Source organism: Cherax quadricarinatus, chromosome 59 (genome assembly GCF_038502225.1).
Source record: "Cherax quadricarinatus isolate ZL_2023a chromosome 59, ASM3850222v1, whole genome shotgun sequence".
NCBI lineage: Eukaryota > Metazoa > Arthropoda > Malacostraca > Decapoda > Parastacidae > Cherax > Cherax quadricarinatus.
In genome coordinates, this window is record NC_091350.1 from 7,953,129 (window position 1) to 8,097,307 (window position 144,179).

Sequence of the window (144,179 nt, forward strand, 5' to 3'; positions counted from 1 at the left end):
AAAGCACAAACAGTCTCACTGGGACAAACCGATCATGGAAAAAATCGCCGACACACTGCTCACCAACGCTTCAGGAAAGAACAAAGTTCGTCTCCTAGCGGTGAAGGCACCACACTCACATTTCCTTTTAGCTGTTCCCAATTCCTCCCTGGGCAATTGACTCGACCCACAGACCATTTGGATTGGTGTTGCTCTTCGCCTAGCCGCCCCCATACTCACTAAACATAAGTGTATTTGCGGCAGGGCGACGGCTGATCATGATCTCGTGTGTCACATATCAGAAGGGAAGTATGCTAAACATGAGAAGGTCAACGACATCATAATCCTTGAGCTAATACAGTGGACCCCCGCATAACGATTACCTCCGAATGCGACCAATTATGTAAGTGTATTTATGTAAGTGCGTTTGTACGTGTATGTTTGGGGGTCTGAAATGGACTAATCTACTTCACAATATTTCTTATGGGAACAAATTCGGTCAGTACTGGCACCTGAACATACTTCTGGAGTGAAAAAATATCGTTAACCGGGGGTCCACTGTACATTTATATTCCCTCTTTTCCTGTCATAATTTATCCTTCAACTTTACTGTTACTTCTTCTTTAGCTTTAACCCTGTTTGAAACCCCTGACCTAATCCCATTTATTTCTCCCCACTGAAACTCTCCCACCCCCTTCAGCTTTGTTTCACTTAAAGCCAGGACATCCAGCTTCTTCTCATTCATAACACCCACAATCATCTCTTTCTTATCATTCGCACAACATCCACGCACATTCAGACTTCCCACTTAGACGGTTTTCTTTTTCTTTTTAGTAGGCTATACAGGAAAAGGGGTTACTAGCCCATTGTTCCCGGTATTTTAGTTGACTTTTACAACACACATAGCTTACGGAGGAAAGATTCTTATTCCACTTGCCCATGGATATAAAAGGAAGAGTCATGAGAACAAGAACTATAAAGATAAAATCAAAGAAAACTCAGATGAGTGTGTATACATAAACGTGTACATGTATGTGTAGTGTGACCTAAGTGTAAGTAGAAGTAGCAAGACGTACCTGAAATCTTGCATGTTTATGAGACAAACAAGACAAAAGCAAAATTACCATCATGTAAAACAATTACAGGCTTTTGTTTTACACTCACTTGGCAGGACGGTAGTCCCTCCCTGGGCGGTTGCTGTTTCCCACCGAGGCAGGGTGACCCAAAAAAGAAAGAAACGCTCACCATCATTCACACAATATCACTGTCTTTGCAGAGGCACCCAGGTACAACAGTTCAAATGTTACTCCAAACAGCAAATATCCCAACCCAGGACATTAAGGGGATGATATGCTGTATGACTCTTATGGGTTTAGTGCTTAATGATTATTGTAATAATTATAAGAGGACTGGCTGATTAAATACACCATGATCAGAGAGCTGGTAAATGGATAGGTAGCCTTGTGTACATTCTAAGTTAGGGACAGGTTGATAAGCCATGGATTTCCTGTCCCTGACACAGGTACCTACGCCATCATATCTATATAACTGGGAGGTTTGATACTTATTTCAGATCATTGTATACAATGTACAGTAAGTAGAAAGCTTATAGGATGCACAGCATTTCTGGTATCTCACACCCATGGTGTGAGTAGTAACCAGAGATTACAGTAGTACATAATAGCTCCAGGTGCTGGACCGGAACAAATGGTTCTACAGCATAATTTCCATGTTAGTTAATTAGTTTAATATGTTTATTATGCACCCCATGCCCATCCTGTGGGTGATAGTCAAAAGATTACATAGGTACATAATGGGTCCAGGGATTGAACCCCAAAGTTATGATAGGTGAACTAGTTACAAAGGTAATGAACTCCAGGTAGATCTGGTCACAATCATGGCAAGTTACAAAGGTAATGAATCAGCCTCACTCCTATACATGGTTAATTACAAAGTAATGAGCCAGTGACACGTCCACACCTGGTCACAATTGTAATGAGTTATAAATACAAATATTAAGTGGGTCATTCACCCACACGAGCGCGCGCGCACACACATACACACGAGGGCGCACGCACAGACACATGCACACGAGCGTACAAACATATGCTTACACACAAGCACGCGCGCGCACACACACACACACACACACACACACACACAACAAGGCGCTAAACTACAGACCTGTGTCTCTGACATGTATTGTGTGCAAAGTCATGGAGAAGATTATCAGGAGGAGATTGGTTGAAAACCTGGAATGGAACAAGATTATAAATGAAAACCAGCATGGGTTCATGGAAGGCAAATCTTGTATCACAAACCTCCTGGAGTTTTATGACAAGGTAACAGAAGTAAGACACGAGAGAGGGGTGGGTTGATTGCGTTTTCCTAGACTGCAGGAAGGCCTTTGACACAGTTCCCCACAAGAGATTAGTGCAGAAGCTGGAGGATCAGGCACATGTAACAGGGAGCCCACTGCAATGGATCAGGGAATACCTGACAGGGAGGCAGCAACAAGTCATGGTACGTGAAGAGGTATCACAGTGGGCGCCTGTGACGAGCGGGGTCCCACAGGGGTCAGTTCTATGGCCAGTGCTATTTTTGATATATGCGAACGACATGATGGAAGGAATAGACTCTTGAAGTGTCCCTATTCGCAGATGATGTGAAGTTGATGAGAAGAATTAAATCGGATGAGGATGAGGCAGGACTGCAAAGAGACCTGGACAGGCTGGACATGTGGTCCAGAAACTGGCTTCTCGAATTCAATCCTGCCAAATGCAAAGTCATGAAGATTGGGGAGGGGCAAAGAAGACCGCAGACAGAGTATAGGCTAGGTGGACAAAGACTACAGACCTCACTCAGGGAGAAAGACCTCGGGGTGACCATAACACTGAGCACGTCACCGGAGGCACACATCAACCAAATAACTGCTGCAGCATACGGGCGCCTGGCAAACCTGAGAATAGTGTTCCGATACCTTAATAAGGAATCGTTCAAGACACTGTACACTGTGCATGTTAGGCCCATAATGGAGTATGCAGCACCAGTCTGGAACCCACACCTGGTCAAGCACGTCAAGAAGTTAGAGAAAGTACAAAGGTTTGCAACAAGGCTAGTCCCAGAGCTCAGGGGAATGTCGTACGAGGAAAGGTTGAGGGAAATCGGACTGACGACACTGGAGGACAGAAGGGTCAGGGGAGACATGATAACGACATACAAGATACTGCGGGGAATAGACAAGGTGGACAGAGATAGGATGTTCCAGAGAGGGGACACAGAAACAAGGGGTCACAACTGGAAGCTGAAGACTCAGACGAGTCACAGGGATGTTAGGAAGTATTTCTTCAGTCATAGAGTCGTCAGGAAGTGGAATAGCCTAGCAAGTGAAGTAGTGGAGGCAGGAACCATACATAGTTTTAAGAAGAGGTATGATAAAGCTCAGGAAGCAGAGAGAGAGAGGACCTAGTAGCAATCAGTGAAGAGGCGGGGCCAGGAGCTGATTCTCGACCCCTGCAACCACAATTAGGTGAGTACACACACACACACACACACTTGGTAATGCTTTATTTACAGCTAGCAAAGTCAGGGTATTTTTCCAGAATGGTCTGTAATATATCACTGTGGATAAAATATTTTGCCATTTCTTGAACATTTCTGAGTGAGTTGTCTCTAAATTTATAAATTTTATTTCACTCCAGTACATAATGACGCAAGGTGTGACAATAATCCATCTGGCAAAGTTTACATTTCATAGAGCCACTGGAAAAACACCTAAAGTCGGTACCTGACCAGCCGGGCTGTGGTTCGTACGTTGGATTGCGTGCAGTCAGCAGTAACAGCCTGGTTGATCAGGCCCTGATCCACCATGAGGCCTGGTCACAGACCGGGCCGCGGGGGCGTTGACCCCCAGAACTCTCTCCAGGTAAACTCCAGGTCTACATCTGGTGGTGGTGATTTAACCTGCCAAGAGTCTGCTTATCTTGTTGGATGCACCATAGACATGTGCTCCTCCTGCATGATGGAATGATGATAGATGGACTGACTTGTGTCAATCTCCCTAAGTCTAAAGTCAACAAAGTTCTTTTCGTATAATTGTTCTCAAACTGCTAACTGACAAGCCAAGATTGTAATCTACTGCCTCTTTGAAAGCATACAGCTTAGCCAATTTATCAGTTTTATCATGCATCTGAAGTCCAATGTGAGATGGAATCCACAGCATGTGCACTCTGACTCCACTGTCCACAATCTTACCATACCTGTGTCTGGCTTCTGACACAAGCATGCTACAATTTATACTTAATGCGTTGAGAGCATTTATGGATGACAGAGAATCAGTTACATGGACGCATTTGAGTGCAAAGATTATGGAAAACAGTTCTGTTTGAAGGGTAGAGGCCCAGTTATTGATGCGTGCTCCAATTTCTTTATGAGAGCTATCACTCTGTATGACAACAGCAGCACTACCAGCTGCACCAGTGTGCGACAACAGCAGCACTACCAGCTGTACCAGTGTACGACAACAGCAGCACTACCAGCTGCACCAGTGTACGACAACAACAGCACTACCAGCTGCACCAGTGTACGACAACAGCAGCACTACCAGCTGCACCAGTGTACAACAGCAGCACTACCAGCTGCACCAGTGTACGACAACAGCAGTACTACCAGCTGCACCAGTGGACTGGTGAACAGAACCATCAACGTAAATAATTTGTGAAAGAGTGTTCTGTGTGACTAAGTTATCAATACAGCTTAAGGCATCATGTTTGGCTTCAAGACGAAGCTTTGGTTGTGATTTAAGAAGAGTTTTTTGGGGAAATAGAGGAATGGTAGTTTGGAATGGGGTAATATCCCATGGAGCAAGGAAGCGTCTCTGTTGTCTAACTTGACATAGATCATGTAACTGGTTCATGCGGAGGTCGGTTCCAGTTTTTTCGATCCATCTGGAAGGATTTTCACCAGTGCTGAGGAAAGTTTGGAGGGCTTCTGTTCCGGGGTTTGAATGGGCGAACCTAAGCATATTGACCCCAATAAGGATATTTCTTTCAGTAACACGATCTCTAATGCTTGGAATATTAAGTTCTTTCCGCATATTTAAAATTTTGGTAGTACGAGGTCATCGTAGGATGATCCTTATTGCTTCGTTCTGCAGTTTTACCAGCCCTCCAAGCTTCCAGTCAGACACGAGTGCAAGTAGTGGCTCCGCATAATCAACCAATGATCTAATATAAGCAAGATACATCATTTTCACAATTTTAACATTAGCACCATACCTGGGATGAAAACCTGCCACAACTCTAAGTGCTCTCAGCCTTTCTTTGTATTGGCGACAAAGTCTCGTTACAACAGGTCCAAGTAGTGGAACCTCAAAGCTTATATACCTATATCTGCTTACATATTCTAGAAGAGACTGTGCCTCTCTGTCGAGGAGGACGCCTGTTGAGTATCTTTGTCTTATCAGTAGAGATTATCAACCCCAGGTCCTGACACCAGGCTAGTACATGATTAAGAATGTTTTGGGTGTTGAAGAATCCGGTGGTGTGAATCGTTATATCATCAACAAAACTAATCATATAATGATGGAGCTGGCTAGGCATAGCCATAGGACAATATTCATAGGCATAGGACAATATTCTGTAATTAATGCCTTAAGTAAGGCATTAATTACAGAATATTGTCCTAACTAAACCTAATGAAACACCACTGCATCCCACTGACACAGCTAACAAGATAAACGACTTCTTCTCAACCATGGGATCTAATCTCGCCAATAAAATCCCACATACCAATGCCCATGCCAGGGGCTACCTAGATGGGAATTTCCCAAATTCCTTCTATCTTGTACCAACTGAGCCCATGGAAGTCACCGAGATTATAAAGTCACTTAAAAATAACTCGGGGAATCTGTCTCATGTCCCACCATTATTGTACAAGCGAGCAGCCCATGTCCTTTTGCATGCTATTTCATTACTTTTTAACAAGTCACTAGAAACTAGTACCTTCCCGAAACTACTCAAGACAGCAAGGGTTACACCAGTACATAAAGGTGGTGACCCTACAGATTTAAACAACTATAGGCCAATATCAAACTTACCATTGCTATCCAAAATCTTTGAGAAACTCGTGCACAGGAGACTATATTCATTTATAACAGCACAAAACATACTCAACCCCTGCCAATTTGGATTCAGAAAAAATAAAAGCACTAATGATGCAATTATAAAAATGCTAGATCTGCTTTACACAGCATTGGAAAATAAGGAATATCCACTAGGAATTTTTATTGACCTAAGAAAAGCTTTTGACACAGTAGAACACGGCATCCTACTCCACAAACTTGACCATTATGGTATAAGAGGCCATGTGCTTGCATATTTCAAATCTTACCTTACTAATAGGTATCAGTATGTCACCATTAAAGACACAGCATCAACAAATCGGCCACTTGATACTGGAGTTCCACAGGGAAGTGTCCTTGGTCCCCTGCTCTTCCTCATATACATCAATGATCTTCCAAATGTATCCCAACACCTGAACCCCATTCTCTTTGCTGACGACACGACTTATGTCATCTCTCACCCTAATTTTGCCACCCTCAACACCATTGTTAACGAGGAGCTGATAAAAATATCGACTTGGATGACAGCCAATAAACTTACGCTTAACACTGACAAAACCTACTATATTATGTTTGGTAGCGGAGCAGGAGTTGCGCAAATTAACATTAAGATCGACAACACTCTAATTGCCAGACATAATGAGGGCAAATTCCTAGGCCTATACCTCGACAACAACCTGAATTTCAGCACCCATATCCAACACATAACCAAAAAAGTATCCAAAACGGTTGGGATCCTCTCCAAGTTACGATACTACGTGCCGCAAAATGCCCTTCTCACACTATACCACTCACTTATTTATCCATACCTCACCTATGCTATTTGTGCTTGGGGATCAACTGCAGCAACACACCTAAAGCCAATAATAACCCAACAAAAAGCTGCAGTAAGAATAATCACTAAATCTCATCCCTGGCAACACCCCCCCCCCACTCTTCATAGATCTAAACTTACTCCTTGTTCAGTACATCCACACTTACTACTGTGCAATCTACATCTACAGGACCTTAAATTCCAATATTAACCTTGACCTAAAATGCTTTCTTGATAGTTGTGACAGAACCCACAGGCATAACACCAGACACAAACATCTCTATGACATTCCTCGTGTCCGACTAAACCTTTACAAAAATTCAATGTATGTCAAAGGCCCTAAAATCTGGAACAACATTTCTCGCCCAGCTGCTGGTGAGGGTGGACGTTTGCTACACCTCTCTGACAGGCGCAAATGCTAGCCAGGCTGTCACAATGGTGGTTGAGGTGCGCCGCAGAATTAACACTGTTGGCATAGAATTACTGAGAGGTACAATTAATCAAGATTCGGCGTTGACGTTGTTGCCTCTGATTATTCGAGAGACATATGGGATTGAGGATTGCGACCTTTATGGTGTAGCCTTAAATGGAAACTACCGAATGTTCGTGAAACTGCTGTCATCACAGGTGTATGAGGATCTACTCGATCATTATCAGGATGTTGCTATCGAGGTTAATGAGGACATCCTGGTAAAGATGGTCGATGTTTCGAGCCAATTTACGTATGTTAAGTTACGTAATGTGCCTTTCGAGGCAAATGAAGCTGACCTACGTAGTGTGTTTGGGAAGTTTGGAACTGTACACGTAGCTCAACAAGGCAAGTGGACGGCAGGGGCTTATGAGGGTTATCCAGAAGGTAGTTTTAGCCTCAAGATGACTCTGAGGCAACCAATACCTTCGTATGTGTTCTTAGAGGAATTTAGGACGCAAATACTTGTAACTTACGCTGGACAACGTAGAACTTGTAGACTGTGTAATGGTTATGATCACATAGCGGCTGAATGTGTGAGGCGGAGGACGGGCCAGGGAATACCAAGGAGTGAAATTTCAAGGCGAGGACCTACGGTGACTGATCAGAACCGCCAGGATGGACGTAGGCATGGTCGGTTGTGGAGTGAGGAAGTGGAGGAATTGCAACGTGAGGTGGAGCATGAGGGTGCAGTGAAGCAATTGAGTGCGTCTGCAGAGGATGTGACGCCCGAGGCGGACAAGGACGGAACAAATGATGTAGAAATTGACGTAGTGCTTGAGACGGTTTTGCAGATGTTCCCTAACTCGGAGGAAACCTTGATAGAGGTACAGACGGGAGAACAAGTACCGGGACAAGGGGAAGCATGCAGGTCTGGAGGAAGAAATGAAATGTCGGTTTTGCAAAGTAGTGAGAAGGGACATGAGGTGATAGAGGTGGAGGTGCACAATGAGAAAGGTCAGGAGACAAGCATGGTGGAAGAGGAAGTGTCGAGGAAGCGGGCAGCAGTCACGTCTGACTCGGATGACGTCCTCACTCCAGCACAAAGACCAGGGAAAAAGGCGGGGATTGAAGGTGTGTGTAGAGGCAGAGAAACAGAAATGCCAGCAAGGGGTTAGGAGTGGAGGGGGTGGGGTGAGTGCCAAGGATGGTGTGTATGAGGCTACAGGACAGTGGAAAAATGAGGTGTATGACAATTAATGTTAATGGTTTATGTAATAGTGGTAAGTGTGTATGGTTGAGAGGACTGCTGTATCGTTACAAGGTAGATGTGGCTTTTATACAAGAGCATAACTTGAAAGTGGGAAAATTGCTGGAGGTGAATGGATATAGGGCTTTTGTAATGCCAACGACACATTTAAAAGGCGGAGTAGGTGTTTTAATTCGTGAGGCAAGCCCGTTTGTTTTGCAACGGTTTGAGGGGGGGGGTGAGGAAAGAATAATGAGAGTGGACGGGTGGTGGATGCATGAACGCGTGTCTTTTATTGGAGTGTATGCTCCGGCGGAGAATGATGTGAGGGTAAAATCGGCATTTGTAAGGGATGATCTGGTGTATTTCTTGAGAGCGTTACCCAGGGTTGCATTGATTGGGGGAGATTGGAATTGCATAATAAGGAGAGTTGATGTGATGCCAGGGGGGGCAGGATATTTCTCAAACGTGTTGCGAGATTTGTGTAGAGATATTGGGGTACGAGATGCATTTTGGGGTGGAATAGGTGAAATGCAACATACGTATGTAAGGAGGGACTACGCAGCTAGACTGGATAGGATCTATATAACGCAAGGGGTTTCAGTAGAGTCTTTTAATACAATAGAAGCAATTTATTCAGATCACAGGGCAGTGGTGGTGGGGGTGGCATGGGATTCGTTAGTGAAACGGTTTGAAAGCTACTGGAAATTAAACACATGACTCCTTGAGGATGAGGAAGTGGAGGGGGGGGGTTTGCTTCGTTGTGGAGGAAGCTCAGTGAGGAGGCAAAAAGGGTTGATAATGTTGTAAGTTGGTGGGACAGTGTGGCCAAGGAGAGGATTCGTAGGTTTTACGTGGGTGAGGGGAAGCGTATAAATCAACTAAAGTATGGATTAACAAATTATTTGGAAAGTAGAATAGGATACTATCATGAGCAAGGAGTGGTGGGAGGGGTATTCCAAACAGAGGCAATGGATGATCTGAAGAGAAGGTTAAGAGAGGAGCAGGGGGAGAGATTTCATGCAGTGCGGGTGCAGGCGGGAGTGGAGGAAGTGCTATGGGGGGACAAACCATCGGCATGTGTGTTGCGGAGGCAACAGCAGAGGAGGACAGCGACCACGATAGCAGATTTGGGAGGTTTTAGGGAGGGGCAGGTGTTAAAAACAACGGAGGGGATGAGTATGTTCGCGGATGAGTGGTATGGGCAATATTGGAAAAGTAAAGGGGTAAATAGGGAGGATCTTGAAGGGGTGTGTGCTGTAGAACCCATAGCTCTGGGGAGAAAGGACAGGGAAGCTTTGGGTGGTGATATTGAAGAAGGGGAGATATGGAGGGCACTTGTAGACATGCGCAGGGGCAAAGCACCAGGTATTGATGGACTGCCAAATGAATTTTACTTAAAAAAATTGGGATCAGTTAAGGGGTTTTTTAGTATCGCTGTTCAATAGAATGAAAGAGGGGGAGAATTGGGTGAGAAGCAAAGTACAGGGGTCGTTGTGCTTGTGCCTAAGGGTAAGGTGCAGAGTACACTTAAGGATTACAGGGCGATTACTCTCATGTGTGCGGACTACAAATTGTTCGCGAAGGTTTTGGGGAATAGGTTAAAATGTGTAGTGGGAAGAGTAGTATCAACAGGTCAACTAGGGTTGCCAGGACGGTTGATGGTAATGGGGCACGGAATCCTAAAGGGGTTTGTTGAGAATTTTGAGGGAACGCAGGAAGGAGGGGATATGGTGGCGATTGATTGGCAGGGTGCTTATGATCAGGTGGAAAGGGAGGGTTTAAGACAGATCCTTAGCAAACAAGGTTTTGGGGATGAGATTGTGGGGTGGGTTGAAACGTTGTACAAGGGGGCAAAAGCGAGAATTCAGATCAATGGACATGTGGGAAGTGTGGTGAATATGGATAGGGGCTTGAGGCAGGGTGGCCCGCTATCACAGTTATTATTTGCATGTGTGCAAGATCCATTTTATAGGTTGGTAGAAACCAAAGTGTGTGGGAGGGAGGGGTCGAGGGAGGGCTTGATTAGGCATCATGTGGTAGGTTATGTAGATGACACGACACTCCTAGTCCGGAAGGGAACAAGACTGAGTGAGCTGGGAGGGGTGGTTTGCATGTTTGGAGGGGCGACAGGTATGACGGTAAATGTAGAAAAAACAAAGATCATGGGGCTGGGGGCGTGGAGAGACAGAGTTGATTGGGACTGTGACATGGTGAGAAAGCGGGAAGGGCAGTTATTAATGTGTGGCATTTTGTATGGGGCGACCATACGGGAGGCTAGGGAGGCGAATTCGTCGAGAATGGTGGAACGCGTGGAACGTCGGTTGGGGATGTTACAGCCTTATCACTTGACATTATTGCAACAGGCGATTGTTATTAATGTATTGCTGTACAGTAAGGTATGGTATGTAGCAGCAGTTTTTCCATTGATGAGGGCTGAGATTACTCGTATTCTTAGAGGTGTTTTTAGGTTCTTATGGGGCTCAGGATGTGAATGGATGAAGAGGGAGGTGGTGACTTTGCCGGTGAGGAAGGGAGGTTTAGGTTTGTTGGACCTGGGAAGGAGGGTGAAATGCATTTTCATCAGGTGGGAGTGGAAAAGACTAGGAGGACAAAGGAGGCCACACATGCAAAGGTTGCATGACATTTTGAGGAGAATGTATGGAGGTGGGGAATGGAGGGAGTGTGAAATTTTGTTGAGGGCACTTTTGTGGGCGGGCAAGCCAGAGAAATTAAAGGTGAGGGATTTATATCGAATATTGAGGGTAGAGGAGACGGCCACAGTTGAGGGGCTGTTCCCGATGTATGCATGGGGCGCTATATGGATTCTGTTCGGTAAACTAAAGCTAGGGCCCAGGGTGCGAGAGATCATGTTTAAATTTTTACACGGGATTCTGCCTACTGGATCAGTCCTCAGAAATAGACATGTCATAGAGGAGGGTTGGTGTGGGTTATGTGGGGAGTTGGAGACAGCCTATCACGTGGTATACTTTTGCGATTATTTGGGGAGTGTGAGGGAATGGCTGGGGAAAGTGGTCAGGAGGATAGGAGGAACTGGGGTGTCAGTGTTGAGAGCGCTGAGTCTTGATATAGGTGGGGTGGGGGAGAATGTGGCACGGGGAGTAGCTTATATCATGGTGGATTTCGTGTACATATCGTGGGGAATGAGAGGGGTGGATAATGGGGAGACGAGGAAACGAGTTTTAGCGAGAATTTTTTGTAGGACAATGAATAGGAATCGGGAAATTTATGGGAGGGAGATTTCACTGAGGATTACAGGTCCATCACTGTTGGGGAGTTGCTAGAGTTGTGAGGGGGGGGGGGAAGTGGGTTTAGATTGTTGTGTAAAGCATTCGATAAAAAAGGGGGGGTACCAAACGGGCTTGCCAAACGAAAGATGTTGGTTTGGTGTGCATGTGCGTGGGTGAATGATAAGTGCAAGAGAGAACGATTGTGTGTAATTGGGATGTGCATGGGAGTGCTGAGTTCATGCGTTCTTAGTGTCATTTAATATTTGTTAATTAATGCCTTCTTCTGAAGGCTATCGTAGTAGCGTATAATAGTAGAAGTCTGAGAATGCTGCATGGGACAGCAATAAAGATAGGATCTGAATCCCATTGTAAACTAATTCAGTTTATAATGTATATATATACATGTGTATATAAATAATGTTAGGACAGCAGCTGGCATTTTCACTACTGTAGAGTTGTTATTGTTTTCAATATAATATGTTCTTAAGTTTAATTTAGTATGGTTAGTTTATAAGTTAAATAAACAACGGTGAAATGCTGTACATTTTGGTGAGCTGGGGTAAATAGGGGGGGTTATACTGCTTGCATTTTTTGCGGCATGTAATTATTGTGTGTATATTGAAATTAGCAGTCGGGAAGGAGTAAGAGGATTCTTTATTTTGTATTACTTGAATAGTTATATTTTGTAGTAATGAATTATGTATATGGCAGTATTCACCTATCAGCTGCATGAAGTGTATATATTTGACATTACTGCATATTGCAGTGTATAGAAATTGATGAATTTATATTGTCTGTCGATGCTCTTATACTGTATGCTTTTGTTAATGTATTGTATGTTATAAATAAAATATAAAAAAAAATTACACGAATACCCATTTGACCATAAACAGAAATATCAATCTCAATCTCAAAATAATGAATCTTAACTAGTCATAAGTTGGCCTGTGATACTCCAATACTGAAACTATGTATTGTGCCAAAACAAAAGCATTCACATTGCTAAACTCACAAACTAGTATTTAGTCACTTAGCCATAATACCAACTTACCTCATAATTTGTAATATTTTAAAGTTAAGAATTAATCTAAGTCTGCCCGAAATGCCTAGCCATGCTAGGTGTTCTAGTGGCCCCCTCTGTAATTAGTACTTTACTACATGTAAACCACACAATAACCAAATTCTGTAAACTCAGCATTGTAATCCTTATAGAGAATAAACTTTGAATTTGAATAAACAAAAACCCGCAGTAAGAATAATCACACAGTCGAATCCCAGGCAACACCCTCCCCCCCCCCATCATAGATCTAAACTCACTGTACAGAACATCCACACTACTGTGCAACCTACATTTACAGAACCTTAAATTCCAATATTAACCCTGACTTAAAACACTTTCTTGATAGTTATGACAGGACCCACAGGCATAACACCAGACACAAACATCTCTATGACATTCCCCGTGGCCGGCTAAACCTCTACAGAAATTCAATATACATAAAAGGCCCTAAAATCTGGAACACCCTACATGAAAACTGTAGAACTGCAGACACAACCATCACTTTCAAAACTACCGTTACAAAACATCTTATCTCCCTGACACACCCCGCCGTCTCCTAACTACATGACAACCACCTATTCTCTTGTATCATACACACACATAAAAAACAACCTAGACCTGCCCTCGATATCTGTGATTCCCCACAATTCACACTTACACTCGCACAACTGACTATGAACATAGAAATATGTAATGAAACTATTTTTTTTTTTATATTTTATTAGAAACCTTACAAAAGTACAAAGGATGCATAATAAAGTACAGGAATACAAAACATTCTTTTGTGCTACTAGTACCAGGTTATTCCTGGCAGGAACAAGTATTATAACATCTTGTTACAGTAAACAATACACGCTAAGACAAAGTATAACAGTCATTAATAGTTGCCGCCAAGCCATTGTACCCAAAGAAAACACACCAAATGAAACATTACATAGTTTAACAATATAAAATGAATACCTGACATGTCCTATTACAACAAAAACAACATACAAATGTACAACATCACAAGATTACTAAAGTTGAAATTTTCACACATGACTAAAACCATAACCACCTTTAACATACAATATATGTACTACACATGTCATGTCAGTAAAGTAAGAAGACCTTAACCAAAGCTACCATAACAACTACAAAACAAGACAAAACTCTAACATACCCGCTATGACAGGGTACAGAGTATTGGTTAAGTTATGTTACATTATATCCTAACCAATAGGAATTCGGAAGGAACGTATGATTCCTTATGCACAATAACAATAGAGAAACAGTATTTTACTATTATTAATATGTTAACCCTCTAATACAATAATTCTGATACAGAAAACAGAACAACATACATGTAATATACAATAATAAAATAACCCAAAACAAGTTTTTATAACAAACCTTGGCACATTAAAGGGTTTAAAACCAAACCCTATACATAATTAAACCTTCCACATATGTACATAAACCGAAAATCTTGTCCACAAGACTTTGTTGGTATAACCCCATAAAAACATGGTATAGACCCAAAACCTATACATACACTTAAATTTTTTCACATAGAACCTTCATCATACAATAAAAGTTTAACATAAGACAAGAGAAGTAATAAGGATAAGGCTGCTGTAATTTGCCAGTCCCCAAAAGAACTGACACGTATCTCAGAAAATTTTTTGTTGAAACCAACTTGCCAATCTAATTACTTAAAAACGAGATCCTAAGGGCTCGGTATCCTGGCTATCAAGGAAATTTTAAACACAGTGAACATAACCATCAGGCTTAGAAATGTAACCCTGGAAACCACACTTATATCTCACTATGACAAACATTCTCGTGAAACATGGCGTACCATCCATACCTAATTCTCACTACCTTCCTCTTACACACTACATAAGCTCAAGAGAAACCCCCCCCCCTCCCTTTACATCCCCCCATAAGGAGACCACTCCTTTGTCCATCCTCAGGGACCCCGACAAAGGGAACCCACAGTGAGGTTCCCATAACCTACCGGGAAACTTTTTTCCCAGGACTCCCCATAAACCAGCATATTCCTACACTTCGTCCTATAGAATCTAGCCGCCAACGCTTTTGTCCTTGTATCACCCCTTAATCCCCTCATTCCCCATGAAATGTCCAGATAATCTACTATGATATACATTATAGCCCTTCCAACATCCCTAGGCACTCCCCTTACATCTAGTAGTAAAGCCCTTAAAAGCGGCAAACGACCCCCCCAACAGTCTGATAACCCCACCCATCCATGATCTCACCCCCTCCAAGGAGGTACAAAAGAAGACCACATGAAACGCCGTTTCAACATCACCACAAAACTGACAAAAAGCCTCTTCCACAAACCCCATACAACGTAACATCTCCTTGGAAGCCAGAATCCCCATGATAAAACGATACACTAATTCTCTTACTCTAGCCGGTATCCGAAACTTATTAAAATCTTTCCAAATAACCCCCCAATCATACGTTGGATACACGGCTACCCCTTGCATAATTCCCTGACCTTTCACTACCCTCACCAACCTTTTCACTTTGATGTTATCCACCTGTTGCGCTGTCAATAAAAATCGCAACATATCTTCGCAAAACCTCAATTCCTTCCCATTCCACCATTTACGTGCCTCCTCCATAACTCTTCCTACTTTAGCGCCCCTCACACCCCCTTCCCTCATATACCTCCGCTTGATATATACAGCCATTACTCTCAGTCCTAAAGGCAACAAACCTAAACCCCCTCTTCAAACATCCGTCATAACTACCTCCTTACTTAACCATGTCCTCCCAAATCCCCATACAAACTTCAGCACCCTCCTCTGCATTTCCACAATATCTCGTGCCTCTAAGGGAAAAACCTCTGCCACCCCCCATACCTTGCTATAGACAAGCGAATTTACCACCACCACCCTCTGATGTAAAGCTAAGTCCCTCGCACTTAAACCTCCTAGTCTACTTAAAACCTTACCCGTGACAGACTCCGAATTTACCCTTCTGCTTGCCTGCACTTCCGCCATATACCATATCCCACATACTCTGATTCTGTCAACCACTGTCCATCCTAACCCCATCCCCAAGCCCTCCCCTATCCAATTACCGACCTCTAGTAACCTTGATTTCACCGTATTAACTCTCATTCCGGTATTCATACCAAACATCTGAATCACTCTACTCACCCTCCTTAACTCCTCCTTACCCCGTAGCAAAACAGTAGTATCATCCACATACCCAACGATGCCCCCTTTGCACCCCCCTTCCATCTCCTGTTTGTCCATCACACTCTCAACAGACTCATAAAAAGGATTCTGCATACACGCAAAGAGCAGCTGTGACATCGGACAGCCCTGCCTCAAACCTCTCTCCATCGGTACACTTTCACCCAACCTCCCATTGACCTGTACCCTCACCTCTGCCTCAGCATACAGGGTGTTCACCCACCTCACTACCCCCTCCCAAAACCCCAACCTCTCTAAGCAAACCCCTAAGAAATCTCTGTCCACGCAATCATATGCATTCACCCAATCTAAACCTAGTATTCCCCCTCCCGTACATCTCTCTAGAAAATCCCTAATCAAACCATGTCCATCCCTCATCCTTCTTCCTGGAATTCCCAACTGCCCCCTATGTAACACTAAACCCAACACTTTCCTCATTCTGTTGCCCAAAACCTTAGCAAAAATCTTGTAATCCGAGCACATTAACGTAATCGCACGGTAATCATTTGTGAGGGAAAAGTTCAATTGATAGGAGTAGCGATATAGTAACAATAGTTTCAATGCCGGCTACTAGTTAAGGTAGGGTAAGTCAAGTTCCCGCCTTTCTTCCCCCTCCCCGAAAGTGCTAGTTTTATTGCCGGCTACTAGTTAAGGTAGGGTAAGTCAAGCTCCCGTTTTTCCCGCCTTTTTTCCCCCTCCCTGAAAGTGATAGTTTGACTGCCGGCTGCTTGTTAAGGTAGGGTCAGTCTAGCTCCCGCTATCCCTTCCCCTCCCTCTTCCCCCTCCCCGAAAGGTGACGTGTGGGGCTCTGGTCAAACAGTAAATCACTCGACTCACAGCTCCCAACACTACTGTAAGTACATGCCTGCCTTGTATTCTAGTGGATTTATTGGTTAAAAGCTTCACTTTTGACCAATAATAAACTTAGTCCTTTCAGTCTTGCTCTAGGTTGACTGTTGTAATAATCACCACGTCTTTTGAGTATTGTACTTGCCATGGAGAGTGATTATTTAAGCAGTGGGTAACCTATCTTTTCAGCTTGGATGACAGTGAGGGTCACCTGTCAATCAACGAGAAGAACAGGAGATGGACTAACGTCCTGGAGACGTCCCATTTTGGATTTAAGTACCTGTGCACCTGTATGAAATTGCAGGACGTAACCCCACAGCATTGCAGCGGTAAAGAACCTGCTTTCCTGTCATCGGGATATTATGCTCAAGGCCCTATCTACTGTGAAGAACTAGCCAGTGGGTCGTAACCAACACCTGCGACCCCCCCCCATCGTCAGCAACAGCTACGATTTCAACAACAGTGTCACCAACACCAGACACCCATATATATTAGCGTTGAATTCAGTTATCATTTATATTTTTAATTTTTCATTTTCTTTAATGTAGGATTAATATTTCATATTTAAGTGTTTTATATTTTATATTTTCTATATAATAAAGTGTTTGTTTGTCTGTTATTATTTCTTTTTCTATTCACTAATTTTCCTGAGGAGGAGCCAGCCTTGGTAATACTGTCTGAAGTTGTTACAGGGCTGAGTAAGCCTTCACATCATTCAAAACTCGGCATTCCTTCTTTTTGGGCACTAAAACCGTGACACCCGTTCTTTGCGATTTCCCCATCCTCCCACTAAACATACAATTCAAAATCCCCACCAGACAATGCCATACACTCCCCCAATGACACCTATAAAAATCGTTTGGTATGCCGTCTATGCCTGGGGTTTTACCCTGGCACATCCCAAAAACTGCCTCCTCCACCTCCTCTACACTAATACTACCCTCGAGTCTGTCACTGTCCTGCTCACTTAATACCCTATTAAACCCCTCGTCCCCAAAACGTCCCTCACCCACTCCCCCGCCAACCCTCCTCCACTTCTCCCTAAACCAAAAATCTGCATACAAACTAATATTTTCCGTGGTGAATAGGCCTTGACCCTCCTCAAAGCCACCCCCCCCTGTACCTGCCTCAATATACGCCAAGGTGGTTTTCGCCTGCCATTCCTTAAACCTCCTTAATACAAAACCTGATGGCCTATCCCCCCTTAAAACATCCTCCAACCCCGCCCTAACTCGAATTGCCTCAAATTTTTCATTGTGAATTTCCGCCAACCTATTTCGCAAACGTTCCATGTCCTCACTCCGCCCCACCCATTCCTCTGCATAACAGTCATTTAACTGACCCTCAAGATAATTTTGTAGACCATAGCTCCACCTCGCCATCTCCTTAACCCGTACTTTAAAAAATTTTTGCGATTTCAACTTTAGCCCTCATTTCCCACCAATCCAGCAAATCCATTTCCACATTCCTAGTCTCCCAAAAGGATTTCCACACTTTTCAAAACCTGTAGGGTCACCCTCGTCCCTAAGTAGCCTCACCTGGAGTTTACCTGGAGAGAGTTCCGGGGGTCAACGCCCCCGCGGCCCGGTCTGTGACCAGGCTTCCTGGTGGATCAGAGCCTGATCAACCAGGCTGTTGCTGCTGGCTGCACGCAAACCAACGTACGAGCCACAGCCCGGCTGGTCAGGAACTGACTTTAAGTGATTGTCCAGTGCCAGCTTGAAGACTGCCAGGGGTCTGTTGGTAATCCCCCTTATGTATGCTGGGAGGCAGTTGAACAGTCTTGGGCCCCTGACACTTATTGTATGGTCTCTTAACGTGCTAGTGACACCCCTGCTTTTCATTGGGGGGATGGTGCATCATCTGCCAAGTCTTTTGCTTTCGTAGTGAGTGATTTTCGTGTGCAAGTTTGGTACTAGTCCCTCTAGGATTTTCCAGGTGTATATAATCATGTATCTCTCCCTCCAGCGTTCCAGGGAATACAGGTTTAGGAACCTCAAGCGCTCCCAGTAATTGAGGTGTTTTATCTCGGTTATGCGCGCCGTGAAGGTTCTCTGTACATTTTCTAGGTCAGCAATTTCACCTGCCTTGAAAGGTGCTGTTTGTGCAGCAATATTCCAGCCTAGATAGAACAAGTGACCTGAAGAGTGTCATCATGGGCTTGGCCTCCCTAGTTTTGAAGGTTCTCATTATCCATCCTGTCATTTTTCTAGCAGATGCGATTGATACAATGTTATGGTCCTTGAAGGTGAGATCCTCCGACATGATCACTCCCAGGTCTTTGACGTTGGTGTTTCGCTCTATTTTGTGGCCAGAATTTGTTTTGTACTCTGATGAAGATTTAATTTCCTCGTGTTTACCATATCTGAGTAATTGAAATTTCTCATCGTTGAACTTCATTTTGTTTTCTGCAGCCCACTGAAAGATTTGGTTGATGTCCGCCTGGAGCCTTGCAGTGTCTGCAATGGAAGACACTGTCATGCAGATTCGGGTGTCATCTGCAAAGGAAGACACGGTGCTGTGGCTGACATCCTTGTCTATGTCGGATATGAGGATGAGGAACAAGATGGGAGCAAGTACTGTGCCTTGTGGAACAGAGCTTTTCACCGTAGCTGCCTCAGACTTTACTCTGTTGACGACTACTCTCTGTGTTCTGTTAGTGAGGAAATTATAGATCCATCGACCGACTTTTCCACATTTAACCTCTCAAGTGATGTACCAGAACATCGCGTACAAAATCCACCTTCACTCTAGCGTTACTAGTTGCTGGCATGTACACACCTACAAAACTAACCCTCCTGGCCCCCCAAAACCCATCCACCCTGACAACCCTCCCACCCCCCCCCTCCTCCCAACCCAGGATACGCAAAGGACTTGTCTCCTTGACCGCCACAGCCACACCTCCTTTCAACCTGAAAGCATCACATGTAAACAACCTATAACCTTTCAACAATTCACATCCTAACCTATGGTTATGTTCCTGCAAAAAACAGACATCAATACTAAATCTCCTCAAAACCCACTCTAACCATACCCTCTTGACCTCGGTTTTAAGACCGTTTACATTGAAAGTTACACACCTGAATTTTACAAGAATGGCGGCTTACCCCTGTGCCACTGAGGCTTACTTGGTCCTCCTTTCATAGGTCTCGGTCCTTCTCTATCAATCCCTCGTCCTTGCCCTCCAACCCCTCCCTGTCCCTTCCTGCCGGACTTCCCATTGCCCCCCCTCCTCCCTGACTTGCCGTTGCTACCACAGCTGCCCACATCTTCTTCCCAGTCCTCTGCGCTGGTGTGAGGACTTCGTCCATGTCTGATGGCCCCGCTGATCTCTTGCTGGAGCTACCCTCTACACACATCTTCTGCAACCACATCTTGATGGACCTCCACCACCACATTGCTCTCCTTTCGAACCTCACTCAAGTCTTCCTTACCCCGCTTCTGTTCATCCATCACCTGACCTCGCATCACTTTCCACACCCTGCTCCGACTCTTCCAAAAAATCCTTCAGCACAGCCTCCAAAATCCCTTCCTGAGCTGAATCTGTAGTACCTAACGGTCTGTCTGACAGCGATATTCCCTCCCCCTTCCCCCCCATTTCCACTGGTAGTGTAACACACGTCTCCAAAACCACCTCTGCTCTGTCGACCTCCTCACTCCATAGGCCTGTACTCCGGCTTTCCACTTCACCCGTCATAACGTCCGCGGCTTCTACTGGCGTATCCACAGAAGCTGTCTCCTGATGCCTAGGGCCCTGTCTCCTGGGGCATTGTGCCACCATGTGCTCATAAGAGTCACATAAACGGCACGTCTTCCTCTGCCCCGCATAGTGTACAAAAACCTGTGTTCTATGGCTATGCAATGTGACATATGATGGTATCGGCCTCCTCAGGGTCATTTTCAGTGTGAAGGATCCTTCCGGCATGCCCTCGTAAGGGCCATCCCTCCACATTCCCATGCTCGCCGAGTGTACAGTCCCATAACCACTGAACACATCTTGTAGGCTGTATGCCTCAAAAGGTACATTCCTTACCTTCACCCAAGTAAAATACTTAGACACATCATGCAAGCATACTTCCACTGCCGAATTGATAATCATCCTCCTTTCTTGAAATTCGTCGACGATGGTAGAGTAGAAGTCAGCTCTCATGAACTTCACAAAGACCCTTGACATACCATTCAGTGCCACACCATACAGCTCTTCATTGGGGATGCCATAACAGTCCCTGATAATGCTTGGCAGGAGAACGTTCATCGTGACGCTGCTTAAAGATCCTCTAACCAGCTCAATGCAGACAGTATTTATGCGCCGGTTCATTCGGTCCGCCATCTTGGTGCTAATGCTATGTTTTCCTCACCAGGTGGCGTGCAAGAGAACCTGTAGAAGCGTCCTCTCTCCCCGCAGGTCGAGAAACGAATGAATAAACTTTGAATTTGAATTTGAATAAACAAAAAGCTGCAGTAAGAATAATCACACAGTCGAATCCCAGGCAACACCCTCCCCCCCCTCATCATAGATCTAAACTCACTGTAAAGCAACAGCAAAGAACTACAGACCAATAGCACTAACATCCCATATCATAAAAATCTTTGAAAGGGTCCTAAGAAGCAAGATCACCACCCATCTAGAAACCCATCAGTTACACAACCCAGGGCAACATGGGTTTAGAACAGGTCGCTCCTGTCTGTCTCAACTATTGGATCACTACGACAAGGTCCTAAATGCACTAGAAGACAAAAAGAATGCAGATGTAATATATACAGACTTTGCAAAAGCCTTCGACAAGTGTGACCATGGCGTAATAGCGCACAAAATGCGTGCTAAAGGAATAACAGGAAAAGTCGGTCGATGGATCTATAATTTCCTCACTAACAGAACACAGAGAGTAGTCGTCAACAGAGTAAAGTCCGAGGTAGCTACGGTGAAAAGCTCTGTTCCACAAGGCACAGTACTCACTCCCATCTTGTTCCTCATCCTCATATCCGACATAGACAAGGATGTCAGCCACAGCACGGTGTCTTCCTTTGCAGATGACACCCGAATCTGCATGACAGTGTCTTCCATTGCAGACACTGCAAGGCTCCAGGCGGACATCAACCAAATCTTTCAGTGGGCTGCAGAAAACAATATGAAGTTCAACGATGAGAAATTTCAATTACTCAGATATGGTAAACATGAGGAAATTAAATCTTCATCAGAGTACAAAACAAATTCTGGCCACAAAATAGAGCGAAACACCAACGTCAAAGACCTGGGAGTGATCATGTCGGAGGATCTCACCTTCAAGGACCATAACATTGTATCAATCGCATCTGCTAGAAAAAATGACAGGATGGATAATGAGAGCCTTCAAAACTAGGGAGGCCAAGCCCATGATGACACTCTTCAGGTCACTTGTTCTATCTAGGCTGGAATATTGCTGCACACTAACAGCACCTTTCAAGGCAGGTGAAATTGCCGACCTAGAAAATGTACAGAGAACTTTCACGGCGCGCATAACGGAGATAAAACACCTCAATTACTGGGAGCGCTTGAGGTTCCTAAACCTGTATTCCCTGGAACGCAGGAGGGAGAGATACATGATTATATACACCTGGAAAATCCTAGAGGGACTAGTACCGAACTTGCACACGAAAATCACTCACTACGAAAGCAAAAGACATGGCAGACGATGCACCATCCCCCCAATGAAAAGCAGGGGTGTCACTAGCACGTTAAGAGACCATACAATAAGTGTCAGGGGCCCGAGACTGTTCAACTGCCTCCCAGCACACATAAGGGGGATTACCAACAGACCCCTGGCAGTCTTCAAGCTGGCACTGGACAAGCACCTAAAGTCAGTTCCTGATCAGCCGGGCTGTGGCTCGTACGTTGGTTTGCGTGCAGCCAGCAGCAACAGCCTGGTTGATCAGGCTCTGATCCACCAGGAGGCCTGGTCACAGACCGGGCCGCGGGGGCGTTGACCCCCGGAACTCTCTCCAGGTAAACAGAACATCCACACTACTGTGCAACCTACATTTACAGAACCCTTAAATTCCAATATTAACCCTGACTTTAAACACTTTCTTGATAGTTATGACAGGACCCACAGGCATAACACCAGACACAAACATCTCTATGACATTCCCCGTGGCCGGCTAAACCTCTACAGAAATTCAATATACATAAAAGGCCCTAAAATCTGGAACACCCTACCTGAAAACTGTAGAACTGCAGACACAACCATCACTTTCAAAACTACCGTTACAAAACATCTTATCTCCCTGACACACCCTGCCGTCACCTAACTACATGACAACCACCTATTCTCTTGTATCATACACACATAAAAAACAACCTAGACCTGCCCTCGATATCTGTGATTCCCCACAATTCACACTTACACTCGCACAACTGACTATGAACATAGAAATATGTAATGAAACTATTACCTAAGAAATCTTAACTAGTCATAAGTTTGCTTGTGATACTCCAGTAAGGAGCTTCAGTAGAATCCATTCACATTATTAAATTGACTAACTGTAATGCAGTTAGTTAGCCTTAACAACAATATGCTCCATAATCTATACCAATATAGAATTTTGAATTAATCTTAGCCTGCCCGAAATGCCTAGTCATACTAGGTGTGATAGTGGCTCTGTAATTAGTTGTATATAATATGTAAACCACACAATATCCTATAATATGTAAATCCAACATTGTAATCTTTATAGAGAATAAACTTGATACTTATGTGGGCGGTAATCAAAAGATTACAGTTACATAACCAAAATAAAAGTAACAACAATTACCATACATAGCAACATGTGTATAAATTACCTAGGATAACCCAAGAAAGTCAACGTGACTTATTGGAGTTTCGAGGAAAAAAAAAACCTGCCTGGTCACTTATGAGGATAAATAAATACATGCAGAGCCTGCCGGTGCCTAGTCACCATGACTCTCACGATTCAGTCATATATATATTTATAAATTACCATCAATGGGTGACAGGAATGTCTGAGTGGCAACTACATCTTGCACATTTTAGACTATTTCTGGCTTACATAAACTATTTTTTTAAAACACTGAATAACCATCTTAATCAATTATTTATACTATATATTATACATAGCACAGATCAAGTTGTTTAAATAGAGTAAATAGTTGAAATATTGTGATTTATAAGGTGAAATAAGTGAGAGAGTGGCTGGTACATGAGAGGGAAGTAGCGCAGCTGGTTGAGAGCAGCACAGTAGTGATGGTTGAGATACTTGACGTACAGGTGAGTTTTATAATACTCTCTTTCACTTCATATTCACTGACAGCTTTCCACCATCATACAGAAGCCTTCATCATGCTTTTTTCTTACAAGCTCATGCAAAGTTTTGTGAATATGTGTGGGGATGTATGTATAGTCATCCATTTTACTTTGGGGAAGTGGTTACTAAGGGCCATTATCTGAGTTATTATGTACAATTTTGTTTTTTTCTGTTATGTATGTGCTAGAATTAATTATAATGTATGGGATATGAAGTAAGAAAAGGCACACAGGATTTCAGCCGGATATAATTTATCCTTGACAGCCATTAAATACTCTTATGATGACTATAAGTTTATTTTAGGTATATTACGCAATTTTTGGATGGTTACGATTGTTTTACATATTAACATGTGCAAATTGCCAACAGTAACCCATAAAAGTCAAAGTGACTTTGTAATATGTGTAAATTACCAACAATAACCCATAAAAGTTAAGGAAAGTGACTTATTTCCATTGGACTCGTCCAGGGAGGTGCCATGACACCGGTGAAGGACTCTTGATCCAGGGAATTTGAGCTTGTCAAACCTGATTTCCCCCATATCTCATCATCCAGCACTATATGGCATATGTGGTTATCACTTAAGATTTCATTCGGATTTTTAACCCCTGAGGGTTAGCCCACCAGGCCACTTCCCATTAAACATGAAAATTATTTAAATTTACATTTAAAAATGCTCTGGGGTTATCCTGGGTTAGCCACCTAGGAGAACCCAAGAAAGTCGATGCTTCATCGAGAACCGTCTTGTTTTATTTCCATTGTGGTCCTTCAGTATTGTCCTCCAGGATGCGACCCACACCAGTCGACTAACACCCAGGTACCTACTTGCTTGCTAGTTGAATGAGACAGCAGGTGTAAGGAAACACTCCCAGTATTTTCACCCTTGCTGGGGATTGAACCATGGATACTCAGTGTGTGAAGCGAGTGTGTTGCCTACCAGACCACGGGCCTAGTAGAAAAACTGTGGGGAAGTACTGGTTTGCTGACCTGGAGAGTGTACAAAGTGCGTTCACGGCACACACAAGTACGATAAGGCTCCTAAATTACTGGGAACAGTTGAAGTCCTTTGATTTATATTCCCTGGAATGCAGGTGAGAGAGATACATGATATTATACACTTGGAAAATCCTGGAGGGATTAGTACCAAACTTGCACATGAAAATCACTCCCGAGACTTTTGCTTTCACAGGAAGATGCAACATTCTCCTAATGAAAAGTAGGGGCACCACGAGTACACTGAGAGTCAACACAGTAAGTGTCAGGGGCCCAAGACTGTTCAACTGCCTCCCAGCATACATAAGGAGAATTACCAATAGACCCCTGGCTATCTTCAAGAAGGCACTGGACAGGCACCTAAAGTCAGTACCTGACCAGCCGGGCTGTGGTTCGTACGTCTGTGTGTGGCCAGCAGTAACAGCCTGGTTGATCAGACCCTGATCCACCACGAGGCCTGGTCTCAGACTGAGCTGCAGGAGCCTTGGCCCCCAGAACCCTCTCCAGATATACTCCAAGTAGCATGCAGAGTTGTGGATGAGTGGAGCAAACTCCAGGTAGCTTCATTGTACTGAGAACTTTGGGTTGTTTGAAATAAAGTTAGATGGGTACTTGAGTGATTGTGAGCTGAACTTGCCATGCATTGGTCATTAGGCCTCGTGCAGTGCTCATTCCTATGATTTATTTTCCTGATTATTAACCAGAGAAAGCCAGTCAGTGTGGTTAATTTCTATTTTCATCCCTCCCTCCCCTTGGGATGCCACCCACAGCAGTAGGCAAACACCTACCCACCTACCGTTGTGTTGTCACCAGACACTGTGCTTCCTCTCATCTACTATGATGCTTTATCACTGGTTGTGTTGTGACCAGTCACTGCTGGCTGTGTTGTGACCAGTCACTGCTGGCTGTGTTGTGACCAGTCACTGCTGGCTGTGTTGTGACCAGTCACTGCTGGCTGTGTTGTGACCAGTCACTGCTGGCTGTGTTGTGACCAGTCACTGCTGGCTGTGTTGTGACCAGTCACTGCTGGCTGTGTTGTGACCAGTCACTGCTGGCTGTGTTGTGACCAGTCACTGCTGGCTGTGTTGTGACCAGTCACTGCTGGCTGTGTTGTGACCAGTCACTGCTGGCTGTGTTGTGACCAGTGTGACCAGTCACTGCTGGCTGTGTTGTGACCAGTCACTGCTGGCTGTGTTGTGACCAGTCACTGCTGGCTGTGCTGTGACCAGTCACTGCTGGCTGTGTTGTGACCAGTCACTGCTGGCTGTGTTGTGACCAGTCACCGCTGGCTGTGTTGTGACCAGTCACCGCTGGCTGTGTTGTGACCAGTCACCGCTGGCTGTGTTGTGACCAGTCACCGCTGGCTGTGTTGTGACCAGTCACCGCTGGCTGTGTTGTGACCAGTCACCGCTGGCTGTGTTGTGACCAGTCACCGCTGGCTGTGTTGTGACCAGTCACTGCTTCCTCTCATCTACTGTAATACCTACTTACTGTAGTCTTTTGATGCCAGTAAAGGGCTCTTAGTCCAAGGAACTGGATTAAGATCTCCCCTTGTTGGATCAAACCCTGAATCCTTGTGGCCCGGTTGGTAGCTGCCTTGGCTCACACTGAGGGACCAGGGTTAGATCCCCAGGATAAGTAGAAATTTTGGGCATGTTTCCTTATAACTTCCCATGTTTACCTAGAAGGAAGTAGGTACCTCTATGTTAGATAAGATAAGATAAGATTTCGTTCGGACTTTTAACCCCTGGGGGTTAGCCACCCAGGATAACCCAAGAAAGTCAGTGCGTCATCGAGGACTGTCTAACTTATTTCCATTGGGGTCCTTAATCTTGTCCCCCAGGATGCGACCCACACCAGTCGACTAACACCCAGGTACCTATTTGCTGCTAGGTGAACAGGACAACAGGTGTAAGGAAACGTGTCGAAATGTTTCCACCCGCCGGGAATCGAACCCGGGCCCTCCGTGTGTGAAGCGGGATCTTTAGCCACCAGGTCACCGGGTGTTAGGCAACTAGTGTGGGTTGTATCCTGAGGGAGAGGTTTAAAGGACCCCGATGAAAATAAGACTGCTCTCGATGGCAACCAGAATTGATTGGTTTATCCTGTATTGCTAACATTAGTTAATCTGAGCAAAATAATCATCTTCCCATTCCCCAGGTTTTTTTTATGATTGCTAAAGGTTTAGCACTTCCCCATCATTAAGAAACATAAATCCTGCTGGGTGACCAGGGACAGCAGGTGTAAAGAAAGATGCCCAATGTTTCCACCTGGTTCAAGGTACTATACCTTTGAAACATGAGCACCACTCTGTTGGCAAGGTGATTTAATTTCTGAAGGAGATATATTAGTTAAAATAGTAGGTTAGCAGTGTACAGTATCTGACAAGGTACAGCATCTGACAAGGTACAGCCCTTAATTATGCACATCTTTCCTAACAGTATGGAAAATAAATGTATTGAACATTGTACTATATCTAAATGTAAGACATACCATGCTTAGTGTGTAAGATATGTAATATTGTAATGAAGATACTGTTGAGGGGCTCTTGAGCCAAGAAACTGGTCTTATTCTCCCCTTCCTTGGATCAAACCTGAGTGCTTTCCATTCCTCAGGTGCTGTGTGGCCCTCTACAGGTTTACACTTGCTTCTGATTAAAATAAAAAATATATAATTGATAAGAATGGCAACAAGCTTTATTTGGATTACCCTAGAGGGTTAACCCTTTGAGGGTTTCAGCCGTACTAGTACGGCTTACGACCCAGGGTTTTTCACGTACTAGTACGCCTAAATTCTAGTGCCCTCAAATCTAGTGAGAAAGCTGGTAGGCCTACATATGAAAGAATGGGTCTATGTGGTCACTGTGCACAGTATAAAAAAATCCTGCAGCACACAGTGCATGATGGGAAAAAAAAAAACTTTGACCGTGTTTTTGGAATAAAACAGCGACTTTGCACTGTATTTTCGTATGGTATTTATTGTTGTATTCTAGTTTTCTTGGTCTCGTTTTATAAATGGAAGACATATTACAGAAATTGAGATGATTTTTGACTGGTTTTACAATGAAAAGTACCTTGAAATTGAGTGCAAAGTAGCCAAAATGTTCGATTTTTATCTAAGTTCAAAAGTAAACAAATCATGCCAAACGTCCAATACACATCAACTGGTGAGTCTAATATTCTTTCACAAGTGCGCTGATATTATTTATACCATTTCTACACTAATGCAGTAGTCTGCATAACAGTAAATCTTCTATTTTTTTGTAAGAATAAAAATTCAAAGTGGAAAGCCAAAGAAATATAAGAGGGGCCTGGAGATGTGACTAACGAACAGAGAACTTGTTATTTTAGTGCCAGGAATGTATTTCTTGTTTATTCTGGACCCTATTCGGAAACTGGCATCTTTTGAAATTTGTGTGAAATTGGCAAAATTGTTTAACCGACCACTTTATTGGATAGTTGAAATTGGTAAATGGGTGGTTTCTTGAACTCATTCGATAGAAAAAATGGAGTTCTATTGAAATAGTTATGATTTTTGTCGCCTAGTACATTGGAATTGGCCGAAAATAGGGCTCAAAGTGGGCAAAATCAGCGATGCGTAAACATCGTCGAGACCGCTAACTTCGTGAGAGCATAATTCCGTAAGTTTTCAATCAAATTTCCTACGTTTTGTGTCATTATGATCGGGAAAAGATTCTCTATCTTTTCATAAGAAAAATAATTTTTTTTTCTGGGGACATTTGGCCGACCCTGAGAACAAGTCTCGGGGAGGGCCTGTCGACCCTCAAAGGGTTAATAGCACAAGAAAGTCAATCTGTGGGGGTAGATTTCTGTTGTCATTAGGTCTTTCTCTAGAATCTAGATTGTGACTACCAAGCGGACTAATGCTTAGGTATTCATTTATTGCCATGTAGAAAGGGCAGCACATATTAGGAGACTTACCCTATGCTCTACCTCTCACAGGAGTCAACCATGGTACTTTCAGTTGTCAGCCATATGTGAAATATAATGCAGTTAAAGGACATAGTACTGTAGTATGTCTCTTTAAACAAAATAAATAAAATATTTATTTCTTTGCTAAGGTTACAGTGTCTGTGTTTACATATCATAATATGATTGAAGCAAAGAAAGCCACTATCATGCCAAGGCATTTCGGGTAGACTTAACCTAATACTTATAGACTACTTAAGTCTAGACAGAAAATTGACATCTGGGTGCTTGTTAGGCTCTTGTGTGATTTGCTCTAGGGATAGCAGTACCCAAGGGATTTTTGTCACATACTTCATACTGTGTATACATACAGTGGAACCTCGGCACATGAACGTAATTGGTTCCAGAAGGCTGTTCGAGTGCCAATCTCTTCAAGTACAGAACAAATTTTTCCCAACCAATTTTCCTTTTGGTTGGCTGTTATCACTAATTCTCACAGGCCCCCTGGTGTCTTGTTTATACAAATAATATAAAAAGCACGAAAAAATGCAAACACGAAATAGTTGACAGCAAAGTTCTGGCAGGTCGTGTTTGTTTGGTTGAGTGCTGAGCAAACGGTCAACTACCAAGCGATTTGTTTACTGAACAAAGCATTCAAATACCAAATTGTTTGAGTATGGAGCTGTTTGAGTACCGAGGTTCCACCTTTTCTTTTTTTTCTTTTACACTTTTACAGGCTAAGAGCTGTTATCCTACCTCAGCTCATTTCAATAAACCAGCCCCATCCATAAAATCAGAATCAAATCAAAATCAAAATTTAATTTCTTTGCTAACCAGGTGCCAGATCAACCAGGCTGTGATGGATATGTGGGGCAGTGGGCCTCCAGCAGCAACAGCCTGGTTGATTAGGTTGAGTAGTCAAGCTCTTGAAACTCTTCAAAGGTATATCAGAGGTATAAGGTTACAATGTGTCTTTACATTTCATAATTTGATTGGTACAAAGAAACCCACTATCATGCTGAAGCATTTCGGGTAGACTTAACCTAATACATGTACTTACGGACTACTTAAGTCTAGACAGGTGAAGAGTGGTAGAATACAGATATTCAATATTTTACTCTATTATTTATATGAGGTAGTACAATTAATGATACAAGCATTTTTAAGTTTGTAGTAATGGTTTAATAGTTAAGGGATAATAAAATATTTGGGAGAGTTGCTTTAAATTTGGTTAGTTTAGCAGAGTGTGGGTATGGTAGTTATTGAGAGATGAGATGATTTTTGAGTATAGTCCTAAATTGATTTGTGGGCAAGGGACCTCTTGCTGTTTTGAGCAGTTTTCCAGGTCTTAGGCCCTTTATGTGTATTGCATTTTTGTATAGTGTGAGACAGACACGAGGGATGTCAAAAAGTGTTTTGTGCCTCATTCTTTGCCTGTGTGTTCTGTTGAAGCTGTCTAGGAGAAGTATGAGTGGAGGGTTGATATTGGAGTTTAATGTTCTGTATATACAGTAGGCACAATAATATGTATGTATATTCTGTATATTAAGTAAGTTCAAGCTTCTGAAGAGTGGTGGTGTGTGTTGTCTAGCGAAGGAGTTTGTGATCATCTGCACCCCTGCTTTTTGTTGGGTTATTAAAGGTTTACCTGGAGTTTACCTGGAGAGAGTTTCGGGGGTCAACGCCCCCGCGGCCCGGTCTGTGACCAGGCCTCCTGGTGGATCAGCGCCTGATCAACCAGGCTGTTGCTGCTGGCTGCACGCAAACCAACGTACGAGCCACAGCCCGGCTGATCAGGAACTGACTTTAGGTGCTTGTCCAGTGCCAGCTTGAAGACTGCCAGGGGTCTGTTGGTAATCCCCCTTATGTGTGCTGGGAGGCAGTTGAACAGTCTCGGGCCCCTGACACTTATTGTATGGTCTCTTAACGTGCTAGTGACACCCCTGCTTTTCATTGGGGGGATGGTGCATCGTCTGCCAAGTCTTTTGCTTTCGTAGTGAGTGATTTTCGTGTGCAAGTTCGGTACTAGACTGGCTGTGGTAGATCCCCAATCAAAAATACCATAGTGAGGTAAGGGTATATTAGAGAGTGATATAAAGTAAGGAGTGCCCTTTGGGATACATAGTATGATATCTTGGAAAGGATACCTATTGTTTTGGAAACTTTCCTAGTTATATGCTGGATGTGGGTCTGAAATTTAAGATTACAGTCAAGGTGGAAACCTAGAAATTTGCTCTCAGTGTGTCTTGTAATGGGTGAACCATTTATTGATATGTTTAGCTGGATATTTAATGCTCTGTTTCCAAAAAGCATGAAGTAGGTTTTGTCTATATTGAGAGTAAGTTTGTTGGTCATCATCCAGTTTGATATTTTATGTAGTTCACTGTTTACAGTGTTACTAAGTACGTATAGCCGAGTTTGGGTGGGAAAGACGTAAGTGGTGTCATCTGTGAATAGCACTGGTTTAACCCTTTGACTGTCGCAGGCCCCTTTCTGAAACTCATTCTAAGTCGATAAATTTTTGGAAAAAACAAATTATTTTATGAAATGATAGAGAATTTTTTCCCGATGGTAATGACACCAAAAGTACGAAATTTGGTCAAAAACTCACGGAATTACGCTCCCGCAAAGTTAGTGGTCTTGGCGACATATATGCATCAGCGATTTCGCCGACTTTGAGCCCTGTTTTTGGCCAATTTCATTGTTCCAGTTGACCAAACTCATAGCTATTTCTTTAGAACTCCATTTTTTTCTATCAGTTGAGTACAAGAAACTGCCCATTTACTGATTTGAACTACCCAATAAAGTGGTCAGAAATTGGCAGTTTGTCCAATTTCACGCAAATTAAAAAAGATGCCAATTTCAAAATAGGGTCCAGAATAAACAGTGTAGACATTCTTGGCACTAAAATAACACATCCTCTGTTCATTAGTCACGTCTCTAGGCCCCTCTTATATTACTATTGCTTTCTATTTTGATTTTTTATTCATACAAAAAAATACAAAATTTACTGTTATGCAGACTACTGGATTATTGTAAAAATGGTATAAATAATATCAGTGCACTAGTGAAAGAATATTAGACTCCCCAGTTGAAGTGTATTGGACGTGTGGTGTGATTTGCCGACTCCTGAACATTGGTAAAAATCGAACATTTCCGCTACTTTGAGCTCAATTTCAAGGTCATTTTCATTGTGAAAGTAATCTAAATCATCTCTATTTCTGTAATATGTTATCTCCTGAGACCATAAAAACGAGTACAACAATAAATACTATACGAAAATACACCTCAAAGTCGGCATTTTAATCCAAAAAACGGTCGGATTTTTTTTTCCTCATTACACACTGTGCGCTGCAGGATTTTTTTTTGTGGTGCACACTGACCACACAGACCCATTCTCTCACATGTGGGCCTACCAGCTTTCTCCCACTTGATTTGAAGCCGCCAGAATTTACGCGTATAAATATGTCAGAAACAGTGGTGCGCAAGACGTATATATACGACCGAAACAGTCAAAGGGTTAAGGAGTAGCGATGCATTTGGGAGGTCACTGATGTAAATAAGATTGTGGGGGATTGTGTAGTAGTTAACCTGTGCAGTTTGTTCGGTACAAAGTTCTGACTATACCTTATTAGCCGTTCCTTGATGCTGGTGAGCCGTCTTGATTTAAATTAAACTGACATGAATGTAATACTGCAATAATGATTGAATCACATTTGATTACAGTGGTACCTCGAATTTCGAACGGCTCCTAACTTGAACAATTACGTAAGTATATTTTTGTAAGTGTGTTTTTGGGGGGTCTGAAACTGGCTAATCTAATTTACATTATTCCTTATGGGAACAAATTCGCTCGGTAACGGCACTTGAACAGTCATCTGGAGCGAATTATGGCCGAAATTCAGGGTACCATTGTACCTCCTTTTCCCCAAGAGTTGTATACCCAATACTGGTTTAAAGTGCATACCCATGAATATACACCAAATGTTGCTAGACCTTTCTAATGATATAATTTTTTTCAATTATATTATTATGCCTTTACATCTGGAGTTTATCTGGAGAGAGTTCCGGGGGTCAATGCTCCCGCAGCCCGGTCTGTGACCAGGCCTCCTGGTGGATCAGTCTGATCAACCAGGCTGTTACTGCTGGCTGCATGCAATCCAACGTACGAGCCACAGCCCGGCTGGTCAGGAACCGACTTTAGGTGCTTGTCCAGTGCCTGCTTGAAGACTGCCAGGGGTCTATTGGTAATCCCCCTTACGTATGCTGGGAGGCAGTTGAACAGTCTCGGGGCCCCTGACACTTATTGTATTGTCTCGTAAAGTGCTAGTGACCCGGTGGCCTGGTGGCTAAAGCTTCCGCTTCACACACGGAGGACCCGGGTTCGATTCCCGGCGGGTGGAAACATTTCGACACGTTTCCTGTTCACCTAGCAGCAAATAGGTACCTGGGTGTTAGTCGACTGGTGTGGGTCGCATCCTGGGGGACAAGATTAAGGACCCCAATGGAAATAAGTTAGACAGTCCTCGATGACGCACTGACTTTCTTGGGTTATCCTGGGTGGCTAACCCTACGGGGTTAAAAATCCGAACGAAATCTCTTACCCCTGCTTTTCATTGGGGGGATGTTGCATCGTCTGCCGAGCCTTTTGCTTTCATTGTGAGTGATTTTCGTGTGCAAGTTTGGTACTAGTCCTTCTAGGATTTTCCAGGTGTATATAATCATGTATCTCTCCCGCCTGCATTCCAGGGAGTACAGGTTCAGGAACTTCAAGCGCTCCCAGTACTTGAGGTGTTTTATCTCCGTTATACACGCCGTGAAGGTTCTTTGTACATTTTCTAGGTCAGCAATTTCACCTGCCTTGAAAGGTCCTGTTTGTGCAGCAATATTCCAGCCTAGATAGAACAAGCGACCTGAAGAGTGTCATCATGGGCTTGGCATCCCTAGTTTTGAAGGTTCTCATTATCCATCCTGTCATTTTTCTAGCAGATGCAATTGCTACAATGTTATGGTCCTTGAAGGTGAGATCCTCCGACATGATCACTCACAGGTCTTTGACGTTGGTTTTCCCTCTATGTTGTGGCCGAAATTTGTTTTGTACTCTGATGAAGTTTTAAATTCCTCATGTTTACCATATCTGAGTAATTGAAATTTCTCATCGTTGAAATTCATATTGTTTTCTGCAGCCCATTGAAAGATTTGGTTGATGTCTGCCTGTAGCCTTGCAGTGTCTGCAATGGAAGACACTGTCATGCAGATTTGGGTGTCATCTGCAAAGGAAGACATGGTGCTGTGGCTGACATACTTGTCTGTGTCAGATATGAGGATGAGAAACAAAATGGGAGCGAGTACTGTGCCTTGTGAAACAGAGCTTTTCACTGTAGCCGCCTCAGACTTTACTCTGTTGACTACTACTCTGTGTTCTGTTTGTGAGGAAATTGTAGATCCATCTACCAACTTTTCCTGTTATTCCTTTAGCACGCATTTTGTGCGCTATTACGCCATGGTCACACTTGTCGAAAGCTTTTGCAAAGTCTGTATATATTACATCTGCGTTCTTTTTTGTCTTCTAGTGCAACTAGGACCTTGTAGTGATCCAGTAGTTGGGACAGACAGGAGCAACCTGCTCTAAACCCATGTTGCCCTGGGTTGTGTAATTGATGGGTATCTAGATGGGTGGTGATCTTGCTTCTTAGGATCCTTTCAAAGATTTTTATGATATGGGATATTAGTGCTGTCAGTCTGTAGTTCTTTGCTATTGCTTTACTGCCCCCTTTGTGGAGTGGGGCTATGTCTGTTGTTTTTAGTAACTGTGGGACGACCCCCGTGTCCATGCTCCATCTCCTTAGGATGGTAAAAAGCCCCTTCTTGCAGTTCTTGATGAACATGGAGTTCCATGAGTCTGGCCCTGGGGCAGAGTGCATGGGCATGTCATTTATTGCCTGTTCGAAGTCATTTGGCGTCAGGGTAACATCAGATAGGTTTGTGTTTACCAAATTCTGTGGCTCTCATAAAAAATTCATTTGGATCTTCGACTCTGTTTGGTTAGCAGCTTGCTAAAAACTGAGTCATATTGGGACTTGAGTAGCTCACTCATTTTCTTGCTGTCATCTGTGTAGGACCCATTTTCTCGACTTTGATTTGGCATAAGAAAAGAAATACTTTGGGTTTATTTCGATTTCATTTATGGCTTTTAGTTCTTCCTGTTATTCCTGACTCCTATAAGATTCCTTTAGCTTAAGTTCGATGTTTGCTATTTCTCTGACCAGTGACTCCCTATGCATTTCAGATATATTGGCCTCTTTTAGCCGCGCTGTTATTCTTTTCCGTTGCCTGTAAAGGGAGCGCCTGTCTCTTTCTATTTTACATCTACTCCCCCTTTTTCTTAAAGGAATATGCCTTGAGCATACATCGAGTGCCACCGAGTTAATCTGTTCTATGCATAAGTTGGGGGTCTGTGTTGCTTAGTCTATCTTCCCAGCTTATATCGTTTAGGACTTGGTTTACTTGGTCCCACTTTGTTCTTGTTATTGAAGTTGAATTTGGTGAAGGCTCCCTCGTGACTAATCTCATTTTATCAGTCTGGGGCTCCATGCATACATGTCTGAACCTTGATTATGTTGTGATCTGAGTATATTGTTTTTGATATGGTGACATTTCGCATCAGATCATCATTGTTAGTGAAGATGAGGTCTAGTGTATTCTCCAGTCTAGTAGACTGTTATTTGCTGGTTTAAGTTGAATTTTCTGCAAAGATTTAAAAGCTCGTGTGTGAGAGAGTTCTTGTCAAAGCTGCCTCCTGGTGTTACCACTGCAACAACATTATTTGCTATATTCCTCCATTTTAGGTGCCTCAAGTTGAAATCCCCGAGGAGCAAGCTGCTGGAGGCAGGAGCTGGAAGATTTTCCAGACAGTGGTCAATTTTTAACAGCTGTTCCTGGAATTGCTGGGATGTTGCATCCGGAGGCTTGTAGACTACTGCACATTAATTCATACAAATTTGCAGCCCATTGTTTAAATTCACAAATTTGTGGCTGTAATTTTTAGATTTTTTCTTGTGGATCTTCCGTGTGAAATTTCTAAAATTTTCAGTTTTCAGTGTGCAGTTTTTTTTTTTTTTGAATTTTTCATGCCCAGATCTTTCACTCTGTTACGTGTCCCATGGCAAAGTTGGCAATTCACTCGCCTTACACACTGAGTGTCCTTGGTTCAGTCCCAGCATAGGTAGAAATGATGGGCATGTTTCCATACACCTGCTGTATCTGTTCACTTAGCAGTAAGTAGGTACCTAGGTGTTAGTAGACTAGACTAGTATGGGTTGCATTCTGGGGGACAATATTAAAGAACCCAAATGGAAATAAGACAACCAGTCCTCAATGGCACATTGACTTTCTTGGGTTATCCTGGGTGGCCAACCCTTTGGGTTAAAATTCCAAATATCTCTTATCTTAAATAGGTTACAGCTCAATCACTAGCACACTCGGCTCACTCACTGAGGTCCAGGGGTTGATCCCCAGTACGGGTGGAAATATTAGGACATGTTTCCTTAAGACACCTGCTGTCCATGTTCAGCTATCAATAAAATAGGTACCTGGGTGTTAGTTGATTGGTATTAGTCATATCCTGGAACAAAATTAACCTAATTTGCCCAGAATGATCAGCTAGGCCTGTATACCTTGTATGTGTAGAAATAAAATAGTAGTAGTAGTAGTAGTAATAGTAGTAGTAGTATTTAAAAAGATGGCAACTGAAATACAAGTTATATCTGAAAATTGAAGGTTTTTGGATTTACTGAGACCTCTAGAAATGTATCTGCTACAAGTTTCAAAGGACTGCACTTTTATCCTTTGAAATTCATTAAGTAATGCTTTGTCTTTCATATATAACTTTGTGTATTACAATGTTTAATTTTAGTATTAGAGTAATATATCACTACTCTTCCATTCTTCTTTTATGTTTTTAATCTAGATCTTTATTTGTGCTGTATCATAAAGAACAGTAGTGAAATTGTAGATAGCTTCAGATTTTTTATTCAATGCATTTGCTTAAGAAACTAAACATTCAAATAATGCATGTCTTCCTCTCCTGACTTACTTTACAGTCCATTGACCCATATATGAATACATGTACATAACTCTTTAAATTAATAAACACTAATTTGATTGTACTTAAGCCCCATTATAATTTGGGTTTGTCACTTGTGGTGACCCTTTTCTATCTCTTGCCTTTGCATTTCTTAAAATTGGAATTAGACTGTAATTTAGTTAAGGACAAGAAGACATAAATAGCTTTACCCCCTGTATCTACAGTTAGGTTAATTACACATACATGATGGTGGGAAAAGAGAGGCCAGTACTACCATAATGACCAAAATATAAGCAGCTGGTAGAGAGGCTTGTACAAATAGCATAATATCAGTGGCATATACAATGTTAGCAAATATGAGAGTAGCATTCAGGCAATTAATAGGAGTTTTCTAGAGATTATACACAGAGTTTGCACAGTGTTGAGTGAAGTTTTCCTCAGGCACATTAAAAGACTGAGAAGATCCTCTCCAGAAATGTGCTGCCAGGCTAGTTTCTGAGACGGAGGACCTGAGCTATAAGGACTTAAAAAACTAAATCTCACAACACTTGAGATATAAAGGGAACATGGTCACAACATAAAAGATGCTTAGAGATATTTATAAGGTAGATCAGAGTGGGCTGTTTGAAATGGGAACTACAAGGATGATGGCACTCAAATGAAAACCATGCACAGGGATGGGGGCAGCAGTATTCAAATTGGTTATAGCTAGTGAGATAAGAAATGGGATCTAAACTCTAGAATTTAATCCCCACAAACAGTCAAGTGAATATGTTGTACATAAGAGAAGCAAGCATAATCTTTGTGTTATCTGTAGTGTTATGTGAAGATGTATTAGGCACTATATTTGCTAATTAGCTACATTTTAATGTTACAGAAGTTAAACGTACATTTCGAGTTCTGAGGAAGTACCATACAGTACTGTACTGTATATCAGATTTTAATGCTCTTGTAGCATCATATAGTGCTTTATTTAATGTCTTGAATATTTTAGGTTGTGGCGTAATTGAGTTGGAAACCTTCTCTTTCTTAAGATCTACGAAATGGATCATGCCAAGGTATGATTAGTGTGAACTGATTAGCAACACAAAGCCTTAATTAGTTCTTGTTATATCCCTGGTCCAAGGAAAAAATTAATTATAGTAACCCCTCATTAATCAGGAATGAAATTTAATATAAATAACTGATTGATTGTTTTCCTATGTAGTTTTGAACTTTGATAACACCACTTAAACATTCACAGATTCAGTTCTCTGCCTACTAGTAAATCATGATAAACTAACGTGTTACAAATATAATCACACTGCACTAATCTAGCATTTTAATAATATAGCACATACATGCTTAAATATACAGTGGACCCCTGGGTTTCGGCTGGTGCAAAAATTGGCCACATTGGAAATCGAGCACTTTTTTTTCAGCGAGATTTCCCCCCTGATTTCGTGCATCTGCTCGGAAATCGTTGGTGCCAGACATGTTTACCTGGGCCGCTCATACATTCATAACTCACTCTTGGGCACATTAAATTTCTTACTTTAGGTTAATATACACATTTTCATTAACCCATCTATATTTTCATCAAAATTATAGAAAAAACACATTACATAGCATATAAACATGCCTTTGTTACTCGTTCACTAAGAGTGTCCCTCTAATCTTAATGCCATTGTTAAAATACTAATACATAATAATAATAATCACTCTTGGGCACATTAAATGTCTTATTTTAGGTTAATATAGACATTTTCATTAATCCATCTAAGATATTTTCTTTCGAAATTATATAAGAAACATGTTACATAGCGTATAAACATGCAATGTGTATATGCTATCAAGTGGTGAGTGGAGGAGGGTAAACATTACGTTTTCTCTGGTCGAGCGTTAGAGAAAACTGAATCTGGCGTCTGACTCAGTCACCACCCTTAATACACATTTGTTTACAATTCTCAGCATGAATTATTAATTACTTCTCTCTTTGTTTAAGATGGCATATAAGGATAGTTGTTAGAAACGATTGAATGTCGATGGTAATAACATGGCTGTGTTCTGCAGTGTAGGCAGCTGGTAGGTGTAGCCCAGAGGGACTACATACGTGTACCTACATCTACCAGCTACCTATACTGACTTCCTACAAATAAATACTACTCGCTTCTCTCCCTACATTAAGACTGCAAATATTTTAAGGTAAGTAATGAATGTACTAACCACTGAAGAGCTGCAACACTATAGTTATTCTCTATAAAATTTGTTTTGTTAATATTTTTGGGTGTCTGAAACAGATTAATTGGATTTACATTATTTCCTCTAGGAAATATTACTTCAGTTTTTGGCCATTTTGGATTTAGGCCAACCTTCTGGAATGGATTAATTACAGAAACTGGGGGTCTACTGTAGTTTCATATTTTCACTGTCATTGTATAACTTTTCTTCCTACTAATATTGGTTTACTTTATGCTACATGTATTGATATATTTTTCATTTCCTACATGTGCCGACCATTAGGGGTAGTTGTTCCCTCTTGGCTATTTAGTGCATGCCGTTACTCTAAAAGGGCTTTGTAAACTTAAACTTTAAGGAGATATAATACTTAAAATAGTATTACTTAGTATGGTACAGGGAATTCTTCAATGCTTGCCTAACTTATAGGCATGACATCTTTCCACTAGTGGATTTTTCCACCAGTAATTCTGCTTTCAGTTGCTTCAGCTCACCTGTCTGTAGTTTATAAGCTAGTTCTCTGCGCATATGCTGTACTTTTATCAAGATTGACGAACTGAACACATCAACTTCAGGCTGAGAGACTGATTACCTCAAACTTCTCATCTTCCGCCGTTCTTCTGTGTATTAGACTGATGAAGCCTCTGGCTGCCAAAACGTTTCCACAATAAAGTTACTAAGCTGTTGCACTAGTGTCTCATTCATCAGCTTCCTATGTTTTTGTTGTATCCAATTTAAAGAGCTCTTAATATATGGCAAGTGATTTGTTGATTGAAGTACAGTATTTTATTTGATATATTTTTTATTAGTTTTATTCGTCTCTTTTGGTTAAAAGTTGCTGATCTTTTCCTTAAAAATTTAATGGCATGAAGTATTTTGGGCATTGGTAGAAATTTTTTAAATCTTACAAAAAAAAAAAAATTTTCCATGGATGTAGACAATTTGTCTAACCACTGTTTACACAACTGCAATACAGATGACTTACTAGCTATATCCTTTGACTGTTTATTTTGTAAATGTTAAAAGTTTACATTTGTTGTACAGAGCACAAGAATAACACGGTGGCAAAGATACTTCCTATGTGGGACATAGCATGTTATTGGCAAAGGTTCCGATTTGGTATTACAAGCTTATAAAAAAAATTTCCCATTTCAGCAAGCAGTCGTCAGAACCTGTGTCAGTATTCTCACACACAAGAATCTCCCTCCATTTAGTAATAATGGATATTTTTTACTTAGTATTTCATGTTTTACTTGAAGTGCTTACCCATTAACCTGCCCCACATGCTAGCATACTGGGCCCCCCCTCTTTTTCTCATTTCTATCAGTGCCCTACAAACACCATCTAGCACCTGAAACATGTATTCTTTGCTGATAACACATTCTTTAATATCAGGTTCAAACCCCTTATTAATAATAAACACCATAATGAATACTGAGCTTCAAAAGGGTCACATTGGTGATTACCAACAAACTCTCTCTCATTATTGATAATGACATTCTATCTTTTGGGAATAAACCACATCCACACTTAGATATCGGAATCAACAGTACTCAAATAGCACAAAAAGAAGAAGAAAAATTCCTAGGTCTAATAATAAACAAACTGAAATTTAAAACCCATGTCCAACACATACAAAAGTCTCTCAGACATTAGGGATACTCCCCAAAATTCACTGTTATGTTCAGTAACCCCTACCTCTACCATTACTTTTCCCTCATCTACCTATACCTCACTTACAGAATCTGTATCTAGGGATCTGCCTCAGCTGCACACCTCAAACCCATTAACTCAAAAGGCAGCTCTCAGAACACTCGCAAACTGTTATACCTTTATTCTAATCTCTAAATCTACTTAATTTAAATGTGAATTGAATAGTAATATGAATTACATGTTCAAAACATTGCAAGGTTATGCTTATACTGAACTCAAACAATTCCTAGATAATCATAACAGAAGACATAGGAACTTTACCAAAAACAAATACTGTACCTCTTTGATATCCCTTGTGTTTGATTGAACTTTACAGAAATTCTATGCAAATTAAAGGACCAGTGATGTGGAATAACTTGTAAGACATACTGGAAAATTCCAAGTCTTACTAAATTCCAAACTAAGCTAAAGCAGGAACCGTATGCCGAGATGCCATAGTCAAATTATTTACCCCATCTCTATTTCCAGTTTCCCTCTATTGTTTTCTTTTAGTTTCTCTGCAAGAGCACTGATGCTGCAATATACTGTACCAAGTTTTGTTACTTGGAATAGTTACTGTCTTGAATCCGAGTTAGTGTATTGATGGTCACCTATTTTAAAAAAAAATTGTACCTGAGAACTTTTTTGAACTTTAACCAAACTAATTTTTCTTACTGTCATGTACCATGCTATGCTTATCTTTTGGCATGTACATTTGTTATATTCATTTAATTTTACTCTGTGATCATAACAAATGTTTTCAGTACTAGTCAATTTAAATTTGTATTACAAAACACTAATTGGCCTTATTTCATTGTGACTCGGTGAACAGTGTCTTAGCAGACCTACTATTACTCCAGTACTGTTCTCTCTTAGTGTCTTGGAGAGTCTACCTTAGAAACTCCTGAACTGGCTTGAGTTGGGAATTCTGTGGTGAAGTCAGTGGACAGTTATATCCAGATATCATCGGTATACGATGTGACTACCTGTGTCGTGCGTAGAATCCCAAGTGATTGAAGGTGTTAATTTACGGTTGATAAAACCCATACTATTGTATATATACAACTTAGTATTTTTATGGGATTGAAAGAATCTAAGTAATACTTAGTAGATATTTACGAATATCCAAGAAGTATTTAAGCTTTTTATAAAAAAACAAAAAAAAAAACAGAAAATGCTGAGTAACTCTTATTTGTGCCTTACGTTTCTAAGTTTGCAAGTTCCTTCTTATTCTTGGAAGTGATTTTGTTACGGAGAGCACTATCATGGCCAAAGACTAAGATTCGAACCGTAACAATTTGTTTTCATTACCAATAGAAATACACCCATTTCCATTAAGGTGTGGTGAAGCAGAATTCATTTCTGTTAAGGACTCCCATGGCAGGCAGTCCTCAGACCCACAGATTTAAGTGACTTAAGCCCCACTTTATTCCTGAAGTGAGGATGTACCTGTCCCTGAAAAAATCTTGCATTCAGGTTTCTCCTTGTAATGACCTATACAGTGGACCCCCGACATTCGATGGCATCGACATTCGATGCATTTTAACGCAAAAATTTCGCCTCAACATTCAATGGAAACCCCGACATTCGATACGATTCGTACGAGACGTGTCCACGTGTGGCCTGAACTGCACCGTGTGTGTCAGTGTTTACAAGCCAGCCAGTGTGCGCGCATCTAAGGATACATTCGGTACATTCCATATTATCACTGTTTTTGGTGCTTGTTTCTGCAAAATAAGTAACCATAGGCCCCAAGAAAACTTCTAGTGCCAACCCTTCGAGAAAAAAGGTGCTAATGACTATTGAAATGAAGAAAGATAATTGCAAAGTACGAAAGTGGAGTGCGTGTGTCGGAGTGCATGATGATTTGGTAAAGAAATTGCCTGCAACTAGTGATGTGAGTGAATTTAAGGCCAGCAAAGGTTGGTTTGAAAGATTTAAGAATCGCAGTGGCATACACAGTGTGGTAAGGCATGGTGAGGCTGCCAGTTCAAGTCCTAATGGAAGGGGATTCCCCTTCTGAACACTAACACCATCCACACACTCCCCTCCTCCCATCCCATCAATCATCACCAGATCTTTATTAAAGGTAAGTGTCAATTATTCTATTGTTATTGATCTATTGTTATTGTAATTATTGTATTGCATTAAACTTAATATTTCATGTGGTAAATTTATTTTTTCATACTTTTGGGTGTCTTGCTCGGATTAATATGATTTCCATTATTTCTTATGGGGAAAATTAATTCGACTTTCGATATTTTCGACATTCGATAGCTCTCAGGAACGGATTAGTATCGAATGTCGAGGGTCCACTGTATGTATATGGTTGCAGGGTCAATTCGCAGCTTCTGGCCCCGTCTCTTTGCTGATCGTTACTGTGTCCATTTTCCTGGCTATGTATTCATCCTGCCTCTACCACTTCTCTCTCTAGATTGTTCCACTTCCAAACAACTCAATGGCTGAAGAAATACTTCCTAACGTCCCTCTAACTTATCTGAGTTTTCAACTACCAACTGTGCCCTTGTGTTCCTGTTTCCCTTCCCTGAAACATTGTACCTATTCACCCTGTCAGTTCCTCTCTCCATGATAATTGTCAGTCATCCTCAACTCTGGAGGATTTGGAGCCAAGTGTTAAGATCTTTTTACCACCAAATGTGACATCATTGATACAACCACTGGATCAAGGAGTTATCAAAACATTTAATTGCCACCACGCACGTGGCAGCAATTGAAGACAAAAGAGTGCCAGAGTTTTGCCTCAGCTTTAACATTGCAAATGCAGTTCCCTATGTGAAAAAGACATGGAATCATGCACCAAGATGAGTAATAAATGCTAGTTGGAAAAAAATATGGCCTAGTGGGATGAACAGTTTGGCTGGTTTTCCATCTGTGGAGTCAAGTTCAGGAAATTGTTGATCTGGCAAGTAGAGTGCCAGGTGAAGGATTGGAAGATGATGAGGAACCAACTGTAGAGGAAATGTTGCAAGAATTAAATTCTCAGCTGCAGAGAATAGAAGATGAACCTGAGCCTGAAGGAGCGATGCTGACACTGCAGGAGATAAACGAGTCATTACTTACTGTTGGTAAAGTTGCCCACTTGTGTATCAAAATTGACCATGACTCTTCCCAAAGCATTACTTTAAAGAGTACTATGGAGCAGGCGCTTGGGCTTTGCTGTATAATGAACTGCAGGGTAAAACAAACCTGCAGTGTATGACTGAGTACCTGAACACTCCACTGCAACAATCAACTGATGAAGCTGCATCATCACAAGAGCCCCAACCTTCAACCTCACAAGAACCCAACCTTCAACCTCACAAGAGCCCCAACCTTCAACCTCACAAGAGCCCCAACCTTCAACCTCACAAGAGCCCCAACCTTCAACCTCACAAGAGCCCCAACCTTCAACCTCACAAAAGCCCCCAACCTTCAACCTCACAAGAGCCCCAACCTTCAACCTCACAAAAGCCCCCAACCTTCAACCTCACAAGAGCCCCAACCTTCAACATCACAAGAACCACAACCTTCAACCTCTGCCCAATAGGGCCACAGCCATCCTTTCCACTTTAAGACGATTAGCATCATGAACTTGACTTAGTAACAAATAATGTACTGTACAGTATTAATGCAATAATTTTTTAACTAGCATACTACTACATTTAATTAAGCCTTACTAGAGTTCACATATTTTGCCAAGCAACATCAACAGTATCAGGTAAGAAAAACTATTTTTATGACACTAAAAAATTTTTTTGTAGCTCGGAAGTTTGAAGAATGCAACTCGATTTTTAACGTATGTTTTCAGTCCATAAGCTGTGGAAATCATTAGTAGCACAATTTTTCAGGAACGTAATCCATACGCATTATGATTGTCTACTGTGTGTAAAATGCTTTTTGTCCTTTGTCTCAAGTTGGCTTTAAGCTTGCCTAAAATGCTCTGCATAACCAGGGGCTTTAAATGTGCAGTATTAAATGTCCTCCATTATTGCACAAATGATGTATCATGTCAAAATGAAGAATTTGAATTTAGAAGACTTAAAATTAACTACAATGGGTCATATCTTTTGCCACTGTATTTAGAGTACATTGCCCTACCTCATCCAATGATATCTCTTTATTTCCATGTTTGAGTCAGGAATGTTTAACAGATAGCAGAAGTCAGGGATGCCAGTATACTACATTGGTATTTACATCCATGTACTGTTACTACATGTACTGTTATACTTGATGCCCTCTCTAACACCTTGAATATCGGTTGTATTAACCCTTAAACTGTCAAAACGTAGATCTACGTTCGATTTTACATGCTTTCTTATGTAAAAAAAAAAGTGTAGATCTATGTTCGGAGCGCTACGCGAGTGAACGTAGATCTAAGTTTGGACAGTTTAAGGGTTAAAAAAGTTTGGGGAAAGGTAAACGCATAACTTGCTTATTAAGGTCAGGTCATGCAACATCTAAGCACAATAACTAGGGCCATTGTCCAGAATAAGCAAATCCTTGAACCCAAAGTTCTTTTTGACCAGATATAACATGACCTTAGGTATAGCAGTGTTTGAGCAATTCACTAAACCAATGCAATGTCATCAGTGCACTTGTTAGACTGTCAAACAATGTTAAGTTTGATATTCATCTTATCCCTTTTATTGAATAATGCCTTACACAGTTAATTCCTAGCAAGTGTATTTTTTATAAAGAGAGACCATAAGGTTTCTTCATCTAACACTTATTGTCTAAATTCATTCTTAGATATTGAAAAGATTAGTGCAGCATTTTTATATTATAATATATAAACAATGGTACCCCGAGTTTCTAACTTTCTTTGTTCCAGAAAGCTGTTAGGTGCCATTACCGAATGAATTTGTTCTAATGAGGAATAATGTAAATTAGATTAGTCCGTTTCATACCCCCAAAAATACACTTTCAAAAGCACTTACAATAATACACTTACGTAATTGGTCGAGTTGAGAGCAGTTTGAAACTCAGGGTACCACTGTGTTTATATATACAGTGGAACCATTACTTATGAGTGCACCCATGTGAGTTTTTTTCCAGATACGAGCAGTCGCTCGGTCGATTTTTTGCTTCCAGGTGCGAGTGGGCCTAAAGGGAGGTTCCTTGAGGCTGTTGAGGGGTTATTGCTCTTGATCTATCTTATTGAAACTTGGGCAATGTATGATGGAAAGATGCTTCTTAACGTACACTAAAATTGAAAGAAATTGGACCATGAATAACGAAGTTCACTTCTCGGCCATTAGCCGCCCCTTAGCGGTATATTTTTGTACGGTTTTTATTGTCGTATTCTCTTCTTTTGGTCTCATTTGATAGAATGGAAGATATATAACATAAATAGATATGATTTTGATTGATTTCATGACAAAAAGTACCTTGAAATTGAGCTCAAAGTAGCAGAAATGTTCAGTTTTGGCCAATGTTCAAGAGTAAAAATACCTGTGAGTGGCCATTCCAAATACCAAGTCATGAATGGGTTGACATTATTTATGCAATTATTACAATAATGCAGTAGTCTGCATAACAGTAAATCTTCTATTTTTTGTGTGAATAAAAATTCCAAATGGTAATTAAGAGTATTATTATAAGAATAAGAATACTGATATGTATAATATAATTATGACAGTTATGACAGTTTAAAAATCAACCTCCAAACAGCCAATATCCCAAACCCCTCCTTTAGAGTGCAGGCATTGTACTTCCCATATCCAGGACTCGAGTCCGGCTAACTGGTTTCCTTGAATCCCTTCACAAAATATTACCCTGCTCGCACTCCAACAGCTAGTCAGGTCCAAAAAACCATTCGTCTCCATTCACTCTTATCTAACATGCTCACACATGCTTGCTGGAAGTCCAAGCCCCTCGCCCACAAAACCTCCTTTACCCCCCTCCCTCCAACCTTTTCGAGGACAACCCCTACCCCACCTTCCTTCCCCTATAGATATATATGCTCTCCATGTCATTTTACTTTGATCCATTCTCTCTAAATGACCAAACCACCTCAACAACCCCTCTTCAGCCTTCTGACTAATACTTTTATTAGCTCCACACCTTCTCCTAATTTCCACACTCCAAATTCTCTGCATAATATTTACACCACACATTGCCTTTAGACAGGATATCTCCACTGCCTCCAATCACCTCCTCGCTGCAGCATTTACAACCCAGGCTTCACACCCAAATAAGAGTGTTGGTACCACTATACTCTCTATATATATTTATTTATATATTTTTTTATCCTAGGTAGTAGGTTGGTAGACAGCAACCGCCCAGGGAGGTACTACCGTCCTGCCAAGTGAGTGTAAAACGGAAGCCTGTAATTGTTTTACACGATGGTAAGATTGCTGGTGTCATTTTATTGTCTCATGAACATGCAAGATTTCAGGTGCGTCTTGCTACTTCTACTTACACTTAGGTCACACTACACATACATGTACAAGGATATATATATACACCCCTCTGGGTTTTCTTCTATTTTCTTTCTAGTTCTTGTTCATTTCCTCTTACCTCCATTGGGAAGTGGAACAGAATTCTTCCTCCGTAAGCCATGCGTGTTGTAAGAGGCGACTAAAATGCCGGGAGCAAGGGGCTAGTAACCTCTTCTCCTGTATAGATTACTACATTTAAAAAGAGAAACTTTTGTTTTTCTTTTTGGGCCACCCTGCCTCGGTGGGATACGGCCAGTTTGTTGAAAAAAAAAAAAATTATTTCACCAGTGGTTCATGCTGACTACTAAGAAATGATAACAGCTTAAGCCCAAGTTGAGCCCAGATTCTATGTGGGGATTATTTTGAAATGTGGGAGTTTTCATGCTTCACTGAGTTTTGGCAAGAACATGGTGTGCTGAGTAATGATTTTGACTTGTATAAGTGCATTGTGATGAGTTAGCACAGAAAAACTGCAATTATGAGGGCTACTAGAGTAATTTTAGCATATAGTTCATGCACATTTCATGTTCTATACAATTTTGTTAAGCTTGCACATATGGTACAGGCGTAGGACTTAGTGATGAGGAAAAGAGGAGGAGAAAAGAGTGGAGTGGAGTGCAGTCCAGTGAGGATGTCTTATCTTGGTACATTAGGTGTGTTGAGATAAGACACCAGGGATACCTCGCTTGATCACACTAATTTTTTTTTTTTTTTAAACAAGTTGGCCATCTCCCACCAAGACAGGGTGACCCAAAAACAAAGAAAATCCCCAGAAAGAAAATACTTTCATCATCATTCAACACTTTCACCTCACTCACACATAATCGCTGTTTTTGCAGAGGTGCTCGGAATACAAAAGTTTAGAAGCATATACTACGTATAAAGATACACAACATATCCCTCCAAACAGCCAATATCCCAAACCCTCTCCTTTAAAGTGCAGGCATTGTACTTCCCATTTCCAGGACTCAAGTCCGGTTTCCCTGAATACCTTCACTAAATATTACCCTGCTCACACTCCAACAGCTCTTCAGGTCCCAAATGCCATTAGTCTCCATTCACTCCTATCTAACACACTCACGCATGCTTGCTGGAAGTCCAAGCCCCTTTCCCACAAAACCTCCTTTACCCCCCTCCCTCCAACCTTTTCGAGGACGACCCGTACCCCGCCTTCCTTCCCCTACAGATTTATATGCTCTCCATTTCATTCTGCTTTGATCCATTCTCTCTAAATGACTAAACCACCTCAACAAACCCTCTTCAGCCTTCTGACTAATACTTTTATTAACTCCACACCTTCTCCTAATTTCCACACTTTGAATTTTCTGCATAATATTTACCCCACACAATTGCCCTTAGACAGGACATCTCCACTGCCTCCAACCGCCTCCTTGCTTCACACCCATATAAGAGTGTTGTTACTGCTATACTTTCATACATTCCCTTCTTTGCCTCCATAGATAACATTTTTCGTCTCCACATATACCTCAACGCACCACTCACCTTTTTTCCTTCATCAATTCTATGATTAACCTCATTCTTCATAAATCCATCCGCTGACATGTTAACTCCCATATATCTGAGAACATTCACTTCTTCCATACTACTACTCCCCAATTTAATTTTTTTTTTTTTTTTTTTTTTTTTTTTTTTTTTTTTTTTTTTTTTTTTTTTTTTTTTTTTTGTTTTTTTATTTTTTTTTATTTTTCCCAGCCAAGACCCGTAGACTATCTAAATGAGAGACCTCACTCACCCAGTTAGCCCACGAAGCCCTGGCCAAAGGAAGAGCTGTTCGTTTGAGATCAATCTGATGACCGTGACAACACCAGCGGTTGACCATACTGTTTTTATTTTCGTTATCTAAATTATTTGATACCCTCATCACCTTACTCTTTTCTGTGTTCACTTTCAACTTTCTACCTTTACAAACACTCCCAGATTTGTCCACTAACCTTTGCAATTTTTCTTCAGAATCTCCTATAAGCACAGTATCATCAGCAAAAAGTAAATGTGTCAATTCCCATTCTGGTTTTGAATCCCCATAATTTTATCCCACCCCTCTCCCGAACACCGTAGCATTTACTTCTTTTACAACCCCCATCTATAAATACATGTATATTAAACCATGGTGACATTACACATCCCTGTCTAAGACCCACTTTTACTGGGAAGTAGTCTCCCTCTCTTCTACACACCCTAACCTGAACCTCACTATCCTCATAAAAACTCTTTACAGCATTTAGTCCTCTTCAAGGGGAGCTCCTTGGCATGAAGAGGCTCTTGGTCTGAGGAATTAGACATGTCGGTCTCCTTCCTCAGAAAGAACCTAATTACCCCCCAATCCCCCCTTCCCTATCCCATCCTCCCCTTTTTCCTTTCCTCCTTCCCCTCCCCACCCCTCCCTTTTGCCCTTCCTCTTTTTGGCCTTTGGGATTTTTCCCACAGGCATGCTAGTTCCTAGGTAGGGGAAAGGGTACTGGGGTCCATCCCATTCCGTTGAGGTTCTTGGCGGTGGCGTAGTTTGCCGTGGAATCTGGATCACCTGGGGATGTCCCAATCCCTCTCCAGTATCCCGGAGAGTGGCTTTGGGTGTCTTTTGGGCGATGGGTGTATCTCTGGAAGCCATCTTTCGGATTCCGGGGGTGGTGGCCGAAGGAGGTATGCTTTGTGGTGGATATCCGGCCGCCCTCTCTTTTGTCCACCGAGGTAGCTCGGCAGATGTGAGGTTGCCATCCCGGATTGCTGGTTTACTGGCATGAAGGGTAGGGTATGGCACGGGTTCCCTGCTGCATCTGCGCTACTAGCGGTGCTGAGGTCCTCTTGGGCGCGGAGGGAGATTTCCGGCCCTTTCATTCCTCCTAGGAACTATTCCTCCCCAGTCCCCCCCCCCCCTTTTTTTTTTTTTCTCTCTTTTTTTTTTTTCTTAAAAACAAAAAGCAAAGGAGTAACCTAACCATGGAGAACCCAGTCCATGAACCCACTACCCCCGGGCCCCTTCTTAATACCGCACCCCATTCTGACCCTGCCTTGTTTTTTGACCACTCTTTGGACACTCCTGATGCCCTTGTACCTCTTACTGGTGCTGTTTCCTCACCCACTTCAGGTACCGGGGCTTCGACTGACTCCTTCGATTTGTCTGACCTCCACTCTCCTTTGACTATGCTTCCGGCCTCTCCCTCTACGGTACGGCAATTTTTGAATCACCAGCCCGTTTCACGACGGACCAACTCCGGTCCTACTCCTAAACGCCAACGACAATCTCCTGATGATGTTCCTTCGTTACCTTCCCATTCTACTCGGAAAAGACCGACACGTCATGCACTCCCTCTCCACGCTTAGTTTCGGACCACACAATGGACTAAATTCTTTACTTTAAGACCGACTTCTTCTTCTGCCTATATTTCTGACCATAGTACAGTGGACCCCCGGTTAACGATTTTAATCCGTGCAAGAGGGCTCATCGTTATGCGAAATAATCGTTATGCGAATTAATTTTCCCCATAAGAAATAATGGAAATAAAATTAATCCGTGCAAGACGCCCAAAAGTATGAAAAAAAATTTTTTTTACCACATGAAATGTTAATTTTAATACACACAAACTGAAAAAGGCATGCACAATTACATGACACTTACTTTTATTGAAGATCTGGTGATGATTGATGGGATGGGAGGAGGGGAGAGCATTATCTTCTTACTGTTTAGAAGGGGAATCCCCTTCCATTAGGACTTGAGGTAGCAAGTCCTTTTCTGGGGTTACTTCCCTTCTTCTTTTAATGCCACTAGGACCAGCTTCAGAGTCACTGGACCTCTGTCGCACAACAAATCTGTCCATAGAGCTCTGTACCTCCCGTTTCTTCAAGACTTTCCTAAAATGGGCCATAACATTGTCATTGAAATAGTCACAAGCACGGCTTGCAACAGCTGTGTCAGGGTGATTTTCATCTATAAAGGTTTGCAGTTCAAACCACTCTGCACACATTTCCTTAATCTTTGAAGTAGGCACAATGGATTCCACAACTGGCATAGGCTTCTCAGGGTTAGCCCCAAACCCTTCAAAATCTTTCTTAATTTCCATACTAATTCTCACCCTTTTTACCACAGGGTTGGCACTAGAAGCTTTCTTGGGGCCCATGGTCACTTATTTTCCAGAAACACCACCGAAAACACTGTAATAATACGAAATATTCCGAGTGTATGCTTGGATGTTACCGCGGAGGCTGGCTGGTAAACAATGGGACGGCCGGCACATGTGAGGGCACATTGGACGCGTCTCGGACGAAAATCGGTATGCGGGTTTTTAATCGGTATGCGGGGCAAAAATTTTGCGATAAAAGTAATCGTTATGCGGAAAAATCGCTATGCGATGCCATCGTTATGCGGGGGTCCACTGTATTGGCAAAGCGCTCCTGCGCCATGTTGGTAGAGATATTTCATTTCATGCTCTCAAGAGCGGTACGCGCATCGTCACTGTCCAGAATGCTACCCAAGCTCATGATCTTTCTCTCCTTTCACATATCGATACTACTCCTATCACTATTGAAAAACATCTTTCTCTCAATTCTTGTAGTGGTACTGTCATTCTGCCCCATACCATAGTCCAACAGAATTTCCAGTCATGTGGCAATGACATTCTTAAACAGCTGGAACTCCAGGATCTCCCAATCCTCAAAGTAGACACTTATGTCCTTCCTGCCCGTGGGCGGAGACATTACCCTTGCAATGTGGCTCAATTAACTTTCAACAGCCGTGAACTCCCGTCCTCTGTTTATGTCGCGGGACATTGGTTACAAGTTCGAAAGGTGATCCCTACACCGCAACAGTGTAGAAATTGCTGGCGTTTTGGTCACCCAGCGAAATATTGCAGATCTATAGCCGAATGCCCAGTCTGTGGTGCCGATGACCATTCTAATACATCTTACAGTCAACCTCCATCTTGCCTTAATTGTAATGAGGCTCACCCTTCGTACTCTTGCCGTTGCCAGGTCTACTTAAATGAGCGTGAGATCCATTGCCTCAAAGAGGCAGAAGGTCTCCCTTATGCTATGGCAGTTACTCATCTCCGCCTCCAAGGGAGACTACCCCGTGTTTCTTATTCTCGTGTTTCAAAATGTCCCCCCACTTCTGGGGTCCCATCTTCTGCAGCCTCCTCTGTTGTTACCCCTCCCATAGCCACTCCGGCATCTAATCCTTTTGCTGTCCTTGGCTCTGACGTCCCGACTACAACTCAGTCTGTTCTCACATCTTTGCGTCCTTCCTCACAAGCCCCAGTATCGACAAGACCTATACGACACCTTATACCAATCGCCCCTCTACTTCTCAGAAGTCCAAAAAATCCCCAGTGCTCAAATCTTCTTTGCCCCTTCCTTCCCTTCTTCCACCTCCACACTTTACCTTTCCAGTGTCTGTGCCAAGTTCTTCCCCTCTCTCTGGCTCTATTACAAGTGTGGAGGTTCGCCCTCCTCCTCGTACTATGCCTTCCACCCCCATCCCCTCCCAAGTTTCTCCCTCTTCTGCCACCTCCCAGGTTTCTGCCTCTTCTGTCCCCTCCCACACTTCTCCAGTCCCCTACACTCTTTCGTCCCCCTCTACTTTGGTACAGTCCATTACTGTCCCAATTTTTACTCACCCTCCTTCTACCTCCAATATTGTCTCCCATACATCTTTGAATTCAGAAACACTTGAAGCCATTTCAGAATATATTGCAGAGACTAAACCTTCAATGGACACTGATCCACCTCCTGTTCCTTCTCTTCCCTCTCCTCCATCTCCACAACTCCATTCTTCGCAACGCTCCGTTCCTTCGCTGCTTGAACGTCTTCCAATGCCACCACATGTTGACTTTTCTAACCCCTCTAGTCCGTAAGTGCCCTTCCCTATGGATTCCTGGTATTTTCTTCATTGCTAATAATGGCCTATTTACAGTGGAATATCCGCGGCCTCGGGTAATCGGGGTGAGCTTTAGATGTTGCTTTCCAGGCTTTCCCCTGTTGGTGCTTGCTTACAAGAACCAAAATTACACTCAGCTGTTTTCCAACCTATCTCAGGCTATAATTTATTGTATTCTTCGGATCCTTTCTCGGATGGGACCTTTAATGAAAGTGCCCTTCTTCTACGCAGTGATATTCCATACTGTCAACTATTTGTCCATACCTCGCTGCATTACACTGCAGCTCGTATCCACTTGAATAAGTGGTTTACGATATGTTCTTTATATCTCTCTCCTTCTCGAGCATTTTCTATCCCAGATTTTGCCTTTCTCGTTTCATCCTTACCACCACCACTTCTGTTATGTACTTGGTGATTTTAACGCCCACCATTTCCTCTGGGGGGGGGGTCTCATTGTGACTCGCGTGGCATCCAGTTGGAGGCTTTTCTCGCCTCTCACCCCCTCCATGTTTTAAATATGGGTACTCCCACCCATTTTGATCCTCATACTCATATCCTCTCTTGCATCGATCTATCAGTCTGCTCTTCCTCCACTGCACTAGACTTCACCTGGTCTGTTCTACCGGACTTACATGACAGCGATCATTTTCCAATCATTCTTACTTCTCCTTCGTATTCACCACCTTTCTGTAGCCCTCGCTGGCAATTTGATTGGGCAAATTGGGACCTTTACTCGCAACTCTCTGCTTTTAGTGAGGTTCCTTCTTCATCCTCCATTGATGAGCTCCTACATCTCTTCTCGACGTCAGTTTATACCGCAGCTTCTCATTCTATACCCCAAACCTCAGGCAGGCATTCTCAGAAGTGCGTGCCTTGGTGGTCTCCTGCTTGTGCTCGTGCAGTACGTTTGAAACGCGCTGCATGGGGCAGGTACCGGTACAGTAGAACCGATGAGAGACTTCTTGATTTTAAGCAGAAGCGTGCTATTGCTCGCCGTGTCATCCGTGACGCTAAACGCACTTGCTGGCGAGACTATGTTTCCACCATCACCTCTGCTTCCTCTATGAGTGCAGTCTGGAAAAAAGTGTGGGAAGTGAGTGGTAAATACTCTCCTGACCCGGCTCCTGTTCTACGTGTCGCCGGTATTGATGTAGCAAACCCTCTTGACGTTGCCATTGAAATTAGCACTCATCTGGTCAGTATTTCCCGGGGACTCCATCTATGCCCCTCGTTTCTTTCCTCAAAGTCTGCCAGAGAGTTAGTACCCTTGGACTTTTCTTCTCTCAGAGAAGAACAGTATAATGTGCCTTTTACACTTCAGGAACTGGAGGCAACGCTTTCAGCTTGCCGATCATCGGCAGCTGGGCCTGACGACATTCATATTCATATGTTGCAACATTTACGTCAGTCAGCCCTTGTAGTCCTCTTACACCTCTTCAATCTTGTTTGAGCACAAGGAGTTCTTCCCCAGCTGTGGAAATCTGCCATTGTTCTCCCTTTCCGCAAGCCGGGTACTACGGGACATGATGCCTCCCACTATCGTCCCATCGCTCTTACTAGTGCAGTTTGCAAAGTGATGGAACGTCTGGTAAATCGATGTTTAATGTGGTATTTAGAGACACACAACAGTCTCTCCACTAGTCAATATGGCTTTCGTAAGAGCCGTTCTACCATAGACCCCTTGCTACGCTTGGATACGTATGTTCGTAATGCCTTTGAGAATAACCACTCGGTTATTGCCTTATTTTTTTGACCTTGAGAAGGCATATGACACAACTTGGAGGTATAATATTTTGGCCCAAGCCCACTCCTTAGGCCTCCGAGGCAATCTACCATCCTTCCTTAAGAACTTTTTAACTGACAGACATTTCCGTGTTCGAGTCAATAATGTGCTTTCCCAGGACTTCGTCCAAGCTTAAGGTGTCCCTCAAGGATGTGTTCTGAGCACAACACTTTTTCTCCTTGCTATAAATGATTTGGCCTCTGTTCTTCCACCCAATATTTGGTCATCACTATGTTGATGACTTCGCTATTGCTTGTGCAGGCGCTGACTGTCATCTCATTACAGTTTCTCTCCAGCATGTGGTCGACCATGTTTCCAATTGGGCCGCCACACATGGGTTTAAATTTTCCAGTACCAAAACTCACCAAATTACTTTCACTAGACGGTCTGTCATCTCCGATCATCCTTTGTACCTCTATGGCTCCCGTATCCCCGAACGTGATAGTCAGGTTTCTAGGCCTTCTCTTTGACCGTAGGTTATCCTGGAAACCTCACATTACCTCTCTGAAGGCAACTTGTCACAGCTGGCTGAACCTTCTTAAAACCCTTGCTCGTCTTTCCTGGGGAGCTGATCATCGAACTCTGCTTCACCTACATTCAGCCCTCATTTTATCGAAACTCTATTATGGTGACCAGATTTATTCAGCTGCCTCTCCTGCTACTCTCTCAAGCCTTAACCCCATCCATCACCAAGGATTACGTTTATGCCTTGGTGCTTTTCGCTCTTCCCCAGTTGAGAGCCTCTATGCAGAAGCGAATGTTGCATCCTTGTCTGATCGCCGTGATGCCCATTGCCTTCGCTACTATGTACGCTCTCACGATCTCCCCAATCCTTCCATTTATAGAATGGTCACCGATATTAGTAGACATTCTTTATTTGCTCGCCGCCCCTGTTTGCTCCATCCCTTTTCTCTTCGCCTACATTCGTTCTTGTCTTCCCTTCAGTTACCACCTTTAAATGTTCATGTAGCATCTCACTTTTCCCTACCCTCCTGGGAAGTTCCAGCTGTTCAGGTCTGTTCTTTCTCACTCCCTTGCTCGAAAGCCCAACTGCCTATGGTGGCTTCCCTCTCTCTTTTTCTTGATCACTTCCACTCTGATTCTCATGCCATCGCTGTGTACACAGATGGCTCTAAGTCTTCAGACGGCATCGGATTCGCAGCAGTGTTTCCGGACAGCGTCGTGCGAGGGCATTTACTATCTTCGGCTAGCATTTTTATGCCATTCTTGCAGCACTTATACGTATCGCATCTATGCCTGTGTCATCATTTGTGGTAGTCTCAGACTCCCTTAGTGCTCTACAGGCTATACGAAAATTTGATGCACCTCACCCCCTAGTTCTCTGTATCCAACTTTCGCTACGCCATATCTCTACCAAGCATAGATATTTTTTTTTGTTGGGTCCCTGGTCATGTCGACGTACAGGGCAATGAACAGGCAGACACTGCTGCGCAGTCAGCAGTACATGACCTACCAATTTCCTATAGAGGTGTTCCATTTCTGGACTATTTTGCTGTAATAGCTACCCACCTTCACACCCGTTGGCAACAACGTTGGTCAACTCTGCTCGGGAACAAACTTCATTCTATTAAACCGAGCATAGGTTACTGGCCGTCTTCTTGTCATAAGTGTCGAGGTTGGGAGACTACTCTCTCCGCCTTTGCATTGGCCACACTCATCTTACTCATGGGTATCTCATGGAGAGGCACCCTGTTCCTCTCTGTGAGCAGTGTCAAGTTCCAGTATTGATTAGCCACATTCTGTTAGACTGCCCTCTCTATCAACGAGCACGCAGAATTTACCTCCAACGTCATCTCCGCTCTACTACTCTCTCTTTACCTTCCCTTCTTGCTGATAGACCCTCCTTTAATCCTGACTCTCTCATTGACTTCTTGACAATGACTGATTTACTCCACAAACTCTGATGATACCTTTCACACTCCCCTCAGCCCTTTCTACCTCAATCTCTTGCTGCCCTCTATCCTTTCGCCATCCACTGCCCTGCTGCTCTCCGTAACCTATTACTCATCTATCTCCCTTTTGCCACCTGATACCCTCGCTTCCTTCCCGCCCTGCAGCGCTGTATAGCCCTTGTGGTTTTAGCGCTTCTTTTTTATTATAATAATAATGCAGCATTTAGTAACTTATCTATTCCATATAGTACTTGCAACATCTGCCACATTGCTCCCCTATCCACTCTATCATATGCCTTTTCTAAATCCATAAATGCAATAAAAACTTCCCTACCTTTAAATACTGTTCACATGTATGCCTCAATGTAAACACTTGATCTACACATCCCTTACCCACTCTAAAACCTCCTTGCTCATCCGCAATCCTACATTCTGTCTTACCTCTGATTCTTTTAATAATAACCCTACCGTACACTTTTCCTGGCATACTCAGTAAACTTATTCCTCTATAATTTTTACATCTAGGTACCTTTCTCTTTCATACATTTATTAAACAAAAATACCAACCACTCCAACACTATATCCCCCCTGCTTTTAATATTTCTATCATGATCCCATCAGTTTCAGCTGCTTTACCCCCTTTCATTCTGTGTAATGCCTCACGCACCTCCCCCACACTCACATCCTGCTCTTCTTCACTCTTAAAAGATGGCATACCTCCCTGGCCAGTGCATGAAATTACCGCCTCCCTTTCTTCGTCGACATTTAAAAGTTCCTCAAAATATTCTCGCCATCTTCCCAATACCTCCATCTCCCCATCTACTAACTCCCCTACTCTGTTTTTAACTGGCAGATCCATTTGTTCCCTAGGCTTTCTTAACTTGTTTGAGTCACTCCAAAAATTTTTTATTATTTTCATTCAAATTTCTTAACAGTGCCTCGCCCACTCTATCATCTGCTCTCCTTTTGCACTCTCTCACCACTCTCTTCACCTTTCTTTTACTCTCCATACCTTTCTTTTACTCTCCATATGCATACTCTATTCTTCTTATAACACTTCTGCTTTGTAAAAACCCTCTCATAAGATACCTTTTTCTCTTTTATCACACCCTTTACTTCATCATTCCACCAATCACTCCTCTTTCCTCTTGCACCCACCCTCGTATAACCACAAACTTCTGCCCCACATTCTAATACTACATTTTTAAAACTTCTAACCCTCTTCAACTCTTCCCCCCCCCCCCCAACTACTCATACTTGCACCAGCCCACCTTTCTGCCAATAGCTGCTTATATCTCATCTGAACTTCCTCCTCCCTTAGTTTATACACTTTCACCTCCCTGTTACTTCTTGTTGCCATTTTCCTCTTGTCCCATCTATCTCTTACTCTAACTGTAGCTACAACTAAATAATGATCCGATATATCAGTTGCCCCTCTATAAACCTGTACATCCTGGAGCCTATCCATCAACATTTTATCCACCAATACATATCTAACAAACTACTTTCATTACATGCTATGTTATATATCTTTATTTATTTATCCTCGTTTTCATAAAATATGTATTACTTATTACCAAACCTCTTTTGTACACACAGCTCAATTAAAGGCTCCCCATTTTCATTTACCCCTGGCACCCCAGATTTACCTGCTACTCCCTCCACAATATTTTTACCCACTTTAGCATTGAAATCCCCAACCACAAGTACTCTCACACTTGGTTCAAAACTTCCCATGCATTCACTCAACATTTCCCAAAATCTCTCTCTCTCCTCTACACTTCTCTTCTCTAGGTGCATATACGCTTACTATAACCCACTTTTCACATCCAACCTTTATTTTACTCCACATAATCCTTGAATTAATACATTTATAGTCCCTCTTTTCCTGCCATAGTTTATCCTTCAACATTATTGCTTCTCCTTCTTTAGCTCTAACTTTATTTGAAACCCCTGACCTAATCCCATTTATTCCTCCCCACTAAAACTCTCCCACCCCCTTCAGCTTTGTTTCACTTAAAGCCAGGACATCCAGCTTCTTATTCATAACACCCACAGTCATCTCTTTCTTATCATTCACAAAACATCCACGCACATTCAGACATCCCACTTTGACAATTTTCTTATTCGTTTTAGTAATTATTAAAGGAAAAGGGGTTACTAGCCCATTGTTCCCAACATTTTAGTCGACTCTTACAACATGCATGGCTTATGGAGGAAAGATTCTTATTCCATTTTTCCATGGATATAAAAGGAAAAGTAATAAGAACAAGAACTATTAAGATAAAATAAAAGAAAACTCAGATGAGTGTGTATAAATAAACGTGTACATGTATGTGTAGTGTGACCTAAGTGTAAGTAGAAGTAGCAAGACGTACCTGCAATCTTGTATATTTATCAGACAGACAAAAGACACCAGCAATCCTGCCATCATGTAAAACAATTACAGGCTTTCATTTTACACTCATTTGGCAGGGCAGTAGTACCTCCCTGGGTGGTTGCTGTCTACCATCCTACTACACTAATGTTATCAAACTATATTATGTATATGTACAGTATATTGATCTATTAAGCTTTTCACTCCTTGTGGCAGGCCATTCCCCTGGTGGTGGGGCTGGTGATAGTGGTTGGCACAGCCATTCTCACCAAGCTTTACCTTTCCAAGAAACGTGGGCCACCTCGCACCCTCCAGGATCCTACTGTGAAGTACCCATTAGAACTAATTGAACGAGAAGAGGTCTCTCATGACACAAGGCGTTTTAGATTCAAATTGCCATCACCTGATCATGTTTTAGGTAAACGTTGAATAGTTTTTTTTAATGTCCTTGTTTTGCTTGGAAAATAAAAGTATGATTTTCTTGCTGTTTTATTACTGATAAGGCTCAATGCTATATATTGCATGTATGTTATACTGTACTACAAATAGAATGTGTAACGAATATTTCTTGCCTTCCTGCAACTTAGGCTTGCCTGTTGGTCAACACATATACCTCTCAGCTCGTGTTGAGGGCCAGTTGATAGTGCGTCCCTACACACCTGTCTCCAGTGATGAGGACAAAGGATATATGGATCTTGTTGTCAAGGTAAGCAACTTTTGATTCTTTTCTCATTTATGATAATTTATCAAAGTATGATAAACTCATTTACAATAAAACGATAAACCTAAAATTGTACTGGTTATTATAGACCTAGAATGTATGTTCATGAAGGTTTAAAGACTTGCATCTCTGCAAAAGTGGCTTTCAGACACTTTATCGCAGAAATACACAAGTCTTTGGTAGGTATAATTCCTTTACTCTTCTGAATCCTCTTATCCACATTGGATATTGCTTTGTGTGTGTGTTTAACTGATTGATTATGGTTAAGATTTTATATTTCTAGTAGGATATAGTATTCTTTAAGATTTAATTGGCAACTGTATTTGTTTAGGTTGTCCCATGGTTTGGTTGTTGATAGTTGTACCATGCTGTAGCTGTTGGTTATATGGTATAGTTGTCCATGGTTCTACAATGGGGTAATTGGTGGTTGTAACATGGTGTAGTTGTCTATAGTTGCACCATAGTGTAGTTGTTCGTGGTTATTTCTTTTTTTTAAACATGTCGGCAGCTTCCCACCGAGGCAGAATGACCCAAAAATAAGGAAAACTTTTATCATTCAATGCTTTCACCATCTCTTATACATAATCACTGTCTTTGCAGAGGTGCTCAGATACAAAAGTTTAGATGTCCCTTCAAACTGCCAATATCCCAAACCCCTCTGAAAATGGATCAACTTTATTTGTCGACTGATTACGTTCAATTGTGGTGTACTAATAGAAGCTTATATCGAACATGATTTGATGAAGTGCCAGAAAGATCGGCCAAAAAGCAAATGAAAACAGCAAAATTTACGAAAAATTGCATTTGGCAGGGCACATGGCCAAAGTGGTACTTGGAAAAGTGGTTTTGACACTTGCTGCTGATAGAACACTTCTAATTCCGTCCTTCCTCAGTCTCAAGTTCATAATAAACCTCATCTTCATTCTAAAAAAAATAGTTTCTAATTTTCATGACATTTAGGAAGATATCACCCTTGTTTACCCACATAAATCTGAAAATATTTGGGATACGTCAAAAATCGGATAGAGCATGTATAGAGCAATCATTCTTCTGTTGTGAAAATCAGGCCAATTCATTCATAAATATTGGCTCTATGACCCCAAATAGGTAAATAACCTACTTCCAAGATATAGGCCGATACGCGCGGCTGCCCAGGTACGCGGGGAAATATTTTTTCCCTGAAAAATTCGCCTTTTTAGACTTTTCGTAACCTATGAGTATTTATTACAGTTAGCCATCATCAACCTCCATTTTCTCTCGTTAAAGTGACTAGAGACTGGGTATACATGTATGGCCCTGAGATGGCTTTCGTCCATGAAGTTCTTTCCTCTCAGGCGTCATATTATGCTATATATTATTTGTTCTGGTGTACTTTTTATGTTTCTATGCTATTATTACTATATCACCTTATGTCATATTAGATCAATTGTGATAGGTAAATAAGCCTTATAATTGATATTAGCATGAGTATAGAATATTTTGTTGGCTGGTGTGTGTCCGCCATGTCAGCACTTATTCTCGGGATGTTCCTGAGTGGTTCCTAGACCATATTAGCTCCTCCCACTCTGCCATGATCTCAAATGGTGAATTTGTATTATATTAGATGTAAAGATATAAGAAAATGATAAAAAAAACACGGAGAAAAAAGCCGTGTCAGCGCGCATGCTACGCAAGGTGCTGCCACCATGCATGTTATGAATGACTATAATTCCTTGTAGAAATATCGTATAATGATGATAATTATACTAGAGTTTTGCCAGAAAGTTCAGCTATTTTTTGGTAAGAGCAACTCAGTTTTCGAATTTTTTAAATTTTTTTTTTTTATTCCGCTCACCGCACCTGTCATAGGCCCCTTAAAGTGCAGGCATTGTACTTCCCATTTCCAGGACTCGAGTCCAACTAACTGGTTTCCCTGAATTCCTTCACAAAATATTACCCTGCTCACACTCAAACAGCTCATCAGGTCCCAAAACCCATTTGTCTCCATTCACTCCTATCTAACACACTTAAACACATTTGCTGGAAGTCCAAGCCCCTCACCCACATAACCTCTTTTACTCCCTCCCTCCCAACCTTTTCAGGGATGACCCCTACCCCGCTTTCCTTTCTCTACAGATTTATATGCTCTCCAAGTCATTCTGCTTTGTTACATTCTCTCTAAATGACCAAACCACCTCAAAAGCCCCTCTTCATCCCTCTGACTAATACTTTTAGTAACTCCACACCTAATTTCCACACTATGAATTCTCTGGTTATATCATGGTATAATTATTGAAGGTTGTACTATGGTGGTGTTAAATACCAGTAATTTGTAAATAAGACATGTAGTAGTAGAGTAGAACCCCCCGTATCCACTGATTCGGTTTCTGTGGTTTCAGCTATCCATGGTTTACTATGGCTTGAAAATAACCCATATTTTTGCTGAATAATGGCACTGAAGCACAAAAGTAGTGATGCTAGCAGTTCTTCAAAGCCTAAGAGAAGTCGTGAAGTGCTTATCCACGAAAAAGTGCTAATTCTTGACTTAGTGTGTACAGTAATTTATCAAACTTTTATCATAAGTGTGTAAAGGAAAATCAACATATACATAGGGCTTGCTGCTATCCACGGTTTCGAGTATCTATGGTAGGTCTTGGAACATATCCCCCGCAGATATAGGGGAACTACTGTACCAGGATATTTACTGAGACGTTTCACTCACAGCAGCCAAATATCTCCTCAATAAATATCCTAGTACTATATAACATGTCTTTTTTTAATATGATTTATTGTATGCGTGTCATGACCATTTCCCGACGGATTTTATTGACAATTTTTAATTAAACTTTTCAAGATTTACTTCAAGAATGTTCATCCCAAATTTCCTGATGGAGGTAAAATGAGCCAACACTTGGAGGCTATGAAAATAGGGGAGACCATTGATGTGCGAGGGCCATCTGGCTTATTAGAATACAGAGGACGTGGAGTGTTTGCCATTAAGCCAGACAAGAAGTCGCCATCAAATTTGGTTACAAGCAAAAAGATCAACATGATTGCTGGTAAGACTGTTATGTTAGTTTTACTCAGTTTATAACAAAACAGTTTTTTAGCTTTTAACCCTTACTGTCCAAATGTAGATCTATGTTCACTCGCCCAGCACTCCGAATATTTTTTTTTTTTTAATTAAAGAGGGCAATTTTCTGTGTTATAAGACCAAAAAAAAATTTTTAGGTCTAGTACTTACCGAGATATAAGACTGCAAAGTTGGAGCTAGATGCTCACCTGACGGCAATGTAGTCCTGCCACTTGCAGAAGTGTTGTCGATATACCTTTTTTTTTTTCTCTCTCTCATTTTTATTTTAATTTATATAATTTTTATGTTCTGGTAATTACAATTTATAATAGTTCTTGTGATTTCATAGTCAGTCTTTGTTCTGACACTAATATTAGGTACTGAAATAGTACTCAAATACTGTAGTCACAATCACGTCAACAGGTGAACATTTTCACCTGCCTTGGTCATTTACTCTTGTCTAGAAATATATACAAAGTATTTACAGGTCTTGGCAATGTTTTACACATGCTGGAGTATATATGAAACTTCTTGAAGCGTGGTGGTTATGACGAGTGTCAAACTGCTGACAGGGTAAGCAGTGGAGTGATACTTGATGGTAGTGCGCTGCTGCAGAGAACCCTGGCTTTGTTTTCACTTTTACACACAAACATGTACAGTAGGGCCCCACTTATATGACAGGTTAGGTTCCAGGCTACTGCCGGAAAGCAGAACGCCATTTTTTCCACTTATAAATGTATATAAATGCCAAATGACAAGTTTACACTAACATATATAAAGTTAGCAATAGAATTTAGGCATTAAAAAATAGAAAGTAAAATACACACACAGTACACTCATTATTTACCTCAAAATATTTGTAGTCTTAATGTAGGGCAAAAGGTGAGTAGCATTTACTATAAAAAGTTAGGTGTGGTAGCCCTCCTGGCCACCCCCACCCACACATAATATACTACAACGATGCTTAAATAGTGATAAAATGCATATACAGTACACTCATTACTTAAAATATTTGTAGTCTTAATGTAGGGTGAAAGGTAAAAAGTATTTATTTATAGAAAGTGGTGTGGTAGGTAAGGTAGTGTAGGGAAGCCAGCCTTGCCACCCCACCCACAATGTAAACAAACTGACGATTCATCTGGTTGTAGTTCATAATCATTCATACAAACACTTTACATCGTGTACAAGTTGTCTCCACAGTGGTACAGTAGAATAAATAAAGACCAACACTTCCATTCTCATGTAATTTTTAGAAGCAATGATGCTCTGACAATTTTTTTTTTTCTCTCTCTCTCTCTCTCTCGACAAGTCGGCCATCTCCCACCGAGGCAGGGTGACCCAAAGAGAAAGAAAATCCCCAAAAAGAAAATACTTTCATCATCATTCAACACTTTCATCTCACTCACACATAATCACTGTTTTTGTAGAGGTGCCCAGAATACAACAGCTTAGAAGTACAGTGGTCCCTCAATAATCGTCCATAATCCGTTCCTGGAAGTGGGACTATTATCGAAATGGACAATTTTCGAATCGATTTTCCCCATAAGAAATAATGTAAATCCAATTAATTCGTTCCAGACACCCAGAAGTATCAACAACAATTTTTTTTTTTTACCTAAAAGATAGATTTACATGCACAAAAGAATGAATATTCAACATGACAGTTACCTTTATTGAAGGCTGTTGTTGATGAATGGAAGACAGGGAGGAGGAGAGAGGGAAGAGAGGTTATTTGGAAGGGGAATCCCCCTCCATAAGAACTCTAGGGCACTAATAAAATGTACAAATGAACATTGGTAATAGGGGTAGTTGATGAGTGGAACGGTCTGCCTAGTAGTTTCAAATTTGGGTTGGATAAATACACGAGTGAAAGGGGTTGGATTTGAGTCGGACTTGCACCTGAGTTTATTGCTTGGGTAGCATTTGTTCTGTTAGTGGGTTGGATTTGTGAAGGACTGGCCTAGTATGGGCCAACAGGCTTATTGCAATGTTCCTCCTTTCCAATGTTCTAAAAGCTATGGCTTGGGTAGTTTCAAATTTAGGTTGGATAAATACACGAGTGAAAGGGGTTGGATTTGAGTCGGACTTGCACCTGAGTTTATTGCTTGGGTAGCATTTGTTCTGTTAGTGGGTTGGATTTGTGAAGGACCGGCTTAGTTTGGGCCAGCAGGCCTGTTCCAGTGTTCCTACTTTCTTAAGTTCTTATTTAACATCACACTTACCAGTAGGGTGATCAAGGCTAGGACCTTGGGTAGCTTTAAGAAGAGATTGGACAAATATACGAGTTGGAGGAGCTGAGTTTGATTTGTCATTGGGTACGGGAGTAAATTCTTGGGTATATTCATGAGATATTAATAAAGTACTGAGGGTGTCGAACCAGCAGTGACAAGTCGACTGGATTTTCAAGTGGTGACCTGTACTTAACTCTGAAGAAGTGTCTTGTGTACTCCCGTGGACTGAACCAAGATGCCCTCCATCGAGCAACTTTACCAGCAACTTAAGGAAGAATTGAGGATAGCGAAGATGGAGATATGGCGATTGACCGAGGAAAACAAGAAGATTCGTAGTAGTCCTCCTGTTTCGAGTCCTCAGGTCAAGAAGGGATCGTGGTCAGTGGCTGGACAGCAGGGGACGACGAAGTTGACAATCAAGAAGACGAATGGAAAGCCAGAAACGATGAAGAAGAGACTGCTGTGGAAACCTCCAACGCATTCTCGGTGCTACCCAACGAATGTGAGTCGACTACTGGGATCGTCAGAACGAACGACAACAAGGAAGGTAAGAATATTGTTGTTGTTGGGGATAGCCAGGTTAGATACATGGATAGGGCATTCTGTTTGAAGGACAGGAGTAGGAGACAGAGGGTTTGCTTTCCTGGGGCTGGGATGGAGGACATTGTTAGCCGACTTGACAGCATCATGAACGGTAATGGGATCAATCCTATTATTTGCCTCAGTGCTGGAGGCAATGATGTAGGCAAGCGTAGAAGTGAGGATTTAGTTAGAAAGTTCAGGACAGCTATAGACATAATTAGGAAGAAGGGGGGGCACCCTGTTATATGTGGCATTTTGCCAAGAAGAGGTGTTGGTAATGAATGGTTGTCCAGAGCAATTGGTATTAATTGTTGGCTGGATAAACACTGTAAGGATAATGCAGTACCATTCATTGACAACTGGGACAACTTCTATGGCCGAAATGACATGTATGCCAGGGATGGGGTTCACTTATCCAGGGCAGGTGTGGGTTTTCTTGCTAACTCAGTTGAGGGGATTGTTAGGACTTTAAACTAGGATTAGTTAGAGGTATGGGTTTAGAAATGATAAATAATGAGTATGGATATATTGACTTATGCTCTGATATTAAGAATCTTAATAGTAACTGTCATGGAGTAACTCTGGGTAATGATAATTTCAGAAATTGTGTAAAAACAAAGATGAATAGAAAAAATGTGCAGAAGAAAAAACATATGATGGTATTTTATGCTAACAGTCGAAGTGCAAGAAATAAAATTAATGAACTACGTTTGGTAGCATGTGCTGGGAACTTTGATATCGTTGCATTAACTGAAACGTGGTATGATTTAGAGAGTCGGGATATGACTGCTGAGTGTAATATTCAGGGATTTAAGTTGTTCAATGTGGATAGATGTAATGGGAAGGGGGAGGAGTTGCATTGTATGCTCGAGAAAATATTAATTGTTGCATAAAAACAGGTATAAAAATAGATGGAGCAGTAACAGAGTCTGTTTGGGTAGAGTTTGTGGAGGGTCAAGAAAAACTAATTCTAGGTGTAATATACCGACCTCCAGGCTTGGATCACGATAGAGGGAGACTTCTTTGGGACGAAATTGTTAGGGCTTCTGGACACAGTAACATAGTCATAGTAGGGGACTTTAACTTTAGTCAAATTGACTGGAATTCTTTGACAGGTAATCTAGAGTCCAGTGACTTTATGGAAACAGTTCAGGACTGTTTTCTGAAACAGAGTGTAACTGAGCCTACCAGGGGTAATAATTTGCTGGACCTAGTCTTGTCAAATAAGGAAACACTCGTGAATAATCTGGAGATCACTGAAGAGCTTGGCGCAAGTGATCACAAATCCATCACTTTTAGCATTAATTGGGAATGCAAGAATAATGATAATACAGTAAAAATCCCTCATTTTCATTCTGCCGATTATAATGGACTTAGGGAACATCTGTCTAATCTTGATTGGGGTTATCTAGCTAATGATTTTATTGACGATAATCATACTTAAGAATATTAAGGTATCTGCTTTTATGATTGTTTTCTTAATAATGTACACAGTGCCCAGAGTATATACATTCCCCAGAGAGAAATTAGGTCTAATAATAACGATCCCAAATGGGTTACCAGGAGGCTAAAGCATCTATTAGGGGAGAAAAGGGGAATTTATAGGTGCATCAGAAGAGGAGAGGTTAACCTTACTGACCAACATGTTCAGCTTAAAAGAGAAGTAAAAAAGGCGATTAGAAAGGCTAAACGTGACTATGAAATTAGAGTTGCTAATGAATCAAAGACTAATCCAAAGGGGTTCTTTCAAGTGTATAGGACGAAGGTGAAGGAAAAAGTAAGACCTCTGAAAACTGGGAATGGACAGCTGACGGATAATGAACTGGAAATGTGTTCCTTATTTAATGACTATTTTTTGTCAGTTTTTACACAGGAAGATGTAAATGAGATTCCAGTAATTAACAATTATTTAGTTCCTGATTAATTTAAGTTAACTAATATTACTGTCACGAGGGACATGGTTATTAAACAGATAGACAAACTGAAACAAAATAAGTCCCCGGGACCCGATGAGTTGTTTTTCAGGGTACTTGAGGAATGCAAGATGGAGCTTAGTCAGCCATTAACGAGTGTATTCAATGCGTCCATCCTTACCGGTGTTGTGCCAGAGTTGTGGAAGATGGCTAATGTGGTTCCTATAATCAAATCAGGGGATAAGTCCACTCCTTCAAATTACTGTCCAATAAGCCTGACATCTATAGTGGGCAAGTTGTTAGAATCAATTATGGCTGACATTATCGGAAGTCACCTTGAAGAGCATAACTTGATAAATGAATCTCAGCATGGATTCACGAGAGGTCGTTCCTGCCTGACAAACTTACTGACGTTCTTCAATACAACATTTGAGGCAGTTGACAGTGATAAGGAATATGATATTGTTTATTTGGATTTTAGTAAAGCCTTCAATAGAGTACCTCACAAGACTCTTAAGAAAAGTGGCAGCTCATGGTATAGGAGGTAAAGTTCTAGCATGGATTGAGGCATGGCTTACCAATAGAAAGCAGAGAGTTACCATTAATGGAGTGAAATCTGAATGGGGATTAGTTACTAGTGGCGTTCCACAAGGATCAGTTTTAGGCCCTCTCTTGTTCATAATTTACATTAATGACCTTGATGAAGGGATTACGAGTGACATGAGTAAATTTGCTGATGATACAAAGATAGGCTGTATAATTCACTCTGAGGAGGATATCAATGAACTCCAGGACGATTTGGACAAATTAATGTCTTGGTCTAAAAAATGGCAGATGAAGTTCAATGTGGATAAGTGTAAGGTACTTGCCCTTGGTAATGAAAATAACCCTCGAAGCTATAATCTAGGTGAAGTAGAGCTTGATCATACAGAATGTGAAAAAGACTTGGGAGTCATGGTAAGCAGAAATCTAAAGCCAAGACAGCAGTGCCTTAGTGTGCACAACAAGGCCAACAGATTACTTGGATTTATCTCAAGAAGTATAAGTAACAGAAGTCCAAAAGTTATTTTACAGCTCTATACATCACTAGTGAGGCCTCATTTAGATTATGCTGCTCAGTTTTGGTCCCCTTACTACAGGATGGATATAGACTCATTAGGGAACATACAGAGAAGAATGACTAAAATGATTTACTGTGTAAGGAACCTCCCGTATGAAGATAGACTCCACTCTCTGTAGAGGCGTAGAATGAGGGGAGATATCATTGAAGTGTATAAGTGGATGACGGGCATAAACAAGGGAGATATTAATAAAGTACTGAGGGTGTCGAACCAGGTAAGAACCAGGAATAATGGATTTAAGTTGGATAAATTTAGATTTAGAAAGGACATAGGTAAGTACTGGTTTTCTAACAGAGTTGTAGATGCGTGGAACAGTCTTCCCAGTGGGGTGATAGAGGCTAGGACCTTGGGTAGCTTTAAGAAGAGACTGGACAAATATATGAGTGGGAGGGGCTGGGTTTGATTGGTGTCATTGGGTACGGGAGTTATTTCTAGGGAAGCTTTAGGTAGTAGTTTTGATAAGGACCTGCCTCGCATGGGCCAGTAGGCCTTTTGCAATGTTCCTCCATTCTTATGTTCTTAAGTAGCTTTGGGTAGAGGTCATTTTGATAAGGACCTGCCTTGTATGGGCCAGTAGACCTGCAGTGTTCTTCCATTGTTATGTTCTTATTGGCTATTTGTTTGTGTGAGGGAGGGATGGCAAGTTTATTGTTGGAGAATATGACACTAATATAAGAATATAGGAACACTGCAGAAGGCCTACTGGCCCATGCGAGGCAGGTCCTTATCAAAACGACCTCTACCTAAAGCTACCCAAGAATTAACTCCCGTACCCAATGACACTATTCAAACCCAGCCCCTCCCACTCATATATTTGTCCAGTCTCTTCTTAAAGCTACTAAAGTCTCTTCTTATAAGTCATATCAACTCTATGGCTTATTTATCTATCACAATTCAACTAATATGACATAATAAACAATATTAATAACATAGAAACATGGAATATACTCTAGAATGAATAAAATAAGTCATTACGTATGTCACGAGAGGTGTTGTGCTGTTGTTGGGTATATAAGGGCCACTGAGAGTAAGCCGTCCATAATGGTGGTGAACTGGCAGCTGAGGCGGTGGTGCTTTTTGTAACCCTTTATAACTCCAACAACATTGGAGGAGTTGGTAGAATCGCTGAATCACTAAAGAAGGAACCCTCTACCACCATCACTACGACCTTTACCACTATTACAACTGTTACCACCATCACTACTACCTTCTACCACCAAAGAAAGCTTCTAGTGCCAGCCCTTTGGTAAAGAATGTGAGAAACACATAATTTATGAAAAAGTTTGTAGAAAAATACAAAGATGGTGGTGGTAGAGTGGAAGCAGTTGTGATAGTGGTTGATGAACATAAGAAAGGAGGATCACTGCAGCAGGCCTGTTGGCCCATGCTCGGTAGGTCCTTTACAATTCATCCCACTAACAAAACATTTTCCCAACCCAGTCCTCAATGCTACCCAAGAAATAAGCTCTGATAACTCTATCCACTCATTTACTCAAGGGATAGGTTATAGGACACTGGCAGGATGACACTACCAGTGGTATCAAAAATGAAAGGATGTTGCACATATGGTACACATGGGTTATTATAGAGGTTTTTGATATTTCCACTACCACTTGTGGCCACATCCATCACTTTCCTCTTAAAAGGGGAGTGTTAATACGACATGACATCAGTGAATCCTTGGTGTTTGCCATGCTGTTTGCTCTGGCTGGTGATCAATTGAACTTGTGTTCCCACAAGGTACTAAGTGATCCCAATTTTTTTTTAATACTGCACACACCGAGTGTTAAGACCCATTCTATACTGACCAGGCATCTCGGATCAATCATGCCAAATTTGGAAGTAGGAAAAATAAAACATAAATCTACGTTTGGAGCACTAGCGGTACAAATGTGAATCTACATTTGAACAGTTTAAGGGTTAAATATTTCATCTGAATTCAAATAATCTTCACTTATAATTAAGATTAATGTATCCTTTTATATAACTGCTTGAAATGCTGTGAATAATACAGACTTGATAGTAAGTTTATTTAGGTACAGGTACACATAAGTACAGTTATCATACATAGTGTAAATTAATTAGGATGACCCAAAGAAAAAGTCAGACTGACTTGTTTCCAATGGGTTCCTTGATCATAACATCAGTGGTATACCATATTGACAAGATGGTGAATCATACACATGCAGTACCAGGTTATCTTTATTTTGAAGATAATTTACCAATTTGTGGCTTTATCAGTTCACTTTAGAGATTATTAATAAGGCCACTGGTTTGCAAAATATCTTCAAAATAAAGATACCCAGGTGCTGCTTGCAAGCGATTCACTAATATAGACTGTCGAAAAGAGCATTTTACAGCATGTACATAATTTCCGTAATCATTTTCAATTACTTGTGTATTACAGTATATTTTTTATAAATAAAATTTTGATTGTTTTTCAGCTACCTCTTTTAATTCATTCCCTTTTTTTTACCACTGCATAAAATAAAAATATTTCTTCAGTTCCATATTTGCTTTATAACTGTGATCTTTTGTTATTCCTGTTTGAGGATACCTGGGCTAAAGATTTTTTTATCTGTTTTATATTCCCTTTATGATCTTGTGTAGAAATCATCTCTCTCTTTTAACTTATCAGCCAACATACACATTTTAATAGTTTCGGGCTTTTATTATAACTAGTATTATTCAGTTCTGCAAGCTGTTTCTGAGCTCTTGATATTTATTTTGTTTGATCCACATTTTTCAATATCTTTTTTATCCACTTTTGTATACTTGTCATCAATCATTCCCATCCCAAAACTCCTAACTATTCTTAAACTTATAATTTATGAAGTTTGGGAAACTAAATAAAGTTACTTTTTAATTTTATATTAAGCCCTAAATCCATGTGGGTCATTCAGCACAAAACGTGGTGGAGGTTGGATCCTCTCTCTGCTGACCGCAAGGCAGACTTGCTTCCTATTTGTACTCGACTAGAAATCAAGTTACTGATAATTTAAAAACAGGTGTGGTATTTCTTTAATTCATCTAATGGGCAGAATTTTGAGGAACACAACCCTACTGTTAGGTTGGAAATGGGATAAGACTGTGGTCATTGAGTAATAATTTCTTGTTTGGAATCACTCCAAGATCCTTTCAGTATATTTCAGATTTCATTAAATGCTATGAGTACACACTATGTAGGATGTACAGTATTTAACACATCAGCTATATCCCAGTGAGGCAGGGTGACCTAAAAAGAAAAACTAAAGTTTTTTTTAACCCCTTCAGGGTCCAAGGCCCAAATCTGAAGTGGTGCCCCAGTGTCCAAGAATTTAAAAAAAAAAAAAAATTTATTTGTTCTTATGAAATGGTAGAGAATCTTTTTGTGAAGGTAATAAAACAAAAAGTACGAAATTTGATGGAAAATTGACGAAATTATGCTCTCGCGAATTTTGATGTGTCAGCGATATTTACGAATTGGCGATTTTGCCGACTTTGACTCCCAGTTTAGGCCAATTACAATATTCCAGTCAACCAAATTCTTAGCTATTTCACTAGTATTACTTCTATTCTATCGATTGAGCACAAGAAATTGCCAAGTCGACTGTTTCAACTACGAAATAAAGTACAGTGCACCCCCGGTTAACGATTTTAATCCGTGCAAGAGGGCTCATCGTTATGCGAAATAATCGTTATGCGAATGAATTTTCCCCATAAGAAATAATGGAAATAAAATTAATCCGTGCAAGACGCCCAAAAGTATGAAAAAAATTTTTTTTTACCACATGAAATGTTAATTTTAATACACACAAACTGAAAAAGGCATGCACAATTAAATGACACTTACTTTTATTGAAGATCTGGTGATGATTGATGGGATGGGAGGAGGGGAGAGCATTATCTTCTTACTGTTTAGAAGGGGAATCCCCTTCCATTAGGACTTGAGGTAGTAAGTCCTTTTCTGGGGTTACTTCCCTTCTTCTTTTAATGCCACTAGGGCCAGCTTCAGAGTCACTGGACTTCTTTCGCACAAGATATCTGTCCATAGTGGCCTGTACCTCTCGTTCCTTTATGACTTGCCTAAAGTGTTTCACAACATTGTCAGTGTAATAATCACCAGCACGGCTTGCAATAGCTGTGTGAGGGTGATTTTCATCCATGAAGGTTTGCACTTCAAGCCACTTAGCACAGATTTCCTTTATCTTTGTAGTAGGCAACTTCTTCAATTTCTCTCTCCCCTCCTCTGAACCAGTTTCCTCAGGTCTGGCCTCTTGCTCTTGAAGTTGATCTATCAGCTCATCAGTGGTTAGTTCTTCATTGTCCTCCTCCACCAACTCTTCCACATCCTCCCCACTAACCTCCAACCCCAAGGACTTTCCCAATGCCACAATGGATTCCTCAACTGGCACAGGATTCTCAGGGTTAGCCTCAAACCCTTCAAAATCCCTTTTGTCTACACATTCTGGCCACAGTTTCTTCCAAGCAGAGTTCAAGGTCCTCTTAGTCACTTCCTCCCAAGCCTTACCTATAAGGTTTACACAATTGAGGATATTAAAGTGATCTCTCCAAAACTCTCTTAGAGTCAGTTGAGTTTCTGAGGTCATTACAAAGCACCTTTCAAACAGAGCTTTTGTGTACAGTTTCTTGAAGTTGGAAATAACCTGCTGGTCCATGGGCTGCAGGAGAGGAGTGGTATTAGGAGGCAAAAACTTCACCTTAATGAAGCTCATGTCCCCATAAAGTCGCTCTGCCACGTCTGTAGGATGACCAGGGGCATTGTCTAACACCAGGAGGCACTTAAGTTCTAATTTCTTTTCAGTTAGGTAATTTTTCACATTGGGGGCAAATGCATGGTGTAACCAGTTATAGAAAAATTCCCTAGTGACCCATGCCTTACTGTTTGCCCTCCACAGCACACACAAATTATCCTTGAGGACATTCTTTTGCCTGAACGCTCTGGGAGTTTCAGAGTGATACACTAATAAAGGCTTCACTTTGCAATCACCAGTAGCATTGGCACACATCAACAAAGTAAGCCTGTCTTTCATAGGCTTATGTCCTGGGAGTGCCTTTTCCTCCTGAGTAATGTAGGTCCTGCTTGGCATTTTCTTCCAGAACAGGCCTGTTTCATCACAATTAAACACTTGTTCAGGTTTCAGTCCTTCAGTTTCTATGTACTCCTTGAATTCCTGCACATATTTTTCAGCCGCTTTGTGGTCCGAACTGGCAGCCTCACCATGCCTTATCACACTATGGATGCCACTACGCTTCTTAAATCTCTCAAACCAACCTTTGCTGGCCTTAAATTCACTCACATCATCACTAGTTGCAGGCATTTTTTTAATTAAATCCTCATGCAACTTCCTAGCCTTTTCACATATGATCGCTTGAGAGATGCTATCTCCTGCTATCTGTTTTTCATTTATCCACACCAATAAGAGTCTCTCAACATCTTCCATCACTTGCGATCTTTGTTTCGAAAACACAGTTGAACCTTTGGCAAGAACAGCTTCCTTGATTGTCTTTCTGGTGCCCACAATAGTAGCGATGGTTGATTGGGGTTTCTTGTACAGCTTGACTAGGTCGGCTATACGCACTCCACTTTCATACTTATCAATTATCTCTTTCTTCATCTCTATAGTAATTCTTACCCTTTGAGGTGTAGGGTTGGCACTAGAAGCTTTCTTGGGGCCCATGGTCACTTATTTTCCAGAAACAGCACCGAAAATACTGTAATAATACGAAATATTCCGAGTGTATGCTTGGATGTTACCGCGGAGGCTGGCTGGTAAACAATGGGACGGGGCGGCACATGTGAGGCTGGCTGAGGGCACATTGGACGCGTCTCGGACGAAAATCGGTAAGCGGGTTTTTAATCGGTATGCGCGGCAAAAATTTTGCGATAAAAGTAATCGTTATGCGGAAAAATCGCTATGTGATGCCATCGTTATGCGGGGGTCCACTGTAATCGGAAATTGTTAATTTGGCCAATTTGACACAAAGTTCAAAATATTCCAATTTCAAAATGGGGTCCAGAATAAACAATGTAGGTATTCCTGGAACTAAACTAACATTTCCTCTGTTCATTAGTTACGTTTGGAGGCTTTACAAATAAATTCCATTTTGATTTTTTATTCACATAATGAATTTTTATTCACACCAAAAAATAGAAGATTTACTGTTATGCAATATTGTAATAATTATATAAATATCATCACCATATTTGTGAATGTATATTAGACCCACCAGCTGGTGTGTATTAGATGTGTGAGGTCGTTTGTTTACTCTTGAATATCAGCAAAAATTTAACATTTCCGCTGCTTTGAGCTCAGTTTCAAGCCATTTCCAGTGCTAACACCAATCAAAATCATCTCTATTTCTGTAATATGTCTTCCATTCTATCAAATGAGACCAAGAAATCGCAAATACAACTATAAAAAACATACGAAAAAACACTGCAAAAGTCGCTGTTTTAATTGAAAAATCATGATTTCAGTTTTTTTCTCTCATTATACACAGTGTGCTGCAGGATCTGTTTTATGTGGTGCACACATACCACATAGATGTATTCTCTCATATCTAGGCCCAAATGTACCACTCACAGTTTATCAGAGTGAGCTGAGCTCATGACGTAGATCTACGGTTTGGACCCTGAACGTAAAGCCGTAGATCTACGGGACGGACCCTGAATTCTTTTCCATTTCCCCATGGAGAATACCATACATAGAATGAATTGTTTTACTCTATAGGTGGCACTGGGATCACCCCCATGCTCCAGCTGGTGCGTCAGGTGGCTCGTGATGAGGAAGACAAAACGCAGCTGGCTCTCATCTTTGCCAATCAAACAGAGGCGGACATATTGCTCAGGCATGAGCTGGAGGATGTGTTAGCTCAGCATTCAGACAAATTCAAGCTCTGGTATACTGTGGATCGCCCAGAAGAAGGTGAATTAGAAGAGCATTATCTACGTGTAATAGCTCTTTCATATAACAGTAATTTTCTCGTCTCTTTGTGGCTCCTTGAAATGTTAGATGTTCTCTAATTTTGTACACTTTTATTTCATATACAGCTGCCACCTGGGTTTCTGTTGTAAATAAAAACTACAGTTGGTCTTGGCTGACAGACCTTGTTTTTTGTGTGACGCTGGAAAATATATTTGGCTTGTAATTATTTTTTTTTTTTTTAAGTAATGTTTTCTGGTCTTGCTTTTTGAGTAGTAAGCTATGAATTTAATATGGTACATCCTGTAACAAAAAGTTAATTGATACTTTTAAAATATGACTTTCTGCATTGTTCACAGTAATAATGAATTTATTATATATGTTTTGCAAGATTTAATTATTCCAATAGATAATGCTTTTCCATGGTCTTTCAATTTATGGTAGGTCATTTCCTATAAAGATGGGGATGACTCAAAGGAGGAAACATTTACAGTGCCTTCACTCAAGATTCTTCAAGAATTTTTTAAGATAGGAAAGGTTTAGTAGAGTATAAGTTATTCCTGCATATAATTTTTAAGCCTTTTACTAATGCACCTTCATTGCTTCAGCATGGAAATACAGCAGTGGGTTCGTAAGTTCCGAAATGATCTCGGAGCATCTTTACCCGCCTGCAGATGACACAATTGTACTGATGTGTGGGCCACCCCCCATGATCAACTTTGCCTGCATCCCCAATCTGGACAAACTGGGTTATTCATCCAACATGAGGTTCTCTTTCTAGGGCTTAGACAAGAAGTACTAGGGCATTATAGGAAATTTAGTGATTTTGAAACAAAGTAAGGTACTGTATATTAAAATTTATCAAAATATGACTGTTGGTTACATTGTGATTTTCAGTAAAAAAAAAAATAGTTGGTATAAGCAGGTATTTAAGAATTATAATAGATTTTATAAAAGGTACTTAAATTTTTTAATACCTGCATAGTTTACCCTTTATTTTTGGAGAAAGAACTACTTTATTGATGTAGTAACATATATAGAATTCCTCCCCAGATATTACAGCAACTATCTCCACACAGTCAGGTGTTAGAAAATACACAAGTACTTGAAATATATTTTGAAGAATTCCTGGTTTGGCTGTCATACAGGTAAGAAAGACAGTTTATACATTAAAAATAATGGTTTGAAAATTAATAAAACTGTGTGATTGTTTAAGGAAATTACCTGTAATAAAAATATTTAAGGAGCATATGGAAATGTGTCTAGGTAGCTAACTAGATAGGAAAAGTTACATGATTAGAAGGACGTAAAGACCAAGAAATTGAGATACATTGCAAGCAGTGCTTCAGTGTGAGTGCAGCCCAAGAAAAATCTTCAGTTTAGGTGCTTTCATCACAACATGGTCAGCTGTCCTACTGCCTAATTAATAATTTGAAATTTGTGATTATGGAAGTGCACTAATTGAAGTTATTCTTACATTATATTCTGTGGAATGTTTTACATGATTGTTATGCACTAAAATGCTCCGTAGTTAGTTGAATACGTACATCAAAAATATTTTCTATGCTGTACTAAAATTTTTTGGATTGACAGTGTTCAAGCCATTTTGTTTCCACTGTTCACAGTATGGGGTGAAAAATAACTACAGGAACATTTATTGTATTATGTCTTAAAATCTTAATGTGTACAAGTTGTGCAAATTATTTTAATCATATAATTTATATTAGATGTAATTATTTGTATTCTTTAGGGAAATGAACATTATTGCACTCATTTAGTACACCTTTATTGAAGATGTTTCCATCTTTAGCCCTTGATCACTTCAAAAACATGCATGCATTTGAAGTGATTCATGTGTATTTGGTCACTCCATATGTACATACGTACGTATTTGAAGTGATCAGGGTCTAAAGACCAAAACATCTTCAATAAAAATGTTTTAGGTGAATGCATTTGTGTTCATTTCCCTAAAGAATACAAATAATTGTCTAATATAAACTATTTTATGAAGAGAATTCAGTGAAACTGGTTAGCCAAACTGAGTCCTGGAAGTGGGAAGTACAATACCTACACTTTCAAGGAATGGTTTAGGATATTTGCTGTTTGGAGTGACATCTGAACTATCATATCTGAGTGGCACTGCATAGACAGTGATTATGCGAATGATGGCAAAAGTTTATTGGGTCATGCTGCCTCGATGTGAGATGGCCAGCATGTGAAAAAAAACTATATTTTTTTTATTATCACACTGGCCGATTCCCACCAAGGCAGGGTGGCCCGAAAAAGAAAAACTTTCACCATCATTCACTCCATCACTGTCTTGCCAGAAGGGTGCTTTACACTACAGTTTTTAAACTGCAACATTAACACCCCTCCTTCAGAGTGCAGGCACTGTACTTCCCATCTCCAGGACTCAAGTCCGGCCTGCCGGTTTCCCTGAATCCCTTCATAAATGTTAATATATGATCTAAAATAATTTGCATAATTTGTTCAGAATTTGTACATGTTACGATCGTATGATGTAACACAATAATTCTTCCTGTAGTTATTTTATAATCTCTAAAACTTTAAATGATTCATTATATATTTTACTTTTCTCTAGCATATTTTCAAATTATATTCTTGCTAATTAAAATACATATTTGGTTTGTTAAAATATATAGTTTGATTTTAGTTTTTGTCTTAGTACATGTGTATTAGATTATGGTGTACTTTTCTGTCTAATAATACAGTAATATTCTACATATAAAATAGGTTGGAGTGTATTGAAAGCTTTATTAAATCTTAGATACTCATGTCAAAGGCAGTGCTTGAAACATAATTATAAAATCTTGATAATTTACAGGATACTATTTAAGTTATGTATTTGCTTTAGGAAAATAAAAAATATACAGTAGAAAACTAAGTTGTGTGATCATAGCTTGTCTTTTCAATACTATGTGATTCAAATATTTTTTTTTCTTCCATTAAGGTGTGCCAGAGTGGAATTCATTTCCATTGGTGGCACACATTTCTGTTAAGGAGCACCATGGCAGGCAGACAGAAGGCTCATTACTGTGCACTGGGCAACTCTTGTAGCAGTGCAGGGGAGGGTGTAAGGGAGGGGAATGCATGTAAACAAGCAGCCTCCCACACAGGTCATTGTATCTAAGACACTGCATGATTTTCGCTCGATGCTCATCACTCAGTTTTTCCTTTTTTTCATCATTCCCATATCATCTCTGGACATAGATAATGGCTTCCATACAAAGTGTAGGTGATGCTGGTGAAGCAAGGAAGAAAACTAAGCTTATTTCAAGCAAATTAGATGCTCAAGTGTGGTGCACACATCATGAAGATGGCACGAGTGTTTGGTGTTAGAAAATCAATGATTTGTTCAAGTTGAGACTTAAGATAGAGGCTTGTGCAATGAGTAATCCTCAATGTGACATGGTGAAAAGAATAAGGAATAGGTCATTACAGCTAAATAAAATAGGATGGTAGTGGCCCATTAGGACTACAACCACCCTCTCTACTCCAGGATGTTAAGTGTTACCAACATAACTTGAAGACCAGTAAATACTGTACAATACCTATTTTATAACTAGCACAAGAAACTGTACCGATTTTACCCAATAACATGGTCAGAAATTTGCAATTTGGCCAATTTCACGAAAATTAAAAAATACGACAATTTCAAAATAAGGTCCAGAATGAACAATGCAGACATTCCTGGCTCTAAAATAATATTTTCTTTGTTCATCAGTCATGTCTCCAGGTCCCTGTGATATTACTCTTGCTTTTTATTTTGAAATTTTATTCAAACAAAAAATAGAAGATTTACTGTTATGCAGACTACTGCAATACTGTAATAATTGTAAAAATTACATCAACCCATTCATGAATTAGAATGGCTATTTGGACATTTATTGGACAATGACATCATTTGTTTACTTTTGAACATCGGCAAAAATCATTTCACTTTGTGCTCCATTTCCAGGTTCTTTTTATAGTAAAATTAATCAAAATCACCTCCATTTCTATAATATAGTTTCCATTCTATCAAATGAGACCATGAAAACGAGAATACAACCACAAATACTATACGAAAATAGACCACAAAGTCGGCATTTTAATTAAAAAAAACGGTCGGAGTTTTTTTTTTCTCATTATGCACTGCGTGCTCCAGGATTTTTTTTATGTGGTGCACACTGACCACACAGACCCATTCTCTCACATGTGGGCCTACTAGCTTTCTCCTGCCTGATTTGAAGCCGCTAGAATTTATGAGTATATATACGTCAAACACGGTACCTCACAAACGTATATATACGGCCGCGACAGTCAAAGGGTTAAGTATCTGAACCTTGATCAGTTTAGCACTTATTATCATTATAATTATTAATAATAATCTGAACTTCATAAGAGTTCAGGTATTCAGAGCTTACTCATCGACAAAATTAGGTAGGAAAAAGTACTAAGTTTTTGAAGAATTATTATTAATTTTTTCTTTAAGGTCTGAGGAGCACAGTCCTAATTTTCCGATGTTTTTCAGTAGTTGAGTTGGAGAAATCGTTGGTAGCCCAGCTTTCAGGAACATAGCCTGCATGAATTATGAATGTCCACTATAACCATAATTTGTACTGGCATGCACTACACATTTAAGCTGTCAGTTTACATGTATACTGTAATTAAAAAAATGTTACCCCCTTTTACCTTTTCTATGATAATGTGACTGATAAGAGACAAGCAATCTAGTACTTGGTTAATGTAATTTGTTACAGTATACCTATTGAAATGCTCTTTAACCCTTTGACCGTTTTCAACGTATAAATACGTCTTACGAGCCAATGTTTCTGACGTATATATACTCAATAATTCTAGCGGCTTCAAATCAAGCAGGAGAAAGCTGGTAGGCCCACATATGAGAGAATGGGTCTGTGTGGTCAGTGTGCACCACATAAAAAAAATCCTGCAGCACACATTGCATAATGAGAAAAAAAAAACTGATCGTTTTTTTGGAATAAAACGCCGACTTTGAGGTGTATTTTCGTATAGTATTTATCGTTGTATTCGTGTTTTCATGGTCTTAGGTGATAAAATGGAAAACATATTACAGAAATAGAGATGATTTTTCATTACTTTGACGATGAAAACGACCTTGAAACTGAGCTCAAAGTAGCGGAAATGTTCAATTTTTGCCAATGTTCAGGAGTAAATAAATCACATCACGCGTCCAATACACGTCAACTGGGGAGTCTAATATTCTTTCACTAGTGCACTGATATTATTTATACCATTTTTACAATAATGCAGTAGTCTGCATAACAGTAAATTTTGTATTTTTTTGTATGAATAAAAAATCAAAATAGAAAGCAATAATAATATAAGAGGGGCCTAGAGATGTGACTAATGAACAGAGCATATGTTATTTTAGTGCCACGAATGTCTACCTTGTTTATTCTGGACCCTATTTTGAAATTGGCATCTTTTTTTAGTTTGCGTGAAATTGGCCAAATTGCCAATTTCTGACCACCATATTGGGTAGTCCAAATTAGTAAATGGGAGGTTTCTTGTACTCAGCTGATAGATAAAATGGAGTTCTAAAGAAATAGCTATGAGTTTGGTCAACTGGAACAATGGAATTGGCTGAAAATAGGGCTCAAAGTTGGCGAAATCGCCGATACGCATATGTCGCCGAGACCGCTAACTTCACGGGAGCATAATTCCATGAGTTTTCGACCAAATTTCGAACTTTTGGTGTCATTACCATCGGGAAAAGATTCTCTATCATTTCATAAGAAAAAATAATTTTTTTTTTTTTTTCAAAAATTGAGCGACATAGAATGACAGTTTCAGAGAGGGGCCTGAAACAGTCAAAGGGTTAAATTATATTTTTAAGATAGTGTCCCAATAGGTCTCCATGGTCGCTGCCAAAGCTATAACCATGGTAGCAGTATAAAAACATTGTTTAAGCAACCTTAGTGTGCATATCTGTTGATAAACTGCAGGTTGAGATTCTGTCTACTCTTTGAAAACTCTGCTTTTGGCTATTTTAGGTAAAGTATTTCTACTATTCCTTTAGCCCTTGTGGCTTAGCGCTTCTTTTTGATTATAATAATAATAATAATACTATTCCTTTGATTAAAGGAAAAAATAAGGCTGCTTAGCAGATCGTCAGATTAGGAATTTTCCAAAAATTAAATATGGTAAACCCTTAATTATCACATCTTTTCAGTCCATGTTTGTTGCAGTGTGATTTCTAGATGGGCCAAAATTCATATTATGTAGCATATGCTTTCTAAAATGTAGATGAAAATACAGGATTTTCAAATTACACTGTGGGGCTCAGGCAGTACTTGAGCTTAGGGTATCACACACGAGATCTTCCCCAACTTTCTTCCTTCCAGGCTGCATCCTCAGTAATTTGCTTGAGCCTTTACATGCATCACTGATTGTTACTATCAACCATTTTTTTTTTATATGTATATATATAATTCCGCCCACTGTTGTCTTAGCCCACTAAGCATTGCACCCAGTGGACTTTGTGATTTGATAACAGTAAAGGACCGCATTTGTGACTTTCCAACATGTCGGTATTTTGAACCATTTCTCTACACCCAAAAAGATTGTGATTCAGGAATCGCAATGATGATTGAGCATCAACAAATGATGCAGAAGAACTTGCATGTATGGCTGATAGGCTGAACCAAAAATTGAAAGGAAACTGCAGTAAGCTCTTATTTCCTTTAAATTCAATAAACCAAAATTGCCATCATACCTGGAATTTCAGAGATTAATAAAGTTTGTCCTTTTATCAATTACATGTCTATTTTTGTATAAGGTCATTTGATGAATGTGATATGCTCATACATTTTATTAAAAAATTTAAGAAATTTGCATTTTTAACTAATTTTCTAGCTCTGGCATGGGCTTGTTAAAATTAACTCAACCATTTTGGATTTTTTTAACCATTACTGTAAGTATAATACAGCATAATAGTTTTCGTATTGAATATTCATATGCTTAAGCATTGTGTTGTATGAAGGTAATGCAAATTTATTAAATTATTTTAGGCTAATTTGTTGAAAATAAAGATATTTCTTCATGCAAAGTTTTTTCTAAATTGTCCTTTAAATGTCTTGTATATTTTGATTTGTTTAGGTTTGAACTTTTGATCAGATTTTCTGAGGTTAGTACAGGTTGGCCATCATTGATCTGGCAATCACTAATCCAGCACTAATTTTGGTTAATGTAATTTGTTTCCTTGGGTTGCCTAACCAACCTGCTTCTACTTGCAGATACAGTGGAACCTCAACTTATGAGTTCAATCCGTTCTGTAACCTTGCTCGTATCCCAGTCTGCTCATGTACCGAGTCAATTTTCCTTATTTAAATTAACTGAAATGCCATTAATCCATTCCAGCGGAATTCCTGCTTTCAGGAGGCAGGAATGTGACTAGTATAAACTCTACAGCATATTCCTGATACCATCCCAGCTTACATGTTCAGTTCCACTTTTCTCCTATAAGCTAGCTGTGTTTGTGAATTGTATTTTGATCTTTGAATTACCATATCTTCTATCTGCCAAGCAATCATGACATCCACTAGGCATACCAGTGTTGCTGAATGACTTACTGACTTGACTGAATCACTTGCTTGACTGAATGACTTAGACTTTTTTCACTGAAGAGGACCCTGAAACAGTGTCTAGAGCAGCTGATGCCTTACCATCAGTTGTATAATGTACTGCAGGGTAAAATAGAACAGAAATCCATTACAGAATTTATGCACACTCCAGTACAACCATCAACTTCAGTACCAGAACCTCTACCATCCACCTCAGCCCAGTAGGGCCACAGCATAACTCCACTCTCTTCATAATCATCGACAAACAACAGCACCCACAATTTAGGTAAGAAATACCATTATGTGTGTTAGTTATTGTCTTAAGCAGTAAAAAAAGCTTTATACATCATGACAGTGAACTACAATTATATAGAATTCACTTTTACTTTTGTAAGATCTGGAGCTCTAAAAAAAAGTTGTTTGAGGGGGAAGCTCACATCCTGAATTTTTGCTCGTATCCAGAAACAAAATCGACCGAGCGACTGCTCGTATCCTGAAAAACTCGTATGGTGGGATACTTGTAAGCCGAGGTTCCACTGTACAGGCAAGCCATTCCAATTTGTTTTTCTGACTTTCCAGTGTATTTTTCATAGTAAAATTTTATGGTTGTGTATTTTTTTTTTTTTTTTTTTTTTTTTTTTTTTTTCAATTTTATGGAATGGAAGTTATAGAAATAGCGATGATTTTTATTGGTTTCAGGAGTACCTTGAAATTGAACTCAAAGTAGCGAAAATGTTCGAATTTCGCCAATGTTCAAGAGTAAACAAATCATGTCATACATCCAATACGTGTTCAATAATACAGTGGTCTGCATAACAGTAATACTTCTATTTTTTTTTGTGTGAATAAAAATACAAAATGGAAATTAAGCGTAATAAGAGAGGCCTGGAGATATGACATTATTTCAGTGCCAGGAATGTCGGCATTGTTTGTTCTGGACATTTTGAAATTGGCCTCCCAGCATACATAAGGGGGATTACCAATAGACTCCTGACTGTCTTCAAGAAGGCACTGGACAGGCACCTAAAGTCAGTACCTGACCAGCCGGGCTGTGGTTCGTATGTCAGTTTGCATGCATCCAGCAGTAACAACCTGGTTGACCAGACTCTGATCCATCACGAGGCCTGGTCTCACACCTGGCCGCGGGGGCATTAACCCCCAAAAACCCCTCCAGGTATCCTGAAATTTGTGTGAAATTGGCCAAGTTACCAATATCTGATCACTTTATTAGGTAGTTGAAATGGGTAAATGGGTGGTTTCTTGTGTTCAGTTGACAATAATAATTGGTCGACTGGAACAGTGAAATTTGCCAAAAGTAGGGCATAAAGCAGGTGAAATCGCTGATGCGTAAATATCGCCGAGACCGCTAGCTTTGAGAGAGCATAATTCCGTAAGTTTTCCATCAAATTTCATATGTTTGGTTTCATTAAGTTCAGAAGATGATTATCATTTCACAAAATAATTTTTTTTCTTAAATTCTTCAACATGGAGCAAGTTTGCAAGCAGGGGTCGCAACAGTTAAAGGGTTAATCAACTTGTACTGATTTTTAAAGTTAGCATGAGGTGGTTAGCTGTTGGGCTAAGTGTATTCTAACCACTAATCCAGCACCCTACAGGTCCTGAACGATGCCAGATTAGTGATGGCCAACCTGTATTGCTGTTAATTCTTAACCCTTTCTGGGTCCGTCCTGTAGATCTACGGCTTTACGTTCAGGGTCCAAACCGTAGATCTACGCCATGAGCTCGGCTCACTCTGATAAACTGAGAGTGGTACATTTGGGCCTAGATATGAGAGAATACAGGTCTCCCTCAACATTCGTGAGGGTTAGGGGATCAAGAGCCTCGCGAATGTTGAAAAACCGTGAATGTTTGGTGCCCCAATATATTGTATGGAAATATATTACAATACTGCTTCCTTAACTTGTTGAACCATGAATAATCATAAAATACATGAAAACGTCGTAAATTGTACTAAATATATACATGTTATGCTTTAATAACGTATATTATTTAATAACATGTATGTTAATAACTTTTTTTTTTTTTTTTTCCTCAACAAGTCGGCCGTCTCCCACCGAGGCAGGGTGACCCAAAAAAAAAACAAAATCCCCAAAAAGAAAATACTTTCATCATCATTCAACAATGTTCACTCCAGCATAAACAAAGTCACACTGACGATGTGTCAACCACTCCCTCGTATTTTTTTACAATTTCCTTCTTCAATTATATCATATTTATTATTATTATTATTATTATTATTGTTATTATTAGCTGTAGCAGAAATGTTTAATTCTTTGCAGTGTTCAAGAGTAAACACATGATGTCACCGTCTAATACCTGTCCAAATAGCCATTCCAATATGCAGTCATGAATGGGTTTACATTATTTATACTGTAGTTTAATAGCAAATAATGAACAAACAAAACACTCACCACACTGAGTGGTGGGAGGGCTGGCTGCCAGTTGCGGGGGTCGGAGGGAGGGTAGTAGGGACTCGCAGGTGGCGGGAAACTTAACCCTTTCAGGGTCCGTCCCGTAGATCTACGGCTTTACGTTCAGGGTCCAAACCGTAGATCTACGCCATGAGCTCAGCTCACTCTGATAAACTGAGTGGTACATTTGGGCCTACATATGAGAGAATACATCTGTGGTATGTGTGCACCACATAAAACAGATCCTGCAGCACACTGTATAATGAGAGAAAAAAATGAAATCATGATTTTTCGATTAAAACAGCAACTTTGCAGTGTTTTTTCATATGTTTTTTATAGTTGTATTTGCGATTTCTTGGTCTCATTTGATAGAATGGAAGACATATTACAGAAATAGAGATGATTTTGATTGGTTTTAGCACTGGAAATGGCTTGAAACTGAGCTCAAAGTAGCAGAAATGTTAAATTTTTGCCGATATTCAAGAGTAAACAAACGACCTCACACGTCTAATACACATCAGCTGGTGGGTCTAATATACATTCACAAATATGGTGATGATATTTATACAATTATTACAGTATTGCATAACAGTAAATCTTCTATTTTTTGGTGTGAATAAAAATTCATTATGTGAATAAAAAATCAAAATGGAATTTATTTGTAAAGCCTCAAAACGTAACTAATGAACAGAGGAAATGTTAGTTTAGTGCCATGAATGCCTACATTGTTCATTCTGGACCCTATTTTGAAATTGGAATATTTTGAACTTTGTGTTAAATTGGCCAAATTAACAATTTCCGATCACTTTATTTTGTAGTTGAAACAGTTGACTTGGCGATTTCTTGTGCTCAATCGATAGAATAGAAGTAATACTAGTGAAATAGCTAAGAATTTGGTTGATTGGAATAATGTAATTGGCCTAAACTGGGAGTCAAAGTCGGCAAAATCGCCGATTCGTAAATATCGCTGACACATCAAAATTCGCGAGAGCATAATTTCGTCAATTTTCCACCAAATTTCGTACTTTTTGTTTTATTACCTTCACAAAAAGATTCTCTACGATTTCATAAGAAAAAATAACAAATTTTTTTTTTGAAAATTCTTGGACACTGGTGCGTGACTCCAGATTTGGGCCTTGGACCCTGAAAGGGTTAAATATGATTTGGAGGTTGGGAATTCGCGAATGTGTGAAGCCCGTGAAAGTTGAAAACGTGAATGTTGAGGGAGACCTGTACATCTATGTGGTATGTGTGCACCACATAAAACAAATCCTGCAGCACACTGTGTATAATGAGAGAAAAAAACTGAGACCATGATTTTCGATTAACCCGTAAACGGTCCAAGCAGATCTACGTTCACATGTGTAGTGCTACAAAAGTAGATCTACATTTTTTACACATTTTCAAATGTAAAAAAATAAAGATCTACTTTTTTTACATTCAAACGTTGAAAAAACGTATATATACGTTTGGACCGTTTACGGGTTAAAACAGTGACTTTGCAGTGTTTTTTCGTATGTTTTTCATAGTTGTATTTGCAATTTTTTGGTCTCATTTAATAGAATGGAAGACATCTTACAGAAATAGAGATGATTTTGATTGGTTTTAGCACTGGAAATGGCTTGAAACTGAGCTCAAAGTAGCTGAAATGTTAAATTTTTGCCTATGTTCAAGAGTAAACAAACGACATCACACGTCTAATACACGCCAGCTGGTGGATCTAATATACATTCACAAATATGGTGATGATATTTATACAATTATTACAATATTGCATAACAGTAAATCTTCTATTTTTTGGTATGAATAAAAATTCATTGTGAACAAAAAATCAAAATGGAATTTATTTGTAAAGCCTCAAAACATAACTAATGAACAGAGGAAATGTTAGTTTAGTGCCAGGAATACCTACATTGTTTATTCTGGACCCTATTTTGAAATTGGAATATTTTGAACTTTGTGTTAAATTGGCCAAATTACCAATTTCCGATCGCTTTATTTTGTAGTTGAAACAGTTGACTTGGCAATTTCTTGTGCTCAGTAGATAGAATAGAAGTAATACTAGTGAAATAGCTAAGAATTTGGTCAACTGGAATAACATAATTGGCCTAAAAGGGATTCAAAGTCGGCAAAATCGCCGATTCGTAAATATCGCTGACACATCAAAATTCGCGAGAGCATAATTTAGTCAATTTTCCATCAAATTTCGTACTTTTTTTTATTACCTTCACAAAAAGATTCTCTACCATTTCATAAGAAAAAACAAAAAAAATTTTTTTAAATTCTTGGACACTGGGGCAGCACTTCAGATTTTGGCCTTGGGCCCTGAAGGGGTTAATAAGCAACAAGATACTAAAATATAAAAAAGTTCACAATTTTTGTTTTAATGGAAGTCTGCCTACAACAGCAGTCACAAATATGCATGCACATAAATTAATGACATAAGAAGGGACACCATTAACAGTTTCAACAATAAAATACTAAAATATGTATGGGTTACTCACCTAACCAAGTATTTCATTGGATTAACCTTCATCATGATACATTCCTCAAGTCTCCTAGGCACTGATACAGCTGTGTTATCAAATCAAGTTTATTCTCTATAAGGGTTACAATGTGGGGTTTACAGGATTTGGATATTGTGTAGTTTACATGTTATAAAATACTAATTACAGAGGGGGCCACTAGGACACCTATCATGGCTAGGCATTTTGGGCAGACTTAGATTAATTCTTAACATTAAATCCTTACAGATTATGGTATTAAGTCTACGTGACTACATTATAATTTGTGAGTTTAGCAATGTGAATGCTTTTGTTTTGGCACAATACAAGGTGTCTATATTGGAGTATCATAGGCAAATATGTCTAGTTAGGATTCATTATTTTAAGTTTAAGATTAGTATTTCTGTGTTCATAGTCAGTGGGTGAGCGAGTGTAATTGTGAACCACCAGGTGGTTATCGTGTAGTTAGTTATCGGGGTGTATCAGGGAGATAAGATATTTTCTAACTGTAGTTTTGAAAGTGATGAATGTGTTTGCAGTTCTAGTTTTCAGGTAGGGCGTTCCAGATTTTAGGTCCTTTGAAATACATTGAATTTTTGTAAAGGTTTAGTTGGACACGGGGAATGTCATAGAGATGTTTGTGTCTGGTGTTATGCCTGTGGATCCTGTCACAACTATCAAGAAAGCGTTTTAGGTCAAGGTTAATATTGGAATTTAAGGTCCTGTACCTCTTCAAGGGGGGCTCCTCGGCGTGGTGAAGAGGCTCTTGGTCTGAGGAATTAGACCTGTCGGTCTCCTTCCTCAGACTGAACCTAATTACCCCCCAATCCCCCCTTCCCTATCCCATCCTCCCCTTTTCCCTTTCCTCCTCCCCCTCCCCATCCCTTCCTTTTGCCCTTCCTCTTTTTGGCCTTTGGGATTTTTCCCACAGGCGCGCTAGTTCCTAGGTAGGGGAAAGGGTACCAGGGTCCATCCCATTCCGTTGAGGTTCTTGGCAGTGGCGTAGTTTGCCGTGGAATCTGGATCGCCTGGGGATGTCCCGATCCCTCTCCGGTATCCCGAAGAGTGGCTTTGGATGTCGGACCAACTCTGGTCCCACGCCTAAACGACAACGACAATTACCTGCTGATGATACTTCTCCACCTTCTCGTTCTTCTCAGAAAAGATCGATACGTCCTTCACTACCTTTCCACGCTCAGTTTCAGACTGCACAATGGACTAAATTCTTCGCTTTACGACCGACTTCCTCTACTGCCTATCTTTCTGACCACAGTATTGGCAAGGCACTCCTACGCCATGTTGGTAAAGATATTTCTTTTCATGCTCTTAAGAGCGGTACGCGCATCGTCACCGTACAGAATGCTACCCAGGCTCATGAGCTTTCTCGTCTTTCCCATATCGATACTGTTCCTGTAACTATTGAAAAGCATCATTCCCTCAATTCTTGTAGTGGTACCATCATTCTGCCCCATACCATAGTTCAAAAAAATTTCCAGACATGTGGCACTGACATTCTTGAACAGCTGGAACTCCAAGATCTCCCAATCCTCAAGGTAGACACTTACGTTCTTCCTGCCCACGGGCGGAGACGATACCCTAGCAATGTGGCTCATTTAACTTTTGACAGCCGTGAACTCCCATCCTCAGTTTATGTAGCAGGACATCGGTTACAAGTTCGAAAGGTGATCCCTACACCGCAACAGTGTAGAAATTGCTGCCGATTTGGCCATCCGGCGAAATATTGCAGATCTATCGCCGAATGCCCAGTCTGTGGTGCCGATGACCATTCTAATACGTCTTGCAATCGACCTCCCTCTTGCCTTAATTGTCATGAGGCTCACCCTTCGTACTCTCGCCGTTGTCAAGTCTACTTAAACGAGCGGGAAATCCGTTACCTCAAAGAGGCAGAAGGTCTCCCTTATGCCATGGCAGTTTCTCATCTCCGCCTCCAAGGGAGACTACCTCGTGTTTCTTATTCCCGTGTTTCAAAACGTCCCCCCACTTCTGGTATCCCATCTTCTGCACCCACCTCTGTGGTTACCTCTCCCATAGTCACTCCTGTAGCTAATTCTTTTGCTGTCCTCGGCTCAGACGTCCCTACTTCAACGTCTCAGTCTGATCTTGCTTCTTCGTGTTCTCTCTCTCAAGCCTCAGTAGCGACGAGATCTCGTATGACACCTCCTCCCAATCGTCCCTCTACTCAAAAGTCAAAAAAAGGTCCGTTAACGCCTCCTACCCATCTTCCACCTCCTCATTTTCCCTCCCCTGTCTCTGTACCTGGTTCTCCCCCTCTCACTGGCTCTGTTACAAGTGTAGAGGTTCACCCTCCTCGTACTGTACCTTCCTCCCCTGTTCCCTCCCAAGTTTCTTCCTCTTCGGCCACCTCCCAGGTTTCTGCCTCTTCTGTCCCCTTCCATGCTTCTCCAGTTCCCTCCACCCTTCTGTCCCCCCCTACCTTGGTACAGTCCATTACAGTTCCAATCTTTACTCATCCTCCCCCTACCATTTCCAATATTGTCTCCCATACGACGTCTCTGAATTCTGAAACACTTGAAGCAATCTCTGAATATATTGCAGAGACCAAACCATCAATGGACACTGATCCACCCTCCGCTCCTTCTCTCTCCTCTACTCCATCTGCGCAACTCCTTTCTTCACAGCGCACCGTTCCTTCGCTGCTTGAACATTTTCCACTGCCTCCGCATGTGGACTTTTCTAACCCCTCTAGTCTGTAGGAACCCTTACCTGCGGATTTCAGGTATCTTTATCATGGCCTATTTACAGTGGAATATACGCGGCCTCAGGGGTAATCGGGGTGAGCTTCAGATGTTACTCTCCCAGTTTTCCCCTGTTGGTGTTTGCTTACAGGAACCAAAATTACACTGCTGTTATCTCTCCCATCTCAGGCTATAATTTATTGTATTCTTCAGATCCTTTTCCTGATGGGACCTTTAACCCTTTCAGGGTCCAGAGGCCAAATTTCAAAGGGTGCACCAGTGTCCAAGAATTAAAAAAAAAAATTTTTTTTATTTTTTCTAATGAAATGGTAGAGAATCTTTTTCTGAAGGTAATAAAACAAAAAGTATGAAATTTGATGGAAAATTGACGAAATTATGCTCTCGCAAATTTTGATGTGTCAGCGATATTTACGAATTGGCGATTTTGCCAATATTGACTCCGATTTTAGGCAAATTACATTATTCCAGTCGACCAAATTCTTAGCTATTTCACTAGTATTACTTCTATTATATCGATTGAGCACAAGAAATCATCCAGTCAACTGTTTCAACTACAAAATAAAGTGATCGGAAATTGGTAATTTGGCCAATTTAACACAAAGTTTAAAATATTCCTGTTTCAAAATAGGGTCCAGAATAAACAATGCAGGTATTCCTGGCAATAAACTAACATTTTCTCTGCTCATTAGTTATGTTTTCAGCTTTTACAAATGAATTCCATTTTGATTTTTTATTCACATAATGAATTTTTATTCAAACCAAAAAATAGAACATTTACTGTTATGCAATATTGTAATAATTGTATAAATATTATTATCACATTTGTGAATGTATATTAGACCCACCAGCTGGCATGTATTAGACGTGTGAGGTCGTTTGTTTACTCTTGAACATTGACAAAAATTTAACATTTCCGCTACTTTGAGCTCAGTTTCAAGCCATTTTCAGTACTAAAACCAATCAAAATCATCTCTACTTCTGTAATATATCTTCCATTCTATCCAATGAGACCAAGAAATCTCAAATACAACTATAAAAAACATACGAAAAAACACTGCAAAGTCGCTGTTTTAAACGAAAATCACGGTCTCAGTTTTTTCTCTCATTATACACTGTGTGCTGCAGTATTTGTTTCATGTGGTGCACACATTACCCCACAGATGTACTCTCTCATATCTAGGCCCAAATTTACCACTCACAGCTTATCAGAGTGAGCTGAGCTTATGGCGTAGATCTACGGTTTGGACCCTGAATGTAAGGCCGTAGATCTACGGGACGGACCCTGAAAGGGTTAATGAAAGTGCCCTTCTTCTACGCACTGATATTCCGTACCATCAGCTATTTGTTCGTACTTCGCTGCATTACACAGCAGCCCGTATCCACTTGCATAGGTGGTATACGCTCTGTTCTTTATATCTCTCCTTCTCGGGCATTATCTATTCCGGATATTGCCTTTCTTGTTTCGTCATTACCACCACCGATTCTGTTACTTGGCGATTTTAATGCCCATCATTTCCTCTGGGGGGGTCTCACTGTGATTCCCGTGGCATTCAGTTAGAGGCTTTTCTTGCCACCCACCCCCTCCATGTTTTAAATACAGGTACTCACACCCATTTTGATCCTCGGACTCACACTCTCTCTTGCATCGATCTCTGTCTGCTCTTCCTCCGCCGCATTAGACTTCACTTGGTCTGTTCTTCCGGACTTACATGACAGCGATCATTTCCCAATCGTTCTTACTTCCCCTTCATATTCACCACCTCTTCATATTCCATGCTGGCAATTTGATCAGGCAAATTGGAACCTTTACTCACAATTAACTGTTTTTAGTGAGGTTCCTTCTTCGTCCTCCATTGATGAGCTTTTACACCTCTTCTCGTCCTCCGTTTTAACTGCAGCTTCTAATTGTATACCCCAAACTTCAGGCAGGCATTCTCAGAAATGCATGCCTTGGTGTTCTCCTGCTTGTGCTCGTGCAGTACGTTTGAAAAGCGCTGCATGGGGCAGGTACCGGTACAATAGAACCACAGAGAGACTTCTTGATTTTAAGCAGAAGCGTGCGATCGCTCGCCGTGTCATCCGTGACGCTAAACGCACTTGCTGGCGAGATTGTCTCCACCATCACCTCTGCTTCCTCTATAAGTGTAGTCTGGAAAAAAGTACGAAAACTGAGTGGTAAATATTCTCCTGACCCGGCTCCTGTTCTGCGGGTTGCCGGTGTTGATATAGCAAACCCACTAGATGTTGCCAATGAAATTGGCAATCATCTGGTCCGTATTTCTCAGGGACTCCATCTATGCCCCTCATTTCTTTCCTCAAAGTCTGCCAGAGAGTTAGCACCCTTGGACTTTTCTTCTCTCAGAGAAGAACAGTATAATGTGCCTTTTACACTTCAAGAACTGGAGGCAACACTCTCAGCTTGCCGATCATCGGCAGCTGGGCCCGACGACATTCATATTCGTATGCTACAACATTTACATGAGTCAGCCCTTGCAGTCCTATTACGCCTTTACAATCTTATTTGGTCACAAGGAGTTCTTCCACAGCTGTGGAAATCCGCCATTGTTCTCCCTTTCCGCAAACCAGGCACTACGGGACATGAAACCTCCCACTATCGTCCCATTGCTCTTACCAGTGCAGTTTGCAAAGTGATGGGACGCCTAGTAAATAGACATTTAGTGTGGTATTTAGAGACACACAACAGTCTCTCCACTCGTCAATATGGCTTTCGTAAGGGACGTTCTACCATAGACCCCTTACTACACTTGGATACGTATGTTCGTAATGCCTTTGCAAATAACCACTCAGTTATTGCCATATTTTTTGACCTTGAGAAGGCATATGACACAACTTGGAGGTATAATATTTTAGCCCAAGCCCACTCCTTAGGCCTTCGAGGCAATCTACCATCCTTCCTTAAGAACTTTTTAACTGACAAGCATTTCCGTGTTCGGGTTAATAATGTGCTCTCCCCGGACTTTATCCAAGCTGAAGGTGTCCCCCAGGGATGTGTTCTGAGCACAACACTTTTTCTCGTTGCTATTAATGATTTGGCCTCTAGTCTTCCATCAAATATTTGGTCATCACTCTATGTTGATGACTTCGCTATTGCCTGTGCAGGCGCTGTCTGTCACCTTATTACAGTTTCTCTCCAGCATGCAGTCGACCGTTTTTCCAATTGGGCCACCACACGTGGGTTTAAATTTTCCAGCACTAAAACCCACCAAATTACTTTCACTAGACACTCTGTCATCTCCGATCATCCTTTGTACCTCTATGGCTCCCGTATCCCTGAACGTGATAGTCAAGTTTCTGGGCCTCCTCTTTGATCGTAGATTATCCTGGAAACCTCACATTACCTCTCTGAAGGCAACTTGCCACAGCCGGCTGAACCTCCTTAAAACCCTTGCTCATCTTTCATGGGGAGCTGATCGTCGAACCCTCCTTCGCCTACATTCCACCCTTATCTTATCGAAACTTGATTATGGTGACCAGATCTATTCAGCTGCATCTCCTGCTACTCTCTCTAGCCTTAACCCCATTCATCACCAAGGATTACGTTTATGCCTTGGTGCTTTTCGCTCTTCCCCTGTCGAGAGCCTCTATGCAGAAGCGAACGTTCCATCCTTATCCGATCGCCATGATGCCCATTGCCTTCGCTACTATGTAAGCTCTCATGATCTCCGCAGTCCTTCCATTTATAGAATGGTCACTGATATTAGTAGACATTCTTTATTTGTTCGCCGCCCCTGTTTACTCCGTCCCTTCTCTCTTCGCCTTCATTCGCTCTTGTCTTCTCTTCAGTTACCACATTTCTATGTACATGTAGCATCTCACTTTTCCCTACCCCCCTGGGAAGTTCCAGCTGTTCGAGTCTGTTCTTTCTCTCTCCCTTGCTCGAAAGCCCAACTGTCTACGGTCGCTTCCTGCTCTCATTTTCTTGACCACTTTCACTCTCATTCTCATGCCATTGCTGTGTACACAGATAAGAACATAAGAACGATGGAACACTGCAGAAGGCCTACTGGCCCATGCGAGGCAGGTCCAAGTCTCCTACCGGCTTAAGCCAATGCACCCAACCTAGTCAGGTCAGGTCACATTGACTTAAGGGAGGAACACGGCAACCGACCTGGTAGCACAAGCTATCAGGTCTAACTCACACCCACCCACATCTACTCATGTATTTATCCAACCTATTTTTAAAGCTACACAACGTTCTGGCCTCTATAACGGTACTTGGGAGTTTGTTCCACTCATCCACAACTCTATTACCAAACCAGTACTTTCCTATATCCTTCCTGAATCTGAATTTTTCCAACTTAAAACCATTGCTGCGAGTCCTGTCTAGGCTAGATATTTTCAGCACACTATTTACATCTCCTTTATTTATTCCTGTCTTCCATTTATACACCTCAATCATATCCCCCCTAATTCTACGTCTTTCTAGAGAGTGCAGTTTCAGGGCCCTTAGTCTATCCTCATAGGGAAGGTTTCTGATACATGGGATCAACTTTGTCATCCTCCTTTGTACATTTTCCAGAGAATTTATATCCATTCTGTAATACGGTGACCAAAACTGTACAGCATAATCTAAATGAGGCCTAACCAAGGATGTATAGAGTTGAAGAACAACCTGAGGACTCCTATTATTTATGCTTCTTGATATGAAGCCAAGGATTCTATTAGCTTTATTGCGAACACTTATGCACTGTTGTCTTGGTTTCAGATTACTGCTAACCAGAACTCCTAAATCTTTTTCGCAATCCGTAATATTAAGATCTACATTATTTAGTTTATATGTGGCATGGTTATTGTCCTGTCCAACATTTAGAACTTTGCATTTGTCTATATTAAACTGCATCTGCCACTTCTCCGACCACTGCATCAGTCTATTCAAATCTTCCTGGAGTGCTCGAATGTCCTCGTCAGAATGAATTCGATGGCCTATTTTGGTGTCATCGGCAAACTTGCCGATGTCGCTCTTTATGCCCTCATCTATGTCGTTTATGTAGATTGTGAACAGCAGGGGGCCCAACACTGACCCCTGTGGAACACCGCTCGTGATGCTTCCCCACTCTGATTTCTCCCCATTTATGCAAACTCTCTGCTGCCTATTTGTCAACCATGCCTCTATCCAGGAAAAAATCTCTCCTCCTATTCCATGTGCTTTAATTTTCCTCAATAGTCTCTGATGTGGGACCCTGTCAAAAGCCTTACTGAAGTCCATATACACAATATCATATTCATTACCATGATCTACCTCCTCAAATACCTTAGTGAATAAAGTTAATAAATTCGTAAGGCAGGAACGCCCCTTTGTAAAACCATGCTGAGATTCGTTGATTAATTTATGCTTTTCAAGGTGGCTACGAACTGCCTCGGCAATTATTGATTCCATAAATTTTCCCACTATGGAGGTTAGGCTTATTGGTCTATAGTTCAAAGCTAAGGACCTGTCACCTGTTTTGAAAATAGGTATCACATTTGCCATTTTCCACTTATCTGGCACCATGCCAGTTTGTAGTGATATGTTGAAAAGATTAGCCAAAGGTGTGCTAAGCTCCTCTTTACATTCCTTTAGAACCCTTGCATACAGTTCATCAGGGCCTGGGAATTTGTTAGGTTTTAATTTATCTATTTGCCTAAGGACTATGTCACTTGTGACCCTAATAGTGCACAGTTTATTATCGTCCTGTTCTACATAATTTATTACTGGAATATCGCTGGTATCCTCCTGTGTAAAAACTGAGAGGAAGTATGTGTTAAAAATTCTACACATTTCCTTATCAGTGTCAGTGAGCTGACCCGAGGAACTTTTGAGTGGACCTATCTTGTCCCTGATCTTACTTCTGTATACCTGAAAGAATCCTTTTGGGTTAGTCTTCGATTCTCTTGCAACTTTAACCTCATAATCTCATTTTGCTTTCCTAATTCCCTTTTTTATTTCTCTAACTGAATATATCGATTTCTCAATTGCCCCTCTCCTCTTTTGATTTGCCTATATATGCCTCTCTTTTGACCAATCAGATATTTTAATCTATTGTTCATCCATTTAGGATCATTTTTGTTTGATCTGATTTCCCTATTTGGAACATAATTTGACTGAGCAGCTAGAACTATGCCCTGGAAAGCATCATATCGGCAACCATCACCACCTACCTGACCCTTAGTCAGGTCATTCCAGTTCAGCCCACCTAAGTAATTTTTCAGTCCTATGAAATCAGCCAAGCGAAAGTCAGGGACGGAGACTTGATTGCCATTATTAGGGGAATTCCATGATATATTAAAACTGAGTGATTTGTGATCACTTTCCCCAAGCTCATCATTAACCTCAAGATTATTAATTAGTGTTTCCCTACTGGCAAGAACCAAGTCAAGGAGGTTATTTCCCCTAGTTGGCTCTGTCACAAACTTTTAAAAAACAATCCTGGATCGTATCAAGAAAGTCACCTGACTCTAAATTTCCTGTCAAATTGCTCCAGTCAATCTGTCTATAGTTGAAATCTCCCATTAGCACAACATTTTCATATGTAGATGCCTTACGAATTTCGTCCCATAGAAGTTTACTGCACTCCCTATCAAGATTTGGGGCCCTGTAAATCACACCCAAAATTAGTTTTTCTCGGCCCTCGAGAAGCTGTAACCAAACAGATTCAGTGGCTGACGCTTCTAATTTAATATCTTGTCTAACACAATAATTTAAATTGTCTCTGACATACATCGCTACTCCACCACCTTTCCTGTTGACCCTGTCAGTGTGGAATAATTTATAGCCTTGTATGTGACATTCAGAGGGCATCTCTCTATCTTTCAGATTGAGCCAGGTCTCTGTTATAGCAATAATATCTATGTTTCCTGCACTTGCAATTAATCTTAGCTCATTTATCTTGTTTCTTACACTCCTGCTATTAGTATAGTAAACCTTAAGGGAGCTAGTCCCTTGCTGCCCTCTGCTGTCCCCCTTTGTTTGCTGACCTGATCTATTGTCTTTATTTATAACTTCATGTTGAATGCCTTTTATACATTTACTGTTTCCAACCCAAGTGTTGCAACCTGCTTGTTTCCCCTACACACCCATACCTCTATCTTCCATCAGTTTAAAATCATAGGCATTTCACCAATGGCCTTCTCAATCGAGTCTGCAAGTGCTACCACCCCAGCCCCAGAGAGATGTACCCCATCCCTTGCATACATATCATGTTTGCCATAAAAGTTGTTCCAGTTGTCAATGAATGGGATTGCAAGTTCCTTGCAGTATCTGTCTAGCCAGCAATTTACACCAATTGCCCTAGACAACCATTCATTTCCTACTCCCCTTCTAGGCAAGATGCTACATATGATTGGGATCCCTCCCTTAGACTTAATGAAATCTATAGCTGACCTGTACTTATCTAGCAGCTCTTCTCTCCTACCCTTCCCAATATCATTTCCACCAGCACTGAGACAGATAATGGGCTTGTTCCCATTACCTGACATGATATTATCCAGCCTGCTGACAATGTCCCCAACACCAGCTCCAGGGAAGCACACACTCTCTCTCATCTTCTTATTCCTATTACAAAAAGCACGGTCAATATATCTTACCTGAGAGTCACCAACCACAAGAATGCGCTTACCTCCATTAGCAGGGGCAGTAGTACCCTTACCTTCACTGGCCACTGAAGTACATTCATCCTGAAGAACAGAGAAGCGATTTCCTACCTTCAGATCTTCACTCTTAACTTTCCTTACTCTGATGCGCCTTCCATTACTGTGAACCACTCGCCACTTGTAGCAGGTGCTGGACTGCACCTCACTGCTGGTAGCCGTTGCTACCTCCCCAACTACAGCCTCCTCACAGCGAGAGACAGACTGCACCTCACTGCTAGAAGCCTCATTCCCCACAACTCCAGCCACCTCACACTCTCTCCCAGACCCATTGAGGTGGACCTTCAGCCTCCTAATCTCCTCCTGGAGAAGCAAGACCTCCTCCTTCAACTCTCCAACCTCAATTTTTAAAACACTGCAGAAGCAAGCCATGCTTTGTAACCGTCCACACTAATCCCCAAAGCAGCTCAGGGTCTGTGACCTCATGTGACGACTGACCACTGAGTACTGATGGCTCTAAGTCTTCTGACGGCATAGGATTCGGCTAGTATTTTTACTACTGAATTGTATGCCATCCTTGCAGCACTTATCCGTATTGCATCTATGCCTGTGTCATCATTTGTGGTTGTCTCAGACTCCCTTAGTGCTTTACAGGCTATACAGAAATTTGATACACCTCACCCCTTAGTCCTCTGTATCCAACTTTGGCTACGCCTCATCTTTACCAAGCATAAAGATAGTGTTTTTTGTTGGGTCCCTGGTCATGTTGATGTACAGGGCAATGAACAGGCAGACACTGCTGCGCGGTCAGCAGTACATGACCTACCAGTTTCATGTAGAGGTATTCCATTTACGGACTATTTTGCTGCAATATCTTCCCACCTTCACACCCGTTGGCAACACCGTTGGTCTACTATGCTCGGCAACAAACTTCAATCTATTAAACCGAGTATAGGTTACTGGCCGTCTTATCACCAGTGTCGAGGTTGGGAGACTACTCTCTCCCGTCTTCGCATTGGCCATACTCGTCTTACTCATGGATATCTCATGGAGAGGCGCCCTGCTTCTCTCTGTGAGCATTGCCAAGCTCCATTATCAGTCAGCCACATTCTGTTGGACTGCCCACTTTATCAATGAGCACGCAGAATTTACCTCCGTCGTCGTCTTCGCTCCGCTGCTCTCTCTTTACCTTCCCTTCTCGCTGATGGACCCACCTTTCATCCGGACTCTCTCGTTGACTTTTCGACAACAACTGACTGACTTCACAAATTCTGATACCTTCTGCCCTTTCTACCTCAATCTCTTGCTACCCTCTACCCCCATACTATCCCCTGCCCCGCTGTTTTCTGTAACCTACTGATCATCCCTCCTCCCTTCTGCCGCCCAATACCCTTGCTTCCTTCCCTGCCCTGCAGCGCTGTATAGCCCTTGTGGCTTAGCTCTTCTTTTTGATTATAATAATAATAATAATAATGTCTTGTAGATGTAGATTGCACAGTAGTAAGTGTGGATGTTCTGAACAGGGAGTAAGTTTAGATCTATGAAGAGTGGGGGGATGTGTTGCCAGGGATGGGATTTAGTGATTATTCTTACTGCGGCTTTTTGTTGGGTTATTATTGGCTTTAGGTGTGTTTCTGCAGTTGAACCCCAAGCACAGATAGCATAGGTGAGGTATGGATATATAAGTGAATGGTATAGTGTCAGAAGGGCAGTTTACGGCACGTAGTATCATATCTTGGAGAGGATCCCCACCGTTTTGGATACTTTTTTTGTTGTGTGTTGGATATGGGTGCTGAAATTTAGGTTGTTGTCGAGGTATAGGCCAAGGAATTTGCCCTCATTATGTCTGGCAATTAGTGTTGTCGATCTTAATGTTAAGTTGCGCAACACCTGCTCTGCTACCAAACATAACACTGACAAAACCTACTATACGTATTAAGTGTAAGTTTATTGGCTGTCATCCAAGTCGATATTTTGAGCAGCTCCTCGTTAATAATGGTGTTGAGGGTAGCAAGATTAGGGTGGGTGATGACATAAGTCGTGTCGTCAGCAAAGAGAATGGGTTTCAGGTGTTGGGATATGTTTGGAAGATCATTGATGTAAATGAGGAAGAGCAGGGGTCCAAGGACACTTCCCTGCGGAACTCCAGTATCAAGTGGCCGTATTGGTGAGGCTGTGTCTTTAATGGTGACATACTGATACCTATTAGAAAGGTAGTATTTGAAATATGTAAGCGCATGGCCTCTTATACCATAGTGGTCAAGTTTGTGGAGTAGGATGCTGTGGTCAACTGTGTCAAACACTTTTCTTTAGTCAATAAAAATTCCTAGCGGAGGCTAAAAGTCAACCTATGCAATGGCAATTGAGAATTTGGGATAGAGAACATGTCCATGCAACAAAGCTTACACTTAATGATAGTTCCACGTATTCTCTGTTGGATTAGTCTGGCGAGTTATGGCTGCCAGGGGAGTCATTAACCCTTTCAGGGTTTCGGCCGTACTAGTACGGCTTACGCACCAGTGTCCATGACGTACTAGTACGCCTAAATTCTAGCACCCTCAAATCTAGTGAGAGAAAGCTGGTAGGCCTACATATGAAAGAATGGGTCTATGTGGTCAGTGTGTGCAGTATAAAAAAAAATCCTGCAGCACACAGTGCGTAATGAGAAAAAAACTGTGTTTTTGGATTAAAACAGCGGCTTTGCACTGTATTTTCGTATGGTATTTATTGTTGTATTCTAGTTTTCCTGGTCTCCTTTTGTAGAATGGAAGACATATTACAGAAATTGAGATGATTTTGACTGGTTTTACGATGAAAAGTACCTTGAAATTGAGCTCAAAGTAGCAGAAATGTTCGATTTTTACCAAAGTTCAAAAGTAAACAAATCATGCTATGCATCCAATACACGTCAACTGGTGAGTCTAACATTCTTTCACAAGTGCGCTGATATTATTTATACCATTTCTACACTAATGCAGTAGTCTGCATAACAGTAAATCTTCTATTTTTTTGTGAGAATAAAAATTCAAAGTGAAAAGCAAAAGAATGTAAGAGGGGCGTGGGGATGTGACTAATGAACAGAGGAACTGTTATTTTAGTGCCAAGAATGTCTTTCTTGTTTATTCTGGACCCTATTCGGAAATTGGCATCTTTTGAAATTTGAGAGAGATTGGCAAAATTGCTAAATTCTGACCACTGTATTGGATAGTTGAAATCAGTAAATGGGTGGTTTCTTATACTCATTCGATAGAAAAAATTGAGTTCTAGTGAAATAGTTATGATTTTTGTCGACTAGTACACTGGAATTGGCCGATAATAGGACTCAAAGTGGGCAAAATCACCGATGCGTAATCATCGTCGAGACCGCTAACTTCACGAGAGCATAATTCCGTAAGTTTTCCATCAAATTTCATACTTTTGGTGTCATTATGATTGGGATTCTCTATCTTTTCATAAGAAAAAATAATTTTTTTTTTTTTTTTGAAATTTGGGGGACCCTGAGAACAAGTCTCAGAGAGGGCCTGTGGACCCTGAAAGGGTTGAAGATTGATATACTGTATCGCAATTGTGTAACCAGTCTGTCTTTGGGGGCACTACAAAATATATTGGATGCTAATTCAGTTTTCTATATAGTACACTGTACCTTAAAATTATTATACCATTTAAAATGAAACTCTTAATGCTGTAAATGAAAGAAAATGTGGTAACAATGAATGACCTTTAGTGGTAGTGCTTTCTATTAGTAAAAATTGTCTTATTTAGCACTTATTTTTTAATGCAGTTTTAAAGGTATATAATATTCACTTATGCGTTAAACATTTATTAAAAAGATACAGGATGAACTGGAGCACTGCCAATGAGCATGAAGACAAACAAGTTGCAAGACAAGCTTTCACTGGGACATTTCACTGTGTAGAGCTTTATCAAGTCAAGTTACAGTTCACACAAATACTCTAGGAAGGTAAGATGGAAACAGGTGAGGCTTCTCCAGAATGGCTGCCTGATCTGGAATCACTAGTGTGAAAATCATTGGTCAATGGTGCTAATAGAGGAACAATGCTGCAAGTCAACTGGTCAATACCAGGTAAAGAATGTTGCCGAATCAGGAGTTGGTAACAACTTATGTGTAAACTAAAACTCTGCTAAAGTAAATGCACATAGACTTTGTTCAGTGGTGTATGAAATCCTGCTGCTTGTAAACAACATACTTATCCTGAGTTTGGCACCTTGCCATGCCATTAAGTGTGAATGTTTGTATTTGTGAACATGATGCAAGTCCTGCAAGCATGTTGGCATTCTCATATTTGTGTTTAAATTGTATGATGTCTTTATGAATCATTTGTCACATGCAGTGCAGGGACTGATGCTATTCTGTCATGGTCTGGCGATTGGCTATCTTTTGTTTTAAAAATGATGACTGCAGCATTAGTGCCATTTCTCTAACGTGTGTAATTATATCAGCAGTTTTTCCCATGGGATGAATAAGACATCTGCCAATCTTCATTCTCACTGGGTGTGGAAGGTATTTACTAAACTTCATCCCAAATGAAGTGTAGAGGAAAATGTGCATTGAAGATGTCACTAATAATGCCACATTCTTTCCCAGGTATTCAGAGCTATGGATTCTGTAGGCTTTCACAAGGAAGTTTAATCAGATCTTCCCCATTTAGTCTTGTGATGAGCAAAGAGATGCATAAAGTCAGTTCTAAATGTTAGGTTGTCTGCAGTAAACTGGCATTAATAAATTGGCATTCGTGCTTTATGATTTGGATAGCCAAAAATAGGGGTGCACTGTTATTTTTCTTAACTTGAACCTTCCATTCAGTTTTCAACTTGTGTAAGTTTTTGAAGTACTCTAGACTGAAATGTCTGCATGATTGAGAACATCTATATAACATAGCCTTGTGGTAATAGAGATGATGCTGGAGAACCTTTTTGATTTCAAGAACATGTAGAGGTTGGCAAGGAATGTAATTATATGTGATCTCATAGCCTTGGCAAATTTGTTAAATAAGCATTTTTAAAAGATAACTGAAGTTAATACAAAGTTCTGTGATTTATAAAAGCTGAAGAGGGTAGTGGTAGTTTCATATATTTGACCTCATCTCTAGTAATGCTACAGCAGGGTCTGTAGGTATTCTGGAGAAGAGAGATGTGACAATGAGGCTGACAAATATTTTTTGTTCATTTCCAATCTTAAGAATGGCAAAGGTGAACATGGCTAATGGTACCTTGTAATTGGGACAAGTTTTTAACAGCACTCGACAATTTGGCTGGTATCCTCGCCAAACATGTCCAAATTATTAGGCACCATTAGCAACACTACAAAATATAACCAACCTCAAAATCACATCACTTATTACCAGAATTCCTACAGACCAAGCTATACCACAGAGAAAGATGAAACTGAATATGAATTAGACACATGTGCAACACCTGGGTATCTTTATCGAGGAAACTTTTTGCCATACAGTGGCTTCATCAGTCCATACAAGGAAGTGGCGTGTGTACTGTATACAAGCCACTTCACACACATGCTGTATTCTTTTCAAGACTGATGGACTGATTACCCCAAACTACTACTGTTCTTCACCATTCTCCTTTGTATGGACTGATGAAGCCACTGTGTGGCAAAAGGTTTCCTCAATAAAGATACCCAATGTTGCACATGTGTCTAATTTATCAACTCGTCAGTTCTCTGAACCATTTATCTACGTATCACTACCTTGTCCAGCCTTTATAGACCTTTGTACTGTAAGTTTACTGCAAAACCAACCAAGAATGACCTCTCCCACTGCTTTTTTCACAAGACTAAATTGGAAGTTCTGATTAGCTCCTTTTTGATAGTGTACAGAATCTGAAGCCCTGAATGTCTGGAGAAAAAATGTGATATTAAATTTTCTATCACATTTCATCCAAGACTGCAGAATAGCCCAGAAAATATTTTCATCACTAAACAGGTAACTGTTCTAACATGACTCGCTTACCACAGTAAACACTGCTGTCATGTAGACATTGAAAAATGGCATTAATGCCAATGCCATCATCTTATGAAACATAACCAAGACAACAGACTATCAATGCTGGATTCAAGACAAATACATAAGAGATTTCACAAATTTTAAACACCAGATTAAAAGATAAATACACTTGCATTATTTACAATACAACCAATGCACATATTGTCTGCTATGACAAATATTTACACCTATGGTAGGGCAAGGTCTTAAGGAAAGGGGACACGACTCGTATTTAATATAAAGCACTACGCCTGAAGGGGTCACACAGATATGACTGCAGATTCTAAACATCTGGTCCTAAGTACAACAAACACCATTAAACTAAATCAAGGTCTAAACATGAATGGCATATAATCCTAACAAGTTGAAAAATTAAAAATATGCAACTGGGTATATTTAAAATGTTTTGCCCACCAGTGGTTTAATCAGTGTAATACATAAGAATGAAAAGGTAGACGAGGTAGTCGGTCCCTCAGCCTAGGTGTTCAGTACTGAACACCTGCTCCTAGGCTTAGGGACTGATTACCTCATCTACTTCAGTCTTCTGTATTGCACTGATAAACCCCTCAAGGAAGGTTCCTTGATGTTGGTGAGGGGCTCTTGATTTAGGGAATTGGATCTGTGCTCCAGTTCCCCGAATTAAGCCTGAATGCCTTCCACATCCCCCCCCAGGCGCTGTATAATCCTCCGGGTTTAGCGCTTCCCCCTTGATTATAATAATAATGCACTGATAAAGCCACTGGCTGGCAAAACATATAATACAGATACCCAAGTTCATTTCAGCCTCTAGCACATGTTACATGGATAGTTACTAACACAGGTGATATTCCTTATCTAGCACTGACCAGAAGACCTGTTGCAATGCTCTTCTACTCACCACTGACTCAGACACTTGACTTGTAATAACATAAAATTAAGCGCATAACTCTTATGAGCCATGTCCTTGTGGCTTAGCGCTTCTTTTTGATTATACGTAATAATAATTATGAGCCATACAGTGCTGACTTGACCTACTTTTTATGCTTCAATGATTACAGATGACCACTAACCATGAGAAATTTTGCTTCTACCTACCACCAATTTATCTTCTTGAAATATGCATGTATGCTAGTTGTAACAGCTCTGACTAATTAAGACTACTAGAGCACCCCTAAAAGAGAGGTACCTTGATGTCAGTGATAAGGCTCTTGATCTAGGAAAAGAATGTCTCCCATTCCCAAAGCACTATATGACCCCTACAGATTTAGTGCTTCTCCCTGATTAAAATATCAATAATTATTTTAATCGAGGGGAAGCACTAAACCCACTGAGGTCATATAGTATCTGGGGAATGAGAGACATTCAGGTTCACTAAGGGAGGATAAGTCGGATCAGGAATCCCTCACTAGTATCAACCCCTCGAGGGGGTTTACACACTATATACTGACCCATTAAAAGTAATGCAATTTGTTTTCATACAAGGTACAATTCATTTAAATTGTGTTGCTATTGCTTCAAAAATTTTTAATTCTTCGGTGATTCAATACACAGTTTCTCATCACATTACATTAAAAAATCTTATAAATAAATATTTACTGCTTACATTTAGAATGTGCAGTTACAGCTTCACAATACAATTCTTTGGTATAGATTAGATTCAATATAGTTTCTCACCACATTACACAAAAACTTACAAGAAATATTTACTGCTTAAAATAGTCTACACAGTACGAATGTACAGTACATATAGTGCTGTTGTAGAGGCTGTGGGTGAGGCTTTCATAATACTGTACATAACACAGTGATCACTAGCACTGGACGGAGATGATAGTGTAGTATTGTACTGGGGTAACTTGTACCAGATTCACTTATAAAGGGTAAACCATTTTTTATATAGTTATGCAGAACCAATTACAATACTTCACATACAAGCTCTACAATCATAAGAAATTTGTAATTTAACAACTCGTGTCATGCATTATGACCTAGTTTCTCAATTTCTACATGATTTGTGTACTGTCACAGCTAAGGTTCACAGTATACAAAAATTGGACATTAAATTCATACACTGACAAGATTATTAAATTGACATGCACTGTACATACACAAATTGCAGAAAATGGACGGATAAGATTAAGCGTAGTGTTGTTACATTTGAAAACGGGTGATAACCCTATAATGGCTCATACAGTGTTTTAAGCGTATTAGTACAGAGTTCTAAACTGTAAATTACATTCATGAGGGAAAGAGCTAAACCCATAGGTCCCATGCAGTGCCTGGGGAAATTGGACACAATTAAGTTCAAGTAGGGGAATAATAATATAATCCAATGAAGTGCTAAACTTGAGTCATACAGTGCTCAAAGTGGGGAATATTACGTCCAATTCCTTGGACTAGGAGCCCCTCACCTGTACCCTTGAGGGGTAAATAACTTAAAAAAAGCTATGAACAGGGAATATGAGTAATTTTGTAATTAAAACCTACATTAAAATAAATTTTATTTCATTATACAAATTAGCTTTCAGAATAGCCCAGTAGTTACACACACTACCTTCTACTACACACAGTCATCTTGCTAAAAACTGAGGTATCTAGAGGTGCATTAAAATGAATTATACAGTCGATCCTTGAATAACATTACAGTTACAGTTTCTGAAAATGGCTTCTTATGCAAAACTGTGTTAAGCAAATTATGGAACATAAAGGGAAAAAATAAAATTACATGCTTGGTTGGAACCTAAAAAGAAAAAATTTATATCGGCAAAAAATGACAACTTGACACAGATGATGTGAATATAATAATGGTATACAATACCAACACGTTGACAACACACACAAGCAACAGTTAGGCACATGTATTCCAAAACATATCGCTTACACAGTAGGGTCCTTTGATAGAGGTAGTAGTAGTGGAAGTGTAGATATGATATACTATAATTAGTCTGTCACCCTCGAAGTAGTTTTGATGTGATCAGTCCCTCAGCCTAGAGAAGTTTTTTTTTTGCTCCTAGTCTATGATCTATGGAACAAAACTTCTCCAGGTTGAGGGACTGACCACCTCAAAACAACTGCTTTGAGGGTGATGGACTGATTATATTGTACCCAAATTTCCACTGCTTCTGCTGCCACCTCTGTATTTAACTGAAGGAGCCTACTGTGTAGGCAAAATGTTTTGGAATAAAGATACCCAACTGTTGCACATGTGTTTTGCTTGTCAAAGATAATGTTGCTTGGTGACCTAGAAATATATGCACCTGTACCCAAATCCTAAATAAAAACTTTGTTACTAAATAAACTTATTTAATAAGACTGGGAGAAGCTGATATTTGATGCTATATACCATGGTATAAAATAGGGAAAAAAAATTACTGTACCTTAAATTACTTTTTTTGCTTGTAAATGTAGAAATGATTGGAGACAGTTAAGTAGCTCCAATGAGCAACAGATGGCTGTGGATCATCTGTTTTCTTAGCTGACACCACTCAAACATTTCATCATGTAATTTTCTTGTTTCTAATAGTGATAAGGGAGAATTTTTTCTCATCTTAAATTCCTTGTTATCTTGCTTGTTGACAGCTGTATAGCCCTTGTGGCTTAGCGCTTCTTTTTTATTATAATAATTAATTGCTTGTTGACAAATAATTTCCTGGAGACAGTTAAGTAACTACTAAGTGGAAGAGGGTTGCGAGTCGTCTGTTTCACAAGCTGACAGCTGCGGGTCAGTCGTCTGTTAAGATGGCCACTACAGCACATGTTGTATTGAGCCAGAATCAGTAACCAGCTATCCCCAGGCTATATTCTTTAAACAAACTTTTCCTGCCTTAGTGACCCTTTTAAAACCTTTACAGCATGGTATGCAAACGTGTCGCAAAAGTTTAACTTATAACAACATGTTGTTCAATTGCATGTTATTCACGGGTTTACTGTATATAAAATGTCATATTCCAAGATACATTATTGATTCCATACCCATGAAGGCCACAAACTATTTTATAGTTTCAGCCTTTTTTTTTTTTTTTTTTTTTTTAAATATGCTGTCTTTTTACAAAAAATCCTGAATTATCTAAATTTGTGCTCTTTTTATGTAGTTAAGCTAAACAAGCCAACTCGAGCACAAAAATCTGATTTGACAACTTTTTTTTTTTAATCATATGACACATTACAAAGTCTAAAACATTTACATATATAGTATACAAATAAGTATACAGTGGTCCCTCAATAATCGTCCATAATCCGTTCCTGGAAGTGGGACTATTATCGAAATGGACGATTTTTGAATCAATTTTCCCCATAAGAAATAACGTAAGTCCAATTAATTCGTTCCAGACACCCAGAAGTATCAAAAAAAAAATTTTTTTTTAACCTAAAAGATAGATTTACATGCACAAAAGAATGAACATTCAACATGACAGTTACCTTTATTGGAGGCTGTTGTTGATGAATGGAAGACAGGGAGGAGGAGAGAGGGAAGAGAGGTTATTTGGAAGGGGAATCCCCCTCCATAAGGACTCTAGGGCACTAATAAAATGTATAAATGAACATTGGTAATAGGGGTAGTTGACGAGTGGAATGGTCTGCCTAGTAGGGTGATCGAAGCTAAAACATTGGGTAGTTTCAAATTTAGGTTGGATAAATACACGAGTGAGAGGGGTTGGATTTGAGTCGGACTTGCACCTGAGCTTATTCAAGATTGATGGACTGACCACATCGACTCAAGGTTGAGGGACTGATTACCTCATTCTCCTCCTGTTCTTCAATATTCTCCTTTGTATGGACTGATGAAGCCACTGTGTGGCGAAACGTTTCCTCAATAAAGATACCCAAAAGTTGCACATGTGTCTAATTTATCCACCTGAGCTTATTGCTTGGGTAGCATTTGTTCTGTTAGTGGGTTGGATTTGTGAAGGACTGGCCTAGTATGGGCCAACAGGCTTATTGCAGTGTTCCTCCTTTCCAATGTTCTAAAAGCTATGGCTTGGGTAGTTTCAAATTTAGGCTGGATAAATACACAAGTGAAAGGGGTTGGATTTGAGTCGGACTTGCACCTGAGTTTATTGCTTGGGTGGCATTTGTTCTGTTAGTGGGTTGGATTTTTGAAGGAACGGCCTAGTATGGGCCAGCAGGCCTGTTCCAGTGTTCCTACTTTCTTAAGTTCTTATTTAACATCACACTTACCAGTAGGGTGATCGAGGCTAGGACCTTGGGTAGCTTTAAGAAGAGATTGGACAAATATACGAGTTGGAGGAGCTGAGTTTGATTTGTGTCATTGGGTACGGGAGTAAATTCTTGGGTAGCTTTGGGTGGAGGTCATTTTGATAAGGACCTGCCTTGTATGAGCCAGTATACCTGCAGTGTTCTTCCATTGTTATGTTCTTACTGGCTATTTGTTTGTGTGAGGGAGGGATGACAAGTTTATTGTTGGAGAATATGACACTAATATCAACTCTATGGCTTATTTATCTATCACAATTCAACTAATATGACATAATAAACAATATTAATAACATAGAAACATGGAATATACTCTAGAATGAATAAAATAAGTCATTACGTATGTCACGAGAGGTGTTGTGTTGTTGTTGGGTATACAAGGGCCACCGAGTGTAAGCCGTTCATAACGGTGGTGAAGCAGCAGCTGAGTCGGCGGTGGTTTTTGTAGCCCTATATAACTCCAACAATATTGGAGGAGTTGGTAGAATCACTGAATCACTAAAGAAGGAACCCACTACCACCATCACTACGACCTTCTACCACTGTTACAACTGTTACCACCATCACTACTACCTTCTACCACCAAAGAAAGCTTCTAGTGCCAGCCCTTTGGTAAAGAATGTGAGAAACACATTATTTATGAAAAAGTTTGTAGAAAAATACAAAGATGGTGGTGGTAGAGTGGAAGCAGTTGTGATAGTGGTTGATGTACATAAGAACATAAGAAAGGAGGATCACTGCAGCAGGCCTGTTGGCCCATGCTCGGCAGGTCCTTTACAATTCATCCCACTAACGAAACATTTTCCCAACCCAGTCCTCAATGCTACCCAAGAAATAAGCTCTGATAACTCTATCCACTCATTTGGGACTTGCAAATGAGTGGATAGAGTTATCAGAGCTTATTTCTTGGGTAGCATTGAGGACTGGGTTGGGAAAATGTTTCGTTAGTGGGATGAATTGTAAAGGACCTGCCGAGCATGGGCCAACAGGCCTGCTGCAGTGATCCTCCTTTCTTATGTTCATCAACAACTGCTTCCACTCTACCACCACCATCTTTGTATTTTTCTACAAACTTTTTCATAAATTATGTGTTTCTCACATTCTTTACCAAAAGGGCTGGCACTAGAAGCTTTATTTGGAGCCATGGTAGCTTATTTAGCACTTGCAAGCACTAAAATCAATGGAATATTATGAAATATTTCGTAGGAGCATGTGAGGGGACCGTCACTCACTGGTAAACAATGGCACACTGGCTGGGAAGGAAAGGCCGAGGCGGCTCAGAGCGTGAGTACGTGTCCGGGACGAAGGACTATTAGCGAGTTACCGGACCATTTGCGAGCCAATATTTTGACGAAAAAACAGGACTATTTCCGAAATGGATGATTATTGAGGGACCACTGTATATACAGTAGAACCCTCCTATCCACTGATTCAGTATCCATGGTTTCAGTTATCCACAGTTTACTGTGGCTCAAAAATACCTCTTAATTTTGCATAATAATGGCCCTAAAGTGCAAAAGTAGAAAAGCTGGCATTTCTTCAAAGCCTAAGAGAAGCCGTGAAGTGCCTCCCATCAGTGAATAAGTGGTAATTCTCCACCTACTGTGCATAATTTATTAATTAAACTTTATAATAGGTATGTATAGGACTTATATAAAGGGTCTGCTACTATCCACGGTTTCAGCAACCAAAGCAGAGCCTTAGAATGTATCCCCCATGAATACGGGGGTTTTACAGTAGTAGTATATAATAAAGATCCTAGTAATAGGTAAATTTAAAGTGGCTACATGTGTTTTATAGATTTCAGGTACGTCTTGCTACTTCTACCTGCACTTAGATCACACTGCACATGCATAAACAAGCATATATATACACATGCCCCTCTGGGTTTTCTATTTCCTTACCAGTTCTTCTTATTTATTTCCTCCTATCTCCATGGGAAAGTGGAACAGAATTCTTTCTCCATGCGTGTTGTAATAGGTGACCAAAATGCCGGGAGCAAGGGGCTAGTAACCTTCTCCTGTATATATTACTAAATTTAAAAGGAGAAGCTTTCATTTTTCCTTTTGGGTCACCCTGCCTCAGTGGGATATGCCTGGTTTGTTGAAAGAAGAAGAAATGTGTTTTATATTTACAAGTTCAGTATTCTGTAAAACTGAATGTCATGAAATACATTATTCTATCAAGAAAATAAACAAACTTGGTTGGTTTCATTTTCTGATCTTAAACTGACCATAACACACGACACAGATCTCTAATTGATATACCTTGTGTCCATATCACACTATGTAAAAACCCTATGCACATAAAGGGCCCCAAAATTTGAAATTCATTACCAGAAGATATTGTTAGGTAAGACACATATGCAACAGTTAGGTATCTTTATTGCGAAACGTTTCGCCTACACAGTAGGCTTCTTCAGTCAAGTACAGAAAAGTTGATAGAAGCAGAAGATACTTGAAGACGATGTAATCAGTCCATCACCCTTAAAGTTTTGAGGTGGTCAGTCCCTCAGTCTGGAGAAGAGCATTGTTCCATAGTATGAAACAATATGGAGAAGAAGTGACAGGATGGAGCTTTTTATAGCGCCAAGAGGCGAGACGTAGGCCACTAGGAGAGGTAAGAACTCAGATGTTGAGAGGTCAGGTCCCTCTCAAATCCAGCCCCTCTCACTAGTGGAAGTTGTCTTGGTACAGACCTGCAATCAACTTCGACAACTTCCACTAGTGAGAGGGGCTGGATAATGGTATAAAATACCATTTTAATGTTCAATCTGTCAGACACTGCAACACAAGGGTATCTTGGTACAGACCTGCAATCAACTTCGACAACTTCCACTAGTGAGAGGGGCTGGATTTGAGAGGGACCTGACCTCTCAACATCTGAGTTCTTACCTCTCCTAGTGGCCTACGTCTCACCTCTTGGCGCTATAAAAAGCTCCATCCTGTCACTTCTTCTCCATATTGTTTCATACTATGGAACAATGCTCTTCTCCAGACTGAGGGACTGACCACCTCAAAACTTTAAGGGTGATGGACTGATTACATCGTCTTCAAGTATCTTCTGCTTCTATCAACTTTTCTGTACTTGACTGAAGAAGCCTACTGTGTAGGCAAAACGTTTCACAATAAAGATACCTAACTGTTGCATATGTGTCTTACCTAACAACCTGTCGGTATTTTATACCATTTTAATGTTCAACCAGAAGATATTAAAGTAACCCGGTCTGAAAATCAATTTAAGACTTCTCAAAAGCCACTTAATCACCCTAGACTAAATGCTAAATACTCAGTACACACATACTCACATATGTTACTCCCACATCATAATTTCAACAATTACTTTGAACCTTTTATCCATTGCTGACAGGAATATAATTGAATCATTTTCACAAAAGCATTTTTGAATCATTTTCACAAAAACATTTTTTGAATATATGAATATATCTTTTGTCTTACATAAATTAGATTCACTTATAATTAATAATCTACTGTACATCTATGACATAATTCTTAGTGTTAAGTAGTCTGTAAGCCAATAATGTTAAGTCGGCCCATAATGCCTAAGCATAATAGAGGCTCTCTTTGCACTGCAACCCATTATCGTAAATACAAAATCTCAATGTACTATTTGCAAAGACATAAATAAATAAATAAATTTCAGTTCCTCTGAATTTAAGTACACACCTAGATCATTACTGGTAGTAGGTTGGTAGACAGCAACCACCCAGGGAGGTACTACCGTCCTGCCAAGTGAGTGTAAAACGAAAGCCTGTAATTGTTTTACATGATGGTAGGATTGCTGGTATCTTTTGTCTGTTTCATAAATATGCAAGATTACAGGTATGTCTTGCTACTTCTACTTACACTTAGGTCACACTACACATGTACACGTTTATTTATACACACTCATCTGAGTTTTCTTTGATTTTATCTTAGTAGTTCTTGGTCTTATTACTTTTCCTTTTATATCCATGGGGAAGTGGAATAAGAATCTTTCCTCCATAAGCCATGTGTGTTGTAAAAGTCAACTAAAATGCCGGGAACAATGGGAAGTCTGAATGTGCATGGATGTTGTGCAAATGATAAGAAAGAGATGATTGTGGATGTTATGAATGAGAAGCTGGATGTCCTGGCTTTAAGTGAAACAAAGCTGAAGGGGGTGGGAGAGTTTCAGTGGAGAGGAATAAATGGGATTAGGTCAGGGGTTTCAAATAGAGTTAGAGCTAAAGAAGGAGTAACAATAATGTTGAAGGATAAGATATGGCAGGAAAAGAGGGACTATAAATGTATTAATTCAAGGATTATGTGGAGTAAAATAAAGGTTGGATGTGAAAAGTGGGTTATAGTAAGCGTATATGCACCTGGAGAAGAAAGAAGTGTAGAGGAGAGAGAGAGAGAGATTTTGGGAAATGTTGAGTGAATGCGTGGGGAGTTTTGAACCAAGTGTGAGAGTACTTGTGGTTGGGGATTTCAATGCTAAAGTGGGTAAAAATGTTGTGGAGGGAGTAGTAGGTAAATTTGGGGTGCCAGGGGTAAATGTAAATGGGGAGTCTTTAATTGAGCTATGTGTAGAAAGAGGTTTGGTAATAAGTAATACATATTTTATGAAAATGAGGATAAATATACAAGGTATGATGTAGCACGTAATGAAAGTAGTTTGTTAGATTATGTATTGGTGGATAAAAGGTTGATGGGTAGGCTCCAGGATGTACATGTTTATAGAGGGGCAACTGATATATCGGATCATTATTTAGTTGTAGCTACAGTTAGAGTAAGAGATAGATGGGACAAGAGGAAGGTGGCAACAATAAGTAGGAGGGAAGTGAAAGTGTATAAACAAAGGGAGGAGGAAGTTCGGGTGAGATGTAAGCGACTATTGGCAGAAAGGTGGGCTAGTGCAAAGATGAGTAGTGGGGGGGTTGAAGAGGGTTGGAATAGTTTTAAAAATACAGTACGTATTAGAATGTGGGGCAGAAGTTTGTGGTTATAGGAGGGTGGGGGCAGGAGGAAAGAGGAGTGATTGGTGGAATGATGAAGTAAAGGGTGTGATAAAAGAGAAAAAAGGTAGCTTATGAGAGGTTTTTACAAAGCAGAAGTGTTATAAGAAGAGCAGAGTATATGGAGAGTAAAAGAAAGGTGAAGAGAGTGGTGAGAGAGTGCAAAAGGAGAGCAGATGATAGAGTGGGAGAGGCACTGTCAAGAAATTTTAATGAAAATAAGAAAAAAATTTGGAATGAGTTAAACAAGTTAAGAAAGCCTAGGGAACGTATGGATTTGTCAGTTAAAAACAGAGTAGGGGAGTTAGTAGATTTGGAGAGGGAGGTATCAGGTAGATGGCAAGAATATTTTGAGGAACTTTTAAATGTTGAGGAAGAAAGGTAGGTGGTAATTTCATGCACTGGCCAGGGAGGTATACCATCTTTTAGGAGTGAAGAAGGACAGAATGTAAGTGTGGGGGAGGTACGTGAGGCATTACGTAGAATGAAAGGGGTAAAGCAGCTGGAACTGATGGGATTATGACAGAAATGTTAAAAGCAGGGGGGATATAGTGTTGGAGTGGTTGGTACTTTTGTTTAATAAATGTATGAAAGAGGGGAAGGTACCTAGGGATTGGAGGAGAGCATGTATAGTCCCTTTATTAAAGGGAAGGGGGACAAAAGAGATTGTAAAAATTATAGAGGAATAAGTTTACTGAGTATACCAGGAAAAGTGTAGGGTAGGGTCATAATTGAAAGAATTAGAGGTAAGACAGAATGTAGGATTGCGGATGAGCAAGGAGGTTTCAGAGTGGGTAGGGGATGTGTAGATCAAGTGTTTACATTGAAGCATATGTGAACAGGATTTAGATAAAGGTAGGAAAGTTTTTATTGTATTTATGGATTTAGAAAAGGCATATGATAGAGTGGATAGGGGACCAATGTGGCAGATGTTGCAAGTATATGGAATAGGTGGTAAGTTACTAAATGCTGTAGAGTTTTTATTAGGATAGTGAGGCTCAGGTTAGGGTGTATAGAAGAGAGGGAGACTACTTCCCAGTAAAAGTAGGTCTTAGACAGGGATGTGTAATGTCACCATGGTTGTTTAATATATTTATAGATGGGGTTGTAAAAGAAGTAAATGCTAGAGTGTTCGGGAGAGGGGTGGGATTAAATTATGAGAAATCAAATACAAAATGGGAATTGACAGTTACTTTTTGCTGATGATACTGTGCTTATGGGAAATTTTAAAGAAAAATTGCAAAGGTTAGTGGATGAGTTTGGGAGTGTGTGTAAAGGTAGAAAGTTGAAAGTGAACAAAGAAAAGAGTAAGGTGATGAGGGTATCAAATGATTTAGATAAAGAAAAATTGGATATCAAATTGGCGAGGAGGAGTATGGAAGAAGTGAATGTTTTCAGATACATGTACTTGGGAGTTGACGTGTCGGCGGATGGATTTATGAAGGATGAGGTTAATCATAGAATTGATGAGGGAAAAAAGGTGAGTGGTGCGTTGAGGTATATGTGGAGTCAAAAAACTTTATCTATGGAGGCAAAGAAGGGAATGTATGAAAGTATAGTAGTACCAACACTCTTATATGGATGTGAAGCTTGGGTTGTGAATGCAGCAGCGAGGAGGCGGTTGGAGGCAGTGGAGATGTCCTGTCTAAGGGCAATGTGCGGTGTAAATATTATGCAGAAAATTCGGAGTGTGGAAATTAGGAGAAGGTGTGAAGTTAATAAAAGTATTAGTCAGAGGGCTGAAGAGGGGTTGCTGAGGTGGTTTGGTCATTTAGAGAGAATGGATCAAAGTAGAATGACATGGAGAGCATTTAAATTTGTAGATGGAAGGCGGGGTAGGGGTCGTCCTCGAAAAGGTTGGAAGGTAGGGGTAAGGGAGGTTTTGTGGGCGAGGAGCTTGGACTTCCAGCAGGCGTGCTTGAGCGTGTTCGATAGGAGTGAATGGAGTCGAATGGTATTTGGGACCTGACGATCTGTTGGAGTGTGAGCAGGGTAATATTTAGTGAAGGGATTCTGGGAAACCGGTTATTTTTATATAGCCGGACTTGAGTCCTGGAAATGGGAAGTACAATGCCTGCACTCTAAAGGAGGGGTTTTGGGATATTAGCAGTTTGGAGGGATATGTTGTGTATCTTTATACGTATATGCTTCTGAACTAAATATAATGCAGAGAATTCGTAGTTTGGAAGTTAGGAGGAGGTGCAGGATTACCAAAACTGTTGTCCAGAGGGATGAGGAAGGGTTGTTGAGGTGGTTCGGACATGTAGAGAGAATGGAGCAAAACAGAGTGACTTCAAGAGTGTATCAGTCTGTAGTCGAAGGAAGGCGGGTAGGGGTCGGCCTAGGAAAGGTTAGAGGGAGGGGGTAAAGGAGGTTTTGTGTGCGAGGGGCTTGGACTTCCAGCAGGCATGCGTGAGCGTGTTTGATAGGAGTGAATGGAGACAAATGGTTTTTAATACTTGACGTGCTGTTGGAGTGTGAGCAAAGTAACATTTATGAAGGGGTTCAGGGAAACTGGCAGGCCGGACTTGAGTCCTGGAGATGGGAAGTACAGTGCCTGCACTCTGAAGGAGGGGTGTTAATGTTGCAGTTTAAAAACTGTAGTGTAAAGCACCCTTCTGGCAAGACAGTGATGGAGTGAATGATGGTGAAAGTTTTTCTTTTTCGGGCCACCCTGCCTTGGTGGGAATCGGCCAGTGTGATAAAAAAAAAAAAATGCTTCTAAACTGTTGTGTTAGCACCTCTGCAAAAACAGTGATTATGTGTGAGTGAGGTGAAAGTGTTAAATGATGATGAAAGTATTTTCTTTTTGGGGATTTTCTTTCTTTTTTGGGTCACCCTGCCTCGGTGGGAGATGGCCAACTTGTTGAAAAAAAAAAAAAAACCTAGATCATACTCTCAAATTACCTTTGTCCTTTAATTCATTCAAGAATCTCTTAGAACTAGCTAGTGCTATCTTAAATTCTCCTTACTAGTAGATACATCTTTAGTTTAATAAGATCAAGTTTTGATGGCTAAACTTCATCTTTCACAAGTCTTTAGGAGATATAAAGATGCATCTGAAGAAAATTATTTTTACATATTTACATTCAATAAAACCATAAATGTAATAATAACTACATTTAATAAAAAAGCAGGAGATATAACAAACAGGAATTAGTTCTGTAATCCTAACCAAGTTCAAACATCTTTCAAAGAAGAGGCCTTCCTGCTGAGGAGGAGTTCTTGAAAGAAAGAATTGGAGCTACCCTTCCCTTCCAAAGATCAAACCTGATTACCTCCCATTCCCCAGGTTCTGTAAGACCCCTTATGATTTAGCTCTACCCAATTAATATAATAATCAGAAAGAGGAGATGTGTTTCACAATAATATTAACAACATACCCTTCTAGAGAAGCACCTTGACACCAGTGCAGGGCTCTTGATAAAATAAAAATTCTTATCTACCCTCCACTGGATCAATTCCGATTGTCTCCCATTTCCCAAGGAGCTATATGACCCCTAAAGGTTTAGTGCTTACCCATGAAATAATAAATAATTATTAACATTGCAATTACACTTGACCGTACACTAAAAATAATAAGTAGCCTACAAGATCACGAAGCAGTCTTAGCAATAAAAAGGAAATATACATAACAGCCAAGGTGAAACTACCACATGTAACAAAGGAAAACAGTACTTGCAAACAGAACACATACTACTGCACTAAGTTAAAAAAAATAATAAAAATAATATGTATATTTGAGTAAGAGTATATCTAGTATATAATTTTTTTTAAAACTAGCTGTCTCCCACCGAGGTAGGGTGACCCGAAAAAGAAACACTTTCACCATCGTTCATTCCATTACTGTCTTGCCAGAGGCATGAGAAATGAAATGTTTAACTACCAGAGACATTCATTGTGGTAATGACTAGATAATGGTCCCTAACCTTAATTTTTTTTTTTTCAACAAGTCGGCTGTCTCCCACCAAGGCAGGGTAACCCAAAGAGAAAGAAAATCCCAAAAAAGAAAATACTTCCATCATTATTCAACACTTTCACCTCACTCACACATAATCACTGTTTTTGCAGAGGTGCCCAGAATACAACAGTTTAGAAGTATATACGTATAAAAATACACAATATATCTCTCCAAACTGCCAATATCCCAAACCCTTCCAGGCATTGTACTTCCCATTTCCAGGACTCGAGTCCGGTTATATAAAATAACCGGTTTCCCTGAATCCCTGCCTCTAAATTGAAGCAAATTTTGAAAAAATCTGGAATCACCTAATAGTAATTTGATCCCAAATTAATTCTTCCAAATTTGATAGTTTCTATAAAACATGCCACATACATTTCTTTCTTTCTTTCTTTCAACACACCGGCTGTATCCCACCGAGGTGGGGTGGCCCACCGAGGCGGGGTGGCCCAAAAGGAAAAACGAAAGTTTCTCCTTTTACATTTAGTAATATATACAGGGGAAGAGGTTACCAGCCCCTTGCTCCCGGCATTTTAGTCGCCTCTTACAACACGCATGGCTTATGGAGGAAGAATTCTGTTCCACTTCCCCATGGAGATAAGAGGAAATAAACAAGAATAAGAACTAGAAAGAAAACCCAGAGGGGTGTGTATATATGTGCTTGTACATGTATGTGTAGTGTGACCTAAGTGTAAGCAGAAGTAGCAAGACATACCTGAAATCTTGCATGTTCATGAGACAAAAAAAAGGACACCAGCAATCCTACCATCATGTAAAACAATTACAGGCTTTCGTTTTACACTCACTTGGCAGGACAGTAGTACCTCCCTGGGCGGTTGCTGTCTACCAACCTACTACCTAGGACCATCCTTCTTACCAGTAGAAAAAAAAGTAGTATGGCAAATTTCTAATCACACTTAAAAAAGAATTTCATTCATAAATGAGACTTTTTTTTCTTCATTTTGTCAAAGACAAAAACAAGTGTTAACCTATATATGTTGAGTTCAACCAGGACACTATCCCTCAAAAGAATTCCTCATTGGCAAATAATGATATGAGCATTACAGTACTCTCATCAAACATCTGGAATGAGTTGACAGACAGTCAGCAGAAACATTTACCTTACATTGACATGGTCATTGAAGCATATGAAAAGAAAGCATCAATCTGTTGATTACTGGTGTTTGAATCCGAAGTTACATAAACAGCTTGCTTACTTGAAGCAGCGTTCATCTGCTGTGCAATCTGTAACATTATAAAGATCATGATAAATACTTGACAGAAGGTAGTGAATAACTATAGAACTTAATTTGAAACATATACATGTATAACTTAATTTGAAACAAATATATAAAACCTAATTTGAAAAAGAAAAAACTTCCTTTTTTCAATGAACCAGCTGTATCCCACAGACAAAATGACCTAAAAAGAAAAAAGTTTTACATTTTAAATTCAGTAATTTATATATAAATAATTAATTTGAAACAAACATATACTATAACCTAATTTGAACAAACATTTTTTTTATGTTTAATTTTTGTTTTCTATTAAAATCTGTTATATAGCTGGAAAGCAACAGAATGGACAAATAGATAGCTCAATGCAGATTATTAAAGTAACATATGAATTATACACAAATAACCCGCACATAAAAGAGAGAAGCTTACGACGACGTTTCGGTCCGACTTGGACCACTGACAAAGTCGCACTCTGTGTGACTTTGTCAATGGTCCAAGTCGGACCGAAACATCGTCGTAAGCTTCTCTCTTTTATGTGCGGGTTATTTGTGTATCGTTCCAGTCACGGTATTGTGCCTTTTTTGTTATTTAACACATGAATTATTCTATTCAAGAGTGCCCGCTGTATAGCCCTTGTGGCTTAGCGCTTCTTTTTGATTATAATAATCTATTCAAGAGTGCAGCATTTAACCCTTTCAGGGTCCAAGGCCCAAATCTGGAGTCACGCACCAGTGTCCAAGAATTTTCAAAAAAAAAATTTGTTATTTTTTCTTATGAAATCGTAGAGAATCTTTTTGTGAAGGTAATAAAACAAAATGTACGAAATTTGGTAGAAAATTGACGAAATTATGCTCTCGCGAATTTTGATGTGTCAGCGATATTTACGAATCGGTGATTTTGCCAACTTTGACTCCCATTTTAGGCCAATTACATTATTCCAATCAACCAAATTCTTAGCTATTTCACTAGTATTACTTCTATTCTATCGATTGAGCACAAGAAATCGCCAAGTCAACTGTTTCAACTACAAAATAAAGTGGTCGGAAATTGGTAATTTGGCCAATTTAACACAAAGTTCAAAATATTCCAATTTCAAAATAGGGTCCAGAATGAACAATGTAGGCATTCCTGGCACTAAACTAACATTTCCTCTGTTCATTAGTTATGTTTTGAGGCTTTACAAATAAATTCCATTTTGATTTTTTTATTCACATAATGAATTTTTATTCACACCAAAAAATAGAAGATTTACTGTTATGCAATACTGTAATAATTGTATAAATATCATCACCATATATGTGAATGTATATTAGACCCACCAGCTGACGTGTATTAGACGTGTGAGGTCGTTTGTTTACTCTTGAATATCGGCAAAAATTTAACATTTCTGCTACTTTGAGCTCAGTTTCAAGCCATTTCCAGTGCTAAAACCAATCAAAATCATCTCTATTTCTGTAATATGTCTTCCTTTCTATCAAATGAGACCAAGAAATCGCAAATACAACTATAAAAAACATACGAAAAAACACTGCAAAGTTGCTGTTTTAATCGAAAAATCATGATTTCATTTTTTTTCTCTCATTATACACAGTGTGCTGCAGGATCTGTTTTATGTGGTGCACACATACCACATAGATGTATTCTCTCATATCTAGGCCCAAATGTACCACTCACAGTTTATCAGAGTGAGCTGAGCTCATGGCGTAGATCTACGGTTTGGACCCTGAACGTAAAGCCGTAGATCTACGGGACGGACCCTGAAAGGGTTAAGTAAATGTATCTTCTAATGGAATAAAACACAATGGGGTTTTTAACATCTGCCCCTTTCAAGTGGGTAGGGGGTGCTGCCACTGTTGAAGGGCTTTTGGGCTAAGGAGTCGAAGCTATTCTTTCTTGGATCAAGTCTAATTACTTCCCATTCCCTAGGTGCTGTATGATCCCTCCCTTCAAAGGAGGTGCCTTGGTGTTGGTAAAGTCCTCCTGATCTAGGGAACTGGAGCTACGGTCCACTATCTTAGATTAAACCTGATTCCCTCCCAATACCATTTTAATATAATTTTGTTACTTGAAATTATCGTTACATTTAATAACCTATTTATAATTACAGCACAGTGGAACCTCAAATTTCGAACTTAATCCATTCCAGGAGCTAGTTCTAAATTCAAAAAGCTTGAAAAGCGAAGCAATATTTCCCATAAGAAATAATGGAAATACAATTAATCCGTTTCAGAACCAAAAATATTCACAAAAAAAAAAAAATACATTTTATAGAGATTAAAGTTTTACACACAACAAATATAGTGTACAATTATGTATTAATAAATTTAAATAAACATATAAAATAACATTTTTACTTACCTTTATTGAAGACTGGTGATGGCATCTGGAAGACAGGGAGGAGGAGAGAGGGAGTTGGGGTTAGTATTTGGAAGAGGAATCCCCCTCCATAAGGACTTTAGGTATCAAAGCCCTCTCTGGGGTTACTTCCCTTCTCTGTCTTTTAATGCCACTGGGACCAGCTTGAGAGTCACTGGACCCCTGTCTCACAAAATAACTGTCCACAGTCCTCTGTTTCTGGTGCCTCTTTAAGATTTCCCTAAAATGGGGAAATCAGCTTCCTTAATTTGTTCTTTCTTTGCCAGGATAGAAGCGATGGTCGACTTGTTTTTCCCATACATCCTGGCAAGCTCAACAAGTTTCACACCACTCTCATACTTCTGTATTATTTCCTTCTTCACATCTATGGTGTTTCTCACTTTCTTTACCACAGGGTTACCACTAGCAAGTTTCTTTGGGCCCATGGTAGCTTATTTCACAGTCCCACAACCATTAAACACAGTGAATTACTCATAAAATGTTTGAATGAGAGTGCAGGTTATTGTTCACTCATGCATCAACAAAGTCAGACTGGCTCAAGGCGCCTGCATGGGGATGCGGACAGAGCGGGATGGCGGACAGGTCCGGTATCGGCGGTTCAAAAATAGGGGCGAGTTCAATAATAGGGACAAAGCTGGTTCAAAAAAAGCAGTCGATTTTCGAAGAGTTCGATATGCGATACGTTCAAAATTTGAGGTTCCACTGTATATTAAACTATGCAGTGAAATCATACTTCAATTGTACAACTATATAATGTCAAATACCTTCAAGGTCTAATTTTTAGTCGATTTTCGAAGAGTTCGATATGCGATACGTTCAAAATTTGAGGTGCCACTGTATATTAAACTACGCAGTGAAATCATACTTCAATTGTACAACTATATAATGTCAAATACCTTCAAGGTCTAATTTTTATGTCCAAAATGCTCTGCATAACAAAGGACTATTCAAAATGCATAAAATGTCATTTACTTTTATGTACAAATAACCCACACATAGGAGAATGAAACTGATGGCATTTCAGTCTGACTCGGATCATTAATTAATGGTCCGAATTGGACCATTTATTAGTTAACGGTCCAAGTCGGACTGAAACGTCATCATAGTTTCATTCTCCTGTGGGGGTTATTTGTGTATTGTTCCAGTCACAGCGATTAGGTGTAAATTATGGTGAAAGTGTCGAATGATGGTGAAAGTGTTTCTTTTTTGGTCACTCTGCCTCAGTGGGAGACAGGTGATGCATTGAAAAAAATATATACAGTGGACCCCCGGTTTGCGATAGCATCGGAATCCGATAAATTCGGTATTCGATACATTTTAAAGCAAAAATTTTGCCTCGGTTCCCATTAAAAAACCTGGTAAATGCAATTCGTCCGAGACGTGTCCATGTGTGGCCTGAACTGCCCCGTGTGTGCCAGTGTTTACAAGCCAGCCACCGTGGTCACATCTAAGGATACATTCGGTACATTCCATATTATCACAGTGTTTTTGGTGCTTGTTTCTGCAAAATAAGTCACCATGGGCCCCAAGAAAGCTTCTAGTGCCAACCCTTCGAGAAAAAGGGTGCTAATGACTATTGAAATGAAGAAAGAGATAATTGTAAAGTACGAAAGTGGAGTGTGTGTGTCGGAGCTGGCCAGGTTGTATACAAAACCCCAATCAACCATCGCTACTATAGTGACCAGGAAAACGGCAATCAAGGAAACTGTTGTTGCAAAAGGTGCAACTGTGATTACGAAACAGCGACCTCAAGTGTTAGAAGATGTTGAGAGACTGTTATTGGTGTGGATAAATGAAAAACAGATAGCAGGAGATAGCATCTCTCAGGCGATCATTTGTGAAAAGGCTAGGCAGTTGCATGACGATTTGGTAAAGAAATTGCCTGCAACTAGTGGTGATGCGAGTGAATTTAAGGCCAGCAAAGGTTGGTTTGAAAGATTTAAGAATCGTAGTGGCATACATAGTGTGATTAGGCATGGTGAGGCTGCCAGTTCAGACCAAAAAGCAGCTGAAAAATATGTGAAGGAATTCAAGGATTACATAGACAGTGAAGACTTGAAACCTGAACAAGTGTTTAATTGCGACGAAACAGGCCTGTTTTGGAAGAAATTGCCACGAAGGACCTACATTACTCAGGAGGAAAAGGCACTCCCAGGACATAAGCCTATGAAAGACAGGCTTACTCTTCTGATGTGTGCCAATGCTAGTGGTGATTGCAAAGTGAAGCCTTTATCGGTGTATCACTCAGAAACTCCTAGAGCGTTCAGTCAAAAGAATATCCTCAAGGCTAATTTGTGTGTGCTGTGGAGGGCAAACAGTAAGGCATAGGTTACTAGGGACTTTTTCTATGACTGGTTACACCATGCATTTGCCCCCAATGTGAAAAATTACCTAATTGAAAAGAAATTAGACCTTAAGTGCCTCCTGGTATTAGACAATGCCCCTGGTCATCCTACAGACTTGGCAGAGCAACTTTCTGGGGACAGGAGCTTCATTAAGGTCAAGTTTTTCCCTCCTAATACCACTCCTCTCCTGCAGCCCATGGACCAGTAGGTCATTTCCAACTTCAAGAAACTGTACACAAAAGCTATGTTTGAAAGGTGCTTTGAAGTGACCACAGACACTCGACTGACTCTAAAAGAGTTTTGGAAGGATCATTTTAATATCCTCAATTGTGTAAACCTTATAGGTAAGGCTTGGGAGGGAGTGACTAAGAGGACCTTGAACTCTGTTTGGAAAAAACTGTGGCCAGAATGTGTAGACAAAAGGGATTTTGAAGGGAATCCTATGCCAGTTGAGGAATCCATTGTGGCATTGGGGAAGTCCTTGGGGCTGGAGGTTAGTGGGGAGGATGTGGAAGAGTTGGTGGAGGAGGACAATGACGAACTAACCACTGATGAGCTGCTAGATCATCTTAAACAGCAAGAGGCCAGACCTGAGGAAACTGCTTCGGAGGAGGGGATAGAGAAATTGAAGAAGTTGCCTACTTCAAAGATTAAGGAAATGTGTGCAAAGTGGCTTAAAGTGCAAACCTTTTTTGATGAAAATCACCCTGACACAGCTACTGCAAGCAGTGTTGGCAACCTGTACAATGACAATGTTGTGAACCACTTTAGTAAAGTCATAAAGGAACGAGAGGTACAGGCCTCTATGGACAGGTATGTTGTGCGACAGAAGTCCAGTGACTCTCAAGCTGGTCCTAGTGGCATTAAAAGAAGAAGGGAAGTAACCCCAGAAAAGGACTTGCTACCTCAAGTCCTAATGGAAGGGGATTCCCCTTCTAAACACTAACACCATCTACACTCTCCCCTCCTCCCATCCCATCAATCATCACCAGATCTTCATTAAAGGTAAGTGTCATGTATTCTATTGTTAGTAGAGTACTACAAACTGTGCATGTCTTCTTCAGTTTGTGTGCATTAAACTTAATATTTCATGTGGTAAATTTTTTGTTTCATACTTTTGGGTGTCTTGCATGGATTACTTTGATTTCCATTATTTCTTATGGGGAAAACTGATTCGCTTTTCTATAATTTTGGTTTACGATGAGCTCTCAGGAACGGATTAATATCGCAAACCGGGGGTCCACTGTACATATATATTTTGATGAAGGAAAAAAGGCGAGTGGTGCATTGAGGTATATGTGCAGGCAAAAAATGTTATCTATGGAGACAAAAAAGGGAATGTATGAAAGTATAGTAGTACCAACACTCTTATATGGGTGTGAAGCTTGGGTTGTAAATGCTGCAGCGAGGAGGCGGTTGGAGGCAGTGGAGATGTCCTGTCTAAGGGCAATGTGTGGTGTAAATATGCAGAAAATTCAGAGTGTGGAAATTAGGAGAAGGTGTGGAGTTAATAAAAGTATTAGACAGAGGGCTGAAGAGGGTTTGTTGAGGTGGTTTGGTCATTTAGAGAGAATGGATCAAAGTAGAATGACATGGAGAGTGTATAAATCTGTAGGGGAAGGAAGGAGGGGTAAGGGTCGTCCTCGAAAAGGTTGGAGGGAGGGGGTAAAGGTGGTGTTGTGGGTGAGGGGTTTGGACTTCCAGCAACCATGCATGAGCGTGTTAGATAGGAGTGAATGGAGACGAATGGTATTTGGGACCTGACGAGCTGTTGGAACGTGAGCAGGGTAATATTTAGTGAAGGGATTCAGGGAAACCAGTTATTTTATATAACCGGACTTGAGTCCTGGAAATGGGAAGTACAATGCCTGCACTCTAAAGGAGGGGTTTGGGATATTGGCAATTTGGAGGGATATATTGTGTATATTTTGAAAACATCATTGTATAGTTGGGGAACCTGAGGTATCCATATTATATTCACACTCTTATATGGGTGTAAAGAATGGGTTTTACATGTTGCAGCAAGGAGGAGGTTGGGGACAGTGGAAATGTGTCTGAGGGTAATGTGTGGTGTGAATATTATGCAGAGAAGTCTTAGTTTGGGGAACAGAAAGCTGTGAAGGGTTACTAAACGTATTATCCAGAGGGCTAGGAGGGGTTACCGAAGTGGTTTGAACATCTACAGAGGATTGAGCAAAGTAGGATGACTTGGAGGGTGTATAAATCTGTGGTGAAGGGAAAGAAGGGTAAGGGTCAGCCTAGAAAAGGTTGGAGGGAGGGGATAAAAGTTTTGCATGTGAGGGGCTTGTACATCCAACAGGCATGTGTGAGAATGTTAGATAGGAGTGGAGGCAAGTGGTTTTTATGACTTGATATATTGTTGGAGTGTGAGCAAAGTAACATTTATGAAAGGAAAGAGGAAAATTGGTTAGCTGGACTTGAGTCCTGGAAGTGGGAAGTACAGTGCCTACAATCTGCAGGAGGGGCAAGGATATTACAGGTTGGAGGGGCACCTGAGCTACAATGTCAGCACACCTCTGGCAATATGGTAATGGAATGAGTGATGGTGAAAGCGTTTCTTCTTTTTCGGGTCACTCTACCTCAGAGGGAGATGGCCAATGTATTAAAAAAAATGGAGAAACACTGATCCTAGATAAGATAAGATTTCGTTCGGATTTTTAACCCCGGAGGGTTAGCCACCCAGGATAACCCAAGAAAGTCAGTGCGTCATCGAGGACTGTCTAACTTATTTCCATTGGGGTCCTTAATCTTGTCCCCCAGGATGCGACCCACACCAGTCGACTAACACCCAGGTACCTATTTGCTGCTAGGTGAACAGGACAACAGGTGTAAGGAAACGTGTCGAATGTTTCCACCCGCCAGGAATCGAACCCGGGCCCTCCGTGTGTGAAGCGGGAGCTTTAGCCACCAGGCCACCGGGTCCTGCAGCTCAGGTATCTATAGAAATGTATAGTCAGCAGCAGTCATTTGTCAAAAATTAAGCTGTATTGCATTTAGGAAAAAAAGACAAAGAAAAATACTTGCTTTTGAGCACACTCCTGCGATATCATCACCAAGGCACAGTAAGGCAATTACAGGACCCTGATTAATGGCATTCTTGTATTCTGAAGTATGAAACACTCTCTGGGCATCTGCCGTTTCCATCATCACTTCTCGACTGTGCTGGATCTTGCACTCCACCTGGAAAATGTAAACAGCAATGTATATATATGGGGAAACAGTACAAAGTACTTAAAAAAATTCAGTCAAGGAGCGTCAGTGATGAAGATGCCACACAAGACTATACACTGCAGATGAACCAGTAGACTTAGGCAAACTTGTGGCCATAATTTGGGAACCTCTTACTGTACCAGGCTTTTTAACCCTTAAATGGTCCAAACATATGTATACGTTCACTTGCGCAGCGCCCCGAATATGTTGACAAAAAAAAAAAAAAAAAGTTTTTTTTTATAGAAAAAAAGAGCACAAGGTACTAAGTGGTCCCAGATTTTTTTAATATGGTGCACACCGGGTGTTAAGACCCATTCTATGCTGACCAGGCATCTCAGGGCAATAGTGCCAAATTTGGAGGAGGGTAAGGTACCTAGGGATTGGCAGAGAGCATGCATAGTTCCTTTGTATAAAGGCAAAGGGGATAAAAGAGAGTGCAAAAATTATAGGGGGATAAGTCTGTTGAGTGTACCTGGTAAAGTGTATGGTAGAGTTATAATTGAAAGAATTAAGAGTAAGACGGAGAATAGGATAGCAGATGAACAAGGAGGCTTTAGGAAAGGTAGGGGGTGTGTGGACCAGGTGTTTACAGTGAAACATATAAGTGAACAGTATTTAGATAAGGCTAAAGAGGTCTTTGTGGCATTTATGGATTTGGAAAAGGCGTATGACAGGGTGGATAGGGGGGCAATGTGGCAGATGTTGCAAGTGTATGGTGTAGGAGGTAGGTTACTGAAAGCAGTGAAGAGTTTTTACGAGGATAGTGAGGCTCAAGTTAGAGTATGTAGGAAAGAGGGAAATTTTTTCCCAGTAAAAGTAGGCCTTAGACAAGGATGTGTGATGTCACCGTGGTTGTTTAATATATTTATAGATGGGGTTGTAAGAGAAGTAAATGCGAGGGTCTTGGCAAGAGGCATGGAGTTAAAAGATAAAGAATCACACACAAAGTGGGAGTTGTCACAGCTGCTCTTTGCTGATGACACTGTGCTCTTGGGAGATTCTGAAGAGAAGCTGCAGAGATTGGTGGATGAATTTGGTAGGGTGTGCAAAAGAAGAAAATTAAAGGTGAATACAGGAAAGAGTAAGGTTATGAGGATAACAAAAAGATTAGGTGATGAAAGATTGAATATCAGATTGGAGGGAGAGAGTATGGAGGAGGTGAACGTATTCAGATATTTGGGAGTGGACGTGTCAGCGGATGGGTCTATGAAAGATGAGGTGAATCATAGAATTGATGAGGGAAAAAGAGTGAGTGGTGCACTTAGGAGTCTGTGGAGACAAAGAACTTTGTCCTTGGAGGCAAAGAGGGGAATGTATGAGAGTATAGTTTTACCAACGCTCTTATATGGGTGTGAAGCGTGGGTGATGAATGTTGCAGTGAGGAGAAGGCTGGAGGCAGTGGAGATGTCATGTCTGAGGGCAATGTGTGGTGTGAATATAATGCAGAGAATTCGTAGTTTGGAAGTTAGGAGGAGGTGCGGGATTACCAAAACTGTTGTCCAGAGGGCTGAGGAAGGGTTGTTGAGGTGGTTCGGACATGTAGAGAGAATGGAGCGAAACAGAATGACTTCAAGAGTGTATCAGTCTGTAGTGGAAGGAAGGCGGGGTAGGGGTCGGCCTAGGAAGGGTTGGAGAGAGGGGGTAAAGGAGGTTTTGTGTGCGAGGGGCTTGGACTTCCAGCAGGCATGCGTGAGCGTGTTTGATAGGAGTGAATGGAGACAAATGGTTTTTAATACTTGACGTGCTGTTGGAGTGTGAGCAAAGTAACATTTATGAAGGGATTCAGGGAAACCGGCAGGCCGGACTTGAGTCCTGGAGATGGGAAGTACAGTGCCTGCACTCTGAAGGAGGGGTGTTAATGTTGCAGTTTAAAAACTGTAGTGTAAAGCACCCTTCTGGCAAGACAGTGATGGAGCGAATGATGGTGAAAGTTTTTCTTTTTCGGGCCACCCTGCCTTGGTGGGAATCGGCCAGTGTGATAATAAAAAAAATAAAAAATATACGTTTGGGGTGCTACGCATAAGAATGTATCTATATGTTTGGACCGTTTAGGGGTTAAAGCAGAGTAGGGTAAGTTACAAGGAGAGAAATGTTATTATTAATATGACCCATATGGATCAAACAGCACTAAGCTGTATGACCCACTTTTTATGAATGTAATACTGTACCACTAGCTACAATTTTATCAAAACCAAACAATATCATTGCTTTTCACTGATTTTTGAACAGAAATTTGCTTGTAATATTGTTGTATCTATATACTTGATAAAACATTTCAAACAAAATAGAATGCTGTGTCTTAGCTTATAAATGAGAAATGTGAGCAGTGATAAGCTCTAATGCACCAAATAGCACTAAATGCTACCCACTCTCCCAGATGGAAGACCTGACAGGGTTTCATCATGGATTCTGTGAAAGGGAGCAGCACTGTCTGAATCACTAGCTAAGATTTACAACAAGCCAATGGATACAGAACAGTTGCAAGAGATCTGAAAGACAATGAATGTAGTCCCTATATTTAAGCAGGGAGACGGACAGGAGTTTACCTGGAGTTTACCTGGAGAGAGTTCCGGGGGTCAACGCCCCCGCAGCCCGGTCTGTGACCAGGCCTCCTGGTGGATCAGAGCCTGATCAACCAGGCTGTTGCTGCTGGCTGCACGCAAACCAACGTACGAGCCACAGCCCGGCTGATCAGGAACTGACTTTAGGTGCTTGTCCAGTGCCAGCTTAAAGACTGCCAGGGGTCTGTTGGTAATCCCCCTTATGTGTGCTGGGAGGCAGTTGAACAGTCTCGGGCCCCTGACACTTATTGTATGGTCTCTTAACGTGCTAGTGACACCCCTGCTTTTCATTGGGGGGATGGTGCATCCTCTGCCAAGTCTTTTGCTTTCGTAGTGAGTGATTTTCGTGTGCAAGTTCGGTACTAGTCCCTCTAGGATTTTCCAGGTGTATATAATCATTTATCTCTCCCTCCTGCGTTCCAGGGAATACAGGTTTAGGAACCTCAAGCGCTCCCAGTAATTGAGGTGTTTTATCTCCGTTATGCGCGCCGTGAAAGTTCTCTGTACATTTTCTAGGTCGGCAATTTCACCTGCCTTGAAAGGTGCTGTTAGTGTGCAGCAATATTCCAGCCTAGATAGAACAAGTGACCTGAAGAGTGTCATCATGGGCTTGGCCTCCCTAGTTTTGAAGGTTCTCATTATCCATCCTGTCATTTTTCTAGCAGATGCGATTGATACAATGTTATGGTCCTTGAAGGTGAGATCCTCCGACATAATCACTCCCAGGTCTTTGACGTTGGTGTTTCGCTCTATTTTGTGGCCAGAATTTGTTTTGTACTCTGATGAAGATTTAATTTCCTCATGTTTACCATATCTGAGTAATTGAAATTTCTCATCGTTGAACTTCATATTGTTTTCTGCAGCCCACTGAAAGATTTGGTTGATGTCCGCCTGGAGCCTTGCAGTGTCTGCAATGGAAGACACTGTCATGCAGATTCGGGTGTCATCTGCAAAGGAAGACACGGTGCTGTGGCTGACATCCTTGTCTATGTCGGATATGAGGATGAGGAACAAGATGGGAGCGAGTACTGTGCCTTGTGGAACAGAGCTTTTCACCGTAGCTGCCTTGGACTTTACTCTGTTGACGACTACTCTCTGTGTTCTGTTAGTGAGGAAATTATAGATCCATCGACCGACTTTTCCTGTTATTCCTTTAGCACGCATTTTGTGCACTATTACGCCATGGTCACACTTGTCGAAGGCTTTTGCAAAGTCTGTATATATTACATCTGCTTCTTTTTGTCTTCTAGTGCATTTAGGACCTTGTCGTAGTGATCCAATAGTTGAGACAGACAGGAGCGACCTGTTCTAAACCCATGTTGCCCTGGGTTGTGTAACTGATGGGTTTCTAGATGGGTGGTGATCTTGCTTCTTAGGACCCTTTCAAAGATTTTTATGATATGGGATGTTAGTGCTATTGGTCTGTAGCTCTTTGCTGTTGCTTTACTGCCCCCTTTGTGGAGTGGGGCTATGTCTGTTGTTTTTAGTAACTGTGGGACGACCCCCGTGTCCATGCTCCCTCTCCATAGGATGGAAAAGGCTCGTGATAGGGGCTTCTTGCAGTTCTTGATGAACACAGAGTTCCATGAGTCTGGCCCTGGGGCAGAGTGCATGGGCATGTCATTTATCGCCTGTTCGAAGTCATTTGGCGTCAGGATAACATCGGATAGGCTTGTGTTAATCAAATTTTGTGGCTCTCTCATAAAAAATTAATTTTGATCTTCGACTCTCAGTCTGGTTAGCGGCTTGCTAAAAACTGAGTCATATTGGGACTTGAGTAGCTCACTCATTTCCTTGCTGTCATCTGTGTAGCCAGTTTCTCTGATGTGCATATCATGCAAAGTTGTAGAGAAGATTATAAGGAGAGTGTTTGAGCACTTAGGGACAAGTGGTTTCGTAAACAATAACCAGCACAGATTCAGAGGCAAATCTTGTCTTATCAACCTGATGCAGTTCTCTAACAAAGTAAAAGATGCAAGAGAGCAGAGATGGATGAGTGGATTGCTAGAAGGTACCTGATAATGTACTCCACAAGAGGCTGCGGGGGCAAGAATTTGAGGTGCTGGTAAGAATAAAAGGGAATGTACTCAAATGGATCACAGTACCCTAAGGGAATGAAGCAGAGTGACTGTCAGGGAGAAGACTATGGAATGGAGAAGAATAACTAGTGGGATTCCACAAGGCTTGGTATTATGTTTCTGGTTTATGTGAATGATATTTCATATGGACTGAATCAGATGTATCTCTGATGATCTAAAACTAATGAGACTAAAAACTGATGAGGACAGGGAAATGCTCCAATTGGATCTGGACAAACTGCAAAATTGGTTAGATAATACACAAATAACCCGCACATAAAAGAGAGAAGCTTATGACAACGTTTCGGTCCGACTTAGACCATTTACAAAGTGTGACTTTGTAAATGGTCCAAGTCGGACCGAAACGTCGTCGTAAGCTTCTCTCTTTTATTTATTATTATTTTTTTTTTTTTTTTTTTATTATCACACCGGCCGATTCCCACCAAGGCAGGGTGGCCCGAAAAAGAAAAACTTTCACCATCATTCACTCCATCACTGTCTTGCCAGAAGGGTGCTTTACACTACAGTTTTTAAACTGCAACATTAACACCCCTCCTTCAGAGTGCAGGCACTGTACTTCCCATCTCCAGGACTCAAGTCCGGCTCTTTTATGTGCGGGTTATTTGTGTATCGTTCCAGTCACGGTATTGTGCCTTTTTTGTTATTTATGGTTAGATAAGTGGTTGCCTGATTTCAGTCCCAGAAAATGCAAGGTTATGAAGAGTGGGGAAGGGACTAAAAGAATAAGACACTACTAGTATAGACGTAGGGGATCGAGGATGCAGATTTCACTCAAAGGAAGACCTAGAATGAACATAGTACCAGGTATATCACCACAGTCTCACATCAGCCAAATAACTTTGGCAGATAATGTTCATCTGGCAAATCTAAGTAGCTCTCCAGAACCTCAACAAAAAGGCATTTCAGCCCCTTTATATAACATGTGTCAGGCCCATCTTGAAGCATGCAGCACCAGTTTGGAACCCACACCTGAAAATGAATGTAGAAAGGGACAGACTATTTGAGCAGCAAGAAACAGGTACTCAGGGACACACGTGGAAGTATTTCTTCAGTTTTCGGGTAATCAGGAAGAGGAATGATCTTGATGAAGAAACGGTGGAGGAAGCCTTTATACATAGCTTTAAGAGCAGGTACAACAGAACCACAAGGTTACAAGGGAGAGAATCAGGCCAGCAGCAAGTTGAAAGGCAGGGCCAGGAGCTAAGACTCAACCCCTGCAACCATATTTAGACGAGTATATCTGCTGCAAAAAGTAGTTAATGATACCCTCCCTTTACTTACAGCTTGAGCTCTGAGTGAAGCAATGAACTCCATTGCTCTCTGGTGCTGTGCTTCATCAAAGAAGAAGAATATGAGGGTAGCTTCTTGAGTTGCATACACAGGTGATCCATAAGTATATGGAACAACACTGCAGTCACTGCTCAGGTTCAAATCAATACTATAAAGAAGGGAGAAAAATGGATACTATATTAAAATAAAATCTAATTAATACACTGCACACAAGAGAATAATTGCCACTATTTTATTTAATATACATGTTATTTTGACGAGATCACAAAATCCAAAGAAATGTGAATATCACATCTGCTATTGCATTAAGAATGACAGTGGAAATGGAATTAGATCAAGAATCAACCCAAAACTCTAACTCTCCACTTATTACCAGCTCTAGATATTACAATGAACATTTTAAGAAATTCATGCAAGTGTATAAAGTAGGAAATGAGGATGTACCATGCTGAAATTGGTTTATGAAGAAATCGAGCAACATAAATTACAATGATATTGTGCACTTTGATCAACAAGATGTAATCAGCATTATTTCATCTGTTTTATGTTCGAAATTTTTAGCTACAAAACATAGCAGTCTATAAGCTCTGTTACTCGAGGCGAGACGTTATGCTAAAATGCTTGTTAGTAACAATTCAAATTCTAAAGTTAAAATTAAAATTCTTTATCTTGGTATGATACAATGTTTATACAGAGATGGATGACATTTAGGTGTACATGCAGAAAGCCCTTAGCATGCAGATCATTTCTGGCAAACTTAAGCCTATCTTAAGACTAAAAAGGCAACAATTAGTTGAGTCATATATATATATGATCTCAAGTGATTTTAACAATAAATAATAACAATCATTCCAAAGTTTTTCTCTTCTTTTATTTTGACTAATAATCCTTAATGCATATTGTATTGTGTTTAACAAGGTTGTGGCCAAAGTGTGCTATTTTATATTTAATTATTATAGTATTATACTGTTCAGTTAACCTGGATTTGAATAGATACCACTGACAAGATACACGATACACTGCAGAATAAGATTGTATTGGGAAAAAATTCTTTGTTAAGAGCTCTAATAGGCAAAATGTTGACACTAAAAAGAGTGTTCTTCAACACATTTTTTCCTCAATACAGTAAACTTCTTGGCCGAATACAGTAGACCCAGGGTTTTCACGAGTCTCTGTTTTTGTGAATTTCGGTTATTGGCAAATTTTTTCGTCAAAATATAGCCTCTTTTCGTGATTTCCCTCTGATTTCGGCGGTTGTACGGAACATGTCCCAATGGCCATGCGGATACAAAGCCTCCCACACACGCATTCTGAATCAGAGTGGCATTGTTTCTCGGTGAGTGAGCATCACCCCACACGTTCATACAAAACATTTCGCAATAATCCATTGTTTTTTGTGCTTGCAACTGCTAAATAAGCCACCATGTGGCCAGAATGTGTCCAAGAGAAGGATTTTAAAGGGTTTGGGGCTGACCCTGTCGACCCTACGCCTGTTGTGGAATGTACTGTGGCATTTGGAAATTCCATGGGGTTGAATGTGTGTGTGGCGAGGATATGGAAGAGCTGGTGGAGGACCACAGCGAAGAGCTAACCACTGAAGAGCTGCAAGGCCTTCATCTGCAACAGCAACAGAGCACAGATGAGGAAATTGCTTCACAGGAGGAGGAAGAGAGAGGGAAGAAGGTGCCTTCTTCAGTAATTAAGGACATGTGTGCGAAGTGGAGTGAGGTGCAAACATTTGTGGAGGAATATCACCCTAACAAAGCTGTTGCAGGCCGTGTCTGCAACATGTTCAATGACACTGCCTTGTCCCATTTTAGGCAAATCTAGAAACACCAGAAAGAGTTCTGTGGAGCAATTTTTTTGATCGACAGGGGTCCAGTGACTCTCAAGCTGGTCCTAGTGCCATTAAAAAACAAAGAAGGGAAGTAACCCCAGATAAGGATTTGGTACTTCAAGTCTTTATAGAAGGGGATCCCCCCTTCCAAACAATAGTAACTTCTCCTCCCTCTCCCCTCCTCCTGTCTTCCATATACCAACAAGTCTTCAATAAAGGTAAGTGCAATGTTAAATGTTCATTTACACATTTTATTACTGCTTTATATTGATTTGTCCTTCTTTTCTCTAAAAAACATTATTTTTTGTAAATACTTTTGGGCATCTGGAATGGATTAATTGGATTTACGTTATTTCTTATGGGGAAAATTATTTTGGTTTTTGTGAATTTTGGCTTTCGTCAGACTCTCTGGAACGGATTAATCATGAAAACCGAGGGTCCACTGTATATTATATTCCTACCTTACATTACACGAAAAAGATAAAAATAATTTCCAGAGAGTTTTGCTTATATACCAACCTCTTTAATTCCTCTCCCTCTGGCAATTTGAATGATGATGATAATGCATTTGCCTGGGAGATACATGACCAGTTTGTTTCTCCATCAACTGGTGTAAAATCATGCACATTTGCCCAATTATTGTTGAAAATACTGATGCCAGCAACAGTGAACTGATCTGAAAAAAAAAGTTCACATCATTCAAAATAGAGAAAGTTTTTAGTAGTACCAGATATTAACCTACTAGGATTTGTTCTTGTATTTCTGCTTAAAATAAGATTTGTCTGGATTTTTAACCCCAAGGGATAGCCACTCAGGATACCCCAATAAAGTCGGTGCTTCATCAGGGACTGTCTGTCTTGATAAATGATACACTTGTGCAGCCAGTAGCTTCATCAGTCCAATACAGAAAAGAATGGAGGAAGATGAGGAGGAGTTTGACGTAATCAGTCCCTCAGCCTAGAGTCGATGTGTTCAGTCAATCAGTCTTGATAAAGACAGCATATGAGTAATCTTTTGGAGGCTTATAATTTAATCACCTACCTATTTCCAGGAATTTTCCCACAGGAATTGCCCTTTTTAACATTAACCCCAGGAGCATGCATAAATTCTGCATCTCTCACTTTTTCTTCTAAAGCAGATCTGGCTTGGCCTCTTTACTTTGCTGATGTTCAGTGATGGGATAGTTCTTGTGTTTTGCTCTCTCACCCTGGCACACCTAGGGTCAACAGTATTATGTACTTGTGTAGTATTCATATATACACCCTCTCCTCACTTAGTGGCATACTTGTTTACCAACCACTCGGACTTACGACGAGGTTTCCAACCAATAGGCAAACCTAAGTATGTATATTAGAGCTGAATTCCTCTATCCTCTTTATTAAGGTAGAGAGTACACTACTGTACAGACTCTCCTCACTTAGCAACGTACTCGTTTACCAACAACTCGGACTTACGACAAGCTCTCTGACCAGTATGCATACCTAAATAACGTATATTAGACCTGATTTCCTCTATTCTGTTTATTACAATATACAGTACACTACTGTATAAACATTTAATAATGTACTAAAAATGTTATAAATGGTGCAAAGGTGACATTAAAACAATATCAAAGATGGTTGAGACAAACCCACTACCATTACAGTACGTATGCTCCTCACTTAGCGACAAATTCATTTACTGATGTGGTCTTAGGAACGGGACTCCATCGCTAACCCTTTCAGGGTTTCGGCCGTACTAGTATGGCTTACGCACCAGGGTTTTTGACGTACTAGTAAGCCTAAATTCTAGTGCCCTCAAATCTAATGAGAGAAAGCTGGTAGGCCTACATATGAAAGAATGGGTCTATGTGGTCAGTGTGTGCGGTATAAAAAAAATCCTGCAGCACACAGTGCATAATGAGAAAAAAAAAAAACTTTGACCGGGTTTTTGGATTAAAACAGCGACTTTGCACTGTATTTTTGTGTGGTATTTATTGTTGTATTCTAGTGTTCCTGGTCTCATTTTATAGAATGGAAGACATATTACAGAAATTGAGATGATTTTGACTGGTTTTACAATGAAAAGTACCTTGAAATTGAGCTCAAAGTAGCAGAAATGTTCGATTTTTACCGAAGTTCAAAAGTAAACAAATCATGCTATGCATCCAATACACGTCAACTGGTGGGTCTAATATTCTTTCACAAGTGCGCTGATATTATTTATACCATTTCTACACTAATGCAGTAGTCTGCATAACAGTAAATCTTCTATTTTTTTGTGAGAATAAAAATTCAAAGTGGAGAGCAAAAGAATGTAAGAGGGGCATGGGGATGTGACTAATGAACAGAGGAAATGTTATTTTAGTGCCTGGAATGTCTTTCTTGTTTATTCTGGACCCTATTCGGAAATTGGCATCTTTTGAAATTTGTGTGAAATTGGCAAAATTGCTAAATTCTGACCACTGTATTGGATAGTTGAAATCGGTAAATGGGTGGCTTCTTGTACTCATTCGATAGAAAAATTGGAGTTCTAACGAAATAGTTATGATTTTTGCCGACTAGTACACTGGAATTGGCCGAAAATAGGGCTCAAAGTGGGCAAAATCGCCGATGCATAAACATCGTCGAGACCGCTAAATTCGCGAGAGCATAATTCCGTAAGTTTTCCATCAAATTTCACACTTTTGGTGTCATTATGATCGGGAAAAGATTCTCTATCTTTTCATAAGAAAACATTTTTTTTTTTTTTTTGAAATTTGGCCGACCCTGAGAACAAGTCTCTGAGAGGGCCTGTCAGCCCTGAAAGGGTTAAGTGAGGAGAGGCTGTATAAACATTTAACCCTTAAACGGTCCAAACAGATCAACGTTCAAATTCGTAGTGCTACAAAAGTAGATCTACTTTTTTTTACATATTTTCAAATACAGTGGACCCCCGGTTAACGAACTTTTTTCATTCCAGTAGTGTGTTCAGGTGCCAGTACTGACCGAATTTTTTCCCATAAGGAATATTGTGAAGTAGATTAGTCCATTTCAGACCCACAAACATACACGTACAAACGCACTTACATAAATACACTTACATAATTGGTCGCATTTGGAGGTGATCGTTAAGCGGGGGTCCACTGTATAACAAAAAAAAATGTAGATAAAAGTTTTTTTACACATTTTCACATGTAAAACAAAAAAAAAATCTACATTTTTTTACATACTTTCAGATGTTGTAAAAACGTATATATACATTTGGACCATTTAAGGGTTAAAAATATACTAAAAATGTTATAAATGGTGCAAAGGTGACATTAAAAAATATCTAAAGATGGTTGACACAAACCCGCTACCAGTATAGTGTGCTCCTCACTTGATGACCAATTCGCTTACTGACCTACTCTTAGGAACGGAACCCCATCATTAACCCCTTGACTGTCGCAACCCCCAATCCTGAGATGTCTCCTGGTGTCGCAAAATTTAAAAAAAAAAAAACAAAAAAAAAATTATTTTTCTTATGAAATGATAGAGAATCTTTTCCCGATTGTAATGACACCAAAAAAATGAAATTTGATGGATAACTGAAGGAATTACGCTCTCGCAAAGTTAGAGACCTCGGTAATATTTACAACTCGGCGATTACGCCCACTTTGACCCCTATTTTCGGCTAATTCCATTGTTCCAGTCGACCAAACTCATAGCTGTTCCTTTAGAGCTCCATTTTTTCTATCGATTGAGTACCAGAGACTACCCATTTACCGATTTCAACTACCCAATAACGTGGTCAGAAATTTGCAATTTGGCCAATTTAACAAAAATTTAAAAATATGATAATTTGAAAATAAGGTACAGAATGAACAATGCAGACATTCCTGGCTCTAAAATAACATTTTCTTTGTTCATCAATCACGTCTCCAAGCCCCTCTGATATTACTCTTGCTTTCTATTTTGAATTTTTATTCAAACAAAAAATAGAAGATTTACTGTTATGCAGACTACTGCAATACTGTAATAATTGTATAAATAACATCAACCCATTCATGACTGCATATTAGAATGGCTAGTTGGACATTTATTGGACAATGACATCATTTGTTTACTTTTGAACATCAGCAAAAATCAAACATTTCCCCTACTTTGAGCTCCATTTCCAGGTTTTTTATAGTAAAACCAAGCAAAATCATGTCTATTTCTATAATATGTTTTCCATTATATCAAGTGAAACCAAGAAAACAAGAATACAACCATAAATACTATACGAAAATAGACCACAAAGTCAGCATTTTAATTTAAAAAAAATGGTTGTAGTTTTTTTTTCTCATTATGCACTGCATGCTCCAGGATTTTTTTTATATGGTGCACACTGACCACACAGACCCATTCTCTCACATGTGGGCCTACCAGCTTTCTCCTGCTTGATTTGAAACCGCTAGAATTTACGAGTATATATACGTTAAACACTGTACCTCGTAAGACGTATATATAGGACCAAAACAGTCAAAGGGTTAAGTGAGGAGAGGCTGTATTTCCTAGCAACATTTATAGGCAGGCTCTCTGACCAAGCCTACCCCCAGCACACAGGCCATCCCTCATAGGCCTCTGCCTCAGAATGGACCAGGCATAGGAAGTGGGCAGACGCAAAAGGCCAGGCTCCTCTACGTATACCAATATACGCCTCATAACAGTCTACAGTTGTTTCCTTTGCTACCATCACTCCATCAAAGAACTCTCCTAACACTAGGATACACCAAAGGCAGCTTTACTTTAAACCTACCAATGCAAAAATTTGTTTTTAAAATCTTAGAATAAATTACCTTTAAGCTGTGGGTAGAATGCCTGGAAACATCCAAATTTCATTTTTGTGGAAGCTTCAATAATAGGTTGTGTCTGACAAAGGAGAAATATTTCCATCTTGCAGCAATCCCGTGTTCGAAACTGTCCACAAGCAGCCATCACGACACAGTCTTGACAGTCACGCAGGAAGAGGCTGCAATAAGAAAATATTAAAGTTTGTATACTTTTTATTTAGAAGATAGCTTTCCAATGGTCATATACAGTGGACCCCCGGTTAACGATATTTTTTCATTCCATTAGTATGTTCAGGTGCCAGTACTGACCGAATTTGTTCCCATAAGGAGTATTATGAATTAGATTAGTCCATTTCAGACCCACAAACATACACGTACAAACGCACTTACATAAATACACTTCCATAATTGGTCGCATTGGGAGGTGATCGTTAAGCGGGGGTCCACTGTATACATATATTTAATTAAATAATTAAAAACTGAAAAGCCATTACTGTACTTCATTCACTACAAAGAACAAAAAGGCACAATACCGTGACTGGAAAAATACACAAATAATCCACACACAGTCGTAAGTTCCTCTCTCCTATGTGCGGCTTATTTGTGTATCACTCACTACTTTATACCATATAAAATATAAACATAAAACAATTTGAATAAACCATACCTTCCAGTTGTTGGTCCAACAAATATAATACAATCAGAGCAGTCATCAATCGTTATGGTATTGATGCAATCAAAAAGGTAAATCTGTGAAGCCTGACAATTCTGAATAATGAACTGTTGTCCACCGATTGTGCCGGGCAGTCGTCCAACCTCTTCATTGCTAACGTTTTCAACTGTAAAGTCTGCAGGGTTCACTCTGTCTTTTTTATCCCTGTCAGAAGAGAATGAATCATAAAAAATAAACACTAACAAATATTGCATAAACATTAAGTTACAATTAACCCTTTGACTGTCGCAACCCCCAATCCTGAGGTGTCTCCTGGTGTCGCAAAATTTAAAAAAAAAAGAAAAAATTATTTTTTCTTATGAAATGATAGAGAATCTTTTCCCGATTGTAATGACACCAAAAAAAACGAAATTTGATGGAAAACTGACGGAATTATGCTCTCGCGAAGTTAGCAACCTCGGTGCTGTTTACAAATCGGCGATTTCGCCCACTTTGAGCCCTATTTTCGGCTAATTCCCTTGTTCCAGTCGCCCAAACTCATAGCTATTTCTTTAGAACTCCATTTTTTCTATCGATTGAGTACAAGAAACTGCCCATTTACCGATTTCAACTACCTAATAATGTGGTCAGAAATTTGCAATTTGGCCAATTTCACGAAAACTAAAAAATATGACAATTTCAAAATAAGGTCCAGAATGAACAATGCAGACATTCCTGGCTCTCAAATAACATTTTCTTTGTTCATCAGTCACGTCTCCAGGCCCCTCTGATATTACTCTTGCTTTCTATTTTGAATTTTTATTCAAACAAAAAATAGAAGACTTACTATTATGCAGACTATTGCAATACTGTAATAATTGTATAAATAACATCAACCCATTCATGACTGCATATTAGAATGGCTAGTTGGACATTTATTGGACAATGGCATCATTTGTTTACTTTTGAACATTGGCAAAAATCAAACATTTCCCCTACTTTGAGCTCCATTTCTAGTTTTTTTTATAGTAAAATCAATCAAAATCACATCTATTTCTATAAGATGTTATCCATTCTATCAAATGAGACCAAGAAAACGAGAATACAACCATAAATACTATACGAAAATAGACCACAAAGTCGGCGTTTTAATTAAAAAAAACGGTCGGAGTTTTTTTTTTCTCATTATGCACTGCGTGCTCTAGGATTTTTTTTATATGGTGCACACTGACCACACAGACCCATTCTCTCACATGTGGGCCTACCAGCTTTCTCCTGCTTGATTTGAAGCAGCTAGAATTTATGAGTATATATACGTCAAACACGGTACCTCGTAAGACGTATATATACGGCCGCGACAGTCAAAGGGTTAAAGCCTAATGATAAAGGATTCATCATGCAACCAAAGGCACCAGGATTCAATCTTGGGCAAGATGTAGGAAAATGTGTGCTAACACCCATTGCTCCTATTCACCTAGCAGTACCTAAATATGTAGTAGTTGGCTGGGTCACATACTTTGGAAGGACCTAAGGAACCACTGGAAATTAGCCACACTGTTTTAATGTCTTGGTTTATCTTAAGTTATTACCCCTCTGGGCTTTATAATATGAATAAGGTAGTCTTCATTTTTTTTAACCCTTAAACTGTCCAAACGTAGATCTTTGTTTGCACGCGAAGTGCTCCAAACGTAGATCAATGTTTTATTTTTCATTAGTTCAAATTTGGCACAATAGGCTTGAGTCGCCTAGACATGAAAGAATGGGTCTGTGCACTCAGTGTGCGCACTATTAAAAAAATCTGGGAGCACTCAGTACCTTGTGGAAGCACCAGTTCAATTGAACGCCAGCTAGAGCAAATAGCGTGGCAAACACCAGGGATTCACTGTTGCCATGTCGGATTAACACTCCCATTTTAAGAGGAAAGCGTAAATAAGTTAGATAAATACATGAGTGAGTGTGGGTGGGTGTGAGTTGGACCTGACTAGCTTGTGCTACTAGGTCTGATGTCATGCTCCTTCCTCCAATGAAGAATGACCTAACTAGGTGGGTCATTTGTCTAAGCTGGGGGGGGGAGTGTGACATGTACCTGCCTTGCATGGGCCAGTAGGACTGCTGCAGAGTTCCTTCTTTCCTATGTTCTTGTGTGTTCGGCAGGCTGGCCGGCTGGCTTGCTTTGGCTGTCTCTGGCTGTCTCTGTCTATCTATATCTCTATCTATATCTCTATCTCACATGCACATAAGTACAGTTATTATACATAGTGTAAATTACCTAGGATAATCCACAAATTCGAGGCAAAGATAGACAGATACATAGAGACAGACAGACAGATAGACAGAAACATGTTTGTGTATCAGTGAAAACAAATAAAGCCTGTATATCGCAGAGTCACTTGTTTGCACAGAACTGCTTAAAGCCTCAAATGATGTAGTGGAAGTTTTAGCAGTAAAGATCGAGAACCAAAACCTAGTCATTGTGGCAGTCTACAAGCCTCCGGATGCAACGTCCCAGCAATTCCAGGAACAGCTGTTAAAAATTGACCACTGTGGAAAATCTGCCAGCTCCTGCCCCCAACATCTTGCTCCTGGGGGATTTCAACTTAAGGCACCTAAAATGGAGGAATATAGCAAA

The 144,179-nt window shown here is 40.4% G+C and overlaps 2 protein-coding genes and 1 long non-coding RNA gene across 5 annotated transcripts in view; 1 reads left to right on the forward strand and 2 right to left on the reverse strand.

Moving 5' to 3' along the window:
• Positions 1-24,074: 24,074 nt before the first annotated feature.
• Positions 24,075-79,023, forward strand: LOC128698762 (NADH-cytochrome b5 reductase 3). 3 transcript variants are annotated; one of them, XM_053791127.2, is made up of 7 exons: positions 24,117-24,209; positions 38,249-38,312; positions 59,780-59,981; positions 60,151-60,269; positions 63,118-63,322; positions 75,918-76,112; positions 76,718-79,023. In XM_053791127.2, the coding sequence occupies exons 2-7, from the start codon at positions 38,298-38,300 to the stop codon at positions 76,888-76,890; spliced, it is 909 nt and encodes a 302-aa protein (XP_053647102.1). In that variant the 5' UTR covers positions 24,117-24,209; positions 38,249-38,297; the 3' UTR covers positions 76,891-79,023. The 3 variants fall into 3 exon arrangements, with proteins under 3 accessions (XP_053647101.1, XP_053647102.1, XP_069953794.1); XM_053791126.2 differs by lacking the exon at positions 38,249-38,312 and having other exon boundaries at positions 24,075-24,209; XM_070097693.1 differs by lacking the exons at positions 24,117-24,209; positions 38,249-38,312 and adding an exon at positions 24,306-24,332.
• Positions 79,024-107,461: 28,438 nt separating this feature from the next.
• On the reverse strand, positions 107,462-110,528 carry LOC138854433 (uncharacterized). The gene is made up of 2 exons (XR_011393648.1): positions 109,829-110,528; positions 107,462-109,650 (listed from the first exon to the last, which is right to left on the reverse strand). It is a non-coding gene; the product is annotated as an uncharacterized lncRNA (long non-coding RNA).
• A 32-nt stretch (positions 110,529-110,560) lies between these two features.
• LOC128698766 (protein XRP2) overlaps positions 110,561-144,179 on the reverse strand; it is a 67,618-nt gene continuing 33,999 nt past the window's right edge. Inside the window, exons 2-7 of the mRNA XM_053791133.2 lie at positions 141,566-141,775; positions 140,905-141,077; positions 136,644-136,800; positions 134,279-134,435; positions 128,152-128,307; positions 110,561-120,392 (exon numbers count right to left, since the gene is read on the reverse strand). Coding sequence (XP_053647108.1) covers positions 120,270-120,392; positions 128,152-128,307; positions 134,279-134,435; positions 136,644-136,800; positions 140,905-141,077; positions 141,566-141,775 — 976 coding nt within the window. The 3' untranslated portion in view covers positions 110,561-120,269. The remainder of the gene's footprint in view (positions 120,393-128,151; positions 128,308-134,278; positions 134,436-136,643; positions 136,801-140,904; positions 141,078-141,565; positions 141,776-144,179) is intronic.

What these genes read in the sequence shown, in the direction of transcription:
- LOC128698762 (XM_053791126.2), top strand. Translation starts at nt 24,186, where the DNA reads ATGGTTGAGATACTTGACGTACAG. An exon ending in ATCACCTGATCATGTTTTAG is followed by an intron (nt 59,982 to 60,150) that starts GTAAACGTTGAA and finishes CCTGCAACTTAG; the next exon opens with GCTTGCCTGTTGGTCAACAC. An exon ending in AAAGATCAACATGATTGCTG is followed by an intron (nt 63,323 to 75,917) that starts GTAAGACTGTTA and finishes TTTACTCTATAG; the next exon opens with GTGGCACTGGGATCACCCCC.